Below are 130,768 nucleotides of genomic sequence, written 5' to 3'. Positions count from 1 at the left end.
TTTTTAAAAAAAGAAACTGGGTTACAAAGAGGGGAAAATGGCTATGAGATGAAATGGAAGAGAATCCAGAGAAAGTAATATCCTAGAAGTTGGGAGATTTGAGAGTTTCAGAAAGAAATAAGCACCCAAAGATATCAAATGAAGCCCAGAAGTCTAAATAGAAAATGGTCAGAGCCACTGGATTTAACAATATGTTGACTATTAAGGACTTTTAGAAAGTAATTTTGGCATTGTTATGTCATCAAAAATGAGATTTCAGTAGGTTAACATGCAAAGGAAGTAAAGAAGTAGAAACAACAAGACCTATTAAGTAAATGTTCACAAACCTTGGTATAGTGACATAGAATGGTAACTATAAAGGAATCAAGTTGAGGGAAGGTCCTTTCTCCCCCAGGAGTCAACTGAGAGCTCAGAAAGACCCAGGGGACAGGTGGGATGAACAGAGGGGGAAAAGTGCACAGCTGAGAGAGCAAATACCAAGTGAGAAAGAGGGGTCGCTATAAAAAATCTTTTTCACTGTTTATTTATTTTTGAGAGAAAGAGAGAACAAGCAGAGGAGGGGCACAGAGAGGGAGACACAGAACCTGAAGCAGGCTCCAGGCTTTCAGCGCAAAGCCTGATGCAGAGATTGAACTCACAAACTGTGAGATCATGACTTGGGCAAAAATCAGAGGCTTAACCTGAGCCATTCCGGTGCCCCTAACAAAGAAGGGTCTTGATGGAAAGAAATAATAAGTGGTTGGTCATAAAAACAGAAGGACATTTTGAACGTCTGAGGGTAGGCAAAAGTTGTTTAATGAAGATATAGATGTGAATGTGTTTGGAGAGGCTTAGCTGTGCAGATGATGCACGATCACACCTTAAACCATGATACATTGATTAAGCTTTACTCTGAAAACTTAGTTGAAGTTGATGTTTCATACAAAGGATATAATTAAGAGAAATAAGACAATTTGTAATAGTCATCCACATAACAGACACTCTAAGTAAGATAAATGATACTGTGAGCCAATCCAACAAGAATATTTTAATTAAAAAATCTTGCATTCAAGACTGAGCTTGAATGACAATTATGGGATGGAAGGGAGTTGCTGCTGTCCTGTAAAGGCTATGTTCTCATCAGGAAGGCTGCCCTTAGACTTCAAGGACGTCCAGTCCATCATCCAAAGAAAGGGCCAGTGGTCATGATGGGGTGGATATCTGAGAAGGCAGAGGAGGACATGCCTAAAAATATGATAGAAAATAGGAGCCGAGGAAAGAGTTTTTGAAGCATTCCCCACAATTCGCTGCACCTGGTAATCTTCTATTTATATTGGCCTCTGGGATTTCGAGAGAGCTCATACATCCCTGTCCGCCTGGTTTACATCTGTTGTCACAGCATCCTCTCCTACTTAACATTTGTCACGTGGTGAGCCTAGATTTAGGCACACCTGGTTGAACATGAGAACTAAGAAAGGTCATGCAGAAGTTACGTGAATATGTCAAGTTAAGAGGGGTAAGAAATTCTTAAATTAGATCGCCATGTCCCTTGGTGTTTGCCCGAAGCCACTCCCAGCCAGAGCATTTTGCTTTAATGTAATTTGACCTTGATATGCTTGATTTTATAAGTCTCCCTGTTCAAACTGCAGGAGATTAGCTAAGGCTGAACTACTGACCTGATGATAAAGATCTAATCACAAGAAAAATGCCCCAGAGGCTCATAAACCCTAGACGCTTTCTCACGGAATCTAACGCTTTTTAGATTAAGAGGCAGCTACCTAAAAAGTAGTTATTTGTAGTCACAAGCAAAGGACTGTATTGGCATTTTTTAAAGGAAAATAAAGGGGGGGGGGATAAAATTAATATTTCCTTTCCCTGTTAATTTACTTTGCCTTTCTTCTTTTCCCTCCCCATTCTGGAAAGCCAGCTTATAAATTGGATGTTTTTTCTTGAACCAAAATCAATACAAAACCCTCTAGAAGCAGATAAAGGGTTTTATACTTCGGAGCAGGATTTCCCCCACTTTGGCATTAAATATGCCGAGAAGGCTTATAGAAACACGGGTTGCTGGGTCCTGCCCCCAGAGTTTGTTTCAGTAAGCCTGGAGAGTGGAGTGGAGCTAGGGGATTTCTAATGAGGCTGCTGCTGGTCCCAAACCTCACCTGAGAATCCCTGCCTTACTAGATGGAGCCACTCAGAACATCGGCTTCCTTCCTCAAGAAGCCCTGAGTCATTCTTGCCCCTTCTCATTGCTGCGCAGATGCAGTGAGAACTCAGGCCTGCACTGAAATCATTCAGGATGAGTCCCATGCTTCGGGAGATTGATCCCCAGCGGACATGTGAGAATTAAGTGAGGACATATTAAATTAAACGGCTACCAAAGTAAAAGGCCTGATCAAAAATCCAAAAGTCCAGGGGGTGCCAACACAAAGCCTACAGGACCGGAGGGGTGAGTTCAAATGAGCTCATTCCCCATTTGTTAGGGGTGCTCAACGTGGTCACCTGATCAGGGTAGAAAAGGCTCATCTGTGGTCACTAATCAGTTTCTTTCATATTTTGATATGATTGCAATCTTAGGGATAATGGAAAATTTTACAGATTACTTTTCAGATTTTTTTAAGTAGCTTCCACACTTTTTTTTTAAATAGGGCAATTTTACAGATTACTTTTATTATTATTATTATTATTATTATTATTATTAAAGCCCAATGCAGGGCTTGAACTCATGAACCTTAACCAACTGAGCCACCCAGATGCCCCTGATTTTACATATGACTTCATGAAAACAGACAGCCGTTGTTCTAATGCAGTGCTTCTTAAAGTTTTTTAGGTCCTGAACTTTGAGAAACTGAGGAAAGCGATGGACATTTCCCCCAAGTAAATGCATATAGTTTGTTGGGGCAACAGTTCAAGACCTCCTGAGAGATCTATATTCTCCAAAATTCAGAGCTTCTTGCTCTAAGGGCTTCGGTGAATGACCTTTCCACAAACCTAGGATCTGAAAGGCTCCTACCGGGAGAATTTCAGAATCAGGAAGGGCTAGCCCCCGACCTTGACCTGACCCAGTCTGTGTCTTTAACTCAATCTTCTTTTGTCCCAGAATTGTATTCATTTTAGCTGTTGTGGAAAATTACCACAAACTTTGCAGCTTGAGAAGAACACAGACTTATTACCTTATAGCTGTGGAGGTCAGGAGTCCTGAACTCAGAGTGTCAGCGAGGCTGTATTCCTTCTGGAGGCTCTAGGAGAGAATCTGTCTTCTTCGTCAGCTTCAAGAGGCCACTGTGTCTTGTGGCTGGCGGCACCTGCCTCTACCTTCAAAGCCAAGAGCCTAGCTAGCTTCCTTATATCTCTTTTTCATCTTCGTATCTCTGACCTTCATTCCAATGTCTCTGGCTTTCCTCTTTCCCTCTGTGAGGCCTCTGTGATTACACTGGACCCACCTGAATAATCTAGGATACTCTTCACATCTCAATATCTTTAACTTAACGATTTCTGTAAAGTCCCTTTTGTACATAAGGAAACACACTTACAGGCTCTGGGAATGAGCACACGGACCCTGGGGTGTGCGTGTGGGAGACACTGTTGTGTCCACCGCGGCATTCGGTTTATCGTCACCCCTCTAACATACACCAGCTCCTGGTTGAATATCATTATTTTCAACATCAGTCAAATACAATTAATAATAACTGTAGATTTCAGGTAAACGTTCTAAACTTACTACTAGTGAGGAAGGACACCAATAGCTCTTCCATGAAGTGTAAAACACTTCTAAACTTAGATAGTTAGACACACAGATTAACAATGTTGTTTCTAGTTCTCAAATCGAAAACTTGGACATTGTGGAAACATGGTCAAAAGAGCCTATATTTTCAGACCAACTAAAAAAATAGAAAAAAATCAAATTAGTTTATCTTAAAAGCACATGATATAATTAACCAAAAATTTTTGTGCTCAAATATAGAAAGCCACTGTGAAATGCAGGAAGAGAGACATAGTTTCACAGAAATAGCGTCAAAAATAAAATGTTATTTTTTTAGGTGATTCCATGTTCAATATGAGTTTTTAAGATAATGTGATTTTAAGCTGAATTAATTACTAGTAGTATAATATTTAGAAAAGGAGATAACATCCGTTCATTCAACAAATACTGTTTTTGAAGGATCTATCCCCCAGACACTATGCTAGACAATAAGGATACTCTCTACTTTGTACTGTTACTATGTCCTCATTTTAAAAAAATTTAGATTCATAAAACCTGAGTAAAAAATTCACATTACAGTGACAGGAAAAGGCTCAATCTTTAAACTCGATAAAATCTTGGTACAGTGAATTAATTTTTCTGAATCGTTGTATATGATCGCGCAATTTTATTAGCAGAAATGTATTTAAAACTGTTTTTCTATTATTGGTTGCATTATGCATATTAAGTTTTAAACCACCTGCTTTTTTAAAAATATAATTTACTGTCAGATTGGTTTCCACACAACACCCAGTGCTCATCTCAACAAGTAAACCATCTGCTTTTCAAAATGTACAATTTAATATCACCATCTGCTGAAGCACAGTTATCTTGATGAGCGCTGAGTGACATACGGAATTAGTGAATCACTATATCCTACACCTGAACCTAACTTAACGCTGTTTTAACTGTAGTGGAATTAAAAAAAAAAATTAAAAGCAAGGACATCCTGACACATACTAACTACCACATGGACGAACCTTGAAGACATCATGCCAAGCGAAACCATCTGCAACATTTGAAAACAGTGTTTTCTTTTCATTCTGTTCATGTGTCTCATGAACACCTCTCCGTGCACACTACTGCATAACCATTAACAGATCTTAAATGTTATTGTTATTCTTAGCTAAACTTTTAATATATTGCAATTTTAAGCTGCAAGAGTAGCAAAGTCGGTATCACAAAAATCTTTTAAACAAATAATTATGTCCACGATATTCTAAACTGTTTCAACCTTTTCCGCAGACTCAAATGCCAGGTTCATTATTGTATTTGGGATGGACACGTCGTTTTGAAATCCCGAAGTGATGCATACGTAGGCAGATGCTATTTGTGTTAAAAGTTTTATGACAAGAAGTAATGAATTCCTCTTCTTCAGTGAATTAAACATGGAAAGAAATAGAAAAACGGGAGCAGGGACTGGTGAGTGTATCAGGCTGCCGACTCAGGTGCACAGGAAGGGAAACCAGGCCTCGGTGGCTTGGACCACTTGATGCTGACGTCGGCTGACCTGCCCATCATCCCACGTCCCAAACGCTCTGCAGACCTGGCCAAGGGCAGGCACATCAGCGGCAGCTGAGCCTCCTTCTCAGCTGCGAAGCTTTTTGTTCCAACACTTTCATTACCACAATGCCCCTGTTAAAGGCTTGGAAAAATACTTGGCTGGGCTCCCAAACCATGCTGGCACAAGCGGAATTCTCCTGGGCCATCTCAGACCACTTGTGCGTAGACACGCTACAGGCAGTTCCTACCACACCACGCCATATTGGATAGAGGGGTCCTTGAGGTCTTGCTGCCTCCCATGGATTTGCTTGAACTGGGGTTCAGACTAGCCTCCCGCCTCCCCCGCCACAACCACTGCTCTAATGAGGGTTTCTGCAGTTCTCCTCTTTCCTGGTATTTGGCCTTAGACATCAGCCAGGGCACAGAGCCCATTCCCTGGGAATCACAATAGTATTTAACTCTTTGTTACCGCCCCCCCCCCTTCTAGTCTGGTAAACTGGAATATTATCTCCAGATAATAATCTCCAGAGACAGGAAACAGTGGCTCTGACTGACTTTACAGCCAACCCTTGTGAAGCTCAGAAGCTAAGTACTGACTTCTTTGTTCTGTGTTCTGTAATAATAGGCCAAACTGGAAGTAATGGCTGCCCCTGCTCTCATCAGGTAGGAAGGTGGTGAGGAGAGCGGGGAAGGGAGGAAAGGCTGGTTCCTGGGATGAGGTGGAAACATCTGCAGAGTCTTAGTCTCGAACTTAGAAAGACGAGAAAAAGGACAAATGAGTGAGTGCATTTTTGAAGGGAAAGCACTTATGTGGAATTCTTTAAGTTACAGGAGTTGTGAAGTGAAAATAACTCCGCCTGGCAGGGCAGAGGATTGACGCTGGCGTAGGAACTTACCTACTCAGGTGACAGGGAGAAGAGTGCTAGTTAATGAACTAGCTTTTCAAGGCTTCTGTAATTTGATTTATTGTCATTTTTCCTGATACAAGTTAAAGTTTACATTTTTAAAATGCTATGAGGAATGAAAATGGGCTGGGCAAAAAGGAATTCAGTCCCATTTTTACAAGTTCTCTTCTGGTCACAGGGTAGTTGCAAAATTTTTACCTCAGGAGGGGCGCTTGGCTCGGTCAGTCAGTGGAGAGTGTGACTCTTGATCTTGGGGTTGTAGTTTCAAACCCCGTGTTGGGTTTAGAGATTACCTTAAAAAAGTCTTTTTTTTTTTTTAACTATGAAAAAAGTGAAAAAAAAGTAAGGAGAATGTGTCCTTATCTTCTCCCCTTCTTATTAAAGACTTTCAATCCTAAACCTCAGACGCTGCCAAATATTATGAGGAGTTGTCTTTCAGGGCGCCTGGGTGGCTCAGTCGGTTCAGCCTCCGACTTCGGCTCAGGTCAGATCTCACGCTTGTGGGTTCGAGCCCCGCGTCAGGCTCTGTGCTGACAGCTAGCTCAGAGCCTGGAGCCTGCTTCTGGTTATGCGTCTCCTTCTCTCTCTGCCCCTCCCCCTCTCATGCTCTTTCTCTCTCTGTATCAAAAATAAATAAAAAACATTTAAAAAAAAGAAGTTGTCTTTCTGTTTTTCTTAAGTTTATATACTTTTATTGTTATGGAAGTAATGCTTGTATTTTGCTAGACAACTGTATTTTTCAAAGCACAATATAAATTTTATTCTATACAGTAACAAGCAAAGAATCCAGGCACTGGCCCAAAAGGACATTATAATTTCCTGTATAATAATCCACTTAGTTCCATGGAGAATAAGATGCCATGATTCCATAAGGGAAACGATACGAAACTTATAACCTGGGCATGCATCCTCCAGGGCCGCAGGCTGACCCCCCACTGATCCTGGGCACCCAGGACATCGGCTGCCAACTGCCCATACCAGGAGAGCAGCAAACCAATGCAGAGTTACCCTTACTCATGCAATCTATTTTGGCATTTGAAAGCTTATTTAATCCATCTCTTAAGGTATCTTTTACATCAAGTAATACGTGACAAAATTTACTCTTATAAATTATTTTTTCACGGCAAGAGCCACATCTAATTTTACTGTCCTTTTCCCCTCCTGGTTACGGCTTAGTACTACTGGTAATAATGTCAGACTTTGTGCTTGACTTACATTTGAATCCGATTTAGCAGCTTTCCAGGAAGTCTCTGATGAGTTTCCTAGTGGACATGAGCACATAAAGATTCTTTCGGTGACAGGTAATAGGAATCCCAAACTAAAGGGGCTTCATTGCTTCCTGTAACGAATGGTCTAGATAAAGAACAAATTATTTGTGAGGTCCAATCTGGGATTTTATTCCAATTTTCCACAGTGCTTACCTCCACGCTTCTGTATGTGTTCATTTTTTTTCTTAGCTCAATCGCCACATAATTTTTTTAACGTTAACTTATTTTTGAGAGAAAGAGAGACAGAGTGAGAAGGGGGAGGGATAGAGAGAGGGGGAGACATGTTATCTATTGGAAGCAGGCTCCAGGCTCTGAGCTGTGAGCACAGAGCCTGAGGCAGGGCTCGAACTCAGGAGCCATGAGATCACCAGCTGAGCGGAAGTCAGACACTTAACTGTGTGAGCCACCTCGGCACCCTGTTAATCTCTACATTAAGTGTAACACAGCTGCCTTCAACAGTTATGGCAACTTGCTTCCTCATTCACCTCTGGCCAGAGAGTCTTCCATTCTCTGCTGGAAGTAAGGAAGGACTTTCCCAGGAACCCCCAGGAAACTTACCATGGTGACTCATTAATGAGAAAATGAAGCTCATTTCCATTCTTAATAAACCACCATTGAAGGGAACATCAAGAACAACTTACTCTACCCCATAAACTGAGGTCAATGACACAAACCTTACAACTGATAGAAGGAGAAAACCATCATCATCATCATCATCATCATCATCATCATCGCTATTATCACCATTTCAGATAGGTTAAAGAAATTAAATATACTGACCTTCATTTATGGACTTTTTTTTTCTATTAGACACCCTCCCCACCCCCGCTTCATCTTGCTAGTAACACTTCAGTGACCGATTCCCTCAGCATGGAGCTTCAAGTAGTCTTTTTTTTTTTTCCAAGTAGTCTTTTTCTAAACTTCTATGCCCAGCTCCTGCCTTTTCATGCTCCTCCTACAAGCCTTGTCAGTCACCGCACTCTCTCTCCCTTAGTTCTGCTAAATAAAGGTGAGTGAATATCCTCTATGATTTTCCTTCTGGTATTAGCTTGCTGATTAATTCACACTTAGATCGCTTTGTGATGAGTAATATGAAGGAGTGTTATTTGTTACTTATGATCATTGTTGTCATGTTTGGATTACCCAGGTTTGGGAATCACCTCTTCAGGACTGTAACCCTGTACTAAAATCATATTACCATGGGAAAATGACTGTGTTTTTATCATTTCCATTGCCATAAAATTCACTTATTATTTGAATTAGTATATGGCTCTAAATTTAAATACCAGTTTTTCCAAATTAATGTGTCCATTCATTCATTCAACAGGAATGATACTGCATAATCTAAATCCTGTACACAGGAAGGAGTCATCTCTCTTTTTGCAAAATGAAAGTTACACATAATTGTGTATATTCAGTAGGGAGATGTAACAAGCATTTTTTTTTATTACTGAGTGTACCCATGGTCTTTACATTTGTTGTCCATTTCATCTCCACAGCATATTTGTAAGATTTATACTTGGAGTTATAGATTTATAACTCCAATTTACAGGTGAGGCAAAGAAGGGCTAGAGAAGTGACCTACCAAAGGTGACCCAGCTAGGTAAACGCTGAGGCTGTGAGAGAAGAGAACACAGTAGCCCTGACTCGAATTGCACTTTACTCCTGAGTTTATTTTTCATTTTTTTTAGATATACTTATTTATTTTGTGCGTGAGAGAGAGAGCTCGAGCAGGAGAGGGGCAGAGAGAGAAGGAGACAGAAAATCTCAGGCTACCAGTGTGGGGCTCCAACCCACAAATCATGATCTGAGCCAAAACAAAGAGTCAGACACTTAACCAACTGAGCCACCAAGGTTCCTCCTACTCCAGCGTTTAAAGAGAAAGTCATAATGCTGGACACCAGACGAGGCGATGTCAAGGTGGCAATGCATTTAATTTCCAGGAATCATATATTAAAAGAATATTTTGGCCAGGGCGCCTGGGTGGCTCAGTCAATTGAGCTCAAGTCGTGATCTCGCAGTTTGTGGGTTTGAGCCCCATGTCTGGCTCTGCACAGACAGCTCACAGCCTGGAGCCTGCTTCCGACTCTGTGTCTCCCTCTCTCTCTGCCCCTCCCTAGCTTGTGTACTCTTCTCTCTCAAAAATAAATAAACATAAAAATAAAAAAAAAGAATATTTTGGTATGCATTAAACTCCTACATCTGTAGTATGGGCCAGTAGATATATTCCACTGTTTGGGAAATTTTTTAAGAAATAAAAATCACTACAGATTAATAATAAGATCATAATTCACTATTGCATAGAGTTTATAGAACATGTTAATCTGACATCTCCCTTAACACAAAGGCAGTAATTTTCTAAAAACCGTAGACACAGGTCTGTATATCTCTGGGTCTTTACTGACCTTGATAGTTTTGAGGAGTGCTAGTCAGGTATTTTGGAAAGTGTTTTCATTTGGCATTTTTCTGATGCTTTTTCTCATGATAAGACTGGGGTTACCTCTGTGTTCTTGCCCACAGTCTTTTTTTTAGCCCAGCTTGAATGACTAAGAAATGGTCTAAGAAAAACATCTGAGAAATCTGTATTATTGCTTTGTTTTGTTAATATATGGAACGTCTCCTATTTCCCAGAAAAAAAATTAATTCCTTTTACTACAAAACCCCATTTGATCTAAATGTCTTTTCATCTTTTCATAGCAGATGCATTGTAATAGCTACAGATAAAGTTTTCTTCTTGGGTTTAAATAGAGTATGAAAGTAATTAAATAGCAAAATCAGGTATTTTGATGCAGATCAAAAACATTTCACCATTTATAGACTTCCTTTTTATTTTTATGTATTTTTATTAAAAAATTTTTTTTGAAGTTTATTTATTTGAGAGATGGAGAGTGCTAGCAGGGGAGGGACAGAGTGGGAGAGAGAGAATCCCAAGCAGGCTCCACACTGTCAGTGCAGGGCCTGATGCAGGACTCAAATCCACAAACCATAAGGTGGTGATCTGAACCAATACCAAGAGTTGGACACTTAAGAGACTAAGCCACTCAGGAACCCCTAAACTTCCTTTTTATTTTATTATTTTTAGAAGTTTAATGTTTTATTTATATTTGAGAGCAAGAGAGACAAAGCACGAGTGGGGGAGGGAGAGAGAGAGACGGGGAGACACAGAATCCAAAGCAGGCTCCAGGCTCTGAGCTGTCAGCACAGACAGTGACATCATGGCTTGAGCCCAAGTTGGATGCTTAAGTGACTGAGCCACCCAGGTGCCTCATAGATTTCCTTTTTAAACATAATAGTTTGGCTTGCTTCTCAGTCACCAACATATTTGACTAGTACAGGATGTATAATAGTAGATTTGACCATTCTCTTTGATATAAACCAATTAAGTCATATTTTTCCCTTCTTGGTTTTCTTGGCAACATCAAGAAAGAATTACCTTTTTGTTTGTTAAATTCAGTCTGACAGAAATTTGTTCATTAAGTTATTGCCTTTTTGGCATAAGCTTTCACATATTCAATATTTTTAGTTTATTTGCATGAGAATATAATATGTGGTCTCAATGCTGCAACTCTTAATATATAGAGAATTTGGTTTAATTTTTCTTTATGTCATTGACAATTTACAAAATATCTGTAGAAAAATGGCATGATTTGGCTCAGATGTTCACTTACAGAAAATAGTACATTCCAGAAATAGCACAAAGAGCCATCATAAAAAAAAAAATAGCAGTGACTTACCTAATTCCATTCCCAGATGTGGCAGCAGGATGTCAGCATTACGTCTGTCACTCGCCCCATCCATTACTGGTACAGGTTCCTTCTTCCCATCCGTCAGGCATATGGAAGCCTAAGTAATCACTTGGCTGCTCTTCCTATTTCCAGTCCTGATTCATAAACAGGTAGAAGAGGCAAAATATCTGCCAATTCTAAGCGAATTGGCTCATGAATCATCCTAGAAGACCCTCAGAAGAACAATTAATGGACATTCTCTGAGTATTTATCTGGAGAGTTCCTTTATTGCAAATTTTCTTCCATATCAGGAATTAAAAGTTAAGATACTGAATTTCAGTTTGAAACAGAATTAATCTAATTTACTTTTTCAAAGGCAGCACTTAATTTCAGGTAATTTCGGGCTCTTTTCCATCAATCATTTTCCTGAACTTTGGGTCTACGTCCTGAGAGTGTGCAGTGGACACTTGGGAGAGGAAGGTGGCATTGAATTATGTGCCGTGCAACTGTCTCTGAAAAAGTCATTGTTTTATTTGACTCCCAAAGATCCATGCTGTTAGTTCCTGAGATGCCCCTTATTTCTAGCCCCCGGCCTGCTCGAAACCCAGTGTCCTTCTCACTAATCTCCTGCTAAAATGGAAGTCATGGGAACCATTCTATTTCTGAAATAGCCTCATCTCTAAGTCCCTAAGATGAGAAACTTTCCACTCCAGGAAGAAGCCTCTCTTTTCTATATTCTCTTAAGGACTTTTTTTTTTTTTGAAATTATAATTCAGAAACCTCCATTCCCCCTGCTTTTAACTAGTAAAGTTGGATCTTGGTAGGAGTTCCATTTCTCATATTCTTTTATAATTTTTTTTTGCAAGTGTTTGTTCTTAATATATTATACATGTGGGCAACTTCCTTCCCCAAGTTTCTAGGTGTTTGTCTTACTTCCCAACTCTTTAAAAACTTAAATCCTTAGTGTCTTTTGTTTTAAAGGTGTTTTGAATGTCATGCAGTCTTATTTTCTTTATGTCATGAATTATTTTCTGCGCTGATGGAAATTTTTTACAATCAAGGGAAAGGCAGAGAAACTCACTATCTTAATTTTCTAGTTAATTAACCTAATTACACACAGTGCCCATCTTGGTCTTTATGAATGTTTTCAATGTGGTTGGAGTTTCTTTTGCCTTTGAAGCAGTTTTCAATTGCATAAGTGTGAGGCTTTGTTTTCCCCCAGGAATATCCAGTAATTTCTGACAATGTTTTATCTACAGAAGACAGACTCTTTTGTTCCCCCCTATCTTTTAGTGGATTATTTTCTTCATAATATTTTGTCTTTTACTGTAACGGATTTGACAGAAAAGGTGTGGGTAAGGGAGTGAAATGTGTATGCTAAATTCTCCATTATGATCTAATCCACAAAGTTTTTTTTTTTTACATTTTAAAATTTTGTTTTTATTTTTTTTAATAGTTTATTGTCAAATTGGTTTCCCTATAACACCCAGTGCTTCTCCCCCCTCAATTGCCCTCCTCCATTACCTCCACCCCCCTTCCCACCTCCCCCTTCAGCCCTGGTTCATTTTCAGTATTCAATAGTCTCTCATGATTTGCGTCCCTCTCTCTCTCCCCAACTCTCTTTCTCCCTTCCCTCCCTATGGTCCTCTGTTGGGTTTCTCCTGTTAGACCTATGAGTGTAGACATACGGTATCTGTCCTCCTCTGCCTGGCTTATTTCATTTAGTATGACACCCTCAAGGTCCATCCATGTTGCTACAAATAGCCAGATTTAATTTTTTCTCATTGCCATGTAGTATTCCATTGTATAGATAAACCACATCTTCTTGATCCATTCATCAGTGGATGGACATTTAGGCTGTTTCCATGATTTGGCTATTGTTGAAAGTGCCGCTATGAACATTGGGATACATGTGCTCCTATGCATCAGCACTTCCATATCCCTCGGGAAAATCCTTAGCAGTGCTATTTCTGGGTCATAGGGGAGTTCTACTGATAGTTTTTTGAGGAACCTCTACACTGTTTTCAGAGCAGCTGCACCAGTTTACCTTCCTACCAACAGTGTATGAGGGTGCTCGTCTCTCCACATCCTTGCCAGCATGTATAGTCTCTTGATTTGTTCATTTTAGCCACTCTGAAAAGCATGAGGTGGTATCTCAGTGTGGTTTTGATTTGTGTTTCCCTGATGATGAGTGATACTGAGCATTGTTTCATATGCCTGTTGGCCATCTGGATGTCCTCTTTGGAGAAGTGTCTGTTCATGTCTTCTGCCCATTTCTTCACTGGATTATTTGTTTTTCGGGTGTGGAGTTTGATTCCTTGTATATTTTGGATACTCGCCCTTTATCTGATATATCATTTGCAACTATCTTTTCCCATTCCTTCAGTTGCCTATTAGTTTTCTTGACTGTTTCCTTTGCAGTGCAGAAGCATTTTATCTTCATGAGGTCCCAATAGTTCATTTTTGCTTTTATTTCCCTTGCCTTTGAGAATGTGTCGAGTAAGAAAGTGCTACAGTTGAGGTCTAGGAGGTTGTTTCCTGCTTTCTCCTCAAGGGTTTTGATGGTTTCCTATCTCACATTCAGGTCCTTCATCCATTTTGAGTTTATTTTTGTGTATGGTGTAAGAAAGTGGTCTAGTTTCATTCTTCTGCATGTTGCTGTCCAGTTCTCCCAGCACCATCTGCTAAAGAGGCTGTCTTTTTTCCATTGGATACTCTTTCCTGCTTTGTCAAAGATTAATTGGCCGTACATTTGTGGGCCCAGTTATGGGTTCTCTATTCTATTCCATTGGTCTATGGTTCTGTTTTTGTGCCAATACTATACTGTCTTGACTTTGACTGCTTTGTAGTAGAGGCTAAAGGCTGGGATTGTGATGCTTCCCATTTTGGTTTTCTTCTTCAATATTACTTTGGCTATTCACGGTCTTTTGTGGTTCCATACAAATTTTAGCTTTGAGAAGAATGCTGGTGCAATTTTGATGGGGATGGCATTGAATGTGTAGAATGCTTTGGGTAATAATGACATTTTCACAATGTTCATTCTTCCAATTCATGAGCATGGATGTTTTCCCATTTCTTGGGGTCTTCTTCAATTTCTTTCACAAGTTTTCTATAGTTTTCATCATATACGTCTTTTACATCCTTGGCTAGGTTTATTCCTAGGTATTTTATGGTTTTTTGTGCAATCATGAATGGGATCAGTTTCTTGATTTCTCTTTCCATTGCTTCATTTTCGGTGTATAGAAATGCAACCGATTTCTGTACATTGACTTTGTACCTTGAAACTTTACTGAATTCATTGATCAGTTCTAGAAGGCTTCTGGTGGAGTTGATCAGGTTTTCCATGTAGAGTATCATGTCATCTGTGAAAAGTGAAAGTTTGACTTCTTCTTTGCCAATTCTGATGCCTTTTATTTCCTTTTATTGTCTTATTGCTGATGCTAGGACTTCCAGCACTATGTTAAACAACTGTGGTGAGAGTGGACACCTCTGTTGTGTTCCTGACCTCAGGGGGAAAGCTCTCAGTTTTTCCCCATTGAGGATGATATTAGCTGTGGGCTTTTCATAAATTGTTTTTTAATGTTTAGGTAAATTCCTTCTATTCCGACTTTCTCAAGGGTTTTTATTCAGAAAGGGTGCTGTATTTTGTCAAATGCTTTTTCTGCATCTATCGACAGGATCATACGGTTTTTTATCTTTTCTTTTGTTAACGTGATGTATCACATTGATGGATTTGCGAATACTGAACCAGTCTTGTGATCCAGGAATGAATCTCACTTGATCATGATGGATAATTCTTTTTATATGCTGTTGAATTCGATTTGTTAGTATTTTGTTGAGTATTTTTGCATCTGTACTCATTAAGGATATTGGTTTGTAGTTCTCTTTTTTTGTTGGGTCTCTGTCTGGTTTGAGTATCAAGGTGATGCTGGCTTCGTAGAATGAGTTTGGAAGTTTTCCTTCTATTTCTATTTTTTGGAATAGTTTGAGAAGAATGGGTATGAGCTCTGCTTTAAATGTCTGGTAGAATTCCCCTGGAATTGGTTATCGGTCTATTCATGCTTCTATCTCTTCTCTTTTGAATTTTGGTAGTGCATGTGCATTTAGGAATTTGTCCATTTCTTCTAGATTGTCCAGTTTGTTGGCATATGGTTTTTCATAGTAATCTCTGATGATTGCTTGTATTTCTAAGGGATTGGTTGTAATAGATCCATTTTCATTCATTATTTTATCTATTTGGGTGTTTTCTTTCTAAGGAGACTGGTTAGAGGTATATCAATTTTGTTTATTTCTTCAAAAAAACAACTCTTGGTTTCATTGATCTGCTCAACTGTTTTTTTGGATTCTATATTGTTTATTTGTGCCCTGATCTTTATTTTTCTTCTGCTGCTGGGTCTGGGGTGCTCTTGCTGCTCCCCTTCTAGTTCTGTTAGGTGCTCTGTTAGATTTTGAATATACAAAGATTTTCAAAGAGTTAGGAATTAGTAGAGAAATGTTCATTCAGATTCATTGCAGTAAAGAGCACCCGTCAATTAAAAATATATACAGAAAGGCAAAGCAATTTTTTAATGGGAAAGGTAAGGAACACCAATCACAATGTAATAATTACATGCTGATTTATTCATTCATTTAATAGTTTTTTTAACAAAGAACTTTTATCATTTATCCATTCTTACTTAGACAGTAGGAGAATACACTTATTTACTACTTTAACAATTTTTTTCTCTTGAGCTTTGCAAAATTGATTATATTATCTCTTCTTATTCTAAAGTTTGACCTCTTATTTCTATGTTACTTACGGTTAACCTTTACATTTAAAACAGATTTCAACTTCATAACCATTTTTTCCCCCAAACAATGACGAAAAGGAACTACAGGATCTGAAAATTCTCTTCCAACCAAAATAAGCCTTTTAGCAGGAGAGGCAACCTGAGGAAAAGCCAGTTTTCCTTCTGGTTGTGCAGGAAGCTTCCTGCCGCGCTCTGCTCCTTGTCCCAGGCCAGGTCCACGAGCCCCTCCTGTGGGAGAAAGCTCACTTTGCTGAGAGTCATTCACGCGGTTCTAGCTTGAAGCAAACCTTGGAGCCTGGTGCTTCCAGATGGAAAGAAGTCCAAGGTCATGTATTATACTGCCTGCCATACATTTCTCAGTTAACAACTCACAAGACTGCTCACATGCAAAGCCTTTTCTGCCTCCGATCTTGGGGTTAATACCTACATTCGATTCTAGTCCACTGTTTCTCTGTATCGTTAGTGGTTTCTAGATCTCTGTTGGATTTTAGCAAGTTGATCCCATTCATGTATTTTCAAAAAGTTCCTAAATGTTTCAAGCTTCCCAGTTTTCTTGTTTGCTGTCTCATACTTCTATGTTTTATCATCTGAATGTGAGTTCAAGATAAGGTTGAGAGGAGTGCATATATGTGGCCAGTCAGCTTCCTCTTCTGGAAGTTTACAATTAAAAACATCAGGGAAAAAAAAACCCTCAAAACACATATTAATGAAAATGATTTTACTGAGTTATAGGACAGAGCACATAAAAATCAATAATGTGAGTAAAAATCAATTTTTCAAAGCTAGAAACTTTAAATATTTCAAAGTGCATTTTTAGTGTCTAAATTGTTAACCATTTATCATTTACAATCTTTACAATTAATGCAAATATTAGTTATGCACTGAACCCTAAAATAGGTAAAACAAATAATCAACTAAAGGTTGCTTTGAATTAAAGTTCCTACTGAAAGAACAGCTGTTGCATATTAAGAAAATCCAGCATATGTTAATTAATGTCCATTCTCTTCCTCATTTCATGTTAAAGAATCACACACTCTTCTCTCTCCTGGCCTAAGAAGCAATAAGTAAAAAAATCTTAAAGTTTGACTTCCCCTAACATGATGTGATCATAAAGTTCTTTAGTCAAGGGAACATAAGATTTTTTCAAGTTATCCATGAAATAAAGTGGGTCAGAAATTTTCAGTGGATTAAATCCTTCTTCTACCAAACGAAACTTCTGTAGTTTGAAAGTCCCTGTTATTTCCATCTTCTCCTATAAAATAATGGCCAGAATTAGTGGGATCGTTTAACGTTATCTAAAATATATAATCAAAACATTCGGTAATATAGACTACAATGTTTAATTGTAACACTTTCATATCCATTGACCATCTCTCTATTTACTACTAATAATTCAACATTAGAAATTTTAAAATGCCCTCTCCAACACTGAAATCTTTACTTCAATTTATCTCTGAACTTTATTCAACCTATAAGAATCATGAAAATTGTTGGGTCACCTGGGTGTCTCAGTTGATCATGTCCGACTTTGGCTCAGGTCATGATCTGATGGTTCATGAATTCAAGTCCCACATTGGGCTCACTGCTGTCAGCCTGTTAGCAGACCCTGCTTCAGATCCTCTGTCTCCCTTTTGCTGCCCCTCCCCCACTTGCACTTTCCCAAACATAATATTAAAAAAAGAATTATAAAAATTCTCAAAAACTAATTATGCCTCATTATAAACATGTCTAAAACACACACACACTTATCTCTTGAGTTCACTGCCAGTACATCATGTACAGAGAATGCTGTCAGACACCAAGAAGATAAGAGCTATAAAAGAGAACATTCTATTTCATGAGGCAGAATTCCATAAACATCAGAAAGGTAAAGGATGGTCTAAAACTTGGGTTGCCAATCTCTTCATTTAGGTGCTGTGTGGTATCCCTGGTGAATTTCCAGAGGGCCCAAGGGATATTTCAAATTTTCTAGGTAAACCCAGTGGCATCTATTGGTCACCACTAGCAAACTTCTAGCTCAAAGTAGTTCACAGTTCCAGTATTAGTTTGTGATACATTTTTTCCAATGATCTCGTGTCTTTGTGAAACAGGGTTCTCAGTGCTTGTGTGATAAAAGGCAAGTACAGCCAAAAATCAGCGTGGGACAAGGAATTAGGCTGGCCCCGTTCAGTCTGATCTAATCCCAGGGTTTGAGGAGTTGTATAACGCCTAATTTACATCTCTTTGGTACTTCTGGTTATTTAGAACTAAGGGTATCTTTTCTTTCAAATAGTATGGATTGCCTTTTCAAACAGCAACTCATTTGTTAGACTTATAAATTTGTTTTGACCTAAATAATGAGTAAATGAATGTTTAGGTACTTGCGGTATTCAAGAATGCAGAAAATATTTACTGAGACACTACATATGCCATGAATCTAGAAAATTTCAGAAGCTCTACTTTAAGGGATTTAAAGGAGATAAAATGGGGGTGCCTGGGTGGCTCAGTCATTTGGCTCAGGTCACAATCTCATGGTTGGTGAGTTCCAGCCCTGCGTCAGGCTCTGTGCTGACAGCTCAGAGCCTAGAACCTGCTTCAGATTCTGTGTCTCCCTGTCTCTCTGCCCTCCCCTGCTCATGCCCTGTCTATCTCAAAAAAATAAATAAATATTAATTTTTTAAATAAAGAAGATAAAATATATCTCTTTGTGGCTATTTCACTCATGGAGAAGCAGCTTGTTTTAAATCAGATGACTGTCCTTATAAAGATTCTATGAGTAATATGGCCATTTTTATTTATCCTTCTGAACTAATTCAAGATTCAAGTTCTCTGTGAATTTCCTTCCCTGATCTCATCCTTCCTGTCCCTGTCCTTCCCCAATACTGTCATCACAGAATTAGAATTACGTAGAAACACATACTCTTTTTCTCATTTTTAGAAAATTAGAAGCTCACTGAATTTACACTACTATGTTCTACCTTAAAAAAAAAAAAAGCTTTATAATGTGCCAGGTACATTTCTCCCAGATTAGGTACTTTTTCATTACATAATGAAAAATGATTAGGCAATGGTTTAATAAGATCTCATCAAATTATAATATTTTAATTAACATTACTCTTCTAATATATAAAGAATATCACAAACTTTTATTGCTATAAATAACACTTTGAAGAACATCTTTATTTATAACATTTGTTCATCTTTGATTATTTTCTAAGGATACATTTCATAAAATGAAATTATGGAGTCAAAACATATGAAATTCTAAGAGTCTGATTATAAATTTACCACATTGTTTTCTAGAGAGATGATAACACTTTGTGTTTCTACAAGCAGAATGAAAGGACCATTTAATTTCATTGCACCCATTCTGAGTAATACCATATAAAAATTTTTCTTGTAAATTTATTGGCCAAAAAATTCATTTTTTAAAAGTTGTGCTAAATGGACTTTGATTTGATTTTGATAAGATAGTTGCTTTATTCATTTTGTCAGACGTGACTTGTACTTTTTGCACTGCATCTGTCACATCATTTATTAGAATCCATTTGTTAAATAAATATTTTGACTGCCAACCAAGTATCTTGCATTGTGCTAACTATTGCAAATACTATAATAAATAGAACAGTCATGGCTCTAGTTCTTCGAGGTGTTTAATGACACTAAAATATTTTCTAAGTTGGTCCAAGACTGATTTAAACTTCTAGAGTAGTTCAAAGCTAAAATATTTCTTTTGCTTAATGAAAGTGGATTTTAAGTTGCCCTGGGGGAAAACGTTTAAGATATTATTTAATCCATCAACGGTACTCCATTACAATACTGTTTCTAGGGCAGTGTGGGGAGGCCAAAGGGACCTGGGTATGGTTTTAAGAGGGAAACATGAAGAGTCGTTGTGGTATCAGAAAGGCTCATATCTTGACTACAGTCAATGATGAATGAAGCACCACGAGTGATTAAAATGTATAGACCTTAATATACACCTGTGTGCGTGCCTGCGCGCACACACACACACACACACACACACACACACACACACACAATGTGTGCGAATACAAGTAAAGCAGGAAATGTAATAAGATGGACAGATTGTATCACTGTCGATGTCCAGGTTATGACAGTTTAGAAAAATGTCACCAGTGGAGGAAATCAAGTAATCGGTACACAGAGGGTCTTTCTGTACTATTTCTTATAATAGCATGAGTCTACAATGATCTCAATAAAAATTCCAGTTGAAAATGTGTTACTTCTGCTTCATTTACTTACCTTTAGTATTGCAGAGCATTTTAATGAAAATAATCTGAGGTAGTGTATAAAAAAGCTCTTAAAATAAAAAATTATGTAAATAAAATATGTATTTATGACAGTTAAGATGATGTGTCCCATGGGCCAAGTAGTGACAGGGCCACAAAGATGCTCAACAAATGCTTTAAAGATGAAGATTAGGCCATCGAATGCTTCACGAGGGATGTAACAATGATATGACAAGTATATCCAGAAAAGCTCTATGTGATTGGATGTTAAGAGATGATAAATATGAGCTTTGGGTTCACAGTACTAAACACATGAATGGCTGAAAAAATCTGCAAGCAAATTGATACAGGAGCAAAGTAAACTTTTCTTTTTACTGTTTTTTTTTTTTTTAATTCTAATAGCCTAACAAGAGAATGCTCAGCTCCCAAAATACCTTCAGAATTCCCTAAAGGTATAAAGTCCCGGAGGGAAGTTGGACGAAAGGAGGATGAAAATTAAAAGCAGAATTGCTTAAAGCCATTTGCTTTTAGGCTCTGCACACATCCTGCAGACACCTTGAGGTCAGCGTGGTGGGACGTAATTTTAGGCACAGAGCACCAAATGTCTTTACAAGACTTGAGTGAAATGTAGTTCTGGCTTGCCACCTCTCTGAGGTCTTGAGTGAAGAGGAAGAAAACAGTTCTATAATGAGGACAAAGACAAAGACATCCTAGCATTTCATCATACTCCCTTCTGTAGGCTTTGAAGATGGCATAAAGTAGCATCCCAATGCTTTTCAGTGTTCTTGAGATTTTCTAATAGAAATAAAATGCCCAAGATAAAATATTATTTTGTAAGTAGACCATCTCCTGGTCTTGTAGTTCAGCTGAATCTTTACTAAAGTACAGTTACCTGAATTCTTAAAATGCAAGCAGTAAGATTACCTGAATTCTTAAAAATCTTGGGCAGGCATAAGCTGGTAGAAAAGACACAACTTGTTCATAAACTTTCTCCAAGTCTAACGACCTATTTGGCTTTAAAATAATAGAAGCCATTCCTGCTTTCCCTTCATAATCTGAAAAAAAAAAGTTTGAAATAGCATTAATTTTACAGGGATGAGGCGATTTTTAAAACGGTCCTGTTAATTACATACTAATAGCTGCAAAGAGAGAAATTAATCCTGTCACAGCAATAACAATGAAACAGTAGCATAAATGTGTGGGTCCTTCCTTGAGCATATGATTTGCTTCCCAGAAATAAGTTAGGAACAGGGAATGGTTGAATCTATTCTTAATGATCCACACCACAAAAATGAAATAGATGGAATGGAAGACACCATCAATAACCTCCAGTTGGGGCGCCTGGGTGGCTCAGTCATTTGAGCGTCCGACTTCAGCTCACGTCATGATCTCACAGTTTGTGGGTTCGAGCCCTGCATCAGGCTCTGTGCTGACAGCTTAGAGCCTGGAGCCTGCTTCTGGTTCTGTGTGTCTGTCTCTCTTCCCCTCCCCTGCTCATGAACTGTCTCTCTCTGTCTCTCAAAAATAAATAAATATTTTTTAAAAACTTAAAAAAAAGACCCTTAGGTGACATCCTACCACTATTAATATAAAATATTAAGAGGAAATATTTGTTTACAGGTGAGTATATTCCAGACAAATATCCATATTAAGGGTCAATGCAAAAAAATAAAAGACAACACTGTCTTTAAATTTAAAAACTAGACTGGTATTTTCATAACTAATTCCACAGATCACTTACTGCTGATCAAGCCACCTATGGATTTTTCCAGGTAATTAGAATCTCCTGTAGTGTTTCTCCAGCACCTAATGTCTGTCTGTTAGAGTAAATGTCCCCTTCCTCTGCCCCCCATTTAATACTCCCACCTCATGTGTCCTGGGCACCTACAAACATTAGTTGAAAAACATTATTTATCAAAACAGAAAAAAAGAGCCAAGGGGTGAACTAATCCTATAATTCGAAGTTGGTAACTCTTCTTTGCCATTTTCACCACCGTGAGAAACCCTCTTCTGCATACTTTCAAAGATAAATGAGGCCAAACAGATTTTAAAATTATTTTTGAAGAAGACTCAACTTAGCTGCAAGTCAGTATCATAAAACATTTAAACTAGAACACATCCCTGTTTAGTAGCATGTATAAACGCTCGTCATAAAGAGAACAATAATAAACTATGGAAAAGCTGGAACTATTTTCGAGCAGTGAGTCACTGACCAGAGTTTTCAAGCTTTACCTAAAAATACACACATACATTAAACTTAAGTTGGTACCTGATGTGACCATAAAATTTGTTAGCCTGGTCTAGAGCATTCCTGGCCAAGGCAAGACTAAGATACTTATTTTAACTGATAAAAAAAAAATGACATGTTGCATTAGTAAGATCACTGCAAAAGTAAAGGAAAGTGGCACATTCTATTCAGAGAATTCTTCCCAAACCGGAAATATACTCATACCTTGCACCGGCACCCCATAGACATTTGTTTCCTGTATGAAATCCAACATTCCAATAACATCAGCCACCTCTGTGGTTGCAACATTTTCTCCTTTCCACCTAAATGAAAAACAAGTTCTAATTAATGCACCTACATGTGAAAAAGTAGGTACCCGGTTTTAGTGCCTTGTGTTTGGCTCCGTGCCAGCAACTAGAACCCGAACACAACGGTAGTTTTCAGAACAAACGGAAGGTACGTGTAAGGGAGCACATTGTTGACAAGTCAATAAACCAGAATCAGTGTTTTCATTAAAATAACTTTATCTGTGTTTCATTTGTATAAATGGTTACTGTTAAGTGTTTTTCTATGTCATAAAAAGACAAGAATGATAAATCTCTCTATTTTCAGAGGTATTAACAGTTCGGTACAAAACATTCCCCTCTCTCTAATGAGAGACAGAAAAAAATGAAAGGAACACTACAGTGGTCTCTCCACATACTGACCTAATTGCTAGGGATTAATCCCTTTGGCTCCTCAAACGGTGATGAATACTCTTTTAAAAACTTTTTAATTTTATTAATGTTTATTTTTGAGGAAGAGAGAGAGACAGAATATGAGCAGGGAATGGGCAGAGAGAGAGGGAGACACAGACTCTGAAGCAGGTTCCAGGCTCTGAGCTGTCAGCACGGAGCCCTCTAGGGGGCTCGATCTCAGGGACTGCGAGATCATGACCTGAGCTGAAGTCAGATGATTAACCGATTGAGCCACCCAGGCACACCAGGAATATTCAATTTCAATTAAAATAATTTTACTTATGGTAAGCACATATCATGGTACAAGAAAGTGAGGAGGCAGGAAGTATGACTCATTTATTCATTCAAACATTTTTTGAATGTCTCTTGTATATTCTTCACTGTTCCATAGTCATAGACCATGACTAATAATTTCATAAGACCAAAATAATCTTAAGGAATTAAGAAAGAAATGTAAATAAGATAAATTTCGCTGCTTCATTGCTTTTATCATTAGGTCAAGAATTAGACCATGTTTGACCAGATTGCTTTCTGTTTCAACCCTGACATTTAGATGCTATATCTGTCTATTTTATATCCTAATGAAGGGAGCGCACTGATTTGGATCACTCTGATTCACTAAAGTAATGATAACAATTGACATCAAGATTTAACTCATGTTTTAATCTAGCAACAGATGGTCAATGAATTTTTAAATGAGGAGACATTATTGAGATAAAAGCGCTCTGTCTGCCCTGAAGGTAAAGAGCATGGGGTCTAGAATGTTTCCATAGAGCCTCCGTAGAGCATGGTTCCCAGTCACACAACCAGCAGAGCGGCCGATGATACTTCATACCTGAAAGTGTCTCCAATCCGGTCCCAAAAATAAAGGAAATTCTCCTGATCTTGGAATATTAAGTCTCCTGTGTTGAAGTAAACATCTCCCTTCTTAAAAACATCATAAAGCAGTTTCCTTTCTGTGTGCTTCTTATTCCCCGCGTAACCAAAGAAGGGCTTCTTCTCATTCACTCGAGAAATGAGAAGTCCAGGTTCTCCTGGGAGAGAAACGGAATTTTCAGTTATTTGATCAAAATGATTACTATACATTTCACGCACGTACTTGATATCTGAGGAACCCAACCAGTGTTGCTGATCTTCCCCTGAACTTATTTTTATTATATTTGACCTCATTCACTCTAGGTGTCCACATCTAGCATATTCTTTCACAGACTGCCACAGACACAAATTGCTTCGGAAAAACTAATGAAAAGGAAAGTGAATGTCAACAAAACCATATTAAATTTATTTTACATCCTGTGTGGATGACCAAAGGCTACTTTTCTTTTATGTTACATAGATTTTAACACTGAGAATAATGACACCCCTATAAATAACGACAGTGATAATTTAAAGATTATGATTGCAGCGATATTTATTGGGCATGTACTATGTAGCAATCTCCATGAGCCCCTTGCAAACGTTATCCTGTTTATTCTGCACAAAAAGCCTTTGAAATTGATCATTAAAATCCCTGTTTCACAGGGAAGAAACCATGGCCCAAAAGGGTGAAGTAAATTACCGAAGACCAACAGATGGAAAAGAATGGACCTAGAACTCAAATTTAAGTTAAGTTTCCTGAACAAGGTTTCTGTTCAGTACTATCTCTGGTCTACAAGTTATTAGAAGTTGAAGAAAATGTTTTATTCTTATGGAATGTTGTCTGGAAATCCTCAATGAGCAAGAGATGAGGCATACAAGTTATTAGCATTAGTTTAGATTCATTATATGAAAAAAATTTTCAACCACATTTACTCAAATTAATCAGGATTTTGCCCAGCAAGCAGCACGGTAAAAAACTACTTCTATTATGAGAAGGGTAGAAGGCAAAGGGAAGTAGCAATCACTGCCTGAGAAAAATTTTTTAAATGTTTATTTACTTTTGAGAGAAAGAGAGAGAGGGGAAGAGGCAGAGAGAGGGAGACAGGATCCAAAGCAGGCTCTGTGCTGAACATAGAGAGCCTGGTGAGGGGCTTGAACTCACAAACCATGAGATCATGAGTTGAGATGTGAAATCATGACCTGAGCCGAAGTCAGATGCTTAACAGACTGAGGCACCTAGACACCCCTGTCCCAGAATATTCTAAGAGAGGCAACATCCACATGATTAATTAGATGGGGTTAATTCCAGCACACTGTAAAGTGATTTATATCATTTTAACATTCTCTATTCAACTCTCATTGCTTCCACTCCTTCTGGACATCCTGGCTTCCAAAGGCATATATGCCACTGGCAAAACCACACCTGCTCCACAGAGGAGGCTCCTGTTGTCACTGTCATCACTGACAGCTTCATCTTCATCATCACCATCGCCATTGCTACACTTTCTGAGCACTTTCTAGGGACCAGTCATTATTCTGAGCACTTTACGGATCCCATTTGATTCTCATCACAAACCTATTACACAAGCCCTCATATTATCTCCATCTTAGAGGTGAAGAAACCGAGAAAGAGAAAGTAATGTGCTCAGTGTCACACACTTGCCAAATGTGGGAGTTTTTTTAAACTGGGTTCATCTGACTCCTAAGCCTGTCTTCCATCACATACTCCTTCAGTCTACAAATCCTCTTTTTCAGAAATTTCTAAGCTTCTCTTATTTCCCTTAGAATCTATGTTCTTTTTTTTTCTTCATCAAGATGTAGGTTGATAGTTTCTTCCCTGACAAATTAATTATTGCAAATGCTTAAAAAGATTATAGTGTTTCTTCTATCTGTTTTAGGCAAATGTATGCAAGACACAATATCATTAATGGAAAAAAATACTGAGCAATTCATATTTAGAATTGTAAAACACTAAAGCAGATGTTTGGGGACAATCTGCTTTTTAAGAAACCCTGGGTTTACATAAGCAGTTCTTACATAAGTAGTTCCAATGTCAGATATGATTGTAATTGTAATAAATAAGATACAGCCAGGTGCTTGGCTGGTTTGGTCAGTAGAGTATGTGACTCTTTATCCTGAGGTTATGCGTTTGAGCCGCACATTGGGTACAGAGAGTACTTAAACAAAATTGTAAAATAAAATAAAATAAAATAAATAAAACAAAATAAAACACACTAGAAAAGTCTGTGTATATAAAGGCCTTTGCAACCTTTTTGAAATGGCTCTTCTCTTGGACACAGCTTATAGAGTTGAATTAGGGAAGGATATTTTATAAATGCCCTTAGGCTGGAAAGTCAGAGGAGAAGGAAATTTGTGTTTTAACAGATGAGGCTTATATTCTTTCCAAGCTTGTGGCCACCAGAACAAACAAACCGACCAGGCCTGCAACCTTTATCTCCACATCTGAAGTAACAATTTAAATGAAATCATCTCTGAAATGTGGTCTAAGCATATTCTGAGGCGGCAAAAAGTAATTTTGACCTGATTTATTCAGACTGAATGTCTAAACAATTCCAAATGCACATATCTACATTTAAATGTCTAGACTGATTATATGCAGCAGCAAGTTAATTGGGGCACTCGCTTTTATTAACATGTCTAACCAAAAATTATCAGCAAGTTTTCCCTGGGGGAGGAGGGGAGTGAGAGGAAGAAGAGAAGGAGCAAGCCAGCCAGGCTCTCTGCCGGGTTCTACATAAATCATCTCCTTTAATTGTGAACAATACCCTCAAACAAACAGTGTTACCTCTACTCTACATATGAAGAAAATAGTCTCAGCCTGAGGGGTCGTCTAAAGTTGGACAGTTTCTAAGTGTGAGAGTCCACATTTAAATCCAAGTCTGCCTGACTTTCCACTATACCTAGAACGATAACGAAGGCATTATTTTTCATATTATCTTAGTCATATAGACATTAGTGCCACTATCACAATTAGACATGGTAGACTGAGAAAAATATAAGTCCAGAGCGCCTGGGTGGCTCAGTTGGTTACGCATCCAACTCTTGGTTTAGGCTCAGGTCATGATCTCAGGGTATTAAGACTGAGCCCTTTGTCAGGCTCCGCTCTCTCTGACCTGCTCTCTCTGCCACTCCTCTGCTTGCTCTCTTTTTCTCTCAAAATGAACAAATAAGCATTTTTTAAAAAAGTAAATAAGAACCCAGTAGTAATCTGTTCTAAATTTCAATAGCTTCCTATCTGAATGACCCATCTGGGACCCCTAACATCTAATAATTAAACTCTTCTTCTTGCACTGAAATTCCGAACAAGTCTCCTCACACATTACTCATGGCCATTCATTCTAAACTTGGTGGTAATTAAACAGAAATTCAGAAATGTTGCCCGAAGGGACCTGGCCAAACGCAAGAATCTTACCTTTTTTCACAGGAGTACACCAGCCCTGTTCATTTCTAACAGGTTCATCTTTCTGAAAATCATACTTTATCAACTCGAAAGTGAGTAAAAGCTGCCAAGACAAAATCAAACACACAATAAAGAAAAACAATGAAATACTCATTTGTGCAGTGACATCTGCTGGTCATGGACTTTTTGTTCAGTCAACTGAAATAATGAGAATGTAGATTTATTGCTATAACTAAACTTTACTGATAAAAAATTAAAGATATATATTTGAAGCTCAAAACTGAAGGCAATAGTAAGTAGCATTCGTATACTTCCATTTACTGCAATCTCATTTTATGCTGCAGATTATCTTAGCAAGATATTAATTTTATTCTTTAATGAGTGGTATCAAGCCCTCAGTGATCTACTGTACCAACTCACTTCTTGCCTGCTCCTTTGGCAATCATTCAAAAACATCCTTTGGAATAAAAGTTTTAATAGAACTAAAATGCCAACTATGTGAATGCAAGGATTTGGTCGTTTACTAAGTTTACAATCCCTTGAAAAGGGATCAGATGCCTAAAAAATAGTTGATATTTGACACTGACCATGAACTTTTTCCCTAGGCCTTTCACCTTCATGTCCCTAAACTAACTCAGTACCTCTGTGCACTCGTGTGCTATGAGATGGCACATTGGATAGAACACGGTCACCAGACTGGGAAACAAGCTAAGTGGACATCACGCCTTGTCCTCAGATATTTGCGGCTGCCGTGATGTCCCTGTTACCATGTCATGCGGATTCATGGATCCACTAATGCGTGACCCTGTGAGAAAACTGCAGATTGGTTCAATCCAGCTCCTTTATTTTATATATAAGAACACTGAGGTTTTCCTGATCCATTAAACATACAATCTTATTAAGGGGACCTAGAAAATGGTAAGCTAAAGTGGAGATAATAAAAGGAGGTAAGAAAAAATAATAAGGAAGGACACAGAAGACGAGACAAAGAGGAGAAACAAAGTGAACAAATATAGAACAAAAAGTGGGAAAAGATTAATAAAATTAGTGAGATAAATGTATTATTAGAAAAATTTTTGTAATGTTTATTTACTTTTGTGAGAGAGAGAGAGAGCGAGCGAGCGAGCACACAAGCAGGGTAGGGACAGAGAGAAAGACACACACACAGAATCTGAAGCAGGCTCCAGGCTCTGAGCTGTCAGCGCAGAGCTGACTCAGGGCTCAGACTCACAAACCATGAGATCATGACCTGAGCTGAAGTGGAACGCTTAATGGAATGAGGCACCCAGATGCCCAGGGATAAATGTATTATTTATCATTGATGACTAGACACAAACATTTCTTTTTTTTTTTTTTTTCTTAAGTTTATTTTGAGAAAGAGAGAGAAATAGAGCACATGCACTGGGCTGGGGTGGCAGAGGGGGAACCTGCCAAGCAGGTTCTGTGCTGGCAGCACAGACACAGGGCTTGAACTCAGGGAGCCACGAGATCATGACCTAAGCCAAAGTCATGAGCTGAAGCTTAAATGACTGAGCCACCCAGGCGCCCCTGTTTTTAATGTCAATAAAAATAAGCATGTAATTAGAATCAGAATTCATCACTTGTGATGAATATAAATGACACCAACTGACAGTGACTGAGCTCCTGCTGCATGCCAGACAAGGCTACAAGCCTAAGAACAGTACTTAATTTAATCATCAACATATCTTATGCGGCAGAAATTAATATTATCCCATTTTAAGGTGTGGGTCAGGGACAGAGGCAGAAAAACAAAATGTATTGTTATTGTAGACATAAAGGTTCTTTACTAAAAAACAAGCTTACATCCTGTTGGTCTTTGTAACTGGGAAAACAGCCTTCTGGCCACCTGCCTACTAGTAAAAGGAGAGATCCCAGAAGTTCCCGAGCTGCATTTATCATTTTGGTCAAACAAGTACAGAGCCCTGTTCATTACCCATCTCTTTTAACATGTTTTATGTTTTGAAAACTTTGCTCAGGAACTGACGATATCAGCATTATTGTTATTTCTTTTAGATTAATTTGTCAACTGCATTCATGGAAGAGATTCATTCTACACCAAACCACCGCTCAGTGTGCCTGTTACCACATAGGGGACTGGCAGGTCACAAACTGGGTAATTTTATCATACGAATGAATCTTAAATATATCACAGCATCTTGAGATAGTCTGGGTCTGAGCATTAAGTTTCAGCTAGACGGATTTCTACTTTTTCTTGCCTTCGAGATCCCACAAGATTACAAAAATGGCTGTTATAATAACACACAAAAACTAAATCCCCACCTTAAAATTGTTTTTGTCTTTTTATTTATTTACTCAGAAAGTGAAAGAGAGAGAAGAAAGAGCAAGAGACAGAGAGAGAGAGAGAGAGAGAGAGAGAGGAGAGAGAGAGCCCCCAAGTGGAGGAGGAGCAGAGAGAAAGGGGGAGAGAATCCCAAGCAGGCTCTGTACTGTCCGTGCAGAACCCGATGTGGGACCGGAACTCACAAACCATGAGATCATGACCTGAGCCAAAAGCAAACACTTAACCGACTGAGCCACCCAGGTGGCCACATCCTCACTTTAATATCCCCTAAATGTCTACATGCACACACAGGTATGTGTGTTGAGAGCAAAGGTGCACCGGGTTGCATTCATAACAGACGTAAAGGGATCCCCAGCACTTCTGTGAAGCACACACCTGGGGGCTGTACACACTGCCTCAGCGTTCCCATACGTGTCTGTGTGCTTGTGTATATTCACATCTGGGAACTTAGAAGCTGGAAAGGAAATACAAAAGTCATTAATAGATACTTATCTTGTTTGTTTCTGACCTCCGCAACAGAATATAACCTGCACATGAACAGAAACTTATATGCACTGTGTTCACTGGAATCACAGGGTCAGGCATATTGAACACTTTTAATAGACTGTATAAAGGAGTACATTTGATGGGCATCATTACAAATGTGTTTAAACGGATAGAGGGAATCAAATATAATCTCTGAAAAATGAAACCATACCATTTTAGGAAATGAAATTAATTTAAATTTCCTTGAATTTAGGGGCACCTAGGTGGCTCAGTTGGTTCAAGCCTCCGACTTCGGCTCAGGACAGGAATTTGCGGTTCGTGGGTTCAAGTCCCACATCAGGCTGTATGCTGACAGCTCGGAGCCTGGAGCCTGCTTCAGATTCTGTGTCTCCCTCTCTCTCTGTCCCTTCCCTGCTTGCACTCTGTCTCTCACTCTCTCTCAAAAATAAATAAACATTAAAAAAATAAAAATAAAAATAATTTTTAAAAATTTCCTTGAATTTAACCAACGAAATGGAACTCAAGTTAAATTACAGTGTTTCTCTAGTGTATGAGATCTCAGTCCCTGTGAGGTAAAGCATTTAACCTTAACCCTGCAGTTTAACCAGAGGTCTGGCTTTCCCTCTCAGCTCTGGCAGATCGTCTCTAGGCCCCTGCAATGCCATGGCCAACAGGAGTATATCTGTTAGCCTCAGGACGTTCGGCATTTGGAGAGTGACAATATGAGTTACATTTCGTGTCCCTGAACCACACTGACAATGTGATGTAGAGTTGGGCTTTGGATCCCCTAGCTTGACCTCTTGAGGGACTAGAGATGAAGGTCAGCCACAGTAGCAGCCAACTCCATTTAAACTGTGGACATCAAGGCTGGTGAGTTTCCCTGGCTGGCAATACTGCAGGTACACTGTCACCTGTCAATTCCAAGAGAGTAATGCCATCCTGTCCCCACAGGAAAGGGTAGAAGCCTTGCATTTGGTGCCCTCCTGATTCCGCCCACTACTTCCTCCTCTGATTTTAATCTGGATCCTTTAGATCCTTAGATGTAATAAACAATAGTTATAAGCCTAACAGCTTCCAGTGAGTTCTGTGAGTACTTAGGGAATGACTGAACCCAAAAGGGGCTTTAGGGACTTCAAAACTGCAAATGCTGTCAGAGATACAGGTGGGTTTGTATGGCTCATTGCCGAACCTCACAGTTGGCTAAATATCCTACTCCATAAAAAATACCTACTTTTGAGACACCTGGTTGGCTCAGTTGGTTAAGCAACTGACTCTTAGTTTCGGCTCAGGTCATGATTTTATAGTTCATGGGATCAAGCCCCGCACTGGGCTCTGGGCTATCAGCACAGAACCTGTTTGGGAATCTCTCTCTGCCCCTCCCCCACTCCTCCTCCCTCCCTCCCTCACCTCCTCCCTCCCTCTCCCCCCCCCCAAAATAAATAAACCTAAAGAAAATGCCTACTTTTAAGATAATAAAAAAGTTTAAAGAAATGTGAAGGAGCCTCTTATTTACACTGTATACGGACTTACTATATAAGATGAAAAAATTAGCACTTGTATTTCCGCCTCTCCTCCCAACCAATTCCCATCACTGTTAGTCCTAGAATTATTTTTCTATTTTCATAATTCATACTTCCATTCCATCTGTAAACATAATTTGAAGACGTTCAATCTTCTATATTTAAGTGGATTCAATCAATCCTTTTAGCTGAAGATGATTCCCTCATTTCTAAGTTCTGCTCTGTCTTCAGGGTGACTGGGCATTTCCACTGAGTGAGTTTTAAAGTATTTGCGTTCTTATAAATATATGGGTATTATAGTCTCTGATTCTGTTGCGTTTTGAAAACACCTCTTTATACTCAAAGAACAACAGGGTCAAAAGTAAAATTCTTAGGTGAATGTATTACGTTCGTTTTTTGTTTCTTTTCTGGCATTGAGTGTTTTGTCTTCATTTGGAGAGATGCCTGAGCTGTTTTGTATCTTCACCCTACACTTTTTATAACCCTTGTTTTCTTGGCCTCAGCATCTCCTTACAGATCTTTAATTTGTGCTCCATAGTTTTACCAGCCTATATTTTTCTGATGATCATCCTGCACCAGGTTGTTTGTTCCTGGAACACAATGTGCTCTGTTGCTAGAGATTCAAGTCTACAAAGTTTTCCTTTATTAGGTTTCAAATAAAAATCTTCTCTTGATTTTTTTTTTCTGCAGGAACACCAACTAGCATATGTCAAATAATTGTTTGTTTCCAAAATCTGTCTAATTTATTTTATATCCCTATTTGCTTATTCTTTTTATTGTGTGACTCCTTAATCCTGTCCATCTTGCCTCCTACCAATGTCTACAGCCATTAATGTGGTGTTCGCCTCTACAATACTTTCATTTTCCCTTTTATTTTTCTTTCTTTGAACTGAGTATGTCTACTTTTCAAGTCCTCTTGTTAATTTACATTTCCCTTTAACTTTCATCTCTTGAGCTCTTATTTTTAAAGAGAATACTAGTGCAATCTATGAACTTAGGGGAATCTGTTTTTCTAAACATTCCCTGGTCATTTCAGAAGGCTTATTATTTTCTATGCATCCATGTATTTTTTTCAGCTGCCCTTTATTAAGATTTATCTTCTCTCTATTTTTCAAGTTTCATGTTCTCTAGGGATTTCCCATCTGTTCCTTCCCAATTATGTGATCTCCGGGTGTAGAAAAGGAAAAGCCAGTCCACTGCTGTTACTCAGGTCTGTCTCCCAAATGCACTGTCACAAAACTTGTAAGTGTTTGCTCTGAGGATATAAAGGGCACACAGAGCCCTTCAGCTGCGTGCTTTTAAATGGTAAGTGTGGCACACAAGAAGGGCATTTCGGTCACAGCAAGGTTTTGTTGATGCCTCCTCTTTTTCCTTCTCTGTTCATATCCCGTCTCTGTTTTTGAGAGTCAGACTTAATCAAATCTCCCCACATGCTTATGAAACAATGATTGGTCCACGTGTTTCTGATTCCCTGCTGTGTAACAAAATAATACGCACATGAATGAGAAAAAATGGAGAATTCATATCATACGAGGTACGATTTTTTTCTTTCCAAACTGAAATAACTAAGTAAGTTTCCAAATCAGTTGAAGACAATCATGACTTCGTGCTTTATTGACAGTATTACAGTCTGACAGGGAATTTAAGACATTATAAAATTATAATGAAGTCAAGCCAGTAATGTAAAATACAAATCCTCATTGTGCTCCTGTTGGATGATTACTTTGCAATGACTCAGTTTCACGAAGGAGCTTTAATATGAATACCAAATTTTTAATGGAACCGGTACAGTGAGTTGAGAAAATTAACTGGAAGGGGTATAAAACTCAGTAAAATCAGCCCTTATTTTCCTCAAAATATTTTTCAGAATGTAGATGCATTTCTGTGATATCAATAAGACCCTCAAAATCCCAACGAGTACAGCATAAAAATAGTTTGTATCTTCTTGAGGTTACACACATCAGAGCAATTTCTATCAGCTTTGAATCTCTGTTTTTACTTTATAAAAATTATGTTTATCTCTTTTGATGCTCCTCACTAAATATTTATTTTACATTTCTTTCATTTATGTTCTTGATTACTTCTTTCTTTTTATTTTCTTTAGGTTTATTTCAGTTGTTTTTTATTTGCTTAAAAAACATTTTTAATGTATATTTATTTTTGAGAGAGAGACAGAGCATGAGCAGGGCAGGGGCAGAGAGAGAGGGAGGCACAGAATCTGAAGCAGGCTCCAGGCTCTGAGCTGTCAGCACAGACCTGAGGAGCTGTGAGATCATGACCTGAGCTGAAGTCAGATGCTTAACTAACTGCGCCACCCCAGTGCCCCTCAGGTTAATTTTAAATTAACCCCCAGAAATGAATATTTCGTTCACCAAGTTTCAACCTTTCTTACGTGAGTCTAAAAATTGTGCATAATGCTTTCATCTTGATTCAGCTCAAATTATTTTTTAACTTCAATTACTTTTTTTGTTGATTCATTGGAAATTTATAGATGTTTTATTTCCAAATATATAGGAGATGAATGAGCTGTCATTTAAAACATTTATTTATACTTGAATTAAACTGAAACATCAACTATATTCAATCCTCTGAGATTTGCCGGAATTCCCTAAGTGGCCCAGTAATCTTTGTGAATGTTTTACAAGTGCATGAAAAGAAGGGGTATTGCACAGTTTTTTCAATTTATTTTTATTTATTCTTGGTAGGCTCCACAATCTGTGTGGAGCCCTGTGCACAGTCCTACATGGGGCTTGAACTTACGACCCTGAGATCAAGACTTGATCTGAGACCAAGAGCTGGACACTCAACTGACTGGGCCACTCAACTGCCCATTTTTTGCAGTTTTTTGATGCAGTGTCCTATATATATTCATTAGTTCAAGTAGTTTGTTTATTGCATTGATCTTTATCATTGCAGAGTTTCTTTTGCTTATTCCATCAAATACTGAAAGAACTATAATATGCTACTTATTATGATGCCAGCTTTATTTTATTTCCACTTGAGGTTATATACATTTTGCTATATAAATTTAGAGATTATTTTCTTCACATTCACTTTTATACTTTAAAAAATATTGGTGAGTGTAGGGAGACTGGGTGGCTCACTCAGTTAAGCTTCTGACTTCAGCTCAGGTCATGATCTCACGGTTTGTGAGTTCGAGCCCCATGTTGGGCTCTGTGTTGACAGCCTGGAGCCTATAGAGCCTGCTTCGGATTCTGTGTCTCCCTGTCTCTCTGCTCCTCCCCTGCTCACATGCTATCTTGCTTTCTCTCAAAAATAAATAATACGATTTTAAAAAACCTTCTTTTTAAATACAAAATATTGGTGTGTGTTTTGACAATTACTTTCTCCAAATCAACTGAAGACATCTGTTCAATCTCATATTTTCCACAGTGCTACTGAGAAATCAGCAGGAACTCTTTTATTCCTCGATAAGTGGTTTTGGGGGTAGCTTTTAAGATTTTGGTAGTATCTTGATTCATTAGAAGCCTGTACGTAATTTTTGAGTGATATAAAAATGAAGGGTAAGCAGAAACACTGCATTGAAAATACTCAGGAAAAATGGAGAGAGTCAAATTAACATGTAGCAGAAACTTTGCTTGCTGTTTATACACTATATCATTAAATCTGAAAACAGAACAAAAGACTTTATCCTCACATTATAGAGGAAAACATGTGAGATGGTTGAGGTTCTCATAATCCATGTTCACCTACCGGCCATTACTTTATAGAAGTTTTCAACTTAAAAAAAAAAAAAGGAAAAAACATGACAATATTTATCATGATTTACAAGCAGAAAGTCTAGAAGAGAGGTAGGCAGATCTCAATAAATTTCCTGTGTAAAGAAAATACTGTACTTACTTTGTGAAAGAAATTTGTTCTCCCAACGGATCCGATTTTCCCGGTGTTATTTACAAAAGAAATGTTTCCTTCAGTAGCTCCATAAAGCTCACAGATCTTAATATTTCCGAATCGGTCTAAAAACTCCCTCCACACGTCACTCCGTAGGCCATTTCCAACGGCCAAACGCACCTGATGATCCTTGTCTCCTTCTCTCTGTTAGAGGAAAAGACTGGACTTGTAGTCAATCCGTTTCAGCTCTCTGTTCTTTCTCATTATTACTACTTACGTGGAAATATCCGGAAGTTAGGCGCACATATGCAATAATGGAAGGGAGATAAAAACAAATCATGTTTAAGTCTCGCAGAAGTGTAACTAACACTGGCCTAGAACAATATAGCTTTTACTATCTGGTAAAGGCTCTGCCTACATTCCAGATTCTAGATTACGAAAGCCTTATTTTGGTAGCGATTAGGTAAGGAGGAAAGTATACTTCAGGAAAAAAAGGAGTACTTTGAAAGAATTATAAAATGTACTTGAGTTCACATTCTCAGGCCCACGACTTACTATGTATGTAACTTGGAACAACAGGTTAAATACCATTATAATTCTCATTTTATTCACTTGCTGAGAACTGACAACACCTATATGCTGCAGTATCCACGTAGACCCAGCACCGAGGAGATGGGAAACAATAAATTGAGGTCATCTAATCACTGTAATATCTACAGTGCAAATATTATGGCAACTACTTGTAAATATTATTTTGAATGCATAATATACTCATGTTTTATTTATAATTCATATTTTATTTAAAAATTTTAAATGTTTTATTTATATTTAGGAGAGAGAGAGAGGGTGAGTGGGGAAGGGGCAGAGAGTGATGGAGACAGATTCTGAAGCAGGCTCCAGGCTCTGAGCTGTCAGCACAGAGCCTGATGCGGGGCTCGAACCCATGAACTGTGAGATCATGACCTGAGCCGAAGTTGGACACTTAACTGACTGAGCCACACAGGCTCCCCTAATTCATATTTTAGAATTGAAAGAGAAAATAAGACTATATTTTCCTCTACATTCAATACAATATAATATATTAAGTAACACGAATTATGCACTGATGAAAAATGAGAACTTCACATCTGTTAGAATGGCTATTTTTAAAGAAGATAAGGAATAACAGGTGTTGGCAAGGATGTAGAAAAAAGGAAGCCTTTGTGTGCTGTGGATGGAACTGCATTGATAGAGCCACTATGGAAAACAGAATGGAGATTTCTCCAAAAATTAAGAATAAAACTCCCATAAGATCCCATATGATTCCACACTGGGGTATTTATGTGAAGGAAATAAAAACACTAACTGAAAAAGATACGTACTCCTATATTCACTACAGCATTATTTACAGTAGCCTGGACCCCAAAACAACCTGAGGGCCTACTGAGAGATGAATGGATAGAAAACATGTGGTACACACACACACACACACACACACACACACACACAGAAATATTATTCAGCCAAGAAAAGGGAAACATAGCCATTTGCAACAACGCAGGCAGACGTTGAGGGCATTATGCTTAGGACCTTGCGGCGTTAAGCATATAAGGGGAGACTTACATTCCGAAATAAGTCAGAAGGAGAAAGGCAAAGACCATGTGATCTCACTTATATGAGAAATCTAAAAACAAAAGCAAAACCCAAAAAATCCCAAACCCAAAGCTCACAGATATAGAGAGCAGAGATGGAGAGTGGGGGAGGGTGAAACGGGTGAAGGGATCTAAAGGTACAAACTTCCAGATATAAAACAGTCATGCGAGTGTAACGGCCAGCATGGCGGGTGCAGTTAATAATGCTGTACTGAATATTTCAAAGTGGCTAAGAGAGTAAATTTCAAAGTTCCCATCACAAGAGAAATAAATTTCTAACGACATGTGATGTTGGATATTAGCTAGACTTATTTTGGTGATCACACTGCAGTATACCTCAACACTAAATCATTATGTTGTACACCTAAAATTTACATAATGTTAAATGTCAATTATACCTTACCAAAAAAATTAGACTGAGAATATACTGTCAATGTAGTTATGGTAAATCCATGATTTCTTCTGAACTACCTCTATCCTCACAAAAGTAATACAAACTTAACAAGAAATAATAATACCATTAACAATAGTAATAAAACAGAGAAATCAATGTCCCTGACACTTATAATTAAAAATGATCGATTGATCACATTCTTTATCTCAGTTCCTTGTCAGCTTTAAAGGAAAGATTTTAGTCGATTAATTCTCAAGAACAAAGAGGATGTGAATGAAAGGAAAGTAAATAGGGAACAGCCACTGGACTAAGCGGAGGGACTGATAGCAAAGTCCACAGGCAGAGACACAACGGATGCTCTGAGGCGTTAGGGAAGCGTTCTTCAAAGAGAATACGGAAGGCAGAAGGCTGGGTCAGAAGTGTTTGAGAAGCAGCTAAACCCACAGATACACCAACACAGATGATGCACCTGGGAGTCTGCCCTGGCTACACATCAGCCAAATACTGGAGATTTACTCTCTGGAGAAGCCCATCCAGACAGGCAGCGGTCTGGGTTGAGGAATCTATGAAAACAGGAGTGCAAAATAAAAGGTGAGATCATTCAGCTCTTCTGTTCTGATCCCAGAGCAAAACCAATCTGCAGTGATGGAAATCAGAATATCGTTGATGTTTGGTCGGGACGATGATGGATTCCTGAATGGAAGGGGGAAGGTCTTCGTGAGAAAAATAAAATTGCTTAAAAAAACTTGAAGTGTTAAATCATAATGAGAAATTTCAGCTTCAGGGAGGAGTTTGAGATGAATTAGTATTTCAATAGTAATTCATTTAGATCCTAATTCATTAGGCATTTAGAAAGCTAAATGCCTTTTTAAAAAGGCAATTATTAGAAATAAAATGTTGCAAAAGTCAAAATGTATTTTAAACGCATTATGTGTCCCAGCAATGAATAAAATTTACGTATAATAATTTCTTTATAATAAAAAGCTGATGATCAACATATTTAAATTTTTTTATGTTTATTTATTTATTTTTGAGAGATACAGAGAGACAGCGCGAGCAAGGGAGGGTCAGAGAGAGAGGGAGACACAGAATCGGAAGCAGGCTCCAGGCTCTGAGCAGGCTGTCGGCACAGAGCCCGATGCAGGACTCGAAACCATGAACCATGAGATCATGACCTGAGCCAAAGCCGGATGCTTAACTGACTGAGCCACCCAGGCACCCCTGATCAACATATTTTAAAATGATCACAACTATATTGGTACCAAAGTGGGAGAAGAAATGTACGTATGTAAATATGTGAGTAGGAAGTCAGGTAAATGACAATTAAAACTGAAAAACCAAGGGGCGCCTGGGTGGCTCAGTGGTTAATTGTCTGATTCTTGATATTAATCTGTGCAATTGAGCCCTGCATCGAGCTCTCTGCTGACCCTGGAGCCTGCCTGGCATTCTCTCCCTCTCCCTCTCTGCCCCAACCCATTCATCTCTCTCTCTCAAAATAAACTTAAAAAAAAAAAAAGGAAGGAAAAAAACCCCTGAAAAATCAATAGTAATATACATATTTTATTGAGAAATATGTGATTGTATAACAACCCAAAATACCTTAATGTAATTAATGTTTACCTCTTGAGATCAGGCATTGATAGCAGGGGGTTACTGTTTATCTTGAGAGTTATTTGATTTTTTAAAACCATAGAAGTCCTTATTTGATAAAATAAAAATTAAATTAAAGAAACCAAATAAGAGACAGACAAGAGTGTGGGTATACTGAAAATAAGACTCCAACTTGCCAATTTCCTTAGTCCCACATCAATAGGGTTTAAGGTAAACGTTCTGCAGACAGAGAAAAAAACCTCACTCAGACAAGAGCCCCTTCTTAGGCAGAGGATTGTTTCCTACCACTAAATATAACCCCGAGCAGCTCTGTCCTGGTTCCCAGCTCCTCTGGGCATGTTGGATATCGCCTACCTGGCGTGGAAGTAGCTCTTGGATTTTCCACTGCCATTTTTCTAGACAAAACAGTAGTGCTGCAAATCTTAGGATTTATTCTGCTTGAACAGAGAACAATCTTTTATTTGGTACAACTTTTGGATGCTTTTCAGGTCAGAGATGAGTTTCAGCAAGTATCATTACTTCTAAAATGTGTTGGTACATTTTAGAAAACAGTAAGACAGTGGTTTATAAACCAAATTTCATAGACTTGAACCTGTGTGGGACACAGCTGTAGAAGTTTATTAAATGACATTCATTCAAAATGATTCAACTGGTAGAAATAAATCAAGTTATCAAAACTAGGATAAGGCTTTTGTCTGAAAAGATCAAAGCCCCTTATCTAACTCTCAAGGTATCTTTATTCTACTGTCTTACCTGGGTGGCTCAGTCAGTTAAGTGCCTGACTTCAGCTCAGGTCTTGGCCTCATGGTTCATGGGTTCAAGCCCCATGTTGGGCTCTGTGTCGAAAGCTCGGATTCTAGAGCCTGCTTGGGATTCTCTGTGTCTCCCTCTCTCTGCCCGTCCCCCCACTTACATTCTCTCTCTTCCTCTCTCTCTCAAAAATAAACAAACATTTAAAAAAAGAGAGGTAACTTTAGTCTATGATCTTCTCTTTTAAAACAAACTCAGGAGATCATGTTTTGAGGGGTCTGACAACAGATGAACTGATTCATTATTTACTATGATGGGAAAAAAGGTGTGTTTCTTCTGATTTTGAAATACACAAACACCATAGAAAATTTGGAAAGCACACAAAAAGTAAAAAAGAAATTTAATAATCTGCAATCCTACTACACCAACATTAGTTTTATATATCCATACATATACATGAAAAATTACAATCACACTATACTAGAGCTGTATCTTCTACTTTATTAATACAATGCTATATTTGGTACATTATCTTAAGGTATTTGCTTTTATGTTTCTAAAACATAATTTTTCATGTTTATATGTTTATAATATCATTACACCACAATTAATCTACTATTGCCTATTTTTGGATAACTATTTTGTTTTTATTTATTTTTTAAATCATTTATTTTCAAATTTTTTAAGATGTTTTATTTATTTTTGATTCAGAGAGATAGACCAGGAGAGGAGGAGGGGCAGAGAGAGAGACACAGAATCTGAAGCAGGCTCCAGGCTCGGAGCTGTCAGCACAAAGCCTTATGTGGGGCTCAAACCCACAAATGTGAGATCATGACCTGAGGAAGTCAGAGGTTTAACCTACTGAGCCACCCAGGCACCCCAACTATCTTGTTTTTAAATATTCAGCCATATAAATAAAACTGAGTGAATATCTTGTCTATAAATCTTTGCAGCTCATTCAGATAGATTCTGAAGGAACCTACTAGTTGTAAATTTTTACTACTTTGTTACCAAAATTGTTGTATTACAACAACTGTATTATATCCTACCTCCTCCAGGTACTTGAACTAAGAATCCATGTAACTTACAATGTTAATTTGAGGAGAAAATGTGGAATATTCTCTTTTGGATTTTATTTGTTTTCTTTGATTTTAGGCAAGTTGAATTCTTGTCACATAATAATTTATTAATAAGATTAGCACTTTGTTTTAATAGTTAACAAGATTTGTTTCCTTTTATTTTTATTTTTAGTATTTGGATTCAATGTGCTTATTTTTGCAATTAAATATATTATTCTCTTGTTAATATTTCTACTTAATTTGTGACTAAAAATCTCGTTTCCCATTCAGTAATAAAACAAAAAAATGAAAACTATTTTTTCTTCTTTACATGTAACTGTTATATTTATCTAGAATTAACTTTGTGAGAAAAGTATAACTTTTAAGATTTCAGGTCCTGATTTGTCTCATTTACGGCCAATTCAGATTCTAGGAACATTTAGTTTTCAATTTATTCAACTGTACTTATCCAAAGACTTGCAAATAGAAGTTCTTCAACAAAAGTATAAAATTTTATAAACATCTTTAAAATGATTCAGTAAATATGTGCGCACAAAATACTTTTAAGCAATTTTTTCTAAAATCTTCCTTTAAAAGATAACTGAGAATCTAAACCTAAGCACTCCAGAGAAAGTACAACATAACTGACATAACTGATATGAGAGATATACATTACACTTGGGTCCAGGTTACTGCAATAAATAACTACGGTTGTCAATAGCATTATTCAGAGTTTTGTTTGCTTTATTCAAATCCTGAGCCAGGAAGTATCTATAAATGAAAATAATATGATTCCTTTGTTTATTGCAATCATGTAAAAATTATATAAAACCTGGTGCAAGCCCCAAAGATAGTTATTTTGTCATACACACACTAATGCATATATATATATATATATATATATATATATATATATATATATATATATACACACATATATGAGACAGGGAAAGAGAGAGAGAAATAAAGAAAAGTTTTAAAAACCTAGTTTGCACAGAACTGGAAATTTTACCTAAATACATATAATAAGAAATTATCATAAAGTGTCAATCAAAGGTTTGTGAACTACAGCCGGTAGGGGCCAGATTTAGCCTACTTCCTATTTTTGCGAATAAAGTTTTATTAGAACACTGTCACACCCATTTACATGGACTACCAAGGGTTTTGTAATACAGTGGCAGAAGTAAGTACTTGTGACAGAGGAAGTATGATCCACAAAGCCTAAAATAATTTACTAATTAACATTTTAAAAAAAAGGTAGCTGACCTTTGTCTTAAAATAGTAAATGAGGTTAAAAAAAATAACAACTTAATATTGAGACAAATCAAGCACTATCTGGTTAATTGGAAGATACACTAGTGCTGCAAGAATTGGTTCGTTAAACTTCGTCCAGATTCCTGTGTCTGTTGGTTTTATGTTTCTTTCTGAAGATGAGCTTTATCTTACTGGAAATACCTGGAGTTGGTTTGACTTATAAAGTGGACGAGTAGCTTCTCATGCACATTGAGCATGTTGGTAGGTGGGTAAAATATCGCTCAGATGAGTCTTTTTTTTTTATAATAGTTTATTGTCAAATTGGTTTCCATATAACACCCAGTGCTTCTCCCCACAAGTGCCCCCCTCCCTGACCATCACCTCCTTTTTTTTTTTTTTTTTAAAAGACTTAACTGGATGGCTCAGTTGGTTGAGCACTGAACTCTTGATTTCGGCTCAGGTCATGATCTCAGGGTCACGGGACCCAGCCTTGCATTGAGCTTCACAATGAGCCTGGATGCTGCTTCAGTTTCTCTCTCTCTCTCTCTCTCTCTCTCTCAATCTCTCTTGCTGCTCCTTATGCCTAGTCACACACTCTAACTCCCTCTTTGAAAGTAATAAAAATAAAAAAGCCTCCTCAGCTAGTGATGTGAATCTGTGGGCGGTGACTGGAGGCCAAAGACGGACATCAAGCAGAACCTGACGTAATACCCACATTAACCTGGCATCCACTGGCATGATGAACTGAGAAGGTTGGTAGGGGTCAGGAAATGGACAAGGGGGATCAGCAGAAAGGCAACTGTGAGAAGGAAAACATAATCAGGATTGGTAAAGGAAGCTTTAAAAGGTGATCCTGGAATGTATGGAAATTGGAAGGTGGGTCTAAGGGTTGCTAATTCTATTTGGTTTTACATGTGTCCATTTTGAAATTGCTCAGAAACTAGCTAGTACATCATCTAAAATACAAATTTCTCAACTTCTGCCTACAGTTAAAAAAAATCCCCTTCTCTATTCATAAGTTCCTTCAAAAGTTTTTTAAATTAATTTTTTCTAATGTTTACTTATTTTTGAGAGAGATAGAGACAGAACATGAGTGAGGGAGGGCCAGAAAGAGGGAGACACAGAATCCAAAACAGACTCCAGGCTCTAGGCTGTCAGCACAGAGCCTGACATGGGGCTCAGACTCACAAACTATGAGATCATAACCTGAGCTGAAGTCGGGTGTTTGACCGAATTGAGCCACCCAGGTGCCCCCCTTCAATCCTTCTTAGAACAAATTCCTAGTTCTTCTAATTCTCCCAGAGGCATGAGGTTATTACCTAAATATCACTAGATACCTAAGATGCATTGGGAATGGAATGAGGAGAACATGCATAAATATAAGTGCAATTAGATGACTGAAGGAATCCATAACATCTGCATATATACATGTACAAGAGAGAGACACAGACTGACAGAGAACAAGGAACGAGAGAGACAAAGAGATGGAGAGAGAGAAAGGATACATGAAGGACAAGCAGAGACCTTGTTTCGGAGGGACAAGCAAGGGCTTTCAGTACCATGTACCCATTCCAACTCGGACGCACGGTGCCCAACTGATGAGACCATACAGGAGCCACATCAACCGGACCAAGGCTCTTCCTTCTTCAAAGTTGCTGGGGAGCTGTTTCGCCAGCAGGGTCTGCTGGTTGAGCTGCTATAGGACAGGCAGTGGTTGAACTACAGCAACTTCCGTCAGAGTCATTTATCTACTTATTCAATTGCTAAGTGGGCAATGCCCTCCTGGCAACAAAGTCTTCTTATTCCAGAACATGTGCTTAACCCTCCTCAGAAAATCTAAAAACACATCCAAGCGAAACAGCCTCTTTATATGCCTATGAAAAGTGAAACTCTGGAGGCTCTGCTGAAGTACAGGTAATTTGGCATCAACTTTGATTTCTCAGGAAACAAAGAGCATTTGTGGACAGATGGAGACACAAAAAGGAAATAGAAATTAACAGTGAAAACAAAGGGGCGGCTCCTCTCCGCCTTCCATCTCTGATAACTAGCTGCTTAAGGCGCAAAGCAAAAACATGGTCTCATTCCTCAAGGATCATCTAAAATTTATAACAACACATGTTAGGGATTATGATTCTTCCATCTTGATTCTATTTAACGTAAGACCTCTTTTTCCTAAGCCCGCTGATAATTATGCATGCATAATTGCATATGTCACATCAACACACTCTATATAATAATAAGAAAAAAACAACATTCCAACACTTGGCTTCCTTACAGCCACTCCAATGTTATACCTTGAAAAAAATAAAGGCGGCGCGCCCCGTGAGTATTATAGAATGAGCACAAAGTGATACTAAATGCAAACAGACTGTCAGAGAATCCCCGGGCGAAAATCCAGGCATAAAACAGCAGACTCTCTTTTACTGAAGGGGAAAGGAAGGGTGGGGGACAGGGTAGGGGGAGGCCTCTTTTCAGAAGGGACCACAGAGTGCTTGAAGGGACAGATCTGCACCGCTAGCCGGGTGCCGGCTCCGGCCCTAGAAGTCTTCGCCTTGTTTGCCTCTCCAGTCTGGGTCTGGGCAGGCCATGGTTTCAGGGATGCCAGGCCTCAGTTACACAAACCATTTCAAGGCATAAACAATAGCTTGAAAAGCCCTCTGTGATTTCAAGTGTTACAGCAGAAAGCGGCCACATCCTGGGTTTATTATACACTCCTAGATAGAACAGGATGAGGGACTGCCATTTACAGTCCACTTCGGAACAGGTGTTTTCTGCCCTGGCAGCACTCGGGGGGGCCTGGAGCCGGGGCTGGGGGTAGAGCCATGTTCAGACCAGAGACATTTCAAAGTTGCCTTGTTTGAGAAAGACTGGTTTGAAGTCTCTGGAAACTGGCCTTGAACCTGAATTTTATTTCATCTAAATAGAAAAGGGCTGTGTAGACACAAAGGAGCGTGGTCTTCCCTGGAAACCCAGATAGAGGGTCACCTGAACCACAACTGCTGAGATTTATTAACGAAATATTCTGAAAAGCACAGGGGCCGTTGCTAAGGTAATTCCTGCTGGGAGCGGGATCCAGCAATGGTCTGACTTGCTCCCGGCAATGATGCAAACCTTTGACTTATCCAAACTCCCTCAGTGAGCTCTGTCCTCCTCAGGAACTTGACTTGCTGATTTTTAAGTACGAATTTTTTTAATGTTTTATTTTATTTTTTTAGAGACAGAGAGACAGAGCACGAGCAGGGGAGGGGCAGAGAGAGAGAACCTGAAGCAAGCTGCAGGCTCTGAGCTGTCAGCAAAGAGCCTGACATGGGGCTCGAACTCATGAACCGTGAGATCATGACCTGAGCCAAAGTCAGGCACTTAACCGACTGAACCACCCAGGTGCCCCTTGACTAAAGATTGTGCGGGTCATGAGCACACAATTATCCTAGCAATGAGGCTTGTTACATTGGTTACTTTATTAAAAAAAAAAAAAAAGTCAACAGGGGAGGCTGGGTGGCTCAGTAGGTTATGCGTCTGGCTTCAGCTCAGGTCATGATGTCACAGTTCAGAAGTTCAAGCCCCGGGTTGGGATCTGTGCTGACAGCTGAGAGCCTGAAGCCTGCTTCAGATTCTGCGTGTGTGTCTCTTTCTGCCCCTACCGCACTTACACGCTCTCCCTCTCAAAAGTAAATAAACATTAAAAAAATTTTTTTAATAATTCAACAAATTTTTACTGAGCATGAGCACATATTATACGTCAGTACCAGTGTGAATACTGAGGATATAACTAGAGATGGGAAGGATAAAGCCCTTGCTTTTCCCAGAACCTACATAATAGTAGAAGGGGGAGATTTAGAGAGAATAATAGAAATTATATATCAAATCCGTAATATGGTAATAAGTTCTATGAAGAAAAACAAAGCAGTGAATGAAGACTATGGATAAACACTGTAATCGAGTCCAACTTCACTCTTGGCATCTGACTACTGACCGCCTTCAGGCCTCAACACTCCCTTTCTTTCCCTGCCCCACATCCCGGAAAGCTGGAGAGAAAGCCCAGTTTTCCTTCCTTTGGGAGCAACAGGAAGTTCAAAGCACACAAGTAGCCACTCACCCTGGTGCCTCCTCCATATCACAAGAAAAGCCAAGCCCATCCCTTTCTCCTGCTTTCTATAGCCATTTAAAAAAAAATTTTTTTTAAACTGTCTTTATTTATTTTAGAGAGAGAGAGAGACAGCATGAGCAGGGGAAGGTCAGAGAGAGAGGGAGACACAGAATCTGAAGCAGGCTCCAGGCTCTGAGCTGTCAGCACAGAGCCTGATGTGGGGCTCAAACCCATGAACTGTGAGATCATGACCTGAGCTGAAGCCAGATGCTTAACTGACTGAGCTACCCAGGCACCCCTGTAGCCATTAAAAAACAAACAAACAAAAAAAAACTTTTATTTATCATGAGAGATACAGAGACTGTGAGCTGGGGAGGGGCAGAGAGAGAGGAACCAAAGTAGGCTCTGCCCTGTCAGCACAGAGTCCCATGTCCCATGTGGGGCTCGATCTCACAACCCATGAGAACATGACCTGAGCTGAAACTAACAGTCAGACGCTTAACTGACTGAGCCACCCAGGTGCCCCTGAAGCCATTTTTGGATATGCCTGGGACCCTGCGCTGCTCTCCCCAGAAAGCCCAGTTATGTAAGTAATAAACCTGTTCACATTCCCTTGGTGCATGTATGGTATCATAAGTCTCAATATCTGTACCAAATCTGGGGCATCTGAGTTGCTAAGGTGACCACACCACACATCAATAGGATTTGTCAGTAAAGCTCTCTGTGGCGAGGGGGGATTTGGATGGGCTAGGGAGTGAGCCAGGCAAATATTTGAGGGACCATTCAAGGGGAGGAAAGTGAGAATCCCCTGGCATTGAAGAGAAAGCAAGGAGGGCAGCAAATGTGGTGGAGGGAACACGGAGAGAGAGCGGGTGTGGCAGGGAGGCAGGGGCTGAGGGGGCCTCCCAGCAGAGGAAGCAGACCCCATAGAGCCGCGTGGTCCAGGTAAGGGAATGGGGATTTTCTTCCAAGTGAACCATCAGAGGGCTTTTCAAAATAGTGACATAACGTAACATGATGTATATTTTAACAGAATCATTCCAAATGCTATGCAAGAAAAGAATTTAGGGGGAGAAGAGTGAAGTGGAGAAGGAGCCAGTGGTAAAACATCAGAAGAAACCAGAGCTGGCTCCGATGAGAGCAGCAGGGAGCTGTTAAGTTGGGGTTTGGTTCTGGATGTATTTGAAGGTCAAATGTGGGGGGTTTGCTCAGGGATTAGATGGGGTGAGAGGGAAAGAGAAGCTTCAAGGGAGATTCGAGGGTGTGTGTGGCTGAGGACTTGGAGGAATGGAGGTATCATGAACTGAGATGGTCAGGTTGGGGCAAGGAGTGCTTGTTGACGGAGGAGGTGGTGAAAACATTTTTGAGATCAGATGTCAGGAAGATTAAGGAAGATCCGGTAATGGAGACCATGTAAAGCTCTCAACTGGCGCTCATGAGCTTGGTCCATATGAGTCTAATCTAAACATACACTGGTAAAGGGGAATCTAAACCTATCAGGGGGCAGACTGGCTCTTTAACTTAGGCATATTCCCTAAGATAACAAAAACCATCTCAGGAAGGCTCTTCTAGAGAGTTCCTTGCCACTGAGATCAATCTGTTTCCATTTGAATACCTGCACTTACCCCATTAACCCTTACATCAACTTTGGATGTAACTGCTATTACACTCATTTTCTAGATGAAAAAACGGCCATGTTGGCTGCTCAGTAATTTGCCCAAGATCACAGAGCTTTTGAGACATGGAAGTTAGGCTTGAATTTCAAACTCCCTGATGCCCAGGGGTGAAGAAATTAAATGACTTGCCGGGTGTCACATGGTGAATTAATGGAAAGGCTGGAAATAGCCTCCTGATATGTTTAATCTAAATTTATTGTTATTTTTTTCCACTGGGAATAAAATTATCATCTGGAAAATTCTAGTCATTTATCATTTGCTGAAGATTCTTGGGCTTGCTCACTGCAGGGTAAAGACTGGCCATTTCTCACTTTGATTTTCTATGTCCATAGCAAGGAAGTCAGGGACACACTATTAAAGGAAGAGGCAATGTAAAAAATCGCAAATAAATGATCAAATAAATAATCTTAGATGTAAATCTTAAGATTTAAAATCAATGTGGACTGTAGGAGAACCTCACCCACATGCCACATATACAGGAAAAATAGTATATAACCCAAGAGGATATAAGCATCATATTTTCAGGATGTCTAATTGTATATTTTTGCTTTTGGTGTTTTGTTTGTGAAAATACAATATTATTAAATTACTAATATGTTAATGTTTTAAAGTTTTACTTTAAAATTATGCTATATTGAAACTGGCTTTTATAATTAAAATGTGATTTTTATTAGTCAAAGACCAATTATTTTCAACACTCATAAAAATTACTCTAATTTTACAAGGACACTTGCAGAAAACATTACTACATTCTGCTTAAAAATAAAATCCTTCTATTTATATTGGGCTTTTCCAGTGTAGATTTTTTCACATATATCTCATAACTGGATTATGAGAAGCAAGGGGCAAGTGAGGACAAGTGAATATTGTCACCTATTTTAGATAAACATCGGAAGTATGGCTCAAAGACAAGTGACCAACAGAAAGTCATACAACAGGAGTTTGAAATTGAGGGGCACCTGGCTGGCTCAGTCAGTTAAGCGTCTGACTTTAGTTCAGGTCATGATCTCATAGTTCATGAGTTTGAGCCCCACATCGGGCTCTATGCTGACAGCTCAGTGCCTGGCTCCTGCTTCAGATTTTTTGTCTCCTTCTCTCGCTCCCCCTCCTCTGCTCATACTCTGTCTCTCTCTCTCTCAAAAATAAACAAACATTAAAATTTTTTTTTAAAGTTTGAAATTGAACCTGTGTCTTTTGATCGCATAATTAATGCACTATCTGATGACTTTGTGCATAAAGCAAATTTGTTGGGAAATTTAACAAATAAAGCAATGTGTTCTTAATGGAAATCACAGCATGAATGGTAAAAGATAGAAAGAAAAACATGTACATTTTATATGTATCACTACCAATGAAATCTGAATCATTAAATTTTATATTAGCAGTTAAAAGCTTTTAGTAATTTACACAGCCTAAAACATCTCAAAATACTCATTAATTCCCTGTTAATTCTACTAGCATTTACGATGCTTGTAGTTATTTCTTAGTCCTTCTAAGGACCCTATTTCTATAATTGTAGTTTCTAAGCAGAAAAGAAGGTTCTCGGAACTTGCCAACTTTTCCAAATGCTTTCATAGCTAGTATGAAAATATTAAACACATCTTTGATTTACTTAAGGAAAATTGAGTTGTAAAAGAGAGATGATTTACTCAACTATATAATAATATGCTTCAAATATTTGAGGGAAATAACAAAAAATGTATAAATATCATAAAATGCCTAGGTCTTGGAGATAAAATCAATTATACTGAGTGTTCTGGAGAAGAAAATGTTAACGACACTAACTAAGGACATCTTAATAGCAGTTAAAGTTCACATTAATTGAAAAATGTCATTCTTTAGAGGCTATTAGTATGATGATAAAAGTTTCCAGAGCTTCATGCTTTCATAAACTATGTCTTTTACAAGATGTGGAATGAGGAAAACGTGCTGATAAAACATGTGAAGTTCTATAGAAACGAAGAAAATGAAAACGTGATAAAAGAACAAATGTTCATAATATATCCATTCAGACGCATTTATTCATCTATGTCAACTCACTTTCATTTAGTTCTGTCTAGTGGAATTTTAATCTTTGGCACTGCTGCATCTTCATTCCCCCCTCCTACCTAAATATGACAAGGAAAAAGCTTGTCTTATCTGGCCTTAAAGCTTGGAAAAAATGACGGGCTTTCTTCAGAGAAAATAGAGTGGGTGTTTTTTCAAATTGAACTCTTAAAAAATCTCACAGTCCCAATATTTGATTAGTGTTATTCAACATTTTCATTTTGTTGCCCTCAAAAAAAGCCCAGGAAATACTTAAATCTTCCTGACAGGATGGTCTAAACATTGCTAGTGGAAAAAATATCAGTAAGAATTACATGGCCTTTAATGAGCAATATTTAATACATATTTATCAGCTATCCAGTCCTGCAAAATGTCTCTCTTTTCATAATGGGAATTGAGTGTAACCCATTTTGTCAAAGTTGTAATGCACTTTAACACAAGTATTTAGAATCCTAAAGATACTTTCTAGCTGCCAGTGAATTTCTTGGCTTTTAAGAAAACAGCAGGAAGAAAAGGTATGTAACTTATGGATGGTGTATACACTAGAATACATGTACCAAAATGCATATACTAGAAAGCATAAGTAGGGGCACCTGGGTGGCTCAGTTGGTTAAGCGTCCAGCTTCAGCTCAAGTCATGATCTCATGGTTTGTGGGTTCGAGCCCCGCATCAGGCTCTGTGCTGACAGCTAGCTCAGAGTCTGGAGCCTGCTTCGGATTCTGTATCTCCCTCCTTCTCTGACCCTCCCCTGCTCGCACTGTCTCTCTGTCTCTCAAAAATAAATAAATAAAAACATTAAAAAAAAAGAAAGTATAGGTAGGCTATGGCTTCAGAATGTCAAAATGTAGGTGTTTTATATGGAGGCAAACTACATTGCCCAACTATAATAGTAACTTGGAAGAAAAAACACATATGCACCATAACATAGGTCTTTGGTTTGTTAATTAGATCCTGCCCTCAGTATACTCTGGGCTTCAGATCCCCACATCCAACTGTATATTCCACTTCTTTACCCTGATGCCTCATGAACAAACCAAAATTAACAGGTCAGGAAGGCATTTCATTTTAATTCCTCAAATCTTGGTTTTCCTCATCTCTACAAATGGCTCACAATTTACCTATTTCAACCAAAAGCCTGAAACCCGTCGTTGATCCTGTTGCTTCACTCCTTACCCTCACTATCTTTCCTTCAAATAGATCCCAAATCAGTACAGTGTTAACAGTTTGCCTTCCTCTTTTTCCAAATGCTCTTCTTGGAATGAAATGCAAATTTCCCCTTCATGGTAGACTGAGCCCTTCAAGATCTGGTCTGTCAGTAGCTTGGCTTTAAATATTCAGGTTGTGTCCTTTATTTTCATTTTGCTCTGTTATGACTGCAATCCTCCAGCTTTTCCAAGGCTGGATCCCACGTGTTACACCAGTTCCTCAGCTCACAGGTCACCATTTCAAAAAACCCGTCCCAGACCCCTCAACCTAATTAGCAATGCTCACTCTCACCACATCTCATCCTCCACTGCCTCAGCCTCTTTCTTCATCACACGTGTCACTGTCTGTCTCCAATGACTCTCCTTCATGTTTTGGCTGGTTTATTTCCTCTCTCCCTAAACTAGAGTGTGAGAACCATGAGAAAAGGGGCCTTGTTTGTCCTATGTGCCCCTGTATACGGAAACTGGCAATATTACCTGAATGAATGAGCGAGTGACAGATATGCTCCTATCCCTAGAGAAGGCTGTCCCCTGCCTTAGGCAGAATTTACTTAAAGAAGATGACATGCTGCAGGAACCCCCACTGGATCACTGACATAAAGCACTCCGCCACATTCCTCACCAAGAGACACTAAATGCAGCATTAAAGGTAAGAAACCAAAGAAGTAGATCCAGTCCGAAGCTCTATGTACGATGGTGCTTCAGTAAAGCAGAAAACATGGAGGATGGATGTGGGGAAGAGCTGCCTTCCTACTCTCCAAGGAAGAGAATAATTACTCCATCCCTCCGTGACTAAGAAGAGCCAGTAACTTGGCATTTTGGAAAGGGTAATGATGCTGCCAGAAGTCTGAGGCACATCCAATGTGTGCACCAAAGGAACTTTTTGCAACTGGACTTTTGAAAAGGAGAAAAAAGACAGGACGGGATTGGGGGTTGGATAAATGCTTGCAGCCAGGGAAAGCCAACTCCAGAGTGTTTTAATGCAACTATGTAAAACCACACACAGCTTTAGGCAAAGCTATATTTATTTTCCTGTTTCCTCCTCCATTTGCCTTCAGGAAATTGCTTAAAGATTGTTTCACAAACACTAACTTTCCTCCAAAGAACTTCAGTTAAGAATTAAAATATGTAATTCACTGAAGGCAATCAGGAATTCTGCTTTTAAACATTCAACTCAGGTGGTGAATTCGACCTAAAGGTGAATCTCCTTTGGAATATATTACTTACCCTTGGATGGACAACAAATCTGATTTATCTGTAAAATAGGTGATTTGGGGTTTTTTTACACAAGGATTTATTTTAAACAAATGTCTAGGGGGCTTTACACCATGGTCTATGAGACATCCACTTTTAATTCCCCAAGGGTATGGACCCTATCATCTGTTCCCTCTCTGGCTGTACAAGAACTCAATGCTATGCTCACAGAAGACACAGCCCCTTCTCTGCAGATGCAATTCACTGAATAAATATTGGACAGGAAAAAAAAAAAAAAAGAACTCGAAAGGGTAAGATGTCATAACAGAATGACTTTCTTCTTTTCCCAATCTTTAATGCCAAGAACTGTTTGTTCTGGTTCTGTGTGAAATCAACAAAAGGGATTAGGTAATACAATGCATCTCTGCTTTAAAAAAATTATTAAGTTTCTGTCTCTCTCTCTCAAGAGTAAACATTAAAAAAGTTATTAAATTTTCCTTTGGGCAAAGCTATTTTTATTTCCCTCTCTCCTCCTCCACTTCAGGTAAATGCTTAGAGATTATTTCACAAACACTATCCTTTTTTCAAAGAACTTGAGTTAAGAATTAAAATATTTAATTAACTAAAAGAAACCAAGTACTCTGCTTTCTGTTCTCAGTTCTCTCAAATTCTCTGAGGGTATATAGCATTTCCCCAAAACTAGTGCATTACTAATTCAGAAAGGTGAAAAGGATATTTTGTTTTATAAAAAAATTCAAAGGAAAATGCTCTGAAAAAAGATTTTCAGTGAACATGAAAGACTATTAATATCTTCATTACAGGAAATGATAGCTCACACAGGTAAGAGAAAATATTATGTGCTAAAGACATGAATGAGTGAAAGGCTTATAAGAGACATTTTAAAGAGAAAAAAGGTAGAAAATTATCCCCCCAGCTGGTAATCTTAACAGAGATTTTAAAAATATGTTTATTTCTAGTCTATAAAATTATAAATAATAGTTTTCCCATTAAAAAATAAGACATTCTTTGTTTGAACAAAATATTATTAAGAAGCCCAACCAAACTTTCATCCATCATATCTGAAAGGGTGGATCTTGAAGATCGGTCTATTTTCCCTGTTCACCATCCTTCGGGGACTTTTGAGAAACCTTGAAGGAGGTTCTGATTCTCCATGAAGCATAATTAGAAACCCATATTTTTAATATCACGGAGTACTGATAAGCAACTGAATGGTAGGCATCCTCCCACAGTGGTCAATGAGACTCCAAATCACATCAACCATTTTGAATAGCAATTTGGAAATACACCATAAAAATCACCGAAATATCCATGTCTTTTGACTGCCTTCACTTCTGAGCCCCTATACTGACTATCTTGCATAATAAAGATACTTATTGAAGCATCATTTAATACAGCAAAATGTTAGAAAAAAATTGCATATGTCCAACCATTTAGTATGTACTTAATGAGCAAACGGTCTTGCAAAAAGCTAATGCTGTTGCTGAAGGACAAGGAGGAAAAGGAATGGGTTGGTGCAGTTTACGAAGTCCATGAAATACCTAATCTGTCCCTTACTGAAAGTGCCTTCTATTTTACTATAGGGCATAATTCCCTAGATTATCTGAGTCCAGATATCACAACACCAAAGAAGACAATGAAAACTAGAGGAGAAAATATGTCAGGTGTGGAATCATAATTAATTGTTCTACCAGGACTTTTCAGAAGATCACAACGCTGACCTTGGCAGAGGCTCCCGAAGAGAACAAAGGTCAAAAAAGTCTAGAACATGTCTCTGGGACTCCCCGTCTTAGCGATGGATCTAGGGAATCTGTGGCTAAGTGAAGCACTCCTAACCAAGGAGAGAACAAAGATGGCTTCCGGCCACAAAGGAGGGGTGGGTCAGGAGCTAGACGGGAGGTCTCTACATGGTAAACTATGAGCTTAAAGTGAATGAGAGCATTTTATAAACAAGGGTCTCCAGTTTCACATTCTTTTTGTGTTTTTCTGCCCTGTGTAATCCCATATCTTCAACAAAGTCTTATTTAAATGCTTCCAGCCTGGTCTCAGCTGTGCTGTGGGTAAAGGACGGATTAATGTCCATATTTTAGCCAGCCAGAGAAGACATCTGGCCCACCATCTATGCCTTAAGCTGGCATGGTGATGGCAAAGGTGATGAGTGAGAGATGAACAAATTGGTTTAGCAAGGGCCAAGGGCAGGCCATCACTTCTGCTGCCCGCCCCACACAGGGGAGCGTTCTGTATTCCATTATTCATGGGGCTGGTGTGGATTTGATTACAGAAGGCCGCTTCTTTGTAGCCTCGAGAATGTTTAGGAAATCAGACAGTTAAAAAATAAGCATCTCGAAATACAGATGACACCAAGAAAAGGAAAATAACTTCTGAGGCAAAAAAAAAAAAAAAGCAGACAAACTAATAAAGACAAACTTCAGGCTCTTGCAACTCCCTATGCTTGCTTATTTTCAGGAAAGTGCAATTTATCAATTGTTTGTAGAAATGATCGGTTCAGGTGAACAAACACATATCAAAGCAAAATTTCTTTTTAAGTTTAAATCAAAACCAGATATCCTAATGTAATCACTTATTTAAAAGAAATAGAAAAAAAATTCTAATCCAAATCCTTAGCTTTGTTTTAGTGTTTAAAGGAACCGCATTTTAAAAGGTTCTCTAGTTCAACCTTGTAATAACTGTCTTCTGTGTGCATAGCATGCATCTAATTTCTTAATCGGATGTGTGCTATGTTTACAGAAATTTTAATCAGTCGAAACATGAAGTGGACTAACTAGATTGTGGGTCTGTCCTACCCTGCCAGCATACAATCCTGCATAGCTCTCCTTTTATTTTCTCTGACTTGTTTCACACTCATTTCCTCTTGGGGTATTGCAAACATCTGTCAGTCAAACTATGTTCTGGAAGAAATGGAATTTACACAAACAAAAATTAATATTCTCTCCATGCTTTTCCTTTCTGAAATTACTTTTCCTTTCTGATAATGATTATTCTTACCTTCGGTTGTTTGCAAAGATAGTGACAAAGTTCTCCAATATACTGAAACACAGTCACATTGTACTTTCTACAGTCATTCCAAAACTGACTTGCTGAGAATTTCTTCTTTAACACACAGGTAGCTCCTAGGGGAAAAGGAACAAATAAAAAAAATAATAAAAATAAAATAGGTACTAGGGGACATTTTTAAGGGCAAAATTAACAGAAACCCAAAACGATGCTGCCCTGTCTGGAACACTTGTATTCAATTTCAAGGCTTTTATAATCCATCAGTGGCCATTTATATCAAGCTCATTTGAAAACATTAATCTTACAGTCCAATAAACCTTTAAATATTAATGTTGTAATTCTATATTTTGGCTGCAAACATATTATTTTGGGGATGAAAGAAGCAATCAAAATATGTAGGGAGTTGCAAGCGTTAGAGCATGACTACAGATAAGGGTCAGCCTTCTTCACAGGTATCAAGAATATTCATTTTCTTTTGACCTTGAACATGTACATTTTATTTGTTGTTAAAACCTCAAAGGAGGGGTGCCTGAGTGGCTCAGCTGGTTAAGCACCTGACTTCGGCTCAGGTCATGATCTCACAGTCCGTGGGTTCGTGCCCCACATCGGGCTCTGTGCTGACAGCTCAGAGCCTGGAGCCTGCTTCAGATTCTGTGTCTCCCTCTCTCTCTGCCTGTCTCCTGCTCGCTCTCTGCTCTGTCTCTCCAAATAAAATAAAGACATTATAAAAACATTACAAAAAAACCCTCAAAGGAGCTTTAATATTTTTTGAGGTTGAGAGTTAGTAAGGTAGCACCAACACACAAGTTCACTGATGGCTGCAGAACTTAACTATAATAACCCAATTTTCACAATGATGTAAATCATAGGACTTTTTTCCATGAAAAATGCTCATGTCTTGACCCTCATCTTTATTTATTTTGGACACTGATTGTATGCTACTCCATAAATTTACTTTATTGTATTTCAGGCACATACACTATGACATATACACATATACTTAATACAGACATACACATATAGACACATAATCTCAGCATGTTCATGAATGAAATCTACGGAGTCACAAACTCACCAACTGAGTTACTGGATGCCTGAGGTACCTTATTTGTAAAGACAGGCTCAACAATTCCTTCTATGCATTTACAATGTGCATTTGCCACTCCTCCCTTCAAAGGATAGGGTCTGTATCCCTACCTCTCGAATACTGAATCTGGACTGGCTCTGATCAACAAACTACAGGTGACATGATCTAAGTGATTTCTGAGCTTAAGCCTTAGGAGCAAGGCAGCTTCCACATTTGTCCTCTTGGAAGGCTCCTAGCACCACTTAGAAAGGCCAGGGTGGATCATCCAAGGATGAGTGACCGCAAGGAGAAGGAAGCCCAGTCAACAGCCAGCTCCAACCACAAGACCAAACTTCCAAGGCACTGGTCTTCCCAGCTTCGGGAGGAGACTGAGTATGCCATGAAATTATGTCCTTTTAATAAATGTTTTGTTGTAATTATATACTAAGCACACAATCACTCTGAATTCTACTGATAGGGTTTCAAACTTCAGTGAACACAAGTTATAATTAATAGGCATTTTGAAAACTTACCAAACAGAAAATACAGACATACCTAACTCAATGCATCCGCCAATTCCCAGAAGAGCTCCGGAACTATGATACAGAGGAAGAGTTATATAAATGATGTCATTAGCGGTACAACCGTAAGCCCACAAGCCAGCAGAACCATTTAAAGCCTGCAGCTGAGTGATCACGGCTGGTTTGGGTAGCCCTGGAAGAAAAGAAAAGAAAGTTATGTAACAGAAAGTTTATGCATGTATCAACCAGAGTAGCAACTAAGATATAACACATCAGAGTATTACATGCACTGGATAGGGAGCTGCTACTGTAATTAAGTCCTAGAATCTTGGAACTACCCAGAAGGACCAAAACTAAAATTATACAGAGTTTTAGGTACCATGAGGCTTCAAAGAGCCAAGTCTGCAATAAGAATGACAAAAATGCCCCAAATCCAAAAATGTACACCCAAAACGAGGAAAATCACAACATAAACCTACATTATACTTAAAATAGAAATCTTCTAGTGAACAATTCAAATTCCAAGTAAAATTCTGTCTCAAGAACCAGTAATCTTACCATGTTTCATAGGACCTAGAATAAGATCATTATAGAATATCAGATTCAGCAATACACAATGTTGAAATAGTCCTAAACTATCATGATCCAAACACAAATCATTTTCTTTTTTCCTTCCAGTCTTCTTCTGTGTACAATAGGTTTCTTATAAACCTTTGTCATTGTAATTAATGTGTAAGACGTTTTGCATGCTGTTTTTCATTTTCCATATTGTTACAGTATTTCAGATTACAATGTCAGCATAATAAATTCATCCAGTTAATACATAAGGCAATATGAATGTACGGTTCGGCGTACATTTCCTTAGCATGGTACACAGCTTGTTTTCCCAATGATAAATAGGCTCTCTTGAATTCATTTGTTAGATTAAATGCTATGTTAGTTCTATTTTGTCAGTTCAAAGCATTCTACTATTTTTGGAATGTCTTCACGCAGAGGGCCCCATCGAAATCTACGTCACCAGTGAAGTTACTTCACTTCACAAAAGGCGCTGGTGATAAGGAGTATCATTTGTTGTTCCAGAGAGGCACATGGAAGCCAGTGTAGAGAAACCACAGGAACGAGCATATGATGGGATCAAAAGCAAAGAGCAGCAGATGGGAGGGCAAGAAGCATAGCCTCCCCCCGCCCCCATACAGTCCTACTCACTATCTGTCAAGGGCAGGTCACTAACGCCAGTGGCTCTGCAAACTTACTGCTGCACCTAATTGGACTTTATTTCCCAATTCTAGAAATGGGGTCCTAAATTTCACGATGTGTTTCCCAAATGGAAGTACTTCCTTATCATTTTCAGCTTGCTTTAAAGTCTTCTAGTAAATGTATTCCTACAGTGACGTCAGCTGCAAGGCTGTGTGAGTCAGTCCTTCTTTCTCTCCCCTCTGACAACTACTGGGGCAGGAATAACTACCCCCCTCCAAAAGTGCTTCGGCAGAGCTTACAAGGACACCCCAGAGATCCACCCACTTGTGGACAAGGCCATGGGCGCACTGGACGCCAGAGCTGATGGCAGAGTGAGGGAAGTGGTACTGGAGCTGTGGAGGCAGAGAATGAGGGAGCTGGCCCTAGGGCAGGCCAGCATGACCTCTCTGGCAGAGGGGGTCAAAAGTCAAGGTGGGTGAGTGGAGAATCGGCCTGGCTACGCGCACGCTACAGATGGAGGGACCAGCTGCTCTCTCTGAGGAGAGACCCACAGTGACCGAGAGGGAGAGGAAAGTGAAAGAAGCAGACAAAGAGAAGTGGAGGAAAGTGACTCCTACTGGTCGCCCCAGGACTTGAGGACCCCCCATAGACCTCTAGGACACCCTTCCTCCCCAAAACCAGGGCAGGGGCACACCCAAAGCCTCGAGTGCTGAGTAAACCCACCACCCCACCACTCTGCCTTTTTTAAATGCTGCCACCTCCAGAAAGAAACCAACAACTGGTGCTACAGCGTCACCTTCTGGAAAACAAAAGGCAGGCTCCTAACTACCATCATTTTCAACTGTTAGTATCAAAGTAAACAAAACCTTGCCTAGGGGGCATGGCTAGCTCAGGAGGTGGGGCTCGAGATCCTTGATCTTGGGTTTGCAGTCCCATGCTGGTGTAAAGCATTATTTGAAATCTTAACCAAAAAACCCACCTTGCCTAAATAAGAAAGGTGCTCGCCACTTAAAACATGGTGGCAGAGGCATTTTTCATCAAATATCATGAAAAATCCTGGTAACACAGTATAACAAAAAGAAAATGACAATTTTTCATGAACTGAACACGAAAATATGGAATACTGCAATCTGATATGCAATTTAAAATAACTATCAACGGGGTGCCTGGGTGGCTCAGTGGTTAAGTGGCTCACTTTGGCTCAGGTCATGATCTCACAATCTGTAAGTTCGAGCCCCACATCAGGCTCTGTGCTGACAGCTCGGAGACTGGAGCCTGCTTCGGATTCTGTGTTTCCCTCTCTCTCTATCCCTCCCCCTCCCCTACTGATGCTCTGTCTCTCTCAAAAATAAATAAATATTTAAAAATATTCTTAATAGCTTTTATGAAGAAATTCAATGACCTCCAGGAAAACTCAGAAAGACAATATGATGATCTCAGGGATAAAATTAATGAATAGGAGAACTTTACTAGTTCTGAAACTGAAACTGAAAACTTCAGTAAATGAGATGAAAAAACGCATTGGAATGCACTGGAAATAGACCAGATCATATGGAAGTTAAAATTAATTAGATGGAAAATAAAAGTATTGAGATGGTTCAGGTGTAAGAGTAGAGGAACACTAAGATTTTTAAAAAGTGAAGAAACCTATGAGAACTAGCTGATTTCCTTATAAAAAGCCAACACAAGAATAATGGGTATCCCAGAAGGAGATGAGAGAGAAAAGGGGAAAGAATGAATATTTAAAGCAGTAATAGCTGAAAACTTACATACCTGGGGAAAGATCTGGGTCTACAAGTCCTGAAGCTAATAGAACACCTTAGTATTTCAATGCGAAAGATCTTTTCTAACACATGTTATATTAAAACTGTCAAAAGGCAATGATAATGAAAGAATATTAAAGGTACCCAGGGGAACAAAAGACAGTAGTCTAGAAAGTTATCCCCATTAGGCTATCATCAGATTTCTCAGCATAAACTCTACAGATCAGGAGAGAATGGAATGAAATATTCAAAATATTGGAAGACAAAAACTTCCAGGCAACAAAAAGCCATCTGGCAAAGTTATCTTTAGATACGAAGGAGAAATAAAGACTTTCTGAAACAAATAAAAACTGAGAGGGTTCATTACCAGTAGACTCGACTTACATGAAATATTGAAAAACCTCTTTGAGCTGAAACAAAAAGACAACAATACACAAAACTCTGATTAAGTTGAAAAATAGAACTACAATACTGTAACTCTTTTTTAAAAGAGTATAATAAACTCTTAATTATAATATAAAGAATGGAGGAAAGTAGCATTAAAAAATAGCTACTGGGGCACCTGGGTGGCCCGGTGGGTTAAGTATCCAACTTCGGCTCAGGTCATAATCTCATGGTTTGTGGGTTCGAGTCCCATGTCCAACTATGTGCTGACTGTTCAGAGCCTGGAGACTGCTTCAGATTCTGAGTCTCCTTCTCTGCCCCTACCCTGCTTGCACTCTCTTTCCCTCAAAAGTAAATAATAAAAACACTAAAAAAAATAATAATAACTAGTTGCTACAACTTGGTAATAAAATCAGAGAATAAAAAGAGATAATTTATGACATCAAAAATATAAAAGGCTAAGAGTAAAAAGACAGAACATTTAAAGGTGAGTAAAGATAAATTGTTATCAGCAGAAAAAAAACTATTTTATCTTAAGAGATATTTTATATAAATGCTTGGTAACCACAAAGAAAAATCTAGAGCAGAGACATTAAGCATAAAAAAGGTGGGGGGAGACTCAACACACCACCATGGAGAACTACTAACTTACAAAGGAAGACATAAAGAGCAAGAAAAAAAAAAACCAATAGAAACATAAAATAACCAGAAGGCAAAAGATAAAATGATCATAGTAAATTCTTACATCTCAATAATCACCCTAAATGTAAACAGATTGTACTCATAAGTCAAAAGGCACAGAGTGGCTGCATAGGTTAAAACAAACACGATCCAGCTATATGCTGCCTATAGGAGATTCATTTCAGCTCTAAAGAGACACTTAGGTTCACAATGAAAGGATGAAAGTTGATACTCAAGCAAATGGAAATGAAAGGAAGGCAGGCATAGCCATATTTATATCACAAAATAGATTTCAAGCCACATGGGTAATAAGAGAAAGAAGGTCATTATACATTAAGGGTTCTATACATCAAGAAGATACAATAATTGTAATTATATGTTCTCAACACCTGAGTACCACAATGTATTAAGCAATTAATGACAGATGGTACGGGAGAAATAGATAATACAATAATTGTAGGGACTTCAATACCCCAGTATCAACAATAGGTAGATCATTCAGTCAGAAAATCAACAACAAATCACTGGAATTGAACCCCATTTTAGAACAAATGGACTTAATAGGCATATACAGAACATTCCATGAAACAGCAGCAGAATACATATTCTTCTTAACTACAGTGCAGAAGTCTCCAAGGTAGATCACAAAACAGATCGTGACCACAGTGGTATGAAACTGGAAATCAGCAACAAAGGAAAGTGAGATCTACAAATAGGGGAGGCTAAACAAAACACTTCTAAACATCCATTGGGTCAAAGAAGAAATCAAAAGGGGCATAAAAAATTTGTCTCAAAACAAAATGAAAACAACTTAAACATTGTGGGATGCAGCAATAGCGATTCTTGGAAGAAAGTTTATAACTATATATGTCTACACTGAGAAATTAGAAAGGTCTCAAATAAACAACCTAACTTTATACCTCAAGGAACTAGTGAAAGAAAAAATTAAGCCCAAAGTTAGCAGAAGGAGGGAGATAATAAAGATCAAAGAAGTACAAACCAAAATAAACACTAAAAAAAAATCAACAAAACTAAAAGCTGTTTCTTTAAAAAGATCAACAAAACTGGTAAACTAGAGAAGTGAGATGAATCAAATAAATAAAATTAGAAATGAAAGAGAAAACAGTACAATGGACACCAAAGAGAAAACAGTACAACTGACACTATAGAAATAAAATGGATCATGTGAGACTAATATGAACAAATATATGCCAACAAATTGCATAACATAGAAGAAATGGATACATTGCTAGAAGTACACAACATACAAAGCCTCAATCAGGCAGAAATAGGAAATTGGAACAGATAAATCATGAGTATAAAGATTGAGTATAAAAAACCAGAAACTTGTGAAATCTCCAAGGCCAGATCTTTCACTGGAGAAGTCTACCAAACATTTGAAGAAAATACTGACAAGGAAGGAATAGTTCCAAACTCATTTTACAATGTCAGCATTACTTTGATACCAAAACCAAATAATACAAGAAAAACATACAAAAACCAACATCCGTGATTAAAATAGATGCAACAATTTTCGGTGACATATTAGCTAACCAAATCCTAAAACACATTAAAAGCATGATAAACCATGACCAAGTGGACTATATCCCTGGGATCAAAGGATGGTTCAACATATGCAAATCAATAAATATAACACATCACATCAATAAGATGAAACATAAAATCACATGATCATTTCAATAGACCTAGAAGAAAAGCATTCAATAATACAACATCCTCTTATAATAAGAACCTTGAACAGACTGTGTATTGAAGGAATATACCACAACATAATAAGAGCCATAAGTGACAGACTGACAGTTCAACAGACAGAAATTGAAAACATTCCTTCTAAGATCAAGAACAAGGCAAAGGATGTTACTATTACCATTCCTGTTTAATACATTACTGGAAGCCTAGCAAGAGAAATTAGGCAAGATAAATAAATAAATAAATAAATGCATCCAAATAGAAGAGAAAGAAGTAAAACTATCATTATTTAATGGTGATATGATCCTATATATATAGAAAATCCAAAAGAATTAACCAAAAGACTACTAGAATTAATCAAGAATTTCAGCAAAGGATCAGGAGACAAAATCAACATATAAAAATCAATTGTATTCCTTTGCACTAATGATGAATCATCTGAAAAAGAAGGAAAAGCATCCCATCCACAATGGCATCAAAAACAATAAAATACTTCAGGATAAATATACTCAAGGAAGTAAAATATCTGTACAATGAAAAACTACAAAACTTTGCTAAAAGAAATTAAAGGAGACACAAATAGAAAGACATCCCATGTTCATGGATCGAAAGAATTAATATTCTTAGAATTGCCATACTAATCAAGCTATCTACCAATTCAAAGCAATCACCATCAAAATACCAAAGGCATTATTCACAGAAATATAAGAAACAATCTGAAAATTTGTGTGGTACCACAAAAACCCTGAATGGCCAATGTAATCCTGAGGAAAAAAAGAAAAAATCCAGAGGTATCATGCTTCTCAATTTCAAACTATATACAAAGCCAAAGTAATAAAAACAGTATGGCACTGGCACAAAAATAGGCATATCTACTAATGGAACAGAATGGAGATCCTAGAATTAAACCCTGGCATATATAGTTAACTAATAGTTGAAAAGGAAGCCAAGACTATCTAGTGGGGAAAAGATAGTCTCCTCAACAAATGATGCTGGAAATACTAGATAAAGATATGTAGAACAATGAGGGGTGCCTGGGAGGCTCAGTCAGTTAAGAGTTAGCCTCTTGATTTCAGCTCAGGTCATGATCTCACAGTTCATGAGATCAAGCCCTACATTGGGCTCTGTATTGTCAGCACAGAATCTGCTTGGAATGTTCTCTCTCCCCTCTCTCTGTCCCTCCACCTGCCTGCTTGTTCTCTCTCTCAAAATAAATAAATAAATAAACTTAGAAAAGGTGTTAAAAACATATAGAACAATGAAATTGAACCTCCACCTCACACCATAAAAAATTAATTTACCATGCATCAAAAACTTAACATAAGACCTAATATAATAAAAGTCCTAAAAGAAAATGTATGGAAGGTGCTCACTGATATTGGTCTTGGCAGTAATTTTTTTTAACATAACAAAAGCATAAACAATAAAAGAAAATTCAACAAATGGGATTATATCAAACTCAAAGGCTGCTTCACAGCAAAAGCAACAGCCAAATAAAAAGACAACGCAAAGAATGTGAGAAAATTTCTGCAAACCATGTATCAGATCAGGAGTTAATATTCAAAACATGTAAAGAAGTAAGTCAACTCAATAACAGGAAAAAAATTCAACTAAAAATTGGGCAGAAAAACTAATAGACCTTTCTCCAAAGTATACATCAAAATGGCCAACAGATACCTGAAAAGATGCTCAACGTCATACTCACCAGGGAAATGCAAATCAAAATCACAGTGAGATACCACCTCACACGTGTCGGAATGGCACTAGTCAAGAGGGCAAGAGACAACAGGTGCTGGCAAGGATGCAGGAAAAGCGGAATATTCATACTCTGCTGGTGGGAGTGTAAATTGGTCTAACCACTATGGAAAACAATACGGAGGGTCTTCAAAAGATTAAAGAGAGATTCAGCATAGACTCCCATTTCACTTCGGGATCTATACCCAAATGAAATGAAAATGTGATTTCAATAAGATACCTGCTCTCGCATGCTTATCCCAGCACTATTCACAACAGTCAAGGTATGGAAACAACCCAAATGCCCATCAGTGGGTTAAAGAAAACATGTGGTCCATTATTCAGCCTTTAAAAAGGAAGCTATTCTCCCGTTTGTGACAACCTAGATAGACTGCGAGCACATTATGCTAAGTGAGATAGGTCAGAAAAAGAAAGACAAGTGCTGTATGGTATCACTTATAAATGGATGGAAAATGTTAAGCCTGCAAAAACCAGGGAATAAAATGTTGGTTACCAGAGGATGGTGGGAATGGGGGGAAGGGTAAAAGCGATGGTGTTTAAGGTACAAACTTTTAAGCAATAGTAAATAAGCTATAGAGATCTAATGCACAGTACAAGGAATATAACAGTAATCGGGTACTATAATTATGTGATATGCTAAATATCACTATATTGTGGTATTACATAAATGTTCAAAGTAACATGTTGTATACTTTAAACGTACAATGGTACACATAGAACTTATTCAATAAAAATAAGTTATAATATAAAGTACACTCTCACATCTGGGGTTCCAGTTTTATAGCCCAAATCCCCTACTGCCCACTACATGCTTCTCTGGGTGTGCTCCGGCCCCATGCCACGCCCTACTGCTGGGCCTCGCTCTGGAGCTCCTACTGCTGATCATTTACCTGTTTTGGCTCAACCTCTCGAGAGGCCTGATCTTCCAAGCATCTGAGATTTGATTGGTATTTCTATCTCCCAACATCGATGTTACTCAGACAGTGGGCGCTACCTACCGCAAACAAACTAAGCTCCGATTTGCTCTCTTAGGCCTTCTCTGGTCTCACCGTATAGTCAGTTGTGTGTCGTAACCATAACTGCCCATAACTGCACAGGCAACTGCGGCCCCATCCTACGGATAGGAGGACATCCTTCTTTTCTCTGACTCTACATATTCACTGATAAAAGCCAACATTTTCATGGGGTGTTTGGTCACAACAGCACACAGAGCTGTGACCCAGAGGCTTCTGGGACTCCTAGACACTTTTACCCTCAAGTCACCCTGTTGCTGCACCTGCTTTGACATTTTCTGACAAGCTTCATGCTTCATTTCTACTAAACTGGAAGAAAATTGATCTCATATGCACAGCTGGCATTATCTTGCTCTTTATGCTGACTAAATTATACCAAAAATTTTTTTCAAAAGAAATCTCTCTGGCTCTTCCTGACAGCTTGGCATCTTACAACATGGAAGTTTCTTGTCCTCCACATGCATAGGGAACCTCTCCAAATTTTGTCAAAGCCACATATAAAGATTTCAGGTAAGACGAGTTTCATCTTTAGCTTTTGATAATTCAGTGCCTTTCTCTTCTTCATCCAGAGGATCAAGCATTTATGTGTTTTCTGCTTCCAAGAAGTTCCCACTCATAGTCCTTCAGTCACTATATTTCCTACTTCCCACACTGTTCCTGATTTCATGGCAACCCAGCTTTAAAAATAACTTTTTTTTACTTGGGGTTGTAACCAAAAATAAGGATGCTTTATCTAGGTGTTTCTTGTGTGCTTATGTCACTCCTTCAAAGCACATTAGTAAACGAATTAGCCATGTTTTCCTTCCTAATTTGGTTAGCTTTAAGTGATAATGACCTTGTTAATTTATTATAAGCCATGCAAAGTATTCAGTTAGATTTTTTTATAAGAGACAACAATTATGAGCTTGTCCAGGAAATCAAAGTGATAAGGTGCGGTTATAGTTGGGAAGAAGGAAAAATGCAATAGGAGAATAAAGTTTGTTAAAACAGCATTTTAAAGTCCCTACCTTTAAAGAGTTAGAAAGCACATTAACATTATAAAGCCCTTGTGGAGCCCAACAGTGCAGAAACTTTGACATTTTTGTTAATGGTCTTTCTCAAATTTGTGTGGTCATAAAGCCCCTTTTCAATTTTTATTTCATTTCTTTTAAGATGTGAAGGTCTACGTTGTACAACAGACTTGGAGAAAAGTCTACGGTGGTCTCCAAACTCCTTTGCTCTCCTTCTATGAACCCCTAGCGCTGGCGCTCCTCACAGGTCCAGGAGGAGGGAGGTCCGGGCATAAAGGTAGGAGGGAGGCTGTGTCCAGTGAGGTGAGGATCAGGAGGATAAAGGGAGAGATGTTGTCATGAGAAATCCAACTGGGAGGTCGGAATAAATAATTTAGGGAATTCTGGGACAGTTTAGAAAAATGAAAAAAGCCATAAGGTTAAGGAAAAGGAGAAACAATGGAAAGAGAGACTGAGGTGATGCCAGCAACTGGCTTCCAGGCAGAGGGTGGCAGGCAGGGACCTTGCTTTCTTCCTCCCCCTCCTTCTAGGAATGGTCAAACCCACGGCTGCTCTGTCCAGGTTCCAAGAGCTTTCCTAGACATTCCTGACATGACCCGACCAAGCCGATGAGCAGCAACAGGACTAGATGCTGGGAAATACTACCCGTGCATAGACACTCAAAGCAAAAAGAATGGAATTACAGATGAAAACAACCAAATTTTGGAAAAGCAGATCAACCACTGTGGTCATGGACAGCAGACCCAAAAAGCTGACACGGGAGACAAGCTGATTTGCCCACACAGAACCCCAGAGGCTCAGAAAATTTATTAGCAGGCGCCCTATAGAATGGAAGAGAAATATGGAACTATGAGCAAGGAGCTTTATAAAAGTTTCCCCTAAGAAACCATGATGTTAGGGTTATAGAAAAGGGAATCTATGTAATTCTCAATGCTTATTCATTAAAATATCACATTATCACCTAAGTCAAAGAAATACGAAGCCATTAAAAGTGAACTCAATCTTTTTCTTACTTGGAGACAGTCTGTGTTTGCTCAGATCCAGGAATATATTCTGTTGGTGACCTTGGGAAAACAGGACTTGGCAGTGGTAAGAACAGCTAGGAAATGCTTACTGTCAGCTGAGGGCTTCCGTACAAACCTGCCCAAAGTGCTTGTGAGCAGATTCTCCCGTCGGTCACTTTTTCAAAGCCCCACTTTCTATATCACTTCCTAACTTACATCAACACCTTCTTCATTGTCAACATCCTAAGACTTTATGAGGTGAGAATGAAGTGACTTTTATGACATCAAATGGCGTACTAATATAAATGATCATATTTATCGCCATTATAGTCACTTAATTCAGCTTAAGGCTTCGTGTTGCAGAAACAACATTTTGTATTAGAGAGAGATGCCTTTTACAAAAAACGTCAATTGAATTTTTAAGGAGGCTCCATATGGTTTTGTCAGACTCTTCAGTAGCATTATATTCATAGATTATAACATTTACGGTGTGACCAGTTCTGCACCGGCTCTGCTCTGTTCTTTACAGGAGGACCCCGCATTGCTTAGACTTTAAGCTAAAAAGGGATGACATTTGTAGAACTTTCCCTGTGTAAAATCATTCACAAACCAATTCTGGGAAAATGCCAATTAATGCTTCTTGATATCTGTTTTACAATTCAAAAAATAATACAAATTTACAGCCTCAGATAGCTTCCATTATTCTGGTACAACTTACAAGATTTATACTCTGGGAAAGAGAAGCCTCCAGAAACCCCAGGAGGAAGAAATATCGAACAAACAGGGGAATAAAAGAAAGTCTGCTTTTTCCTTCAGCTCCCTTTCACATTTGACTCACTTCACACTTTGAGACTCTTATCTGAGGAATGTGAATCATCCACGAGTAAAAACTGAAAGACACTGACAGTCATGATCCCCCGACAAAATGTCCTTTACGATGAAACCAATCAGCCCGCAAATTGCACTCAGGCACATGGAGCCTCTAGTCAGGATTTGTTTGGGGACTTTCATGTGTGTTTCTGTCTATGTTCCTTCCATATGAAGTCAATATTTAAGGAAATCCTCTAGGATAAAGGATAGAGACCAAAATAAACCAAAAGATGAAAGGTGTTGGCAAAAATAGCGACAAGGCTGAGAAAAGAAATTTTCAAAAAATTATTACTAGTATCCTGAGAGATACAAGATAATAAAAAATAATACAAAAATAGCTTGGTACAAAAAGAGGCATTTTCAGAGAACAGAGGTTTAGAAGATAAATTTCTCAAAAAGTCGATGAAAAGTAAGAGAAGAAAAGTGGGATAAAAAGTTAGAAAATTAATAATGTAGTCCAGAAGGACCAATATTTAAAAGTTCGAGTTTCAAAGACAAAGGAATAAAGAAACAAGTATAACAGAAAGAAGAAATGGGCAGAAAGAATAGCAATAAAGAAGGAAAGAGTAGGGGATGGACAACTTTTTTCCCCCTTTAATTTCCAAGTACCTAGACTTGTAAGACATGAGTTTCCAGACAGGAAAGGCCTGCAAGTTTCCCAGCAAAATGGGTAAGTAAGACCAGGCCCAGGACACGTCATCCCCTGATTAGAGATTGCTAAAGATTCACAGAAGATAATAAAAATCCTCCCCCAAGAGAACACCACCACCAGCTTGGACGTATAGGCAAAGAAATCAGAAAGAAAATGAGGTCTCACTATGTGTCCTGGAAGTCAGAAGACGGAGCCATGTCCTCTAACCTCGGCACAGAAACTGTTTCCAACCTAGACTCCTACATGGACAAATAAAAGAGTAGAAAAAAGACATTTCTGGACGTAAGGACTTGACAACTCATCTCCTAAATACTCCTTAGCAGACAGCTACTGAAAGCAGGGCAGTGAGAAAATGAAAAGCAAACCAAGGAAACTAATTTAGGATCTAGGAATTGGGGGACAAGAAAAAAAAAAAGAGAACTGAAGGGAATTCCCAGGCCAATGTTGAAAAACAAACCCAGATCATCAGAGAGACCAAAGGGTGGAGACTGAAATGACAGAGAGGCTCTAGGCAAAAGGTGGCCAAAAACACAGGCTTGACAACACAGAGATTATCTTTTCAATATCAAAAGTGAGTTCTCTTTTGACAAAGGGGTGAATATGAGTAAGTGACAGGTGTATAGAAAACGAAGCAAGTGAGCAAACAAAAACAATGTTTAATTCCAGGTTGGGAGGCAATAATAGTGTTTACTAAGTTATGATACTGAGGTCAATCCAGTCAAAATTAATGATGACACATTATTAGTGGGATGTTGGGGAAAGAGTGTCTGTGCCAGAGAGAAAGAAATGAATGGAGTGAAAGAGTGTGGTTGGTGATAGAAGGCAAATCCTCATTTCCATGATGGAAAATCAGTAGATACTTTTCAGTAAGAATCTACTGCATATCCAGTAAGATAACCTATTCTGTTTAGAGAAATGGAGTTGATTCTAAAAAGAAGATCTGAAAATATTGAACGTACTGGTTTGGGGAAGGAGAAATTGAGGGGGACGGAGGGTTAGGGTTGCAGGGTACTTTTCTCTAAAATTTCTACAACTGTTAGAATTTTTCATCTCTGCGTTATAACACAAAAAAGTATCAAAATAAACATTCATAGTGCTTTTGTTTTCAGCCTGTTGTACAAATGCATTAAACAATCTGGTTTCAGTCTTGAAAATCAAAAAGTTGTTACTAGTGGCTTTGGCATGTTGTGTTTGGGGCTGGGGAGAGTGGTGAAGATTGTTTGGAAGACTAGTCACTTTCTATTTTTAGCAAGAAAACAGCCATTCAGATAGAGTGGTTAAGTACCTTCTGCTGGAAGTTTTTAAAGCATATCATTTCTGAAATTTTATTGTCTCTTTAACGTCCAAAGTCATGTGGTGTCTGGGTGGTTCAGTTGGTTGAGCGTCTGACTTTGGCTCAGGGCATGATCTCATGGTTCATGGGTTCAAGCCCCGCCTCAGGCTCTGTGCTGACAGCTAGCTCAGAGCCTGCAGCCTGCTTCAGATTCTGTGTCTCCCTCTCTCTCTGATCCTCCCCTGTTCATGTTCTGTCTCTCTCTCTCTCTCTGTCTCTCTCTCTCTCTCTGTCTCTCAATAATAAATAAATGTAAAAAAATTTTTTTTATAAAGTCCAAAGTCAGAATCAATGTATGCTGACAACTTGATACACATTAATCTTTTCCAGTTCATTTATCAAAGCTGTTTTAAATGAAATCAAAAGCACAGTCTACTCTCCAGTCTAAAAGAGATCATTGTTAGCCTCCAAAGAGTAAACAAAAAAGAGAGACAAACAGGCACACACATACACACACACAGAAGAGGAAAAGAAAAAGAAAAAAAATAAGAAAACTGTTAATGCAATAGTAGTTTGCTTACAATACCTCCTGTGCCTAGGAAATCAGGGACAGAATATTTTTAATGTACTGAACTGAAATCCCCAATCGTCTTCACACTAACTACAAGAGTGTATTTAGCCTACCATAAATACCATTTGATTTTTCCTAAGAACCAATTGAGATTAACATGTTTTTAAATTCTTAGGCAGTTTAATTATCTTTTTATTTTGGTGTGTTATTTTTTTTTTTTTTTACCAAAAAAGGGGGCGAATGTTTAGTTACTTGATCCTATTTTGTATCTTCTCCCAAACCTGCAGTATTTCCAAGACTACTTCTTTGTCACATGTCGGATCACCCTAAGGAAGAACCCGAGAACCAGCTACAAATGCGTAAATTATCGCTACAGCTGGATTGTGTTTAGGATTTAACACGGTACGTGAGAATACAGAAGACTCTTTTTAAAAAGACTAATGGATTTTGGAAACCAGGAAGATAATCAGAAACTACTTTAGCTCATTTCTTCATTTTATATATCAGGAATCTTAAGGAACAGAGAAGCTAGTAGCTTTCTTGCCAAAGAAGTTGGTCAAATTTCACACTCTGAGGCTGCGTCCAAGCCTTCAGACACTCCGGTGTCCTTCACTGAATGGAGCTTAAATAAAATCTTTCTCAGTGAGACACTGGACAAATGAACATGGTAGTTTGCCACATTGTGGTCAGAGCAATTAACTTTCATTTAGGTTTGAGGGTTCTAAGATCTAAGAGCCTCAGGACTTCTTGGACACATGCTTTCTTAGATGTTTGCTGAGTACCCACAGTAACTGCAGTGGCTTTGCAAATATGCTGCTTTCTTTGTAATTCTCAAGAAGAAATGGATCATACCTGTGCTTCCAGAGGTAAAGATATAGAGATGAGCAGACTTGAGGCTTGACACGACATGGTGGGTGCGTGGCACAGGCTTGTCCGACGCCGAGCTCAGCTTTTCTGTGAGTGAAATCACGCCTTGTGGAACAGAATCGCTCATTGCCCAAACGCTGATACCTTCGGGGAGATGCGGAAAGATTTCTTCTACCGTTCCAAGTAAGTCTAAAAATGAAAGGTTTAGGAATAGATAAATAAGCCATAAATCTCAAACCATTAACCTGTGTTTTCTTTTCTCTGTTGGAACAGGGATAAAATGTTGATACAGCACTGACTTCCTTTTCATTAGGACAACTGATATCATAGCCGTTTTATGCTTCTGATTCAACAGGATTGACTGAAAGGGAAATCTGGTTATCACCTGATTTAATAAACTCAAATAGGCTGATTCAAATCGAATTTCAGAGACACCATTATTCAGATTATGGTTTTTTTTCCCCAATTTTTAATGGAACTCTATTTTTATATCCTGCTTTAAACCTACACTCAGGACACTAGAGTGAACATTTTCCTTGAAATACATCTCAGTAGCTTATTATTCCCCCCAAACCATCTGTCACTGTTTAATTCTACTACAATGCAATACATTCAGGAGACTTGCCAGACTCTTCTGGTATAAGATCATTGTGGTTTAGAGACCTTTTCAGAATCAGAAGTTAAGTTAAAGAAATTTAGAAATACCCTTTTCTCTGGATCTGGATAATGGAAATTCAGTTTTGGGTCATCTGGGTGGCTTTGTCGGTTGAGCATCCGACTTCCGCTCAGGTTGTGATCTCATGGTTCATGAGTTCAAGCCCTGCATCGGGCGCAGTGCTGTCAGCCTGTCAGTGCTAAGCCTGCTCTGGATCCTCTGTCCCCTCTCTCTCTGCTCCTCCCTTGCTTGCACTCTCCTTCTCAAAATAAATAAATAAATAAATAAATAAATAAATAAGTAAATAAATGAATAAATAAAGAAAACATTTCTTTTAAGGTGAAAGTCTTTGAAAGCAAAATGAGGAAATGAACCCTTCCAGAAAAGGCGGTAAGATCCTCAGTTCCCAGCGAGGAGCAAAAACGGCAGGTAGGAGCAGGCTGATGATAGCAGCACCCTCCACCAGCAGCATGGTAGCCAGGGCTCAGCTAGACCCAAGGTCAGGCCAAAAGGGAGCAGAGGAGTAGAAAAGCCTGAAACACTGGTGTCTTCAGGCCCGAAGACCTTGAGAGTCTCAATAGACAAGAACCTGGGTTGCAAGAAAGGTTTCAGATAGGAGCACAGGACAGCGCTCCCTAGAAACACCTACCGTACAGGTAACAACAAAACGCTGGAGAGGAGAGGCTGTTACGTTAATTTGGGAGACTGAACCAAACCTTCTTAATTTGGTTGTTAATGGGGAAGAAAATGTCATCTGCTCAGGGAGAGACGTAGGTAGAGAAAAAGCATGACAGAAGGTGGGCATGAGTCTCTGAGGAGAAAATATTTATTCAGGTACCCAGCACACTGTAGGATATAAAGCATCTCATTCCTGGAGAGTCTTTGTCTAACCCAGTGAGGAGGCCTCCTATTTTTTTTCCAGAGTAGAGACACAGTTATATTTTAAATTCTTTTAAAATTTGACACTCCCCTCCTTTAATATGGATCTCTAACAGTTAACTTTGATTTTTTACATTCCACAAAGGTGCTCCGATTTTAGTTTGGTATTCCAAAAAATGTCCTAATTATCTAAGATATAAGGGATTTCTGAGGGCTGCATTATTTATCTTAAAATCTGTATTACTGTCATTGGAGATATTAAATACTAATATCCCACTAGCCTGTAGAGTCAATGCAAGAAACACCAAAGATTACCAACACCCACCAGAAGCTAGGATGAGTCAAGGGAAGATTTTTTTCTTAGATTCTTTAGAGGATGCTTGGCTCTGACAATACTTTTCTTTTAAACTTCCAGCCCCAGAACTCTGAGGGAATAAGTTTCTGTTGTCTTAAGCAACCCGGTTTGTGATATTTTATTTCAGCCACCCTGGGAAATTAATACACCAGCGTCACAAGTTGGTGGACAGAATTATTATTCTTTTTTAAAATTTAATTAATTTTCTAATTTATATCCAAGTTAATTAGCACATAGCGCAACAATGATTTCAGGAGTAGAATCCTTAATGCCCCTGACCAATTTAGCCCATCCCCCCTCCCACAACCCCTCCAGCAACCCCTCTGTTCTCTAAATTCAAGAGTCTTTTATGGTTTGTCCGCCTCCCTGATTTTATATTATTTTACTTCCTTTCCCTTACGTTCATCTGTTTTGTACCTTAAATTCCTCATAAGTGAAGTCATATGATATTTGTCTTTCTCTAATTTTACTTAGCATAATACCCTCCAGTTCCATCTACATTATTGCAAATTACAAGATTTCATACTTTTTGACTGCCGAGTAATGCACACACACACACACACACACACACACACACACACACCACATCTTCTTTATCCATTCATCCATTGATGGACATTTGGGCTCTGTGGCTATTCTCAATAGCACTGCTAAAAACATCGAGGTGCATGTGCCCCTTTGAAACAGTAAACCTGTATCCTGTGGATTAATACCTAGTAGTGCAATTCCTGGGTCATAGGGTAGTTCTATTTTAATTTTAATTTTTTGAGGAACCTTGATACTGTTTTCCAGAGTGGCTGCACCAGTTTGCACTCCCACCAGCAGTGCAAAAGAGATCCTCTTTGTCTGCATCCTCATCAACATCTGTGTTTGCCTAAGGTGTTAATCTTAGCCATTCTGACGGGTGTGAGGAAGTATCTCATTGTGGTTTTGATTTGTATTTCCCTGATAATGAGGGATGTTGAGCATTTTTTCAAGTGTCTGTTAGCCATCTGGATGTCTTCTTTGGAGGAGTATTTATTCATCTCTTTTGCCCCTTTCTTCATGAGATTATTTGCTTTTTGAGTGTTGAGTTTGAGAAGTTCTGTATAGATTTGGGATACTAACTCTTTAGCTGATATGTCACTTGCAATTATCTTCTTCCATTCCATCAGTCGCCTTTTAGTTTTGCTAATTGTTTCCTTCATTGTGCAGAAGGTTTTTATCTTGATAAGGTGCCAATAGTTCATTTTTGCTTTTGTTTCCCTTGTCTCCAGAAATGTGTTGAGTAAGAAGCTGCTGAGGCTGAGGTCAAGAGGTTTTTATCTACTTTCTTCTCTAGGATTTTGAGGGCTTCCTGTCTTACATTTAGGTCTTTCGTCCATTTTGAGTTTCTTTTTGCGTGTGGTGTAAGAAAGTGGTCCAGGTTCATTCTTCTGCATGTCGCTGTCCAGGTTTCCCAGCACCATTTGCTGAAGAGACTGTCTTTAATCCACTGGATATTCTTTCCTGCTTTGTCAAAGATGAGTTGGCCATATGTCTGTGGGTCCATTTCTGGGTTCACTCTTATGTTCCATTGATCTGAATGTCTGTTCTTGTGCCAGTACCGTACTGTCTTGAGCATTACAGCTTTGTAATGAATTTGTGGATTGTGATACCTCCAGCTTCAGTTTTCTTTTTCAGGATTGCTTTGGCTATTTGGGATCTTCTCCAGTTCCATACAAATTTTAGGATTGTGAAGCTCTAGCTCTGTAAAGAATACTGGTGTTATTTTGATAGGGATTGCACTGAATATGTAGATTGTTTTGGGTACTATCAACATTTTAACAATGTTTGTTCTTCCAATCCAGGAGCATGGAATATTTCTCCTTTTTTGTGTGTGTTTTCTTCAATTTATTTCATAAGCTTTCTATAGTTTTCAGTGTATAGATTTTTCATCTCTTTGTTTAGGTTTATTCCTAGGTATTTTATGGGTATTGGTGCAATTGTAAATGGGATCAATTACTTGATTTTTCTTTCTGATGCTTCACTATTGGTATATGGGAAGGCAACCAGTTTCTGTGCACTGATTTTATATCCTGTGACTTTGATGAATTCATGGATCCGTTCTAGCATTTTTTTGGTTTTTTGGTTTCCCAAAAAACTGTTGTTTTTGGGGTTTCCCAAATAGAGTATCATGTCATCTGCGAGAGTGAAAGTTTGACTTCCTCCTGGCCAGTTTGGATGCATTTTATTCCTTTGTGTTGTCTGACTGCTGAGGCTAAGACTTTCAATACTATGTTGAATAACAGTGGCAAAAGTGGACATCCCCATCGTGTTCCTGACCTTCACAGAAAAGCTCTCAGTTTTTCCCCATTGAGGATGATATTACTGGTGGCTATTTCATATATAGTTTTTATGATCTTGAGGTATGATCCTTCTATCCCGACTTCCTTGAGGGTTTTTATCAAGAAAAGATACTGTATTTTGTCAAATGCTTTCTCTGCATATGTTGAGAGGACCATGTGGCTCTTATCCTTTCTTTTCTTGATGTGATGAATCACATTGTTTCGTGGATATTGAACCAGTGCCCTACATCCCAGGTATAAATACCACTTGGTTGTGGTGAATAATTCCTTTAATGTATTGTTGGATCCAGTTGGGTAGTATCTTGTTGAGGATTTTTGCATCCATGTTCATAAGGGAAATAGGTCTGTAATTCCTCTTTTTTGTGAGGGTCTTTGGTTTTGGAATCAAGGTAATGCTGCCTTCATAGAATGAGTTTGGAAGTTTTCCTTCCATTTCTATTTTTTAAAACAGCTTCAACAGAATAGGTGTTAACTCTTCTTTAATTGTTTGCCTCCTGGAAAGCCATCCTGACCTGGACTATTGTTTTTTTGGGAAATTTTTGATTACTAATTTGATTTCTTTGCTGGTTATAGGTCTGTTCAAATTTTCTATTTCTTCCTGCTTCAGTTTTGGTAGCTTATATGTTCTGGGACTTTGCCCATTTCTTCCAGATTGCCCATTTAAGTTGGCGTATAATTGCTCATAATACTCTTTTTAAAAAATTGTTTGTATTTCTGCTTTGTTGGTTGTGATCTCTCTTCTTTCATTTATTTTATTTATGTGGGTCCTTTTCTTTTTACTTTGGATCAGACTGGCTAGGGATTTATCAATTTTGTTATTTCTTTCAAAGAACCAGTTCCTGGTTTCATTGATCTGTTCTACTGTTTTGTTGTTGTTTGTTTGTTTTGGTTTGGTTTGGTTTCAGTAGCACTGATTTCTGCTCTAAGATTCATTATTTCCTGTCTTCTGCTGGTCTGAGGTTTTATTTGCTCTTCTTTTTCCAACTTGTTAATGTGTAAAGTTAGGTTGTGTATCTGAGATCCTTCTTCTCTCTTGACAAAGGCCCGGATTCCTATATATTTCCCTCTTATGACCATCAGAGGTTTTGGGCTGTGGTATCATTTTCATTGGCTTCCATGTACTTTTTAATTTCCTCTTTAACTTCTTGGTTAGCCCATTAATTCTTTAGTAGAATGTTCTTTAGTCTCCAAGTATTTGTTGCTTTTCCAAATTTTTTCTTGTGTTTGATTTCAACTTTCATAGCATTGTGGCCTGAAAATATGCACAGTATGATCTCAATCTTTTTGTACTTGCTGATGGCTGCTTTTTACTTGTTGAGAACTATGATCTATTCTGGAGAATGTTCTGTGTGCACTTGAGAAGAATGTGTATTCTGCCACTTTAGAATGAAATATTCTGAATATATCTATTAAGTCCATTTGGTCCAATGTGTCATTCAAAGCCATTCTTTCCTTGTTGGTTTTACGTTAAGATGATCTTTCCATTTCTGCTAGTGGGATGTTGAAGTCCTGTACTACTATGCTATTATTATCAATGAGTTTCTTTATGTTTGTGATTAACTGATTTATACATTTTGGTGCTTCTACGTTTGCAGCATAAATGTTAACAATTTTTAGATCTTCTTGGTGGACAGACTCACTCCTTAATTTATAATAAAAAGCCCTTTTTCATCTCTTGCTACAGTCTTTATTTTAAAATCTAGATTGTGTAAGTATGGCTTTCTTTTGGGGACCATTAGCATGATAGATGTTTCTCCATCCCCCTATTCTCAATCTGAAGGTGTCTTTAGGTCTAAAGCGGATCTCTTGTAAACAGCATATAGATGGATCTTGTTTTCTTATCTATTCTGTTACCCTATGTCTTTTGTTTGGTGCTTTTAGTCCATTGACCTATAGAGTGAGTACTGAAAGATATGAATTTATTGCCATTATGTTACCTGTAGAGTTGGAGTTACTGGTTGTGTTCTCTGGTCTTTTCTAGTCTTTGTTGATTGTTTTTCCTTTTCTCCCTTCAGAAAGTTCCCCTTAAAATGTCTTGCAGGGCTGGTTTAGTGGTCACAAACTCCTTTAATTTTTGTTTGTTTGGGAAATTTTTAAATCTCTCCTTCTCTTCTGAATGACAACCTTTCTGGACAAAGAATTCTTGGCTGCATATTTTTCTGATTGAGCACATTGAATATATCCTGCCACTTCTTTCTGGCCTGACAAGTTTCTGTGCATAGGTCTGCTGTGATGTCTTAAGGACTTTTTTTTTTCCTTGCCTGAGTATTTGACTGTGATATGCCTTGTTGATGGTTGGTTTTTGTTGAATCTAATGGGTATTCTCTATGCTTCCTGGATTTTGATGTCTGTCTTTCCCCAAGTTAGGAAAGTTTTCCACTATGATTTGCTCACAGAAGCTTTCTATTCCTTTTGCTGTCTCTTTATCTTCTGGGACCTCTATGATTTGACTGTATTCCTTTTTCATGTGTCACTAAATTCTCCAATTCTTACATCAGGCTCTTTTACCTTAGTTTCCATCTTTTTTTTCCTGCTTCATTATTCTCCATAAATTTGTCCCCTATATCACTGACTCATTGCTCTGCTTTATCCATCCTTCCTGCTATGGCATCCATTCAAGATTACAGCTCTACAGATTATAGAACTTTTTATTTCATTCTGACTAGCTTTTACTTATTTAATCTCCACAGAAAGGGATTTTAATCTGTTTTCAACCCCAGCTAGTATTCTTATTACTGTCATTCAAAATTCTGGTTCAGACATCTTGCTTGTATCTGTGTTGATTAGCTTCCCGGCTGTCATTTCTTCCTGTTCTTTCTTTTGGGGTTAATTCCTTCATCATTTGAAGGGAAAAAAGGAATTAATAAAGTAAAAATAATTAAGAACAACACAAAAAAAGAATCAAGTAAATGATATGAGAGCCTAGGTATGTTTTGGTCTGGTGTTGAAAAAAGGGAAAAATAAGAAAAGAAAAAGGAGAAAAAAAGGAAAATGAAAATTTGAAAAAAAATGCATATACTAACATTGAAAAAATAAATAGAAAGTAAAATAGAATTTTAAAAACTTACAAAAATGTAAAAATATACTAGAAAAATTAAAAATCTTAATAAAATTGGAAAACAAAAATAAATGTTTCCCCTTTCTGTGTCCAAAAAATAAGAAAAGAAAAAGATAAAAAATGAGTAGATGGACTAGCAAACAGAATGGAATACTACTGAAATTACATTTGGTTTCCCCTAGAAGTCAAATTTTATAGTCTCTAAATTTAGCAGGCGGAGAGACTTGTGTTGGTCCTGAAGAGTATGGCTGGCCCAGATGGGCAGGGCTTAGTGTAATGGCTCTCTTGTCCACTAGATGGTGCTGCTTAGCTTAGTGGGGTGGAATACGCGTACACGGATAGGCATGTACCCATATGCATGGATGAAAATGGCATCACCCTGCTACCCAGTCTCTAGTTTCAGAACTCTGCTCTCCCCAACTGGCAATCAAGTACCCCTCCTTTTTCTCTGGCTTCTGTCCACTCTCTGGTTCTACACTGTCTGTAAGCAAGCTGTCAGGCTGCCAGGTGGCACCTCCTTCCTGAGTTTTATCTCAGATGGGGCTGTGTTTCCCAAACCCCTCTGAGGGACTGTGGCTTTGACTTGCTCAGACCCTCTGAGGGTGGGTCTTACTGAGCAATGGCCGGGTGCCAGCCCACTCCCAAGAACATTAGCAGGGCCATGCTGCTCCCAATCCCTAAAGACTATGGCTGGGTGCCAGTCCATCCCAGAAAAAGTTCGTGCAATCATGTAGGAGCAGCATTTCAGGGATACTGGTAAATTAAAACACATATCTGCACCAGGATTTACTCTTAACATCCTTGTTCCAGCATCAGCAAATGCGGTGCTCTCTGCGTTCTCCTTTGCCTGTGCAGAGGCCACATGGCCTCTACCAAATGTCCCCCCAGCAGGGGAACCATCACTCCCCGTGGGGCCTAAGGACTCCGTGGAGCTCGCTCTCTGCTCCTGGGGCCTCGCCTTTCCCACCAGAGTGCCACCAGGCATCGAGCTGTGGAGTTTCAGACTCTGTGCTCCCCCTGTTTATCGAGTCTTAATGGAATTTAAACCCTCTCCTTTCTCCTTTTTTCCCTTTTGTGTTCAGTCTCTTGCAGATGTTTGCACTCTTCCAGTTTCTTTCCAGCTACTTTGGGGGCAGGGGTGCTTTTCCTGTACTCTCCCCACATCTCTGTCCTCTCTCCACAAGCAAAAAGAGCTCCATGCCCTCCACGGCTTCTCTCTCCCCTAGTTCACCTCTCTGGGCTGAGTACCTGCTGAGGTCTGTGGTTGAGGTTGTGTAGATTGTTGTGTTAATCCTCTAATCAGTTTTCTAGGTGTGCAAGATGGTTTAGTGTTGACCTGGTTGCATTTCAGGGATGAGACACACGCACACAAACTTCCATGCTGTTCCACCATTTTGACCCCTCCTCCAGAACTGTTATTCTAACCCGTATCTAATGATCTCTAAAATCTATACACTAACCTCTTTAAAAAAATCAATCATAAAAAAATAATATTAGGGGTGCTGTGTGGCTCATTAGGTTGAACATCTAACACTTGGGTTCAGCTCAGATCATGATCTCAGTTTATGAGATTTAAACCCACCTTGGGCTCTGCACTGAGCATGGAGCCTCTCTCTCTCTTGCTCTCTCTGTTCCTCTCACCCCCAAATAAATAAACATTAAAAAATAATAATGTTATTAGATATTAAATATACCTGGTCAGAATGCTCAAGTACATGTAGATATGAACATTTCCATCCAATTATATATTTTTATAAATTTTTAACAAAACCCTAAAAATAATTACAAGATATATTTGAAACCGAACTCAGGGGGCTGCATTCCACACTGTTTTGGAAATGAAAATCAGTTTCTGGTTACCTCAAAAAGCAATCTGTAGCCACTATTTAATTCTACTATAATTCAATACATTTGAGAAAAAACTTGTGATTTAATTCCTTAAACTCTATCATTCAAATTGATCACAAAGAAACAAGAGAAATATGTCATATGGGACCAGGTAGTTCACAAGTAAAACCTGCAATAAAATGAGAAAAACACAGAAAATGATAAGGAGTTCATAGGTAGGTGGTAGAGAGGCAGACTGGGACTTGAACTTTTTGGCATTAATTTCTATTCCAATAACAAATCCAAATAAAATAAACTGTTAAGAGTCCAGAGTTCCATTGAGCATAAACATCATGCTGCAGGCTGCTTTGGTAAGAAGAAGAAGAGAAAAATCACAAGAAATGCCGGGGGAAGAACAAGCCATAAATAAACTTAAAAAATAGGACAAGAAAATGATCTAGATTTTCTATTTTCTTTTCCTTTTATTTTAATGACTCTTTCTCACATTTTGAATGCATAAGTACAAGTCTCTGAACAGACTCATTTCATTATCTTAATTTCAAATCACTCATGGGGAATTGTAAATTAACAACATAAGCTTTTATAAGTTCATAATGAGATATATGTCTAAATAGGCAAAATAAGTGCAAAGAAAGTTACAATATGACTAACTCTGGCCTCACATCTTTATTGGGACTGTAGAACCTAAAGAAACACACAAAGGCACCTGACTTGCTCCGTTGGTCAGGTGATCAACTCTTGGTTTCAGCTCAAGTCATGATCTCATGGTTTATGTGGTTCAAGCCCAGACTCAGGCTTCATGCTGCCAGTGCAGATCCTGCTCAGGATTCTCTCCTCTTTCTCTGTCCCTCCTCTGCATACTCTCTCTCTCTCTCAAAATAGACTTTAAAATATATATATAACAAATAAAATAAAAAAATAAACACTCCATGTTGTCAAAGAGTCATGCTTTTTCCAAGAAAAAGGAAGTGAGTAGATGCCTAAGAATTAGAGGAAATATAATCTAATTCCCTTCATATGCTAAAATTAAACTGATTTAGCTGTAACATTTAGAGTTCCACAGAACTCTCATCAACAAATTATTTCTTCAGGAGTAGTGGGAAATGTGGGTGAGGATAGTGAAAACTGAACTAAAATTTTGAAAAGTCTTGCAGAACATAAAATATTATTTTATCATGGCCAATTTATCTTAACAAAATGAAAAGTTTCAGTGTAATTTTGAACGTAAATTCTAAACATTAAGTCCTGACACAAAAGAGCATTTGTTTAAATGCCTCAAGGACACTTGGCTGTGTTTCATGAAGATTTCCTCTTTAGTGATGTGTACTACCATTGAAACCCAGAGAACTGTAAACACCTTAAAGGAATGATATGTATCCTAATCCATACTGGAGTGGACTGTGCCAGCCACACGCACTGGAGGTGCTGGACAGAGATCTGCTTACGGAGCTGAGCTCTGCCCATGGGATCAACTCTGGATGCAGGTTTTGACAGAAAACTACCATAAGAAGTGAGACAGCTGAATATTCTATGACCTTTGAGTCAACATTACAGAACAAGGCTGTTATGGAGAAGGCTTTCAAAGCGATGGTTCTTTTACGAAGCACATATTATTGAGGCACTTGGGTGGCTCCATTGGTGAAGCATCTGACCTTTGACTCTATCAGCTCAGGTCATGATCTCATGATTCATGAGTTCAAATCCTGATTGTGGTCTCACAGTTCAAGCCTGGTCATGATCTCACGACTCATGAGTTTGAGCTCCACGTCAGTACCTGGGCTGACAGCTCAGAGCCTGCTTATGATTTTCTGTCTCTCTTTCTCTGTCCCTCCCCTGCTTGTGTGTTTGCATTCTCTCTCTCTCTTTCTCTCTCTCAAAATAAATAAGTAAACTTAAAAAAACACACATATTATTTTGTAAGTACACAAGGTATTTCATTAGGTGGTGTTGCAGGCATAGAAACAGGTAAGGTGTGATCTCTGTTTATGATCCTTCAGCACTTTTTGTGCCAATAAATCTGTTTCTACATCAAGTCTCTTATTCCTATTGCTGACACTACAAATGCAGTGAGTAAAATTTAACATATCACTCTACTATGCCATTAGCATCAGTTATGTTATTAAAAGACTTGCAAACTAATGGCTTGTGGCTCTTAATACACTGGCAAACACTTGAACTCTTAGGCAACAAGAAAACTTATATGAAATTCAACTATAAACAATTATATTGAGCTTTCCACACTCCAAAGCAATAATCACAAAATCCAAACTGAAATTATAGACCTCACTTCATGCTTGTCACTACCATCCTGCTACTAAGAACAGCTTTTCAGTAGCTCAGAACAGGTTTTTCATAGAAACTATGGATAGGCTCTGGTTTCTAAGAAAGTTGATAGTTAGTTGATCTACTAACAAATATTAGTTTATTTATTAATTGTTATAATAAACCGAGGGAGGGCAGAGAAGCACCAAATTTTCAACTGTGATAACATAGTCTTCCCTGAAACAATTTTATTAGCTGCTCTGAATATGTGCATGTGAGTTTATAAGGGGGTTTATGTGTGTTCACTCTTGGCCGCCCCCACCCATTTAAGGAACAGACATCATCTCTCTTACGGGTAACAATGTGAAAAAAACAGAAAGTAGAATACTTCATTTGACTTTCTTTCTAGCACATCTCCCATTGCCAGTGAATAATTATTACTCAAATGGGACCACAATGCCATGGTGGACCTGGCTTACTGTTTTTCAGTGACAAAGTAGTAAAAACTAGTAAATGCATAGGAAAACCCTCTAGACATACACAATCAGTAAGTAAATGAGAAACTGGTGAAAAGCCCATTCCAAGGTGGTATTTCCACAAATTTCGGACCCCATCAGAGCTCCTTTGCACATTCCTTTTGGTTATAAATGGGAGAATCCTCTTTTTCTTGGCCAAGAAGACTAACCAATCTGGCTCCTAATGTGTGTCTGACACTCTTCCAGCCCCGGTTGCTGAGGTCTGGGAAGCGGATATGGCTGCAGGGCTACTAGGCAGGACAGAAAAGATGCTTCAACCCAGGTCACGTGGGCCGCGTGCCCTGTGCCTGAATCTCTCTCCCGTCAGCCCTCTGCCTATAGCAATGACAGAGACTCCTAGTTTGTATAAATGTCTCTGCTGCTCTGCGATTAAAAATAATTATAGCGACCATTTAATGAATAGATACGATGGTCCAGGGAGTCTGCTGTATTCTTTATGTTTAATTCACACAAGACCAGTGAGGCTCACTGATCATCTGCTATGTGTCAGCACTCAGGAAAGGGCAGAGTTAGGATTCAAGCCCATGTTAGGCGCTCCAAGATGTGTACTTCTTCCATTTAACCCTGCCACTTCTCTAAGCAGGCACGGGCTCCTTTTAAATAGTTTTTCCTCCAGCCAGTTTTCAAGTATCATCCCCTTACAGTAAACATACGTCCAGCAGATACTGTAAATAAGAACCCCAGGGAGTGTCCCTAGGATTAAAAAAAAAAAAAAAAACGAACTACAAATGTATCAGTACTTAGAACACGGTCTTGTTCAGTTAATGAATCATGAAGCCACCTAACCTTCCTAATGGAACGAGCAATTTTCTTTTGGAATGGATGTAATCTTTGACCAAGTTGTGTCTAAAATGTAAAAAAAAAAAAAAAAAAAAAAAGCAAAAAAGCCATTCATTCTACCACATGTAAGTAAAAATATAAAAATGCCCTAAAAATTAAAACAGACATGAAGATAATTATAGCACACAGGTTAAATAATGAAAGTTTACATGATCCATATGTCTCATCTGAAAACATATTCCTTTCTATAAACTTCAAAGGTCTCTATTTTTCCCCTAACTCTTCCCCTTGGTCTTTAAAAGGCAGATACCTTTACGGCTGACTGTCACTGGCAGTTACACTGGGAGAAGTGATTCTTACCTGGAACGTTTGCCCTGCCCCGTCTGAATGCAATGGTTCATGAAAACCAACAGGGCAAACCTGCATGTGTTACTTCTTGGGAACAGGGACACAAAGCCCTTCCCAACATGTTGAGACACAAAACACTATTGAGTCTAACGTTAGAGTTCAGGGTCATGTTAATGTGTGTTTTGGAGCTCTCCACTGATAATAATTTGTTTATATTCAGAAGGAACAGAGTGCACAACACACTCATGCAAGTAAATCTGAAACGCTGGGGATGCTTCGCGTGTCTAAAAGACTTCATTCCTTTGGGAAGTCACGATCCTAACGCTTAGCGGCATTAATATAAAATAAAACAACAAAGAAATTCTGCTGATATATCTACTGTCAAAACCAGTTACCACATGGACAGCAGAGGGACAGTTTATTAGCAAAACTATGCAAGTAAATAAACAGTTACTGAGCGTGCATATGTACCTGGGAGCTTTTCATTAGTTCATTCCTTCATTCATTCATCTAGGCAATAAATATTTTTTGAGCGTCTTCTTTGTGCTAAATTTGGAGAACTTAGTGGTGAACAAAACACACCTCCTCAGCTCAAAGGGCTTATATCCCCATTCGGGTCTGTTCCCTCAAGCGACACAAATACCAATTAGAACTTGAGGACTCCATTGGGCTGCTGTGAACAGCCAGAGCACAGGGGGATCAGGGCTGGTTAGTGGAAAAGGTACTGAAAGAAAAAAGTTGGATAGATGGAAGGTGAGAAAGAAGGAAGAGAAAGGGGGACCGAAGGGGGCAGGGGGCGGGACGGGAAAGGAAAGGAAAAGATGGAGAAGGGGGAATGAACAGAAGCACAGGACAAGGACAAAGGTGTGCCCAGCAGGCTTCTGAATCAGAAAACGCAGGCTTCTGTCATACGCTGCCTCTACATATGTGAGCTCGAGGGGCCGGCTTGCCCACTCTGAACTCTGCTTTCCTTACCATTAAAGCAAGGGTACTATGGCTGGGGTGAGGGTCACCTAAGATAATACATATAAAAACAATTTGTAATTTATAAGGTACTTTAGAGAAAAGGAAGAAATTATTATTATTATTACTAAATAGGTCAAAGAATATAATGACACAGACTTTTTTGAGTGATATACAAGCATCCCAACATTTTCCTACTTATTCTAGACAAAGAGAAAACCATATAGAGGTAGATGATAATCTTGGCAGCAACCACTATTACTAATATTGAAGTTGAGATACTGGGAGGAAAGGACTAGGTTGAATCAAAGGCACTGACATTTTCCAGGGAAATCTGAAAGGCCATTTGACGTTTCTTCAAAACCACACGCTACACACAGAAAACTTCCTGGTAAGTATTTTTGAATCTTCAGACTGAGAGAAAGGAATCCAAGTTTTAAAACCATTTAAATTGTTTCCAGTTATCTGTGTATGAACTATCTGGTGTCTTAATATTGGCAACCTTTACTTTACTGTTTTTACATAATCGGAACGCACATGTCTTCCTAGTTACATCACAAGGGGACTGACAGCCTCAGGAACGATTAGGCCCTACGGCACAGCACTGTCTTATGTAGATCAGGGTTGGAAGATTAGCTCTGCAGCCTGAGCTGTGTCAACATGGACACCCTCGGTCAATTTCTTTCCCTCGGTTTCCAATATGTAACTCTGTACCTGCCTCTCGGAATCACTGGGAGTATCTTTTCCATAGTCGGCCTTGAGTAAAAGGCAACTGTGACTGTTTTTGTTAATGCCAGTAACAATTTGGCTGGTAGATTAGCTGCTATCTTTTCCCTGGACTTGTTCCTGGAGATAGAATTGTAAGGCATTATCTGGCATACCTGTAGCACCTGTTTGAAATTGAGTCTAGCTAACTTTTGGAAAATAAAATGTTGATAAAATAAACCAAAGTAAGGTGTCTGAGGTCCTATGCCAAACCACTTACTAGCCTTTCTTATAGCTAACACCAGACTAGATTTTAACAGCAAAGTCCAAACAAGTTTCCTTATAAAAAGCCTCAGATGGGGCACCTGGGTGGCTCAGTTGGTTGAGGGTCCAACTTCGGCTCAGGTCACATCTCACGGTCTGTGGGTTAGAGCGCTGTATCAGGCTCTGTGCTGACAGCCCAGAGCCTGGAGCCTGCTTTGGATGCTGTGTCTCTCTGTTTCTCTGCCCTTCCCCTGCTCATACTGTATCTCTCAAAAGTAAATAAACATTGAAAACAAATTTTAGAAAGCCTCAGATGACTTAATAATGCTAGTAATAGTAACAATTATTTCAATTCACTAAGGCTTCAGCTATACCTACCTGGCATTCAGCTAGCCACTTTACAAAAGGTCCTTCATTTAGTCTCAGAATTATACTGTCACGTAGATGGTATTGTCACCATTTTGCAACTAAGTAAAAATGAGAGGCAGCACAACTGATGATCTTATCCTTAATTACACAGCTAAGAAGAGGCAGGCCACGTGGGAAACCCAGATCTGTCTGGCTTATCTCCATCTAAACCATCTGATTCCTCTTTCTACCACAATACACTTTCCCTGGGGATATAATGTTTAATGGTACATCTCCCTCAGAAACATTCCACGAGATTCTAAGACCTCTAACATCTAAGGCTCTAAAAACCGTATTTATGTATTTAACTCAAGATGGCAAGAATACAGAATTTCTTGTATTTCAGGCTAAGAACGTCAAAGATGGAAAAGTGCTTATGATATTAGGCCACATCTTAGCAAGAACGAAAGAATCTAGTCATTAAAAGAAACAGAACTGTCCCATAGCTGAAAACTTTATGTACTTTATATATTTTAAAGATATGCTAAAAAGAACTGTTACGAAGATTTAAGGTTGATTTCCCCACCTATATACTCCTAAGCAAATTGGTGTTCGCTTAAAATTTCAACATCTCAAACAGGCTTTTGTATACCAAAACTCACGTTGGTGTTAAAATCAAAAACAAGGAAACAACACAATTAAGTCATGGGCAAGGAAAGCAAAACTTTGGCACGAGTAAGACTGAAAAACGAATTGGTCCTAATTAGGTAGCCACTCCGCAAAGAGCAACTGGAATCGTCTGTGTGGAAAGGTAACAGCCCCACACACTTTGAGAGGAGCCCCTCAGGAGACTGGCGGTGGGACATTTCCCAGGTCGGCTTTAATAACACGGCCACAGAAACCCTTCCAGGGATCCTCTGGGCCTCGTTGTTTGTCAAACCAATTTATGACTTTATCAAATTTCAGCACAATTTCTATTTTCTCTAGAAATCGTGACCTCATTTGGATTTAGCAATCTCAAAGGATTGAGCAATAATATAGGCAGTGGAATAGAAAGCTAAGATATACCCAAAGAGGAACTATGATATGTATTTTTTTCCGCTTCGTCCACATTACCACTTGCCCTTTTTCACCAGGATGATCAAAATTCTGTGTTCATTTATGCTGCTTATGGCCACAGTTCAGAGAAAGTTCATCACACTGGTTAACCTCTCTCAGGTGGGGGATTGAATTTCAACCTCAGAGGATAGGACTATGCAATGAAAAAAAAAATGAACAAAAAATACACAAAAGAGACTATTCAGCTTCTCCACTCCTTTCGATCAAATGAGACAAAGTCAGTGCTTCAGAGTAAACAGTTTGCTTTTTACCAGGTCCTAAGGTGAGCTGAAAGGACAATGGAAACAAGCAGAAATCAAAGTCTTGAGTAACTAACACTTGTACTGTATATCCCCTAACCCATTATTGCGTGACATGTAATTACAATAGGATAAAGGTCATTTATCAAGTTCTACACCTTAAAGATCACTTAAGCATACATGCAGATAACTTTTCCAGACTCCTCTGTGAATCTAAAAATTCTGTATGAGTTGTCAGTATGCATCTATAAATCTAACATACTTAAATACTTTCGTTAAGGCCCTTGCCATGGAACCTCTTCATCCTCTACCTACCTCTCATCATTCCAGAAAAATATGCATAAACCCATTATATTATACCAAGTAAGTATCACTTGTCATACTTCAATTCCATTGGTCATGCAACTCAACTTCCTAGGTTCTTTCTTAATGAGGTGCTCTACCCAAACCTTTTCTTTGCAGTTCTGTGTAAGTATGTGTATCCAAAGCCTAACATCAAGGGAGGAGGGAGAGAAGACTAGAACATAACGAAAGCAAAGAGAAAAAAAAAATGCAGAGATGAGGGTGAGGGAAGAGAGAGCAAGAAGCCAAGAGCCCGCCCCCTGGCTGGGAGACGGGAACCCAACCTTGCTAGGCAAATCCCAGCTTGCAAGCAGGGAAAGGAAGAGGAGACACACGAAGATGAGAATTCATGCAATTCAGATGAAATGTGCTTGTTCTTCAAACGAAGCCAATCTTCAGACTGTTGGAAGCAGGCAGGCATTCCACAATGAAATCAAAGTGCCTTTCCGACTCATCAAATAATTCTGTCAGAGCAGACAAAACTAGAACTTAACAAATTCTATCTCTCTGTGTTCTTGCTTTCCTGGAAGATATCAATAACCATAAAAGTGTCCCTCTCTCAAAACAGTGAGAAGTAGAGATTTCAGAAAAGTTTCCCCACCCTGTCCTGGTGTTTCCTAATCTACAAAAGAGGAAGTGATTGACATAGAGCAGGGGGTAGTAAGCCAGCAGTCATCACAGAACTGTAAAAGTATTTTGTAGCCACACTAAGCACACTTCGTCATACACTGGAAGTATTAGCTGTGAACTGTTCTAACCAACAGGGGCGGAGGGGCGATGACCAACAGGGTTGCCATTTGCACAAAGAGGCATCGCCCAAGCAGACCTCCCCGGGAGGGACTTTTTACCTGCACCCACCACGAGGGCCCTGGGCTCACAGCTGCGGATGCAGTGCAGAAGGGAGTTGGAGCGAAGGTTGGAGTTGAGGAAGGCCACCACGCAGCCCAGCTTGGCCAGGCCCAACCACACGTGGACGAAGTCTGGCTCGTTGCTCATCAGCAGAGCCACGGGGTCCCCCCTCTTGAGCGAGGAATGGTTCAGGAGGACGTGAGCCACTCTGCTACTCCTTCTGTCCACATCCTGATAGGTGTAGATGTCTCCCTCATAGATGATGAAAGGTTTCTGGGGCTGCTTCTCGGCAAGACTGAGGAATTTTTCCAGGACAGTGAACACCTCCCCTTTCAGCACACGCATCTTCAGCCAAATTGCACAGCGTATCACATTCAGCAGGTACCAGACGTCGTCCCAGAAATAAGGGAACACGAGCTTCTGCAAGAAATGCAGGAAGACTATTCCAGCCGCTAGCCCCGTTAACCACGGCAGGAGCATGGGGGCCACGGGGACAGAAGGCAGCTCCGATCCCAGCCCTTCAAGTGCAGTCCACAGAGACCGCGGGAGCTCGGCGCTCGGGGCTGGCACCTGCAGCTCGAGCGGCCTATCTGGGAGGAAGAGGATAATCTTGAGAAACAGAATCAGAAGTCCGCACGGAAGAAATCTCCCCAAGGGATGCTGGTGCTAAGGCTTCGGTCACCTATCAGGAGCCTCGGAGTCTAGGAGTCCAGCTCAGCGCCCCTGCCTCACAAGCCCCGACGGCTGCCCGCGTCCTGCGGGGTGCTCGGGCCACCTCTTCAGTCCCCTCCCGGCAGGCTGGCTCCGTCCCGACGCCTTTGGCGCCCTGAGCAAACCCACCACCCTCAGAACTGTGTCCAGGAGCAGCCGCTCTGCTGGGCGTGGGCTTTCCGGGCGGCTGCAGCTGGAGGCTGAATTCGAGCCTGGAGAAGCCGGGTTTGACGACGCTGAGAAACGCAGCCGCCGCCCCTCTTACCCCGCTGGAAGCGGCGCGTGGCCTCAGGGCCCCGCCTCTCCCGGGGACGCCCGCAGGGCAGGTGGGCTCCCGCCGGCGCCCCGCCCCTGCCCCGCCCCGCAGCTCCCCTCCCGCACCCGGTCCCCGCGCACTGCTCCCGGGTCCCCTCCTAGTGTCCTGGGGCGGGCGTAGCTCTGTTCGGAACCGCAGCCGAGGTGTCGTCCGCCGGCAGCCCGCCGCCAGGCTCTCGGCCAACCGGAGCCCCGAGCGCCGCCGTCGGGACTTCGCGGGCCCCGTCGCCACCTCCTCTCTGGGCGCGCGACCCGGGGCTCCGGCCGGGCCAGGACGGTCCCTGCAGGGAAAGCCGGGGATCCTGGAAGTCGTGGCTACGGTCCAGGGCAACCAGGCTGCCGGAATTGGGTCCAGATAGTTCATTCGCTAAACAGTAAAGCGAACTAAACAAATCGCTGGAGAGGCGATTGGAAGAATTAAAAAAAAAAAAAAAAAAAAAAGAAGAAGAAAGCAAGAAAAAGAAAAGAAGAAGTCCCAACAGGGCAAAAACGACCAAACAAACAAACAAACAAACAAGATAATTATGAATTCTTCAGATCAAGAAATCTATAAACTCTTGGTTCAGAAAACACAAAATTGGGTTGTTCTCCAAAAAGTGGTTTTGAAAACTTAAAGGTTGGTATTGACATTTATATTGAAATTCTATCTGTAGAGTGCCTAGTGGGTGCTCTTTACACAGGGTTCCAAAAATATTGATAGATGTGGAAACTTAAGGCCATATCCACACCCATGTTTCCTTTTAGGTGCAAAATACTGTTCTTTGTCCCTAAAAATAACTTTTTTTTTAAATCCCCCATTTAGATCGAGATTTCGAACTAAGAATTCCCAAGGTGGGAAGGGAAATGGAGAGGAAACAAGCAATTGCAAAGAATTATAAAATTTTTGCAATGATGAAATTTTCCTGAAGGTAACAAACTGAGGGGTATTTAATTACACTTTTTGTTGTTGTGGACACCCTCATTCCAGGTCTCTGCTTTTAAGAAGTGTGAATAAATGGTTAATTGCACATAATGAAATGATTAAGTATTGCCTCACACTTCCATTTTTCTTCTGTCTTAAGTTCTGCATCTGGGTTCTAGCTAACCTTAGATTTGCTAATAAAGAAAAACCTGGAAACTCCAAGGTCCACTCTGGTTAATCTGAAAATGATTATTGTGAAGTCACAGTGAAGAGCCCAGGAGAAAAGCTCTTTGATCTTTTTTTTTTCTTTTTTTTTTTTTTTTTTTTGCGTAGATAAAGAAAATGCTTTCTCAGTTTATTCAGAAGCACCGGTCTTTCAATTCAGAAACATCTTTTCAGTTAAAAAAAAATCAGTGTTAGCATCAAGCAGTTTACAACTTGAAAAGTCAGTTTATGACTTGAAAAGCATCTTTGCAATTTGATCCTATTCTCTCCTAGCAGGAATCCTGGAAAACAACTTTTGAAGCAGAGAATGGAGGTGATGGGGACTGGAGAAAGCAGACTATGAACAGTGGGTCTTCAGCATTGGGATTTCCACTACAAGTAAAACCTGTCCTCCTCTTGTGGAAAAAAAGGACTAAAGAAACGTACGTTTGCCCTCTTCTAATTTGTTAAATTAAAACCATTAAGCACATATTAAAACAATTACCAGCTACTGTCACCATTGTTTTATAAAGGGAAGGATTTATTTCAACATTAAAAAACCAGGAAAAAAATACTATTATAATAAAGGACTCTCTTTTGAAATAAATAAAATTAACTTCATGAAAAACTCATTGTGTTACACTTATTTTTCTCATCATTTAAAAAAAATGTTTACTTATTTTGAGAGAGAGAGGGAGACAGAAAATCCCCAGCAGCCTCTTCGCCTACAGCAGACACCGACCTTGAGATCATGACCTGAGCTGAAATCAAGAGAGGGCACTTATGGGGAAGAGCACTGGGTGTTGTATGGAAAACAACTTGACAATAAAATATTGAAAAAAAAAAAAGTCAGATGTTTAACCCACTGAGCCACCCAGGTGCCCCTCATCGTTCTTGTTTTTGATTCTGTTTTTGTTTTTTTAAAGCCGGCTCCATGCCCAGCATGGGGCTTGACCTTCAGACCTGAGGTCAAGACCAGAGCTGAGACCAAGAGTACAATTAGCCAACTCAGCTAACATGTTAAACATCATCCTAAGGCATGGAGCTAGTTTTTTAGTAACTACAAATATAAATGAGTCAAGAAAATATTTGGCACCATGAATATGAGACATTTTGATTTATTAGGAGAGCTCCAAGCCTATGTTGCCAAAATTTATATTGGCCAAGACCAATCCCTTGCCTGAAATCTCAGCATAAAAGAACGAATCGATGAAAATATTGAGACAGCTAGCAGTACTGTATGTACTCCTACATCAGCCCATGTGTCTGTTCCTGCTTGTTTTTTCCTGTAAATTTGGTATTCACTTTCAAAGAGAACCAAAGACAGCTCAGTAAAATATATATAATTATTTTTATAGTTAATTATTGCAAATTGGGGGTAAGACACTAAGAATAACTGCAAGTGAATAAACTTATCATTTAAAATAAAAAACACATGGGAAGAGTCTAGACATTTCTGTTAATGTTACTTTTGATCAGGGACAGTGCAGTATTTCTCAGGTTCCCTTTTCTAGAATGTAGAAATTTCATTTCTTTTCATGGTATTTGAAAATAAATATTGTGACTAAATACAAATCAATGCAAGGAAAACCACCTTTCTTTTATTTTCAATGTATATATGATCTCCTCTCCCCCATCCCCATTTCTGATTTGACTTTCCCCTTTCCCCTGCTCCTAATCCCCTCTGTTGCAGATTGTTTAGGGAGCACACAGAAGGAAAACGGAACAAAAAGCATCATATGGTAGACACTGAGTCATCTTACGCCCAGAGGATTTTACCACCTTAAGAATTCTGACTTTGTGTAGATAAATCACTTGTGTCTGTAAATATTCTGATGAAATTCAACAGCAGTCATATTTTGGATTATAGGAGTTTTGGGGGGAGAAGGTAGAGGTTTAGAAAGTCTCAAATGATGCTCTGTTGGTGCCAAAATTCCACAACAGGGGTTTGCAATGGGGCAGGAGGCTGAGTTCCTTGAGGGTAGCAGGGGAGATGGCAGGGAGTGGGGTAAATGTGTGAGGGAGATGTATTGGTAAAATGAGGTGGGGAAGGGTAATGTAAGGCTTCCACTTAACACTTCCATCCAGGAAGGGGGTCTTGCTCCGGTTTTGATCACTGACTTAGTCTCCCATCACAGCTTGATTTCTGATGGGAAGCCTAACTCTTCCTACCATCAGTGGCTTTGTTTGTGTTAACGAGCCATCTTTGCCCACAAGATTATTCCCCACAAGGACTCAAGAAGCAAATTCAACATTAAAGATGAGAAGTGGGTTAGAGGGTTGGGCGGTATTCACGTTACTAGATGTAACGTGACACATCAAACACTTCTTGAAATATAAAATGTTTATAGCACCCAATCAGTGATCCTATAATAATAGTCTGGGAAACAATTCTCAAGCAAATTAAATGTTTAACTATCATTTTTGCCACAGACTACAAACCATGCCTAGAAACTTCTGCCAATCAGGATCCTGCCAAGAAGATATTCTACACCCGTCTTTTCTTCTTACATTTTAGAAACAGCTTTCTTATATCCAAGTACGTCTGTTTATGATAACTTCCCTTCCTCAGTGTTGGTGAAATACACCATTTGGGAAGGACATCTGTGCAAAGTTTTACATGTTTATTCAGGATCCCCAGGGCAGCTTCATTTCTATTTTATAAGCCACCTAACATGGAGACAGGTCATTTGGTCATTAGTGAGATAAATCAAACAAACTCTTTGGCAACTTTTTATTAGGAATTAACAATGTTCCAAATACCACAGTGAGTTGTTCCATGGGCCCCCACTTCTGCAAGTCCCATGGGGTCTAATATTTAGTCTCAAAGTTGTGGGAGGGGATAGTGGGAATTCTGAGATTCAGCGTGTGTATTTCACTTCTTGGCACATCCCGCAAATTTACAACACTTAAAATTAAATATTTTTCCAATGGCTTAACTATAATAATTATTTCTCCCTGGGTAGGCAGGTGGTCGGTCCAGTGCTGGTCGGCAGGGGCTCCAGACCTGGCACTCCTCTACCAACTTCAACTCATGCCTTCTATTTAGCAGAGTCAAGGCAGCTGCTGTGGCCTGCTCCCAGTCTTCGAGAGGGGGAAGGGCCAGGGACTGAAGGAGTCACCTTATGTGGTGTTTTGTTGCTTCGGTTTTATTTTTTAGCTTTTTATTAAATAAATTTTACCAACAAACAGAAAAGTAGCAATAATACAATAATACCCCCTACCAGGGGCATCTGGCGGCTCAGTGAGTTAAGTGTACAACTTTGGCTCAGGTCATGATCTCATGTTCATGAGTTCAAGTCCCACATTGGGCTCTGTGGTGACAGCTCAGAGCCTGGAGCCTGCTTCAGATTCTGTGTCTCCCTCTCTCTCTGCCCCTTCCCACTCCCACTCTGTCTCTCTCTTTCTCTCTCTCAAAGATAAATAAATGTTAAAACAAATTAAAAAAATAATAATTACTATAGTCATCACCTGGAGTTGGTGATGGTTAACACTCTGCCCAATTTGTTGCAACTATTTTTTTCTGAAGTATTTTAATTATAGGCAACATAGTATTTCTACCCTGAATATTTCTAGATGCATCTCCGAAACAAGGACATTTCCCTACCTCACCATCATACCATGATCATATGTGCTAAGATTAACAGTAATTCTTTAATACCATCTAATACTGAGTCCATATTTTAATTGCAACCAAAATGTCTTTGGGAATTGGTTGGTCTAAAACCAGAATCAATTCAAGCTCTAAAGTCTAAGTTCTCTTTTAATCTAGAAGATTCCTTATCACAACCTCTTTACCTTTTCCCCAGAGATTTCCTCGTTAAAGACAACAGGCTTGTGGAGTGTCCCACCTTCTGCTTTGATCTGATGGTTCTCATGTGTCTCCTTTAAAAAATGTTTCTCTGTCCCCCATATTTCGAATAAACTGGTAATTAGACCTTAAGACTTAGTGAGACTCAGATTAAACATTTTTGGCAAGGATACTTCATAGGAAAATCTATGTACTTTGTGCCATTACATCAAGATAAACATGATATCTGGATGTGAATCAGACAGCCCATCACTGTTGATGATGAAACGTACCTCACTGTACAGTGATGTCCACCTGACTTTTTCCATCTAACATACTCTGGTGACTACACTCTATTATTATATAGAGATTCTCCTCACTTCCTTTAATTGTTGTATGTACTCCATCATGTGGTGATATAATTTGCTCAACTTGTTCTCTGTTGATGGGCTTCTTCTTAATTTTGCCATTACAAACAGTGTTACAAGTAATGAATCTATTTTTCCCAGTGTAATTCTGGGATAGATTCCTAGATATGGGATTGAATCCTGAGCTAAAGAGAAAACATATGTATAATTTTCTGGATATTGTTGTTTTGCCCTCCATATCAAATTCCCACCATCAATGTATGAGAGTATTTGGAAAGAGCAAAGAAGTCTCTAATGCCTATTTTCACTAAATTGGCAATACCAGGGACCACATAGAACATTCCAACAAATATGTACAAGTTGATTCATGTTCTATATCGTAAAGGGTTTGGTTCTCTGTTCTGACACCGTTATTGAAGTGTTTCATTCCTATCGAATATAAATTTTTCTTTTATTTTACATGAAACTATATAATTCAAAATCCACATCTATGTTATGATTTGGACAATACTAAATTTCCAGGGTTTTTAGGTAGTAAATTACGAAAACATATTTAAAACAATGATTAAACTAAATTAACAGATTTTTTAAAAAATGAGAAACATGACAGCAACATGGCCTCAAAATCCAGACTACATACTTCAAAGAGCTATTGTTCTCCAAATTATCATAAGAATGTGTGTTCTGATTTGTTACAGAAGGCGCAGAGAAATGTTGGCTCATTTTATTAATGGTATTCATAGGCAGCATAATATAATATCAAATAAAAACCTACAGATTACAGACAAGGAATTTCTGATGCATGCCAACAAAAAAAACTTGTCGACTCCTGAAAATTGGATTTGGAACCCAGAGAAGGTTCCAAAAGCTCTCAAATGCATGTTTCTCTATGTGGAGATGTCAAGAATAGAATGAGCAGTCTGATAATGCTTTCTTTTGCCAGTGACCGACACCCAAAAACAAATGGAGGGAGCCTGGTATTCCATCACAACTATGTGCTTTCAACAAACAAAGTCAGTATCAAATTCTGTGGCCCTGTTCCAACCAGTACAAGCATGGTGACTGACACCCTTCATAAAAGATCAGACTCCAAGGGATACAAATCCCAACAATAACATAACGATAGAACCTGAGGGTAAAGGATTTATCTGATGTTAAATAATTTACTGAGGAGAGGACAGAAGCACAGTTAGACCTGGATGCTGTCATCGGGCCACATAATTTGCCAAAGCTTAGGCCAGGAGTGCTCCCAGACAACTCAGGATCCTCTTTAACAAAGCTCTAGAAGAAATACTAATTAATTAAGCCATCTTACCAGGGAAGCATATGCCTTGACCCTCTACCTGTGCCCTGGAATAATACTGGTGGGTCATCAGCAATATTAAGTCATAGAGTCTGTTCATCTATTCAGTCCATCTACTGGATATGCATTTAGTATCTACTAGATAGCAGATATGGACAGACTCCTGGGATACAATAGGAAATACCACAGTCCCCTCTCTCGGGAAAGGAAGGTGGGCAGAGTGGCAACCAGTAAGGTGGTTTATAGAACGGGTGAACGAACAAAGTGCAGTGAGGGGGCAAAAGAAAGGAATTCTTGGGAAACTTGGGAGAGTCAGACACACATTTCTAAAGGAAGTAATGTTTCAAATGCATGTTTCTGAGATTTCTCATAGCAAAGGTACGGATGCCCCAGGCGCACGCTCAGGAGACAGACTCCTCAGGTATTACCTGGGCTTCCCGGGAGAGGCGAAGTCACCCTTCCTCCGTGTGTTATTTCAACCACCCACCCACCACCAAGGACTATTCTGGATGTAAAGTGAGGTAATATAGATAAAGAACAACACTGCGCAATAAATAGTAAGATTCAAGTAAATAGGATGCATTCCTGCTCTTTCCATTACCAAACGTTTACAGTCTTCTCGGCCATTAGGATGGCATCGTCTGGTTCAGGTTTCAGAGGAGGAAAAGCAGGTCCAGAGACGCTCCCCAGGGGTAGCCTCGCAGGGCGCTCATCTTCTGAAATAGTTTGTAAAATTAACTTATGACTCTTTGGGAAATAGAATTTACTTCATTTTTATTATTATTTTTTGTTTCTAAATATACTTAGATTCTGAGTTTATCATTCCTAAACAAATTAGCATTCAGAAATTTATGATAAAAAGAATCTTAAAATCTTCACATTGTTTTAACTGTGATAACCCTTAAATGCTTTTTTAATCAACTGAATCAAAAATTGAAACTATTTGCTCTTTAAAAACGTTAAGTATTGTCCTTCTCAATCTTGAATACATGAATATTTGTGAAGATAGCTTCTCTGTCAGATTCTGGAAGTTAATGTTAGCATTTAGTTTATAAGGAAGAGTCATTCTTTCCAACAAATTCATAGTTTATTGGAGGGGCACCTGGGTGGCTCAGTGGGGTAAGCATTCGACCTCGGCTCAGGTCATGATCTCACATGTGAGTTTGAGCCCGATGTGGAGCTCTGCTGAGAGCTTGGAGCCTGGAGCCTGGAGCCTGCTTTGGATTCTCTGTCTCTCCCTCTCTCTCTGCCCCTCTGCGGCTTGTGGGCCACTCTCTCTCTCTCTCCCTCTTCCTCTCTCTCTCTTTAAAAAAAGAAATAAACATAAAAAAAAAAATAGGGGCACTTGGGTAGCTCAGTCAGTTCAGTGTGTTTCGGCTCAGGTCATGATCTCATGGTTCGTGGGTTCGAGCCCCGCGTCCGGCCCTGTGCTGACAGCTAGCTCAGAGCCGGGAGCCTGCTTCAGATTCTGTGTCTCCCTCTCTCTCTGATCCTTCCCTGCTCGTGCTGTCTCTCTCTGTCTCTCAAAAATAAATAAAAATATTTAAAAAAAAATTTTTAATAAAATAAAAAATAAAAGTAAAAAAAAATACTTCATTGGATGAACTAGATGATGTCCTCGAAGATCCTGCTCCTTCACACCTCAGACCTACAGCAAGTTCAGGCAACCCAGCCTTAGCCATGCTCAAGCCTGAACCCACAGGTGATACCTCTTAATCATGTATTCATACAAGTCAACATTCCTATTGCACAATAATTCAGGTGAACACTATCTGTGCCCTACATCTATACCTCATTATCACAATGCAGTTAAGGAAGAGTTCTAAGAAAAAAAAATTTTCTAAGAACTCTTTTCTTTGATCTTTCTAATGAAAATTCATGAGATCAGTACCAGTAAATAACACCTTTCCAAATGTTTTGAATATTAAAATTGATATTTTGATACTAAAACAATATTCATATTAATGTTATGTATATGGCCACTGCCAATACTAAATTAGACAATATTTAAATGAAATCATTTGGGGGTGCCTGGGTGGCTCAGTCGGTTAAGTGTCTGACTTCGGCTCAGGTCAGGATCTTGCAGTCTGTGAGTTCAAGCCCCGCTTCGGGCTCTGTGCTGACAGCTCAGAGCCTGGAGCCTGTTTCGGATTCTGTGTCTCCCTCTCTCTCTGCCCCTCCTCCACTCATGATCTGTCTTCCTCTGTCTCTCAAAAATAAATGTTAAAAAATTTAAAAAAAAATTGAAATTTGTTACATCTTTTTTTATTGTTAATTTATTGATATTTCCTGTTTGTTTCATTAGTATTTTGCAAGGGCTTATTGCTCTAAGAATATAATTCTATTTACTTGGCTTAGCAGCAGGCAAGGAATTACCATATTTACACTCTGAATTAGTGAATTGGTAGGCTGGTGACACGGGTTGGAAGTTAAAATTTCCAACACATCTGTACTTACTGGATTTACACAAAAAACATTTTATCTGAAATATCTTATGCAATGAAGACAGCTGAGATGTCAAAACATTAATGTCCTAAAAAGAAAAGCGGCAGTGGGATTGAGTGCGTGTTTGCTCCAACAAACCTGTATCTCTGGACTTGGGTACGACTGACTCCAATCCTATTTCCTAGAAGCTACAGAAGTCGAGGTACCACCTTGATGAATCAACCGAGAGAATCTAAACTGGCCATCTCGCCAGTATAGCCCTTGATTTCCTTGACTGGGAAGAATTAAATTAGATCTCAGAGTTTGCTGACAGCAAACAAGGAAGCAATCAAGAAAGAAAGAAACAAAGAAAGAGGGAGGGGAGGAGAGAGGAAGGAAAGAAGGCAAGGGAGAAAGGAAGATTGAATCAGATACTTATACTGCTGGGACTATTCGTAGCTGGTAGGTATGTTGTCCTTTCATGCCTGGCAGGGTGGTGCACTCACGTAGCCCAGGGCTGGCCCTCTGGAATGTGAAAAGCTCTCCCGGAGAAGGACCATGGTAGTTGGCTTTTGTTCCTGAGGCCTTCACCTTCCCTTCCCTTCCATTGCGGATGACCGCCTTCCCTAGCGCCCGCCCACAACCTACCAGTCCCACCCTGCATGTTTGATAGTTAGAAGAGAAATAACGAGGAAGCTAGTTGAGAAAGGAAAGTGGAAAATCTCCAAGGTGGGTTCTCCTCCGACGTACTGTCTCACCAGCAAGCCACACTGTCAGTCTCCTAATGAAGCTGTCACCTGTCACAGTCCCTCATTAATAATGAAAAACAAACCATCCACAGACTGATTTACATATAGACCATATTATGCATGAAAAATTAATATAAAATTCCAAAAAAATGCTGCAAGCCCTAAACTCAGCAAGAGAATTTGGTTTAGCTCTTACATAGATTATAATCATAGAAATTTTTTTTTCTCTCTTGGCTTGAACTCTGAGGGAGTTATTTTTATTCTCTTAGCTCTGTTAACATGCTCACAGTTTTGTCTCTTAAAATTTGAAGTAGAAAGTATAGTAACAGTCTCTTACTTAGCTAAATTTTTTTCTCTGTACTTAGCTATTCATTTCCCATAGCAATGGGAGCCAAACAGTGCCTATGACGTGCCTTTTAAGAAAATCTGTAGTTTTACCACTTTATACTAAGTGCACTTATGTTTCTTAACCTCCGAGAGAAAAAAGTAAAAGTGTGATGGAATTATTCAATAGATCTTATAGAGCCATCTAAAATATTTCTAGGAATCGAGGAAGACTTTTAGTCAGCTAGAGTGTGGTCAGAGAAGTGAAGACAAATACTGTATGGAGGCCTGGCTCAGTCATTTCTGCAAAAAAGAGCACATTCGTTGAAAAATTGACTTTCCTCGCGAATCCTCTTCTCACTATTTCTGGATCAGACGTTAACTCTATGTTTAACATTTTGAGAAAATGCCAGACTTTTTCCAAAATATTTTCCAAATTTATATCCCCATCAGCGTATGAGGGTTCCAATTTCTCCACATTCTCACTAACAATGGTTCCTTTTGGTCTCTGATTCTAACCATCCTAGTGGGTGTGAAGTGGTATCTCACTGTAGTTTTGATTTGCATTTCCATCTGTGTATCTTCTTTGAAGAACGTCTATTTGGATCTTTTGTCCTTTGGTTTTGTAGATACAAAAAAAATTATTTCAGCTTTACTTATTGTTCCAGTTTTATTAGGTATAATTGAAAAAAATTTATATATTTCAAGTGTACAACATGATGATTTGATACATGTATACACTGAAATCATTACCATAGTCAAGTTCATTTTATAACCGCATTTTTAAAACAAGGATTGTACTGACTTAATCTTATGTTCCTAAGATTTTGTTCTGACCTTTTTTTTCTGTTCACACTATGAGCATTTGAGTCATGTTGCTGTATTTTCTACAAGCTGACTCAATTGATTTGGAGTCAAAGATTAGTATAAATAAAGAAATAATTAATCCAGGTATTGCACTAACCTCATTTACAAGCTGTTTATACTTGACTTTCCTCCTAATCACCTTGTCAAAAACTGCCCTCTGTCCTCTGGAGCCCGAATGTGCAAGGCGAAGACAGTTTGGGTATAAAGATGAACAACAGCTTTACGCTTTGTGAGGCAAAGGGGGCTGCCTCAGGCTAAGGCCTTCAAACCTCTAACCCCCAGCCGAGGAAGGGGCTGTGGGTGTTGTTGTTGTTGCTGTTTTGAGAGAGAAAGAGAGAGACAGAAAGAGACAGAGAGACAGAGTGTGAGCAAGGGGCAGAGAGAGAGGGAGACACAGAATCAGAAGCAGGCTCCAGGCTCTGAGCTGTCAGCACAAGAACGAAATGGGGCTTGAACTCATGAATGTGAGATCATGACCTGAGCCAAAGTCATATGCTTAACTGACTGAGTCACTGAGATGCCCCGAGGCCCTGGGGTTTTACGGGAAATGGAGGATCTATCCAGTTTCAACAAGAACTGTGTTTGTGCCTTCAGCCCCCTGGCTGCTGTTTTCACGGTGGTACTGGGCTCCTGAAGAAAGAGTCTCAGAAGAGAGGAGGGGACGTTTGTGGGAGAGAGGGAAAAAGTTACTTAGATTAAATATCAAAGTGCACTCGGGTGGCTCAGTCAGTTAAGAGTCTGACTCAGTTTTTTGGCTCAGGTGGTGATCTCTCGGTTTGTGGGATCAGGCTCCATGCTGAGGGGTCAGGCTCCTCTGACCATGAAAACTGCTTAAGATTCTCTCTCTCTCTCTCTCTCTCTCTCTCCCGCCCCCCTCCCCCCGCCCCACTCAAGCTCTTTCCCCCACTTGGGCTTTCTTGCTCTCTAAAATAAATAAATATTTCATAAAAATTGAACCTTGTTTCTAGCATTAATGCAGCCATTTTGATTTTTGGTCAACTTCATGCCTTTAAGTGGTTTCCATCACATCACAAACTTTCTTTCTCTCCCCACACTGAAGTCACATTTACATTTTCATGAAGACAGAGCAATTGGAAATATAATCTGCTCCAGTGTATGTATCTGACATGCACTAAACTACCAACTGGCATATTTTAAAAACTTGTTTTTATTTCATAGTTAATGCAATAGGCTTAACAGCTCTTATTGCTTAAATCTGTTAGCCATTGGTTATAGTAATTTTTAAAACTTTTATGACATTAGAAATAAAGGTAATAAAAATAAACATTTGTCTGTGAAACCAATTATATTACAGAACAACCAATGTTTTAATCCTTTCACTCAGTGTATATTATAGATCAATTAAGGAAATAGAATTACTAATGCAAGAAGGAGACTATTTCTCTACCTCAACTATATATTTCACTTCAGTTTGATAATGCTTGGTTTTTGGAAATTGAGCAAACATCTTGAGACATTCTGTGCTAAAGAAGGATAATTGTTAAGCATGAAATGTTTGCCTGAAGTGGTCAATTCTTTGCAAATTCACATGGAATTACTGGGTACTATGTAATTAAATACCATATCTTGTGGCATCTCTCTGTTTCTCATTTTATTCTAATTTAGGAATAACTTGTATGATTAAGAAGCCTCCTCCAGTAAGTTCTGGGATGACTACTAACACCACAGGGACCATGCTCCTACACACTGGGCGAGTTCTGCTATTAACTATGTAGCAAACCAAGCGTGAACCTGATGGGCGGGGCACCTGAGCTGGGCACAGGATACCAGGCAATGGACTCTGCTTTTCATGGTCAGTGATCCTCAACCAGGGCGATTCCACGTAGCCAAGGGGGACGGAGAGTCGAGGGGAAGACTCGCTACTAGCATCTATTGGGCAAAGGTCGGGCAAGCTGTTAAACATGCTGCAATGTGCAGGACACAAACAAAGACTTATCTGGCCCAAAAAGTTAATAGGGTCCGTCCCAGTTGAGAAACTCCGAGGCAAACAGAAGACGTGGCTCTATCCACGTGTCCTGCTTCTTCAGCTCCTTACTTATCAGTTGAACGCCAGCCAACACGACACCACACACTCTCTCTTCTGACCCTATATATATTACCTATGCTCACTCTTACGTTATCTACCCAAGGTAGTACCATGGCCACAATACACTCTAAACATGTTACTCAAACTCATTAGGAACTCAAAGATGCATGATATTTGAAATCTTGCTCAAATAAAATCAAGCAGTCCTGGTCCTTGTTTTTATGAAATCTCACCAAAACACTAGCCGCAAATTTGTATCTTAAAATGCAAGGGTAAGAAAAAATATACCATTCTTTTCTCACTCCACTTGTACATCTTCAACTAACCTGAATTTCAAGTGGTTCCTTCTCTTTAATGCATCAACATTAGAGGGAAAGTTGCCATTAAGCACTTTCAGTTAATCTATAGCTATTTCAGAAGACATCATTCTTATGATTGTCTTCTTTTGTAAGAATATGCAAAATTAATATGAAGAACAGAAAAAAAAAACTTTCCGAAAAGACCTAGGGGGCACCTGGGTGACTCAGTTGGTTGAGTGCCTGACTCTTGGTTTCTGCTCAGGGCATGAGTTTGAGCCCCACATCGGGTCCTGTGCTGACAGCAGGGAGCTTGCTTAGGATCCTCTCTCGCCCTCTCTCTTGGCCCCTCCCCTGCTAGCTTGTTCTCTTTCAGTCTCAAAATAAATAAACTTTAAAAAAAAATGATGTGCTTCTTTAAGAAAAAGAGCCGAGGGAATTGAGTAATGTAGAATGAAACAGTTACCACGAAGACAATCAGACATCTTTCTTTTTAATCATAGTTTCAAGCCGTCCTCGCTCTCACTAGGTCAAGAGCACCTTTCAATATATCCCATCAAGTAGTGCCAGTTTTGCTCTAGGGCAAGTAGAAATTTAGCCTAAGATTTAGGAGAAACCTCCTGTTTATATTTAATTACTGGCAAGGCATTTGTAGTTTTTAAATTAAAAAATATGAACGTGTTCCTGGAAGCAAAGATATTTAAAATTCATCCTATGAATAGCATTTAGTGCTTTGTGATTTACACTGGATGAATATATTGCCCTCCTGTCTGATTAGTGGCTACTTCCACATACTTCAAACACTTCTAATATGTATGAGCATATATACAAAAATTGTCGATTTCTTAAATATGTTTTTAATGTTTATTTTTGAGAGAGAGAGAGAGAGAGAGCGTGAGCGGGGGAGGGAAAATAATCTACTTTGTATCATAATCTGTAGTTTGGATCATGTTCAGTGGCATTTCCCACAAGAATTTTTTTGTATGTGAAAACTCTAAAGTTGACATTTTTGTTTAAAAAAGCTCATGTTTTCCTTTATACCGTGAACCACCGTCTAGTTAACTATGGAGAAACAAATAACTGTCACAAGCAAGAGAAGAGGTCAAAAGCAAGAGGACAAGAAAAATATAAGAACATTTCTAGAAGTTTGTTCAGAGGAGAGCTCAACTTGAAACAAACCTGGAGAAAGAAATGCAAATGGAGCTGTTTTGAGGCTCCTTCTCCGGGATCATGGCAATGACATTGCTAGACAACTAGCATTTTGTTAGAATGGCAGCCATAACGTTAGAATTGTATTGTATGCCCATTTTCATCAATCTGATAGAGATTTGTAAATTATTCTGAATAAGAACTTTTACAAAATGGATGCACTCTCACGATTCCCACCCACGTAGCTTTACACATGCCTCCTTGCTAATTGTGAAAGAGAAAACTTGGCCAATCACCCACCAGGGGCCAGGGACTGATGAGGAATGGCACCTCCTATTCTGAGGCCATTTGACCTCACCTCTAAGGTCTTCATTTCAAAATCTGAGAGTAACTTTTGAGACGTGCAAAGTTATAGTGTTCTGAGACCATCCTCAAAATTGTTCCTAGCCATCCCCAAGGGGCAGAGTTCTCTACAGGAAAGGAATGAATAAGAAACAAAGTATTCGGCTTACAAAGATTATTGTGTCATACAAAGGTCAAGTAGAAATTCATCTTGAGAAAGAAAGACTTGGATTTTCTGCAATAGAATCATTGTACATCTAATTTTAAGACCCTGTTAGACAGTAAAGAAAGTCAGCACCATATTGAGCTTCATATATAATGTAATGGTTGAAAGCATATTTTACAGTTTTAATAAGGTACTCAACACAAACTGTGCTTCCAGAATTTGGCCTCACTAGTGTTCCTTGTCTGTCTCTCTTTCCTCTCTCTTTCTCTGTCTCTCCCCTTCTTTAATTATTTCCTATATAAAAATGTCATATATAACATGTTCAGAAGAAAGAAAGGAGAGATCCTCAAGTATGCTGGCATTGGGAAATTGAACAAGGCCCAAGACATGGAAAGAATTTCTTGAATGGTTTGGTCCAATTAAAATGCTTGAGGATTTTAGACCCACGAAGGGAAATATATCTACCTTCATCTACACAAATGCTACAGGAACTATGGGACATCACAGTGTCTTCTTTGAGATAAATGTTAGCATAATTTGATGTAGACAGCCTGCCTGAGCCGTTTCTGTGGAGATCCACAAGTATGATTCGGATTTCCTCTGTGTTTGCCAAAATAACCACGATTTTACCAAATGAGATTTTTACTTCGTTTACCTTAACATTCCTTTAACTGTCTTGATATTTAAAATGAAAAAGAATGAGCGTGACTGGGTGGCTCAGTCAGTTAAGCGCCGGCTTCAGCTCAGGTCATGATCTCACGTTTCATGGGTTTGAGCCCCGCGTCGGGCTCTGTGCTGACAGCTAGCTCTGAGCCTGGAGCCTGCTTCAGATTCTGTGTCTCCCTCTCTCTCTGACCCTCCCCTGCTTGCACTGCCTCTCTCTCTCTTTCAAAAATAAATAAAAGACATAAAAAAAATAAAATAAAATGAAAAAGAATGAACACTTTGGAGAGGATCATGGGTGGTATGTGAAAGCCAAACTGGGTATAAAATGGCTTTCTTTTCAGTACACCATCACTGACTGTCTGAGATGAAAGAAATAATATTATTATTGTGGCAATGGTGATATACACATAAAATTAAAAATACACTAGAAAGATTAATGCCAGACAGCAAAAGCACTGCAAGTCTAAAAGCAAAATATCTTTTCTGTAGTAGGTTGAACAGTGTCTTCCAAAAAACATATGTCCAAGCCCTAACCCCTGAAATCTGTGAACGCTACCTTATTTGGAAAAGGGTCTTTGTAATATAATTAAATTAAAGATCTTGAAAGGAGGAGATCATCCTGGATATTGTGGGTGGACCCTCAATTCAATGACAAGTGTCTTTGTAATAAACACACCGACCACAAGACAGAGGAAAAGTCAGTGTGAAGACGGAGTCAGAGATTGGAGTGATGTGACCATTACCCAGAAGGTGGCAAAGGCGCAGAACAGATTCTTTCCTAGAGTGTCTATAAAGTGAGGCCCTACCAACCCTTTGATTTTGAATTCTAGCCACCAGAACTGTGAGAGAATACATTTCAACGATTTTAAGCCAAGTTTATGGCAATGTTAAGGCATCCCTAGGCAATTAATACACGTTTCAGACCACACACACGCACACACACAGGTGAATATATACATGAATACATGATCATGTGTATACATATATATGTTACATGTACACATATATATACCTGTAAGGCACACATACTTAGGTGTATTGTAGTATTTTATTTGTTACACATAAGTGTATATGTGTGTGTGTGTATATATATATATACATTATTAATACATTCATTACATAGCTTCCACTAAGCAAATCTTAAAAACTTAAAATATTGTGCCATGTTTGACAATAATATATCCCTAGCTTCCTGTGATGGACTAAACGTTTATCTCTCCCTAAATTAAGGTGGAAATCCTAACCCCCAATAGGATGGTGGTAGGAGGTGGGAACTAATTGAGGTCACACAGCTAGAGTCCTCATTGAGATTACTGCCCTCATAAAGAGAAACGGGAGAGAGGTGTCTGGGTGGCTCACTCAGCTGAGCATCCAACTCTTGATTTTGGCTCATGTCACAATCTGATGGTTCATGAGTTCAAGCCCCACATTGGGCTCTGCGCTGACAGCATGGGACCTGCACTGACATCTCCCTCTTTCTCTGCTCCTCCCCTACTCAGACAAATGCTCTCTCGCTCTCAGAAAGTCTTTTTGGGGGGGGGAAATAAAAAGAGACACAAGAGAGCGTGTTTCCTCTCTCTGCCTGCCACGAGAGGATCCAATGAGAAGATGGCCATCTGCAAACCACGGAGAGGCTTTCACCAAGAACCTGGCACCCAGACCACGGACTTCCAGCCTCTAGAACTGGGAAAATAAATGTTTCTTGCTTAGCCCACCGAGCGTGTGGTATGCATGTATTTATTTATTTATTTTTATTTTTAGAGTGGGAGAGAGAGCATAAGCAGGGAAGGGGGGCAGAGGGGCAGAGAGAGAGAGAGAGAGAGAGAGGGAGGGAGAGGGAGAACTGCAAGCACGCTCCACACTCAGCACAGAGCCTGATCCAATGCCCCTGGGCTTGTGACCTAAACCAAAATCCAGAGTCGGAGGCCCTGCTAACTGAGCCACCCACGTGCTCCTATGGTATTATTAGAGCAGCCCAAACGACGACAGCGCCCTAAGTTCATCAGGTTTTTAGAGGATATTATTATAGGTGACAGAACCATATGGTAAGAGGATTTTCTATTATCTTTTCTCCTGCTCTCAGAATGCTTGCACCTCCATGCCGCATTACTTGTCAAAGCTACACTGCTTAGATTCCACATATTTTCTTTTTTTTTTTTTTAAATTTTTTAAAATGTTTACTCATTTTTGAGAGAGAGAGAGTTAGAGTGCAAGCAGGGGAGGGACAGAGAGAGAGGGAGACACAGAATCTGAAGCAGGCTCCAGGCTCCGAGCTGTCAGCACAGACTCCGTCTCTGGGCTTTAACCCACAAACCTTGAGATCATGACCTGAGCTGAAGTCAGACACTCAACAGACTGAGCCACCCAGGCACCCAGATTTCACATATTTTCTAAAGGAGATGCTTCCATTAGAGTAAATGTATCCCTAATGGAGTATGCTGTGTAATGTGTGAACCAACTGAATTTTTGGTCTACAATGCTCTTAGTAATTAATGTAAGATTACTTGTAATCCTACACTTCAGCACAACTTAAACAAGAGGTATTTATCACCAATAAATACTGACAATGATTCTTCTAAGAATAATGAGAGGAATGCCTTTCCAAACTGTCTGTACATAGGTGCCTATGTCACAAATGAATAAGAGGGCAAATATCATTTTTATTTCCTTTTAATGTTCAGAAGACGTTGCCTTTTTATACTCCAAGTGATCCCAAACGACACCTTCCTAGGCTATGACAGAAATGAAAAAGCTATCAGAAACACACTCCTAAATGATGGTGTGTTTGTAAAAGAGAATGAGAATTTTGGGGTCCTGCTCTTCATGGCCCAAGGAGGGCTTCTGTACTCAGGAACCAAGTGGGGGATGCACTGACAGGATGCATTTTCTACAAAAGTACACAGGTGAGGCTCAGTCACCGAAGAAATGCTCTGAAATGACCTATAGACATAAGGATGTCATGCTCCTTCTGAAAATTATATTCAACATATGCTAAAGCCTAAAATTAAAACACACTTTTTCTAGACCAGAAATCTGAGATCCCAGTCACATGGCCATGTCTTGGTTGCGATCACTGTAAAATTAGGTCTTTTTGTACTTTCTTTTCCTTTGTGTTACACTGCCATCAGGCACTATTCACACTGTAACTGCTCCTCAATGAATACTATTCTCATATCGAGTTGGTACACAGCTTGAATAAGATGCGTTTCAAAAGGAATTATTGGAAACAGCCAACTCACTTAATGTGTTTTAAGATATCATTTCCAAGCTAGAATTCAGATATTTTAGGAACTGGGCACTTTTTCAATGAAAGCTATCTCCTCCTTGGTTCCGAGGCACAATCTTTTCCATTAGTGGATTAGTTTCCATTAGTTGATGCCTTTTATCTTCCTGCTCCATGCTGATATTGTTATCTTTTTTTAACCCTTTGATTTAAATTGTAGATATCTCGATTATGGCTTTACTGAGGATGTAGGTTTTCTTGTTGTTTTCCAAGGACAGTAATAAGGACATTCACGTTAACGCTTGAGCTAAAGAAAAAATCTGAGGTTCTACTTGCTCTTACTTGCTGGAATAAAATTTTAAATGTCAATGTAGAGTTTGTGAGTATATGTGAATAAATGAAACTTCTTTGAAATAAAAGCTTCCAACTTTTTCACAAAGGAATTTATTTTCTCTGTACTATTTATATTTAGTGAGACAGAAATGAGAATGTAGTTCAGCTATGGAAGCCATTGGCATGGCGGATCTTTTTCAAGAGGCCCCTGTATATGAAGCGAGACTAACAGATATAATTGTTTTTAGAATTCAGTTAATTTTTTAAACCTAAATATAGGGCTGCCTGGGTGGCTCAGTTGGTTAAGCGTCTGACTTCAGCTCAGGTCATGATCTCACGGTTCAGGGGTTCGAGCCCTGTGTTGGGCTCTGTGCTGACAGCTCAGCGCCTGGCGCCCGCTTCTGATTCTGTGTCTCTGCTTCTCTCTGACCCTCCCCCACTCACTCTCTGTCTCAAAACAAAATTAATTTTTAACCTAAATATAAATTTATCAGAGGGATTGAAATTCAAAGACCTCTAAAGAGGGAAAGTAGCAGTGTAGCTAAGAATTAGGATTCCTTGCAAAGCAGACTTAGAACAGTCTGTACTTACTACTCTGAGAAAAAATTTGGCAAAGGTGTGAGCATGTTTTTCTCAGACCTTCAGTGCACTGGCTCAGTACAGTTCCTGAGTCTGGGCTAACTCTGTGAGACTTAACATAACACCCTAAGTGTTATCCCCTGAACATGCCCTTAACACTTAATGTCTTGATTGTGTGTATGAGGTTTTGTTTGTGTTTGTTTTTCAGTTTACCTGGTTGTAATGTAATAAATCATGAAATTTCAATTGCATGGAATTTAAAGAATTCCATTCCATTGATAACTTTAAGATGAATCTGAAACCATGTTAATCATTAAGCAACAATGATAATGATTATCTGCTGATCTTAGTCTCTAAACAGCACATAGGAATGGTGATAGTCATTCTTCTCCTTCTCAAGAGCCAGATGGGAAAAGAATTTATGAGCATGCTGTGAGTTTCCTCATAAGTTGAGTCATGGTAAGAAAAGGGATACTGCTTCCGAAGAACTATACTTGGTGTCTGTTAAATGGCTTGCTTGTGACTCCCTTCTTCTGCATGGAGCCCAGAGAAACTCCAGAAACAAGAGCTGGCTGGGAAGCGGAGGACTGTCCAGAGCTGGGATGCAGAACGAGTGAGGCACTGTTGGTGTGGACGTAACAGTGGCTGGAGGCTGAAGGCAAGGGATAATTTGGAAGAAAGCTATAAATTCCATTCTTACTTTCCACCACATCGCCTAGGGAAAATTATTGCTTATCCTATGAAGAAATCCTCAGCAACTGCCAGGCTGTTGGGATTGGTGGGGTGTACCCCCCAAATCCTCTCAGAAACTTCTGAAGAGACATGCACAAGGATTTCACAACAGCCCCATGTGAACGCAGAGAATGTGGTAAGTCTGACCATGGGAAATAGTTCTGTGTACTTTGGAAAAAGAGCTTTCTCAAACACGTTAAATTATCCAAAGAAATGAGGTAAATTGGAGTTGTCAATATAAATTCTTAGTACCAGTAACTTCATTCTTCTCCTTTTCCCCGTATTCTCATAGCCATCAGTCCACAGAAACATGACTGTCAGTCTCTCCTCATGTACAGCAATGGTTTATAAAGTTATCTATGTGTCATGCACTCCAATATGGCTGTCCTTGAGTCTGGTTCCACAACTGAACTGGGCTCGGGAGTCAGGAGTTTTGTAAGGCAAGCATGGGAATCAGGATGTTCTGATGTCACAACTAATCCCTTGTTTTCTAAAGACTGCCTGATAGTTTAGTCCCAACTGTCTTCTGAGAGAGATTGTCCAACACTCTTGCCCTTCATAATGGCAGGCAGGCTCCACACCTGCCTAACCTGTGTTAGGCAACTCATTTCTCCAGTTTCTGGTTTGGTAAAGGTTATAAAAGAGGGCTAAAAACCAACCAACTAAACAAACAAACAAACAAAAAACCTTTGCTACAGTAGAAAAGCAATATTGAGGGGTTCCTGGGTGGCTCAGTTGGTTGAGTGTTCAACTTCAGCTCAGGATCTCACAGTCTGTGAGTTCGAGCCCTGCCTTGGGTTCTTACAGCTCAGAGCTGGGAGCCTGCTTGGATTCTGTCTCCCTCTCTTTCTGCCCTTCCCCCACTCATGCTCTGTCTCTGTCTCTTAAAAACAAATAAACATTAAAAAAATATTTTTAAAAGAAAAGCAATATTGAAAGAGATGCTACATAATTTTATATTTTTATTAACTGGAATTTTTAGGATCTCATGAAGATAACACCAATGTTCAAGGTATTTGAAAGGAACTCTAACAGTAAAAGGATTTAATGCAGGTATCATCTGTGAGTCATTTTATTATTTGAAAATCCAACTCTCCTTTAACAAAGGAAACCTACAAGAATATCATTTCTGACCAGGTTAGGTTATAATTGTTATCAAGATATTTTTCAAAGCACATGGGAATACTTTTAAGCATCTGAAAAATCACTATGATCTTAATGGTTATCTGGAAGTTCTTCTAGTCAGCGTCGCTGCATCTCATAACCTTTTCAGTTTTATTTCTTATCACCAAGTATCATTTTTAACTGAATCAGGGTGTAAGTAATCAGGTTTAATGAATACATTTTGTACCAGGAAGTCAGTGGGTAGGAAGTCTAAGGACCTAGAAAACATCCTTATTAAAAATAAGCATATTAATTTCATGGATGTATATCACTATGGGCTCTTTTTCATAAATCAAGTTAACAGAGATGAGTTCTTTTTTAATAGTCTAGGTAATGAATGGACAGAATCAACTAGAGTATAGATGCCAAGATGGTCACAATCCACACATTTTTAGAAACTGGCTGCGTAAGTCCAAGGAGCACCTGTGTGTGCTTTGCCTAACGATCAGACAAAGCCGACACATGTACAGTCATAGTTGGAGAGGTTCTGTTGGAGAGGTCAGACAAGGTCATCTCTTCTTTGGAATTCTGTTAAAATAATTTCTCGCTGTTCCAATCCATGCCTCACCCTGCAGCCATACTGATGTCTTTAAAACATCTAGATGATTCTCTCCCTTAAACAACACTCTGCCATCTTACCTCTCTGGCAAGATAGCATTCATATGCCCCCTCCTGACTCCTTCCTGCTTATTGATCTGAACTTCCCTCAGGAACTCATTCAGCCGTATCTCCCAGGAATCCCTACACCACTTTCCACCCCAAACTGCCCACTTCCAACTTCCAGCCTTACCTTTTGCTTTTCAAGCCCATTTTCCCTTCTCATCTGTCGGCGACATAGCTCAAGCCCAACTTCGTTGAAAGGATCTCGGTATCTTTAGTGCTCACACAATCTAGTCTCCAAATTCTCGTAGCACGTATGTCCTCATTTGCTTATTTTAGCATCTAATTATACACTTCCACATCTTGTTAATTATTATTTCAAAGTTTAATCAGGTTCGAATAATTAGGTATTTAAATAATACTGCTCTATATAAGACTTTACTGTTTTCTAGCTAGCAGTGTCTTACTCTTATCAGAACCTTTTAATCTGTTGAAAGAGGAAATTCAAGCACAGCGATTTAGCAAAATCAAAAGTAATGTGAGGCCTCTTGGTTATGGAAGTTCAAAAAATATAAAATAGAGAACAGTGCTTAATTTCTCACCTGTAGCAACATTAGGCAATGTATACCAGCAGGAAATGACCGAAATACGCTGTCAGGGCAAGAGTCTGAAAAGATTGCTTTTCAAGTCTGGCTTGTTTTCAGGTATGTCCTTCCTCAGCGCTGCAGAGCATCTAACTTCCCTTTCTCTCTTCGGAAAATAAGATTGTTTCAAGATGTGCCCCCAACTTTTTAAAAAGCAATAATAGATTTTATACTTTTAAATAGATTTTGTTGTTGTTATTTATTGTTGCATATTTTCTTTGAAAGACTAAGATTTCCCAGTCATCATTATTGATGTAGCTTTTTAATATTTATTATAATCAGATCCGTTTCACTAGTTATGTGAAACAAAAGAAATCTTACGTTATCACCGCATCTCATTTTGGACTCCAAATAATATCCACCTTATTCAGTAAATTTAGTTCCAAATTGAACTGCCCCTGAAACAAATCTACCTTCAAAGGATGATTTGACATTATTGATAATACCTTTAAGAAATTGGTTCAGATATTGAAGGCAATTACTAAGGAGGAGTTCTAGGGGAAAAAAAAGGAACAGGTAAATTGTGAGAATAGTTTTAGCTTCCAAAGGAACCTTCTTTGAAGACTGGAAAAATGAAACACTCCCCTTACATGTAGAAGTTCTGGTGTGTTACCTCATTGTCACATTCTAACCCCAGACCAAATGAATGTGTGTTTCATATGGCCCTTTCAGTTCGAAAAGTTACTGAGTATCTCTCGTCTTCTAGGCCCTTTGCCGAGGACAGAAACAGAAATGCAACAAAATAAAACACCTCAAAGCAGCTTCCTCCCAGTGGGGAAGACATATACATATGGATAATTATAATAAAGTGTGATGTGTAAGTGTCCCTGGGAATATCTAAAGTTTGGCCTATGATTGTTCTGGGCAGGTGAGGGGAACAGAAGAATGTCCTCCTGTTTTCATTATGACAAGGGCTCTCTCAGGAAAGCAGAAGTGATGATTCCTTTTTATGGAGGGTATGTTCTGGTAGAGAAAGGAAGGCATTAAGCAGAAAGAACAGCCAAATACACACCGTGCTGTAGTTACACAAATTATAGAAAAAAGGAAGCAGAGAATGGAGCTAGTGGTGTTGGGGTGATCAAAATTTTAAGTAAGGTGATCAGAAAAGGCCTCTGTGAAATGGTAAATATTGAGCACCATCATGATGGAGGGGGAGGGGCTGGGCAAACCAGCTCTCTGGAGAAAGAGTGCTCCAAGCAGGTGAGAGACAGAGAGAGAGAGAGAGAGAGAGAGAGAGAGAGAGACGCACGCCTGATGCATGTGTTTAAGGAGCCCCATGGAGTCCCGTATGTGAGAGAGGAGGAGGCCTCATGTCAAAGAATGAGCGCGGGGGGCCGCTGGGTGGGAGAGGCGGAGTTAACGCAAGATGAGATCAGAGTAGTTAGGACTAGGTGCCTATGTCACACAGGGCATTAAAGCCATTTGGGGGCTTTCATTTTTTTTTTCCTTTTTAAAATTACTTATTTATTTGAGCAATCTCTGCACTCACCATGGGGCTCGAACTCACAACCCCAGATCAAGAGTCTCACTGAGCTGGTCAGGCACCCTGGACCTTCACTTTGCTCAAGTAGAGATGAAAGCCAGTGACATTCGGGAACAGAAGAGCGGTAGGACCACACCGGTTTCTTAACAAGGTCATTCTGGCTGTTGGGTTAAAACAAGGCTGCCAGGACAAGGGCCTCAGAGGATCAGTCAGGAAGCTATTGCGCTTATCTGCTCCAGGAATGAGAGCTTCCTGGGCTCTGCACACCATCCTGAGGATGCACAAACGTGGCCAGAGCTGGGAGAATTGAGGTAATGGAGCTGGCAGCGCCGGCTGGTGAAGGGGCCGCTAGGATGTGAGAGAAAGAAGGAGGCAGAGACAAGCCCAAGGTGTGTGAATCGTCAGAAAGACCGGGTTGCCAGCAGCTCCAGCTGGGGCCCTGTGAGACCTTCAAACAGAGATGAGTGGGCACTGAGGGCTCCAGTCCTAAGTGGAGATACAAATTTACAAGCTTCATACCTATGTTGAGATAGGAGTAAGAATGCTTTTGTTTAAGTAGTCTTCACACCCAGCGCAGAGCCCAACGTGGGGCTTCAACTCATAAACCAGATCAAGGCTGAGCCACCCAGATGCCCCCAAAATAGTTTATTATCCATATTGAATCAATAGAAACCCAAGACCCACAAAGGTGAATTAATAATGCAAGGTCCCTCACCAGTGGGATAGAACAGGAGTGAGAACTTGCGACTGTCTATTCTTGGCACTCTTCGTTTACAATACTTGTTAAATATATCTTACATCCTGTATAATTATTCATTGTGGCCTCCACCATAAGATACTCGGCACAGGTTTGTCGAACACCCACCATGCCCAGGAACTGTTCTTGGGGATGGGAATACAAAAAATAAAAATTTAAATTTAAATTAAAAAAAAAAGGAACAGAAGTGACAAAATTCTGTCTGTTGAGCCTGCATCTTGTTAGGGAAAGGCACAAATAACAAGCAGATGTGTGGTAGATTGTTTGATGATAAAATACAGATTTCCGGGATAAAGGGGGAAGGCAATACCAGGGCAAGCAGAGCTGTGATTGGGTCATTACGTTTTACGTGATAGGCGGAAGGGTTCACTGAACCCACCTGAGCGTTGACCTATGGAAATGAGAGGCTGCCAAGTCAAATTGGGGGAACAGCAATTTGAGACGGTTTTCCCCTGAAGTCAGTAAATCAGAAAAGGAGCAAAATAAGATTTATGAGTGAAGAAATGTGGTCTTTCACTGGCCTAACAGTAAATGGATTTTTTACCAGGTAGCTTAATTCATAAAACAACAAAGTTAGATCTGGTGTAATGGGGTGAAAAATAGGCTTTGATCTTGAGCTTAAAAACATGAAAAACAATAAAATAGGCAATAATGCAACTGGTTATATTCCAAAAGGTGGGATATACAAAGGATATATTAACCACACAATGATACACTACTACTCTTAAAAAAAAAAAAAAAAGCACCCTTGCAAGTGCTGCCATCTTGTGGCACAACAGAAAAGTGTTATTAAGTTACCACATTAATGGCTACATTTATGCTACTATTGTTTATCTTTTTTAAAATTCTTTTTAATGTTTTATTTATTTTTGATACAGAGGGAGACAGAGCATGAGAGGGGGAGGGGCAGAGAGAGAAGGAGACAGAACCGGAAGCAGGCTCCAGGCTCTGAGCTAGCTGTCAGCACAGAGCCCGATGCGGGGCTCGAACCCACGAACGTGATATCACGACCTTGAGATCACGAACGTGAGATCACGAACGTGAGATCTGACCTGAGCCGAAGCCAGAGGCTTAACCGACTGAGCCACCCAGGCACCCCTACTATTGTTTATCTTAATTGACCAAAGGTGTCTCTTGGAAGGGAAAACACATGCTTTAAAACTGACCTTGAAGGTCAAATACCTTTCAACTAAGTTAACATTCAATTAAAGAGCTGGAAAAAGAGAAATTTATAAAAACTGTGACTTCATCAGCTTGCCTAAAAGAACGTTAATTGCATCGTAAAATGACTTCACCGTACATAAAATTTCACCCTAATACACAGATACATAATTTTAAGGTAAATTTCATTATTCTGTATTCCCCAAATGATCCTTTTTTCCTATAATTTAAGCAGATCTTGTTTTTCAATCTGTGACAAACTGTTTTCTGCAAATACTAGATATCATCATACATAAGGGTAATTTTTATTCCCTGTGTCTGTGACTTTTGTGTTTGCTAGGTATAAGCGATTTGAACAGACTGGTTGCCTGGGTGTTTATGAGCACTGTGCTTGGAGTACTAGGATTCCTGGGGGTGGGGGAAGGAGGGAGCTGCCTAAGGCCATGATTTAATGTGTCTTGGAAATGAATTCCCTGTCTCTTGGAGAGTTAAAAATCACAGGCGTTACCAGCGCTATCTTATCGTGACCCTGTTTGCCTTGAGAGCAAACGTGCCTGACATCACTCAAATGTAACCCAGAAGAGTCACAGGTCTGCCCTACAGTTCTGCGTCCGCTGTTCATCCGTACAGTGCACGTACAGCCCTGCTCCTGCCTGATCCCACATTCATCCCTTTTGCCTTACAAAGCATCACTGCCTGTTGGGCCTCACAGGCCTATCTTACCTGCCTTACCAGATACTGTTTTTATATGGTCAAAAACATATGGCGTTTACATTTGATCCCTTAGCAGTGACTCCCACACCTGTTGAACCTTGATTCCGTATTTAAAACAGAATCAATGTTCAAGGCAGAGGCAGCTAGCGGTCTTCCGCTGTCCACTCTCCACATTGTCCTGGTCAGTAAGAAAAACCTTGATGTTCACATGCACACTTGGTTGCTCAGAATGAAAAGTGCATTTTCCAGTATTCCAGAAATGGCTATCTGACTAAGTCCTAGCCCACAAGAAAGAAGCAGAAACGCTGACTGAATCTTTTTAGGAACTTAAAAAAGAGAGAGAGAGCTATTGTTCTATATATTAATTTTTGAAAATCAATTTCAAGAAGTATCATGTATGTTACAAGATGCTAACCATGCTCTATAAGGTGAGAAGGAAAGCCTACAAAACTTCAGGAGAACGCCGCATCACGGAGATTCCTGGAGTCCAGCAGAATGGGGCATGCTCAGACATAACCTCCAAAATAAGACACTTTATTATTGCTTGAAGTCTGACCGCCTTGTGGGACACCTCTGAAGGATCGCCCAGGTTCGAAACTGCTCCACTGGAGGAACTAAGACTTCCCTTGCAACTTCTCTGCCTAATTCCCATTTCTTTAGTTCCTTAGAGATGAAAGGAGAGGAGCGACCGGCCCCCGTCTCTCCCTGATTAAACTCCTGCACACATCATTTCATTTCTGAGCGCTTTTCTAGTGAACCCAGTCTGAGACATCTTTCAATGTCAACTCCATCTTGGTGCAGACCTACCAGGTTTGCACATTCTTCCGAACCCCACAGGGCCTGATGTTAAATGTGTTTAATGTTGACCTCCACCCCCTTCCTATCTAATTACGTACGGTACATACAGTTGTTCACAGTATACAATATGATCCTACAGATACTTGTAGATTTTTTAAACACTGGACAAAAGTCATAGAATGGATACAAAATTATCTCTAGAGCATAGATAATTTTAGTTGTTCTCTTTACTGATATTTTTTTCACAGAAAGAAAAGGTATTATTTTTATACCAAAAACAAATTTAATTAGCTCTTTTTAATACTTATTTATTTATTTGGGGGGGGGCAGGGAGAGAGGGAGAGAGAGAATTCCAAGCAGGCTCTACACTGCCAGTGCAAAGCCAAATATGGGGCTTGAACTCATGAGCCATGAGATCATGACCTTTGCCTCGATCAAGAGTCAGATGCTTAAGCGACTGAGCCACTCAGTCCCATAACAAACATTTTTCAATAAAGCAAAACCTTTCCTACCTACTAATAATGCTAACAATAACTACCAACCAAGATACCAAATACATCCCAAAAAGGTAATGGATTTGTAATATAAGCCCTATTTGTAGTAACTGATAAGCACATAAATTATCCCAAGTCTGTTTCTCTGCATTCCAAGAAGAGAAGGGAAATAAACTATATAGCTCTGCCTAGGAATATTTCAACACTCAAAGAGAAAAAAAAAACTCCAGTGAGCTATTTCTGTAATCTCTGTCAAGTGATGTTTCTGCCATCAACTGCTTTGAGCCAAGTAGAAGATAAACACAAGAAAAGTGTGGAGTGAGAACAACATTGTAACGTAATCACTTAGCATTGTTCAGGTTGATCAGCATGAATGACGCCCAAGAATTTATCAGGAGGGGATTCCTGGTGGAGTTATTATTATTAGAAATTACAAAAAGAATCATGAGTTGCCTTCAGCTAACATCTGAGATCCTGACTTTCAGCCTTAACTCTGCTGAGGTATAATTCATTTGGTTAAGTCTCTCTTCTTTTTCCTTGGTTCCATCCTACACGATCTTCTTATTTTTTCAGCATGTCTTAGGAGAAAAAAAATCTCATAATTCTTTACAGATTTAAAACTAATGCTTTATGTGGAGACAGTGCTCCTGCTCCAGGAGCTAATAGCTGCAAAGAATTAGGATTGTTCCTCGGTGCAGATAACATTGGCTTTTTCCACTACTGATTACTGAGGCTTTTCATTTTTTTACTTACAAGGATAACTGTAAGCCAAAGTGAGAGTGGACACACCTGCAATTTGCTCTCCGTTTGTGTGTCTGTTGGACTTGTGTCAGAATATTCTAGGACCTCATGTATCTGGCACACAAGTGACTCTGTCTCTTAAGACAATACATGTGTTTTTTCACATCTGCAAGTCCACCTGCAATGATGCTACATTTTACAGATCACATCTTCTTCCCCTAAAGCTATAAAAGACTTTAACCTTAACAATAAATGAAATGGTTTTCAATAAAAACATTAATTAGTCATAACATTGCATGGTCAATTACTAAATAATATTAGGATGTTGAGCTCCTTGGAATATTAACAATATGGGAAATAAAATATTAAATGAACTTGATATTTATGTAATCAATATTAAATTATTTTAACCAACAGTTCTCCTGGGATCTTAAGCACACCTGCACATATTCTTGAATGGGCACTGGGTGGGTCAACTTCCCTCCCCCCACCAAAAAAACATGGCTCTTTCCTTTTGGTGCTTTTTTGAGCAGAAGTATTTTCTCAGTAGATTCCTGGCTCTTTGAGGGTTGGAGCTTTGGGATCTTATTTTCACTCCAGAGCCATCAGCATGTGGTGTCAGTGTCCTGCAGGTAGATAGTGCTAATAGTTATGTATCAAAATGATTGATAGGCAAGATATTAACACTGTGATGAAACCAACTATATAAATCAGGGCTGACTGTGACTTTATGTGGCTGGTTAAAGACAGCCATGAGTTCCTTGATTATAATTCCTCCTTTAAAACCGGGCAGGATGTCCCCTCCTTTTGAATCCAGGCTAGCCTTTGACTGCTATGACTGACGTAGCATTGTGGAAATATGTTATGCTGGTTCCATGTCTGGTCCTAAAGAGGACAGAAAAGTTCCATCTTGGTTTCTAGGAGCCCTGGGCCACAGTGTCAGAAGTCTGACTACCCTGAGGGACAGAGCACCCGTGGGGAAGCCCTGAGATTACAATTCAGAGGGAAGAGGGGTGACAGCGCGTTCTCCCGGCTGTCTCTGTCAAGGCAGCAGGCATGTGAATGAATCCATCTTAGACCCTCCAAACCAGACCAGTGGGAGGCTGAACACCACCAAGTGACTCCAGTTGATGCCATGTGGAACAGAAAAATAACCGAGTTTAACTGCCTCATTTCCTGAATCACAAAATCATGAGATATAATCAAAGAATTGGTTTAAGCCACTACTTTTCGAGGTAGATTCCTACACGGCAATCAATAACCAGAACATTCTACAGGGTGGTTTGCCCAGAATGGTCCCAATTTCTGCCAGTGGTCCAAGCACCTTGTCGTGATTTATATTTGCTCTGGATTTTCAATTTTCACAAAGGATTATCAAGAATTGTTCTTAAATAAGCCAAGATGGGTTTGGTAGTTTTGGTCATGTTCTGATCCAGAAGTGAGTGAGAATTATGTGAAATAAAATGTTGCAGCCTGAAACCTATTTTAAAGTGAGACAACCAATGAAACCTTTTCTCTTCTGAAGCCCCCAGACTGAAACACACTAACATTTCCTCTTGAAGGTCAGCATGTAGGGGCTTGCTGATGATGTTACGCTCCTGAATCATTAGCTGCACAAGACAACCATCTCCTTCTGATCTCAGGCAGCGGTGGAGGGACAAGCATTCTCTCTGCTGCTATGGCTGGCCAGATGATGGGGCCTTGGTCCTGTCATGGTCTAAAAGACAGACATATCTGCCAGGCCACCAATCCAGCATTGAACTATTCACCATAGATGGGGGTGAGGAGCCTGGGGAACTGTTAAGTCAGGTGGATGTGACTAACGTGTAGGGAATAGGCCTGGAGCGGTCCTTCCAAAGGGTGAATAGAAAGTAGTTTGTATTCTTGATGTAGTAGTAATGTCATTCTTGTATCACGTAAGTTGATAATATTTATTCCTTGTTTCTTAAATTTTAAAATTTGTAAGAATTATTCAGAGCAAAGAGTTAAAATTAAAAGGGCATATAAGGAAAAGTAGAGAGTGAATTTTCAGTTCTCAGGAAAGCAGATGATAAAAAGTAACCTGCATAGAATGTTCATCATTGCCCATCCACCATGATATCTGTACCGCATCACTACCCCATCAAATCCAGAAGGCACAAATCTGCTAAAGAAGGATCAGCATTTGCCTCAAAAATTAATTACTTTAAGAAAGCTGTGCCTGTAGAAAACGATTTAGTATGTGTAACTGCAGAAAACGTGTTTACACGCCAACCTGCGAAGCCTGACTTCCAATTATATTGCGAATCTGTTTTTCTAAAGTAAATGCATTCATTTCAATTTCAAGATGGCTTGTGCACATAAAATAATGAAGCAGGAGTTGTCATGCATCCACTACTAGCAAAAAGAAAATAAAAAGACCTTTGCAAACAGTGGATTAATGCTGTTGGTTCATCAATATCATCAAGTACTTCAAATAGAAATCATGTAAATTCCTATCAATAGTCATTCAAATAGTTTCATTCAATTATTGGAACCAAAGAGAAGTAAGTGTTCAGTTCATTTTGCAAAACTGGAAAAGCTGGCAATGTGGCTCCTATCATAAAAGTTGTTTGAAAGTTCAACACTGAAGGTAACATGATTTACTTGGCAGTAAAGATAGAAAGACGAACTGAGAATCAACAAGTTTTATGATAAAGACAATAGTCTTAAAAAGAAGCTGAGAGAATAATTCACTTGGAATTGATGGTGATGAACACACAATCCGTAGCTGACTCTAAACAAGCTTCAAGAATCCACCAACTGAAATAGAATAGGTTAACTGTCCACATTTACCATTTACAGATGTGGGCATATATACATACCGGGGAGACTGGTTTACACGGGTTGTGACGAAGCTGATAATATTTTGACCATCACTTCAGCACGCTTGTAGACTCTTCATTAGTTGAAAAGTAATTGGCGGTTAGATATATTTAAGCCTTTGAAGAACCACCTTGCAAATCAACATACATGCTCCACGATGACATTGTAAATTTCTGTAAAATAGTTCTTTAAACCTTAGAATAATTTTCTAAAAAATAACAGGAAACTTATAATCAAAGTGTTCTGCAAATCGAGCATTGGGAATCTTTGAAGCATTTACATTTTGCAGGAACTGAAAGGATTGCTTGCAGAATGGAAGACGATGAAAATCATCCTTACAGAGAGGAAGGGAACAAACTGATAGGGGCACTCAGAGGATGTACACAACGTAAGGCTGTTGCTTTATCTGTAAAATTTGAAATGTCTCAGTTTTCAGAAACGGTCTTTAATGGAGCTCCTGTTTGTGGTAAATTTCTTTTCCCACTGAAATCAAATTGAGAAGGCCTACAGTTTTCTAACATATAAGCTTGACAAAACATTGAAAACTCTGAGGCACTGAAAACACTGAAAAGAATCATACATAGAGAAAATTTGTCCAGGAGGAAGATTTGTCAAAGATGGCTCCCTGAGAGGAGGGTAAAAAAATACCTGAAATATTAAGCTCAAATATTTTCATAGTTTAATAAAAAATTTAAGATTGAGGAAGTCTTCCATTTCGCAGGACTTGCTCAGAGTTAAGTAAGCAGGTTGACACCTGCAAGGAGTGCACCTGATCAAGTAAAAGTATCCGAATCTGCAGACGAGTCGGTTTCAAATTTGCTTCCAAAAAATGCAACCTTCAGGAAGATGACAGATAATTTAATGAAAAATTTATAAGATTATATTGAAAGCATATTCTCCAGAAAAATATTAATGACAAGGCATTAAAAATAGAAATTGCTGTGAAATTGATTAAACTGTGTGACCCTATACAAAAAGCAATTTATTTCACTTATTATAAAACTTCTGTTAATCAGTATTTTTGCTTTAGCGTATATAGGTATATCCTATTTTTGGAAATCCGTTTTAAATACAACGGCTAGGTCCATCAAAAAACACAATTGATTTGCTTACCTATAAATATTTCTACAAGTTATAACATCTTAATGATTTGAGTGCCCGTGTTTGCTCTCAGAAATGTCCTATTTTTGATGATAAATGATGCGGTTGTTTTACTTATTCCTAATCTGAATTATTATTTCCAGTCATCTCTTCACGTCAGTCACATTATAGCCTCATGCCATCATTATCAGATTGCTTTTCTTTCTTCACAATGAAAAGTCCGTTTCTTCCTACTTTTTCCAGTCTGACATCTCTTCCGTTTTCCTACGAACTTTCCTGAATACCTGAATACACTTTTCGCCTCCTCTCAGATGTCTAGGACACTGTTAATGCTCTTTCCTGACATCTTGAACTCTTCCTTTCCAAAGCGACGTGTGACAATATTTCCTGTTTTTCAACATCCGGTTCAAATACTGTCTCCTCCCACGTTCTGTAAACCACAACTCATCCCATCCCCTTTTCTCTTCCTGAAGCATTTTATGCATAAATCTACTGGAGACCGTCGAATTGCTTCGCATTGCGGATTACTGCCTGCCCAGCTTTCCTCTTCTAAGTAACTATGTCTCAAATACCATATTTTCTTTTTCCAGTTTTGAACCAACTTTTAAAAATTTATTTACTTGTTTGTTTGTTTCTTTATTTTAGAGGAAGGACAGAGAGAGAGAGAGAGTGAGAGAGAGAGCGAAAGAAAGAGAGGGAGAGAGCATGCGCAAGTGAGAGACTCCCAAGCAGGCTCCACACTCCGTGGGGAGCCCGACACTGAGCTGAAGTGTCAGTAAGCTGAGTGGTGCTCAATACAGTTTGTTGGAGTAATTGCTATTTTTCTGTAAATATGTTTTCCTCATACGGCTCTCTTTACACATGTAACCTCAGGCCACTTTATGGTTTTAATGTGTTGTATTTACACTTTTTACAGTGTACCTTAATTACTCTTTCTCTGTCAAGCATCCCACCATTCGTATCCAAACACAGCCTTCCGGTTGTTTTCTGTTGTTGTTGTTGTTTTATTGTTTGGGTTTTTCTTCTTCAAAAATAGATATCACTTCATCTTGCCTGATTCATCTAGTTTTGCTACATAGTCTGGTCTTTCTTTCCGTAATACCATTGTCACTTTGACAAAAGCATGACATTTCTTCTCAGCTTCCAACCCTCAGTATTTCCCACCATAAAAGAGAGTATCTGATTTATTTAGACAATGAATAATAATGGGGGAAAAGCACGTATAATAGTTGACAAAAACAGATGAGAATGACAAGGGCCTGGGTATTAATATAAGGAAGCTGGATAGGCAGCAGCATCCAAGATGCACATGTAAGACCCCGATGAATCAAATGCTTTTAGTTATGACTCATCAAAGTAAGAAAATGTGTTCAGTCAAAAAAAAAAAGAAGAGAGAGAGAGAGATAGGATTTCTGGTATTACAAACAATGGAAAATTGTTTGGATTTAATTTGTTTATAAAGAGCTTTTTTGTTTACAAAAAGGTTTTTGGTTTATAAAGAGCTTTTTAAAAAAACTGACATCACAAAATTCAAAAAGCAAAGAGAGCAAATTATATGATTTAAACTGTTACTCATCTGTATGTTGTAAGAGTATGAAAATGAACCTCAGATTTTAAGTATAAAAGAGGAAGACATTACTGGCTCTATGTGTAGCTTCTTGTGCATTATTATTTGACATGCATTATGATTTTTAGTCATACTGTTTTTCTGTTCACTTTTATTTCTCCATCTTTAAAAGTTATGCACATTCAAGTTCTACCTTCTATCGACTTAAAATTTTAACATGCATACTTTACTTAAAATCAAACACTATTTAATCTCTCTTTAAAAAATTTTTCTTTTAATACTTATTTTTGAGGGAAAGAGAAAAAGACAGAGAGTGAATGGGGGAGGGCAGAGAGAGAGGGAGACACAGAATTTGAAGCAAGCTCCAGGCTCCAAGCTGTCAGCACAGAGCCCGACGCGGGGCTTGAACTCAGGAATGGTGAGATCATGCTCTGAGCTGAAGTTGGACGCTCAACCAATGGAGCCACCAGGTGCACCTAATATCTCCCTCTTATTCCTAAACCATCAGGGACTTCTTGAACATATTAAATTGCAAGTACCAACCCTTTTCTGCCTTACGTGTTATTATTTTAGTTATTTTTGTTGTTTCTTTTAACCACAAGAACTAGGCATTGCTATTATTATTTAAACAATCAGTTACCTTAAATATGCCTGTGAGTTTACCAGTTTCCACAACATTTCATCTTATGCCCCAGACATTTATTTCTCTCTAGAAATTTCTTCAGTTTTGGTTTGACTGAAAAATGTATGGACTTCATTTTCATTCCTGAACAAAAAATGTACCTTGGAATACAATTTTATGTCAATAGTTCTATTTTTTTACATTCCTCAAGATAAAATTCCCTACCTTAATGCTTCATTAATATTGTTGAAAATTCTCAGTCTTAATTTGTAATTGTTTTATTCTCTGTGTTGTGGTTTTGAATCTTTATTTTCTACTAGTTCTATAAAACGATCTCATCAAACAATCCTTTCAAATATTACCCCTTTCTTATCTTCTTGATTCTTTTCTTTGAAGACTCCAATTAAAAATACATTACAAATTTTCACTCACAACACAATAAACTATATTAAAAAAAGAAATTTTCATTCACAACTCTGTGTCATTTAACCACTCTTTTAAATTTTTTATCTCTTTTTTGCAATGGGTTTGCTGCCAGAGCACAGGTGTCGTGAAAACCACCGCTAAACCTAAACCAAAATGGGAAAGGAAAAGACTCACATCAACATTGTCGTCATTGGACACGTAGATTCCAGCAAGTCTACCACTACCGGACATCTCATCTACAAATGTGGTGGGATCGACAAAAGAACTATCGAAAAATTTGAGAAGGAGGCTGCTGACATGGGAAAGGGCTCCTTCAAGTATGCCTGGGTCTTGGATAAACTGAAAGCCAAACGTGAATGTGGTATCACCATTGATATCTCCCTGTGGAAATTTGAGACCAGCAAGTACTATGTGACCATCATTGATGCCCTGGGACACAGAGACTTCATCAAAAATATGATTACAGGCATATCTCAGGCTGACTGTGCTGTCCTGATTGTTGCTGCTGGTGTTGGCGAATTTGAAGCCAGTATCTCCAAGAATGGGCAGACCCGTGAGCATGCCCTTCTGGCTTACACACTGGGTGTAAAACAACTTATTGTTGGTGTTAACAAAATGGATTCTACTGAGCCACCCTACAGCCAGAAGAGATACGAGGAAATCGTTAAGGAAGTCAGCACCTACATTAAGAAAGTTGGCTATAACCCAGACACAGTAGCATTTGTGCCAATTTCTGGTTGGAATGGTGACAACATGCTGGAGCCAAGTGCTAACATGCCTTGGTTCAAAGGATGGAAAGTCACCCGTAAAGATGGCAATGCCAGTGGAACCACACTGCTTGAAGCTCTGGATGCATTCTGCCACCAACTCGTCCAACTGACAGGCCTTTGCGTCTGCCCCTCCAGGATGTCTACAAAATTGGCGGTATTGGTACCGTCCCTGTGGGTGGAGACTGGTGTTCTCAACCCTGGCATGGTGGTCACTTTTGCTCCAGTCAACGTTACAACTGAAGTAAAATCTGTTGAAATGCACCATGAAGCTTTGAGTGAGGCTCTCCCTGGGGACAATGTGGGCTTCAATGTCAAGAACGTATCTGTCAAAGATCTTCGTCGAGGCAATGTGGCTGGTGATAGCAAAAATGACCCACCGATGGAAGCAGCTGGCTTCACAGCTCAGGTGATTATCCTGAACCATCCAGGCCAAATCAGTGCTGGCTATGCACCTGTGCTGGACTGTCACACCGCCCACATCGCCTGCAAGTTCGCTGAGCTGAAGGAGAAGATTGACCATCCTTCTGGGAAAAAGCTGGAAGATGGTCCCAAGTTCCTGAAATCTGGTGACGCTGCCATTGTTGATATGGTTCCTGGCAAGCCCATGTGTGTTGAGAGCTTCTCTGACTATCCTCCTCTGGGTCGCTTTGCTGTTCGTGACATGAGACAGACGGTTGCTGTGGGTGTCATCGAAGCAGTGGACAAGAAGGCAGCTGGAGCTGGCAAGGTCACCCAGTCTGCCCAGAAAGCTCAGAAGGCTAAATGAGCATTATCCCCAACACTGGCCACCCCAGTCTTAATCAGAGGTGGAGGAGCGGTCTCAGAACTGTTTGTGTCAATTGGCCATTTAAGTTTAATAGTAAAAGACTGGTTGATGATAACAATGCGTCGCAAAACCTTCAGAAGGAAAGGAGAGTGTTTTGTGGACCATTTGTTGTGTGTGTGTGTGTGTGTGTGTGTGTGTGTGTGTGTGTGTGGCAGTTTTAAGTTATTAGTTTTTAAAATCAGTACTTTTTAATGGAAACAACTTGACCAAAAATCTGTCACAGAATTTTGAGACCCATTAAAACAAAAGTTTAATGAGAAAAATAAATAAATAAATACATTTTTTATCTCCTTATCTTACTATTTTGCAATACGAGTAATTTCTTCAAATCTATCTTTCATTTCATCAATTTTTCTTAGCCCTACCTCTTCTTGCATATTATTCCAACTTTCCATCTGATATTATTCTCTTTCTCCGTGAAGAATATGCTTCCATATTTTAAAATACCATTCTCACAGTGATTTCTTCAGTTGAAAAAACATGTTTTTTAATTTCTTGGAATAGAATTTACATGGGGCTATAATCCTGGTTTGGTCATTATTTTCTTTCAACTCTCTAAATACACCTTTCCCTTATTTTCTGGCTTCTGTTGTTCTCAAGAAATCAACAGTCAAATAGTTGCTCTTTTGATAGTAATCCTCTACTTTTCCCAGCTGCTTTTTATATTATTCTATGTATCTTTGGTCTTCAAGCAGCTTTATTATAAGTGTAGGTGTGCTTTCGTTACCTTGCTTGGAGTTGGTTTGAATCTATGGCTTAAATCAGTTTTAATTATGGGAAATCCTTAGGCATTACCTTTGGAAGTGTTGTTTCCCGTCTTTTCTCTCTCTTCTCTATTGCCGAGACCTCAGTTAAACCTGTGTTAGAACTTTTATTGTACCTTTCTTTTTAAGATTTAAAAAAAACTTTATTTATTTATTTTGAGAGACAGACAGAGAGAGACAGAGAAACCAAGTGGGGAAGGGGCAGAGAGAGGGAGAGAAAGAATTGCAAGCAAGCTCTGTGCTGTCAGTGCTGAGACTGATGTGGGGCTTGAACTCACAAACTGTGAGATCATGACCTAAGCTGAGATCAAGAGTTGGACACTTAACCGACTGAGCCACTCAGGTGCCCCTTTTTATTATGTCTTTTATGTTTTTATCCTGTCATTTTTCCATCATATTTGTTTCTGTTGTTCAGGCTAGATTTTTTTTTTCTGAATTATTTTCCAATTAGCCAATTCTCTCTTCAGCTGTCTCTAATTTGGTCCATCACTTTTAATTCTTATTCTCTTCAATTACAGAATTTCTGTTTTGCTCCTTTTTAAAAACTGTTGTTTCATTTTTCTTCTTAAACTGTGGTAGTTTTTATTTTGAGATATAATATGCATATCATAAAACTTATTATATTGAAGTGTATGATTTAGTGGTTTTAATATATTTAAAAGGTTGTAAAATCATCACTACTATCTAATTCCAGGACAATTTCATCACCCCAAAAAGTATTTCCATATCATAAGAAATCACTCCCCATTACTTTTGCACTTAGCCCTGGCCAACACCTTATCTACATTCTCTTTCTAGGAATTTGCCTATTCATAGTATTTCACATACAATATGCAGCCTTTGGTGTCTAGCTTCTTGCAGTTAGCATAGTGTTTCCAAGATTCACCCATGTTGTAGAATATTTTAGCACTTTATTACATTTCATGGCTGAATAATATTTCTTTGCATGGATAGGCCACCTTTGGCATACCTGGTCATCAACTGATTGAAATTTATTTCCATGTTTGCCTATTTGAATATGCTATCTCTCTGTGGATAGCAGATAGCTGGCTCATGGTTTTATATCCATTTTTCCAACATCTGCCTTTGAACTGAAGAATTCAAATGGACCCAATGTACATACTAATAAAGCAGAATTTATGTCTGCTATTTTGGTGTTTATTTTCTATATGTCTGGAATGCTTTTCCCTCAGATATCCACAGAGTTCACTTCCTCAGGTTTTTGGGATCTTCTCTCAAACATTAGCTGCTTATTGAGGTCTTTGCTGGCCATCATGTTCAAAATTTAAACATTATCAACACATACATTTCCTAACTCCAACCCTACTTGATTTTTTTTCAATATTTGTCATTATCTATATACTACATCTTGAATTTATTCATTTCACTTATTGTATATATTGTTTTATACACAAGTTTAGCTCATTAAATTGTAAGCTTTATGGGGGTAGAGCGTTTTTTTCTATTTTTTTTTTCTTTGTTTGTTTTTTTTTTAATATTTCCAGGACCTAGGAGAGGGTCTTGCCCATAGTAGAGGCCCACCAGATATTTTGTTGAATGAATGGTCAAAATACTTGGCCAGTTTTCTATGAATCTTAGTGGAGGATGGTTGTTTTCTTTTCAGTCTGAAACACCATAAATTTTTAAAATATTTATTTATTTATTTAGAGAGAGTGAGTACACACATGTGAGTGAGGAAGAGGCAGAAAGAGAGAGGGAAGAAGGGGGGGAGGGAGAGAGAGAGAGAGAGAGAGAGAGAGAGGGAGAGAGAGTTCATTCCAAGCAGGCTCCAGACTTTCAGCAGAGAGCCTGACACAAGGCTTGATCTCATGGACCATGAGATCATGACCTGAGTTGAAATCAAGAGTCAGATGCTTAACTGACTAGGCCACCCTGGTGCCCCTATCATAAAAATTTTTTGAAATTTAAGTTTAAATGCTGCTTTTAGAGTGAATTAAGAGTGAAATAATTTATAGTGCTTATTTTATATGTGGCATATAATGGAGTTTACGCTTACAGATGTTAAAATGGGGGACTAGCAAAATAGAATTCAACAGGTGCACTAACTGAAAACTCTGTATGATC

General features: G+C 39.1%; 1 protein-coding gene and 1 pseudogene across 1 annotated transcript; one reads left to right on the top strand and one right to left on the bottom strand.

Annotated features, from left to right (window-relative positions):
• Positions 1-15,721: 15,721 nt before the first annotated feature.
• SLC27A6 (solute carrier family 27 member 6) lies at positions 15,722-90,716 on the bottom strand. Its single transcript, XM_029942496.1, has 10 exons — positions 89,718-90,716; positions 71,827-72,030; positions 57,126-57,284; positions 55,496-55,620; positions 35,575-35,769; positions 27,397-27,487; positions 23,941-24,139; positions 22,594-22,691; positions 21,066-21,196; positions 15,722-17,164 (listed from the first exon to the last, which is right to left on the bottom strand). Exons 1-10 carry the CDS (start codon positions 90,196-90,198, stop codon positions 16,988-16,990), a joined length of 1,860 nt encoding a protein of 619 aa, XP_029798356.1. The 5' UTR covers positions 90,199-90,716; the 3' UTR covers positions 15,722-16,987.
• A 35,730-nt stretch (positions 90,717-126,446) lies between these two features.
• LOC115294135 lies at positions 126,447-127,992 on the top strand (annotated as a pseudogene).
• Positions 127,993-130,768: the final 2,776 nt, after the last annotated feature.

Source organism: Suricata suricatta, chromosome 6, assembly GCF_006229205.1.
Source record: "Suricata suricatta isolate VVHF042 chromosome 6, meerkat_22Aug2017_6uvM2_HiC, whole genome shotgun sequence".
Classification (NCBI taxonomy): Eukaryota; Metazoa; Chordata; class Mammalia; order Carnivora; family Herpestidae; genus Suricata; species Suricata suricatta.
This window is presented reverse-complemented; position numbering and strand designations above follow the sequence as displayed.

Bases quoted from the DNA above. Each gene is read 5' to 3' on its own strand.
- SLC27A6 (XM_029942496.1), bottom strand. From the start codon at position 90,198: ATGCTCCTGCCGTGGTTAACGGGGCTAGCGGCTGGAATAGTCTTCCTG. The intron at 57,285-71,826 runs GTATGATCCATT...CTTTTCTTCCAG, and splicing joins CTTTACCTCTGGAAGCACAG to GGCTACCCAAACCAGCCGTG. The intron at 22,692-23,940 runs GTATGAAGTATC...TTTTTCATTTAG, and splicing joins CGGATTGGAGACACTTTCAG to GTGGAAAGGAGAAAATGTTG.